The sequence below is a fragment of the Oenanthe melanoleuca genome, chromosome 18 (assembly GCF_029582105.1).
Source record: "Oenanthe melanoleuca isolate GR-GAL-2019-014 chromosome 18, OMel1.0, whole genome shotgun sequence".
In the NCBI taxonomy this organism is placed as follows: domain Eukaryota; kingdom Metazoa; phylum Chordata; class Aves; order Passeriformes; family Muscicapidae; genus Oenanthe; species Oenanthe melanoleuca.
The window spans coordinates 9,702,219-9,842,210 of record NC_079351.1 but is presented as its reverse complement, the minus strand read 5'-3'; the positions used below and the strand labels follow the sequence as shown (position 1 = coordinate 9,842,210).

Below are 139,992 nucleotides of genomic sequence, written 5' to 3'. Positions count from 1 at the left end.
TGTTGCTGCCTTGCAACCCTCAGATTTCCATCCTTAAAATAAAGCATCACCATTGTTTGTTCAGGAGATGGAAAGGGTCCTTGCCTTAGGTTAAATAATAGAAGCAATGTGGACTGGAGATGGGGGGCTGTTACCAGCCATGGAGGCAGCTGCAGTCCTTGGGCATGGACAGGGACAGGGCCAGCCAGGGGAGAGAGAGACTGCAGAGAGCAGAGAGTGCCTGGCTGTGCACTCAGCAAGATGCATGTGCTGCCCCACACCCCCCTCACCTGCAGCCTCTGCTCACACCTCTGTCTATCCTGCTCTGCATTTCAGAGCTGTGTATTGGCATATCCATTTTGTGGATTTGACTTACAAATCCATTTTGTCCACAGCTGGACCTAGAGGTGATTGTAACTGGCCAGGTGACACAGTTTGCATCATCCAAGTGCTTTACAGGCACCCCTTCTGTTCCAGTTCACCTCAAGGAGCTCATTTGTGTTCACTGGTCTGTATAATCTGAAGCAAGGAATGGCCCTAGACCAGCTCTCCTGACCTCCTGTAGAGAATTTCCATGGCATTAAGCCCTGTAGCTTGTATCCCCTACAGTATCTCTTCCAGAGAGTATCCAGACTTTGAAGATAGAACAATCTACATGCAGCTGTTCTTACTTTAGACCTTCCAAGGGTTTAGAAATGGTCTGGTTTAGAAATGGTCTGGTCTCCCTCACTACTCACTCCTGGTCCAAGAGAGGAGCCAGATAGCTTTGTTCAAGTAATCTGTCTAAGCTGCTATTCTTCTGTCATCCTTCAATAACTAGGATCTTCTCAGCTGGCTTTGGTAGGGCTGTAGCTTCCAGACCTACCTGCTTTTGCTCTGTTCCTCCCCAGCTAGTTTTTCCCTGAAGGCCTGGAGCACTGTAGTCATGGCACCTCCAAAAGCCCACAGCCCAAGACTCAGCATTTTTAATTCCAGTGTAAGCCATTTACTCCAGTTGTCAAGTGCTGAATGGTTCTATTCTCCAGCTGTTTCCCATCTGCACTAGCCCACAAGGGGCCAATGTGCTCCTGGCAGGCAGGAGCAGGAGACCCTTTGGCCCTTGTAAGTGGCAGTTTGCTCATGCAGTTTCCATCACAGATCACTCCTAGGCCTTGCACAGGATAGTCCAGCTGTAGGCTGGGTTTACAAGCCCAGGATGGTAGACAGAGACTTTTGTTTGGGAATGGACAAGCTGGGCCTGAGGCTCAGAGAAGGAGCCATGCCCCAAACCCCAGCAGCCCCACTCAGTCTAGCAGAGCAGCTCCTGCTGTGCTGAGCCATACTCAGCTATTGGCCACAGCCCCCAGAGGCTGTGCTGAAGGGCACCACCTTCTCACTGAGTGCTGTGCCCACAGGAACCCCTGGTCCTGATGCTTCTGTTTGGCCTTTCAGACTCAGCTGCAGAGGGGTCCATTCAGTCCACCCAAATGAAGCTGAAAAGAGCCCGACTGGCTGATGACCTCAATGAAAAGATTGCGCTCAGGCCGGGTCCTTTGGAGCTGGTGGAGAAGAATATTATTCCCGTGGACTCAGCTGTGAAAGAGGCCATAAAAGGTAGTGCCAGTGAATGTGTGTGTTGTGTGTGTGCATGGAGTGGGGTAGGGGCTGCTGAGGGGACCACAGTGACTGCAGGCAGTGACCCACCTGGATGTAAGAGCTGCATTTATTGCTTAAATGCCATTATTTTCACAGTAACCAGCCCAGTCCAGCACAGCTTGTGAGCACAGACCCTCATCTTAGAGCAGTGACACTGAAACATGCCCCATTGCTCAGCCACATTCCCCCAGAAAGAGCCTTCCTTCTTACACCCCTTCCCTCCCCAAGGCTTTGAGCACAGGAGTGATACTGTTGGAGTGAGGACACTCCTTCCTTCAGCATGGGAGAGAACCTGAGTGCACAGGTGTTGGTTGTGAGACCAGCCCAGATTCTCCCATGTGTGCCCTGCCAAGCTCTCACATCCCAGTAAATGGGGGTAGAGTGACCCTAGTTCAGTAAGGCTGTGGGTTCTTTTATTTTTTTACCAGTGGTGCTAGTGGTATGCAGGACCCAGCAGAGTAGGATGCTGCATCCCTGGGGTGTGGAGCACCCTTGGGGTGCTAAATTGCTGGAGAATATGAGCAGGACCCAGAGGGTACACTCCTACCAACCAGGACCCAGTACTTGCCTTATGCCTAAGCTTAGTTTTCCTCCATCACCTCCTCCCACCAGAGGAGGGAGGAAGAATCATCCACAATTACTTCCCCATTGCTGCTGCAGGGAAGCTGGTGTGGGAGTCAATACAGAGCAGAAAGGTGACTCAAATTTCACCAGGGCCCAGTGCCAGGACAGAGAGATCCAAAAGCAGAGAAAGGTGCAGGAAAGCCCTGCAGTGACAGGACAGCAACTGTTATTTTTGAAGTCTGGTGCTGTCTCCACATGTCCAAACTTGCACTCAAGTCTTCAATGAGGTACTGAGAGCTGCTCTGCCTCTGGAGCTGCTTGTTCTGTTGCTCACAGTTCCTTAATTAGTGGAATCATTTCCATTGGCATAATCCCATTTGAAGGGTCTGTTCTGGAGCTCAGAGCAAGCTGGGGACAATGGCAGGGCTTTGGGACAGAAGGGTCTTGGAGTGGCAGGAGAGATGCCAAAAATGAGAGTTGAAACAGGAAGCACTTTCGATTTTCATTTCATCTCAGAAACTATCTTAAATGACATGAAATATTCCAGGCTCAGACACTGCCCCAAAACTATTCCTGCACTTGCTTTGGGGGCTGTGAAATGCAGGCTGTGTATGCAGCTTCTCAGCCTGGCCCTGGAGCTGCTCTGTTCCCAGCGTGTCGCAGCCTTTCCCTTTGAAGGTGAAATGTTCCAGGACTCTGCCTGAAGAGGAATTTTTAAGGAGACTTCAAGTAAAATCTCTCTGGCTACTTACTAAAGGAGGGAACAGCAGGGGGAAAAAAAGTTTAAAAAAAACACCCCCCTTTATAAACATTTGATGCAGTGAGAGCATGACTTTATCCCCTGGAGCTGAGGTTTGGAGACTGGGAAAATGAGTTTGAATCTTGAATAGAGCATCTCTCCAGCTGCCTTGTCAAGAGCTCATGGTAAACAGAGATTTACTGGACCAAACTGTTAAAAACAAAAAGTCTGGCTTAAAAATGATTTGTTCAGTTTTAAATTTCTTCCTTTCACAATGTTCTTCTATCACATTGCTGGGGAAAAATGTGTCCTTGTAAGCCAGGGTGAAACACTCAGCACATTAGGGTCCAACATGAAGTTACTTGGTACCACGGGATGCCATGAGAAGGTGGTGCAGCTGCACCAGGAACACCAGCCCAGCCCTCAGGTTTCTGCAGAAGAAAGCCTCAAGTTGAAGCATCCTCAAGCTCATTTTTGGAGTCAGAGGCACCTTGTAGTACATATAGTTTGGGGCTGAACACAGAGCAGAGATGAGTACTGGCACTTCTGAACGTTAAGCCTTTTGTTTTTGCAATACCAGAAAGATGACAGGGTTTAAAATCATTTTACTTTAACCTTGGAATCTCAACTGTTTATACAGTGGAAAGTTCAGCTGACGTGTTCCTCTAATCACCTCCGGCAGGGTGAGCAGAAAGTGCCAGACCCCAACTGAAAGCCCAAACGTCCCAGTGACAGGAGGCCGCCAGTGCCCTGCATAGCTGAGCAGTGATACAAGAAACTTTTTTTACCAGGTCCTTGTCATCACTTTGTCCAATGCGCTCAAGAGGACAATACCCAGTGCATTAGAAACAGCCCGGAGCAAACACCATCCTGCCTGAGATTACAGCAGGGACACGGGATCGAGAAACAATATGCTCAGGCCGGGCTGGGTGAGAGCAGGACAGATAAGGGAAGCATTCCCCATTGGGACAGGCCTGCAGTATCGAGCAGCAGGATGCAGCACATTCCTGTCATGCTCTGGGCTGTCGCTGTGTCCTGAAGGTCCCTTGTGCTCCCAGCTTTGGCACCACTTCCCAACACACGCTGCCCTGCCAGCGCAGCAGGAGTCCTGCAGATCCACAAGTCCCCTTGCTTGGAGGCATTTTTTCCAAGAGGAGATGTTCACACTGGCCTGCAGGCATGGGAAGCAGCTGCCATGCAGCCCAGGTGGCCCATGCAATGGTGCAGTTCCTCAGGGATCTGTTTGGGTGCTGCCTCTGATGGAGAGGATGGAGAGGACACAGGCCCTCTTTCCAGGGACATATGAAGAGAGCAAGTTGAACAGGGCTGATCTCATTTGCCCAGCCCATGTCTGGGCAGCAGCTCAGGCAGGGAGCCAGGGCTCTGTCCTCGCCCACCCTGGCACCAGCAGCCGCAGGGAGTGGAGATAACCCTTATCTCTCAGATAGGGGCAGGGGTCAGAGCAGGAGGTGCGTGTCGTTGAGAAGGTGCACATTGCTAGACCAGCAGAGGGGACAGGTGGAAGCTCGTCCCCAGGCCCTTCCTATTTCCCCATTTGTCACCTCCCTATCAGCGTGCCAAGCTGCCTGACAAATGCCAGACATGAGCACGAGGAGATTACGAGTGTGGCCACGCTGCTCCTTCCTCTACCCCAACCTGCAGCTCTCCCAAGGCTCACATGAGACCTTTTTTTCTCAGCACTTTATTTATCACCAAACCTCGGGGTCAAACCCTTGCCCATCTGACTAGCAGATAAGGGTGCAGGAGCTGTGCAGGCAGAGCAGCCTGGGACTGTCAGGCAGGCAGCAGCAGTGGTTTGAACCATGTCCAGTGGGTGAAACCTGTGGACAGAGACAAGATGTGAGAGTCTCCGTGCACCTGCAGCCATGTCCACTCTTGCTGGCTCTTGTGCTGTGAGCAGATGGATCACACTCTGAGCTCATTTCAACCTCAGTCCTTCTGCTGAGGACAGAGTCCCATGCATGGTGTGGGTGTTCAGCCGGGGTGCTCAGCTGAAGGAGGGCGACTCGTGCCTGTCTCCCATCCCAGCCCAGTGGAGGGGCAGGACGGCAGAGCCCCTCCTGCGCCAGTCCCACCTGTCTGCACAAACCCTGCTGTGCTGGCCAGCCAGGCTCCTCAGATCCTCCCCTCTCTCTGTCCCAAAGAACATGGGCCATTGTCCCAGCTCCTCAGATCCTCCTCTCTCCCAAGGGACACAATCCATGGTCCTGGCTCCTCAGACCCCTCCTGTCTTCCTGTCCCAAGCTCCCCTGTCCATGGTTGGTCCCCCTGCTCTCCCCCAACCCCGGAGGTGTCCGATCCCCCCGCGTTCCCCTCACCCTCGGCCGGGCCCATCGCCCGAGCCCCCGACAAGGCTCAGCCCGTCCCTCAGGCTCTGACCGTCGCCTCTCTGCCCCCGCAGGCACCCAGGGCGCCTTTCCCCCGCAGACCGACGCCTTCGCCTTCGAGGAGGACAGCAGCAACGACGGGCTGTCCCCGGAGCGGCCCCGCAGCCGCGGCTCCCCGGGCCCCGCCGAGCCGGCCCCCGGCTCCAAGGCCCCGGAGCCGCCCCCCGCCAACCCTGCCGGGGCTCCGCAGGTAGGGCGAGCTGTCCTGGAGCCGGGGAGATGTGAGGGGACGGGGGAGACTGGTGGGGCGGGGGTGGCACAGGGAGGGGACACAGGGGGGATACGCGAGGACCCGGGCCCAGGGCAGGGATTCCTCTGCTGGACTCAGCACTGGTGAGGGCACACCCTGAGTGCTGAGTCCAGCTCTGGGCCCTCGGTTCCGGACGGATGTGGAGATGCTGCTGTGTGCCCAGAGAAGGGGGTGAGGGGTCTGGAACACGAGTGCTGTGAGGGGCTGAGGGAGCTGGGGATGTTTATCCTGGAGAAGAGGAGGCTCAGGGCAGAGCTCATCACTCTGCAAGGGGGGTCAGGCTCTGCTCCCAGGGAACAGGGACGGGACAGGAGGACACAGCCCTGAGCAGAACCAGGGGAGGTTCAGGTGGGACATCAGAAACACAGAAAGAGTGATTGAGCATTGCAATGGGCTGCCCAGGGAGGTGGGGGAGTCACCATCCCTGGAGCTGTGTGACAAAGGCTGGATGTGGCACTCAGGGCCATGGTTCAGCTGGCAAGGTGGTGTTGGGTCACAGGTTGGACTCAATGAGCTCAAAGGTCTTCTCCAGGCGGCTTAATTCTGGGATTCTGTGATTCTCTGTGATTCTCTGTGATTCTGTGATTCTGTGATTCTCTGTGATTCTCTGTGATTCTGTGATTTCTCTGTAATTCTCTGTTTCTCTGTGATTCTCTGTGACTCTCTGTAATTCTCTGTGATTTCTCTGTGATTTTCTGTTTCTCTGATTCTGTGACCCGCGGGGGGACCGCTCTGCGTGGTGCCGGCGCGTCCCCTGCCGGCCGGCGCGGGCACTGCAGCCCAGGGAGCGCCGGGCCGGGGAAATTGGGGGAACGGAGGGCCAGGGGAAACGGGGGGACTGGGGGGAAATTGGGGGAACGGGGGGCCAGGGGAAACGGGGGGACTGGGGGGAAATTGGGGGAACGGGGGGGCCAGGGGAAACGGGGGGACTGAGGGGAAACTGGGGGAATGTGGAGGCTGGGGGAACGGTCCACTGGAGTGGACTGAGGCACACTGGAGGGGCTGGGATGGACGGGGGGAAAAGGGAGGAACTGGGGCAGACTGGGGTGGGGGAAGACCAAAGGGATTGTGGCCAGGGGTCAGCTGGGAAGAGTGGGCTGGTCTGGGGGACGCTGGGGGATCAGTAGTGAGCAAGGATAGGCGGCTCAGGTGAGATTGGGAGGGCTGGAAAACCAAAGAGGACTAGGAAAGGGCTGGGATAGCCTAAGCATGTGGCTGGGACAGACACGAGGGGACTGGGATGCACTGAGGCATGTGAGGATTGGGATCAACATGGGGTGAGGAAATGGGGTACCAGGAGCCCCTGTCCAGGCTGGACAGCCCCTGGGTCCGGCCCCACAGCCCCTCTCGCCTCTCCCTTGCAGGACCGCCCCCCCAGTGCCGATGGGCACGCTCCGGACACTGCCCCGGGGCAGGGCAGCCAGTGCGACAGCCCCAAGCAGCCAGCGGGGCAGGAGAGCCCGACGCTGCCGGTGCCCTCGGCCGTCAAGGTAACGCTATCGCCTCTAGGCTGCCCGCGAGAGGAGCCAGCCCAGGCCATCCGAGCCTGAAGTGCCCGTGTGCTGCACCCAAAATGTGTGGGAGCTCTGGGTGTCTGCTCTTAACGGCTTTGGATAAACCAGGCAGACAACCTTGTGTCAAAAAGTAATTTAATTCATTGTGTAATGTACAAGATACAGCAATACACCTTGCTGGAGGCAATTGCTTGAGTCTTGCACTGAAAACATCCCCTGGGGCTGGGAGCAGGAGGAGATACAAGGCAAGGAGATAACTGGAGTACCTTCCAGGCAGGGAGGGTCATTCTCTATCTCATGTGCTCTCCAGCATGGCTCCCAGTGCCAAGGGAGCCCCCCACATCCAGGCTCAGCAGGTCTTGGAGCTGGAGTGTCAAGGTGCTAGCAGGTGGTGCCTTTGTTCTGTCCAGGGCTCTGAGGTCCCATGGGGATGACAAGAGCTCTCTCACACCTAATTCCTTTCCTTCTTGGCCCAACAGTCCAAATCATCCAGTGATAGCAAGAACCGTCACAAAAAGCCCAAAGACACCAAGCCCAAAGTGAAGAAGCTCAAGTACCACCAGTACATCCCTCCAGACCAGAAAGCAGAGAAGTCCCCTCCACCCATGGACTCTGCATATGCCAGACTGCTCCAGCAGCAGCAGCTCTTCCTTCAGCTCCAGATCCTCAGCCAGCAACAGCAGCAGCAGCAACAGCAGCAGCAGCAGCACTTCAACTACCCTGGGATGCACCAAGGACAGCTAAAGTGAGTGGCACTGTGCCAGCAGCAGGACTTAGTCCTGTCTCTCTCCAGACTTTCCCCTCTGTACCCATTTGTGCCAGAGCAGGGGAATAGAGGCACACCACTGAAACAGAAAAGCTTGGCAATGGCACAGGCTCCTTCCAAGCCATTCTGGCTTTGCATACTGGCTGAGGCACCTCTGACCTGCTGGTGGGACATCAGCAATCTCCTACAGCCCAGCCTGATTTTCCTTGGCCATCCTGAAGTCTCATACAGGAGACAGCAGACTCAAGGGAGCAGAGGGATAGGATGCTGGGCACAAAGACCCTGGGGGAACAGACAAATTACCCCAAATCTCCTTTGTTATTTCAGGCAATCAAATGAGCAAATGGTCAAAAGTTCAAATTCTTCATCAACTTCTGGCAACAACACCCCTCTTTCTCCAGTGAAAACCACCTTTTCAGGCCAGACTTGTGTCTCATCTATCAAGCCAGGCCCTCTGCCATCCAACCTGGATGATCTCAAAGTGAGTGCAAACTTTGTCACTGCAGGAGCAGAATGTCACAGCCTGAGTGTGCTGTGCTGCCTCTGAGTGTGTCAGGGGAGTGCCATAGGCTGGGAGGGGCCGTGTTACAGATCAGCACAGCTGAACCCCCGTGCTCTGACCCACCCAGGAGTACAGCACAGTGCCCTGGGGCAGGGCTTGGTCTCTGGGGGTGCTCTGAACATGAGGGCTTGCTGCTCTGCAGGTGGTGAGGGGTGCACTGCTCTAGCCTGTGTATCAGCAAAACAAAGGTGTGGCCTGGGGAGGTTGCAGGTTAGGGTAAAGGAGGACCTGAGCTGCTGCTCCTGCAGCTCCTGGCTCCATTCCTATGTGGTTTTATGGTGGACATCATGGATGCTCTGACAGACCAGCCAGAGGCCAGTAGGGCAGCATGGCCCCCCCTTAGTGACTCAGCTCCTCAGCCAGGCCAGCTCAGCTCTCTGCATGAGCAGTTAGCTCCTGCTACATGCACTGTTGTGAGCACCTCTCATAGGCAAGAAAGGGCATAGGGGAGAGTCCCTCATGTCAACTATTCTTTCATACTTTGCTAATGGAACCTCAGTCATGGGGAAGGCCAAATCCTGGGAGCAGAGACCTGGGGGTAGCCCAGAGGTGGAAACAGCATGAGTTTGCCCTAGCTCAGGTGCCTGAGCACAGAGCATGTGACTCCAAGGGGTCACAGTCTCTGAGCCATCAGCTGGCTCCTGGTATGTGTTAGAGTGCTCTGTTCATGAAGAAATATACAGTAGGAAGGGATTCCTGAGCTGCTGCCAAGGACCAGTCTGTTCATGGAGAGGAGTCACAGTTCTTGGAGGAAAGAGGAAGGTTTTCCTGTTAGAAAAGGTTGAGATTCTGCAGGATGTGCAGAGGTCAGGCCTGTGGATGGTGTCTCTAGTGACTGCAGGTGAGACAGGGAGCACATGGGAGGTCAGAGCTTTAAAGCTGGAAGCTGTGAGCCTGTCATCTGAGACTCCTTGTTAGAAGCACTGGGTTTCTAAAGGACTTACCTGCCCCTGAGACTGATCACGAGTTACTTTGTTCCAGGTGTCAGAGCTGAGGCAGCAGCTGCGAATACGAGGCCTGCCTGTGTCGGGCACCAAAACAGCGCTGATGGAGCGGCTGCGGCCCTTCCAGGAGTGCAGCAGCAGCACGGTGCCCAACTTCAGTGAGATCACCACCGTCACCTTCCCTGTCACTCCAACAAGCACCCTGTCCAGCTACCAGTCACAGTCCTCCAGCAGCATGCTATCAAACGGCTTCTATCACTTTGGCAGCACCAGCTCCACCCCGCCCATCTCGCCCGCCTCCTCTGACCTCTCTGTGAGCGGCTCTCTGCCCGACACCTTCAACGACGGGCCCATGGCCTCCCCACAGTTCCCTCTGCAGCCCTCGCCCGTTCATGGCAGTGCTGAGGAAAGCCTCATGAGCAGCATGAACGGAGGGAGCATCCAGCTGGAACTGGAAGGAATAGACACCGAGAAAGACAAGATGTTGGTGGAGAAGCAGAAGGTCATCAATGAACTGACGTGGAAGCTGCAGCAGGAGCAGAGGCAGGTGGAAGAGCTGAGGATGCAGCTCCAGAAGCGAAAGAGAAGCAATGGCCTTGAGGAGAAGCAGCAGCCTGCTCAGCATTTCTTTGGTGTCCCTATCAAACAAGAAAACACCGTGTCCAGCTGTCCATTTGCATCCAAACAAATGGCCCTGAAGGGCCAGGCCGGCAGCTCGGATAAGCCGAGTAACTGTGGAGTGCCGCAGGTGCCCCACATTGTAAATAGCCACTGCCTGGAGCCCGCGGGGCAGAGCACCATCACCTCCTCGACATTCCTGAGCCCGCAGTGCTCGCCCCAGCACTCTCCCCTGGGGGCTGCAAAGAGCCCCCAGCACATCAGCCTGCCGCCGTCCCCCAACAGCCACTACCTGCTGCCGGTGTCCCCCGAGGGCCGCAGCGGGTCCCCGCCGGGCAGCAGCTGCCTCCGCACAGCGCCGGTGAGTGCCAGCCGCACCCACAGCGGGGCCACAGCCACAGCGGGAACACACCCACAGCGGGAACACACCCACAGCGGGGCCACACCCACAGCGGGGCACACCCACATGGGGGACACACACCGGGGACACACCCACAGCGGGGCACACCCACAGGGGGGCACACCCACACTGGGGACACACCCACATGGGGGACACACCCACACCGGGGCCACACCCACAGCGGGAACACACCCACAGCGGGAACACACCCACATGGGGGACACACCCACACCGGGGACACACCCACACCGGGGACACACCCACACCGGGAACACACCCACATGAGGGACACACCCACATGGGGACACACCCACACTGAGGCCACACCCACATGGGGGACACACCTGCACTGGGAGCCTTTTGGGCTGCTGGCAGCAGGTGGGGCTGCCTGCAAGGGCAGAGAGTGTCACAGATGGACAGGGGCTGTAGGTGGATAGCACTGCAGGGTTTCTTCTGGGCAGCCCTACCACCGCAGCCTGCTGCCCTGGAGGGGCCACAGCACAGATCTCATGCCCCATGGTGCCCTGGCACAGCTCCTGCTGCCCTGAGGAAGCCCTGGCACAGCTCCCCTCCTCTCCAGGGACCCCAGGCACAGCTCTCTCTGCCCCTAGGTGAGCACTGGCAGAGCTGCCTGTGTCCTGGGAGAGTCCTGGCAGAGCATCCTCTGCCCTGTGGAGTCTGGCACAGTTCTCTCTGCCCTGGGGAGGCCTGGCACAGCTCTCTCTGCCCCTGGAGGAGTTCTGGCAAGTTCCCTCTTCCCTGGGGGAGCACTGGAATAGCTTCATCTACCCTAAAGGAGCCCAAACCCAGCTGCTCTCCCCTCAGGGGGAGTCCTGGCACAGCTTGCTCTGCCCCTGGAGGAGTTCTGGCACAGCTGCCCATGCCCCATGGAGCCCTGGCACAGCTCTGTACACAGCAGGAAGGCACCAGCATGGATCCCTCAGCTCCTGGGAGAGCCCTGGCACAGTTCCTACACCCCTGGGGGACCCTGCTGCAGGGCTGCAGGGCTTTCCAGCATCTTGCCAAGTCATTGTGGCTCCCAGCAGTGTGTCAGGGATTTTCACCACTGAGTTGGAGGAGAGCAGTTAGTCCAGAGAAGCCTTTTCTCGGGAAGCTGGAGCAGGGCTGGCAGTTGAGGTCTGCAGTCAGAGAGAGCTTGTGCCTCCCCAGCAGGCACCAGCCCAGCAGAGAGTTGTCCTCAGCAGCCACCACTCCTCACTCAGCCCCTTGGACAGGTAGGGATGGGGAGGAGGACAGGCTGCCAGCACACAACAGCACAAGGTTCTGCTGTTGTTCCACAGCCCCAGTTCATCCAGTGCCCTCCCAGGGCTCCCCAGGCAGCAGCAGCACCTTTCAGAGGCCTGTGCCATGCACAGGGGTGCAAGGTGTGCACACAGGGGTAGGGCAGGGGCAGGCTGGGTGTGCAGGACAGCCCACGCCAGAGCAGGGCCTCTCCCACCCACTGAGCTGCACTGGGGTGCAGCCCTGCACAGTGGCACAGAGTGGGGCTCAGGGCTGTGTCCAGAGCACACTGAGGTGGGTATCTGGGCAGTTGGCAAACAGCACAGCCAGTGGGGTGGGAAAGGACAGCAGTTTAGGGTGAGAGGGGCAGAGACAGAGCTGCCAGTGGAATGGGCATGGAGGGCAATGGGGTTGGGGTGAGGCAGGCAGTGGGGCTGCTGCAGGGGTGAGGAGGGAACACTGGTTTGGGTGAGCTGGGCAATGGGCAGCAGAGCAGGGGATGCAGGGGGTGAACCTGGCACTGGGGCTGTGGGGGTGATCTGGGGCACTGGGGCAGTGGGCAGTGGGACACAGTGCTGGGAAGTGATGCACAGAGAGGCAGCAGGGCTGCTCTGGGCAGTTGGGGCTCTGGGCAGTGGTCAGTGAGGCTCAGGAGGGAGCAGCAGCACCACAGGGGCATCTCCAGCTGCTCCCTCACTGCCCAAGGGCAAGGGTGCACAGAGGGGATGGTCCATTGTGTCCTGCAGCTCATCCCAACTCCAGCACCTCCCATCCTGGACATTCCTCTGCTGCCTGCAAGGGACCCCCAGGGGTGAGGGTCCTTCTTCAGCAAGAACTCTTCCTTTGTGCCCAGCACTGCAGTGCTGTTTCCTATGAGCCAGGGGTAGTCCAACTACCCTCCACAGAAAGGTGGCCAGGGTGTGCATGGCCTGGCAGAGTGACCTCACTGCTGCCCTGAATCCACTCTTGGATCCAGCCCACCTGGAAGGACAATCCCCTGGTGCTGGTTTTTGTGGGACAAGGCCATGGCCAGGCAGTGGGGAAGGACACACAAGGGCCCAGAGGTGATGGGGACAGCAGCTGACAGGCACTGTGCTTCAAATGCCATCCATCCTAGAAGGGGAACCTGGCAATAAGTTGGCAAACACATGCAGGTGTTTGGCACAGGCAGAAATTTCCCTTTTGAGTGGCCTTCCCTGGCCAGAGCTCTGTGAGATGCCCCCTGGGGACTGGCTGGGGGTGGCTGGGGAAGTGCCTCATCACTGGCCAAGCACAGCTGACCACCAGCAGCACCTCTGTCTTCCCTTTGTCCTGCATGTCCACAGCTGGCTGAGCACCAGGCTGTCCTGTGACACTGTCTGTGTCCTGGCAGTGAGGAGAGGCCAGCCTGGCCCTGGGGCTCAGCTAGGTCAGGGAGCTGGTTTACCTGCCTCTATCCTGCTCAAAGCCAGGCATTTTGTCTGAGTTCATCTGACCCACAAAACTGTCCCTTTCCCTGGCACCACACCAAGCTCAGCAGGGATGAGAGCAGGGCCTCCTGCCGTGCATTGACTCCATTTCCCTGTATCTCCCCATGCAGATGGCTGTGCAGTCAGGCCAAAAGTTTTCTATTTCATCCCCAAGTTTTTGTAAGTCAAGCCCAGCCCTGTCAGAGGTAAAGCAGCCTCCACCCTATGAGGATGCAATGAAGCAGGTAACTGCATGGTTTTTGTTTTCTACAGGGCTGGGGCTGCCCATGATGTCTTTTTGCAGTCTGTGGGATGCAGCTGCAGGAGTTCCAGCTTGTGCTGGGGTCCCTGGGTAGGACAGGCCTGTTTCCATGAGGAATGAGCTTTTGTGAAGGGTTAGCTGCCACAAAAGAGTAAGACACTGTGCTGGGCAGCCCTGAGTCCCCTGGGTGCCAGTGTGCTCTCTTTGAGTGCTCAGTGCTGTGTGAGTCAGACCTTGAGCATTCCCAGGTCACCAGGAAACCTCATCCTGCTCTGTGCCATCTGCCCCCTGAGCCCCCTGGAGTTCTCTTCCTGGAGGGAGGACTGGCCACAGCCCAGGAACACCTTCCTTCCCATCAGAGTCTGGGAGCAGCTCAGTGCTGGGTCTGCTGGTGCCTTTAGGAAAGTGGAGTGATGCTGTTGGCAGGGTGCAAACGGGCTTATGGCAGCGTGCAGGAGATCTTGCAGGTTCTGGTCAGGGAGAGGAGGGAGACTGGGCAGTGCAGGGAGCAGGGAGGGCAGGGAGGCACATGCCAGTGTGAGGTGCTGGAGCCAAAATGTTGGTTAGTCCTGGGGCAGGGCAGGCTGTGGTGGCCACTGAGCAGAGGGCTGGCAGCAGGGAAGGGTGCTTTGCTCCCTGGATCCACCGTGATTGTGCCATGTCCCTGCAGTGCCCTGAATGCTGCTGCCAGCCCCATGTTGGTATGGCCTCTCTTCTGTGTGGGAAGAAGCCATTTGTGGGGTCTAGAACCATCTTTTTTGGGGTCTAGAGCCATCCACCTGGCTTGTGGCTGGAGGGACTGTCCTCCTAATGCCCTCTACTCTCCTCTTTGTCGTTTGCTGCAGCAGATGACACGAAGTCAGCAGATGGATGAGCTCCTGGACGTGCTGATTGAGAGTGGAGGTATGCTCTGCTGCCCTCTTCCCTCTGGGGCTTCCCCCACAGGCCAGCATCACTCTGTGGGGCTCAGTGCATTCTGTGCACCCAGCAGAGCTGCCTGGGCCGAGTGCAGCTTTCCCCTGCCCTCCCTGTGCCAGCAGCCACTGAGATTGAACCCAAAAGCATATTGGCCCTCCCAGAACCTGCTCCTGCGTGTGCCACCCCCAAGGGGTGGTCTGGGCTCGGCAGAGAGGAGGGACAGCAGGGCAGGAGCCCCTGCACAGCACTGCCAGCCCCCTCCCCACACACAGCCCCCAGTGCCCCCCATTCCCAGGGCTGCCAGTGCCATCTCCCACACAGAGCACTGCTGCTGCCCTCTCCTGTGCAAAGTGCTGCCCGTGCCCGTCCCCAGCCCCCTGGGGACAGCTGCCAGTGCTTGTGCCCTAGGGGCCGTGTCCAAACCCGGATCTGGGTCAGAAAGCAGCAATGTGGAGGCTCTCCGCAGTGCCGATGGGCTGGGTGGGGAGCACGTCCCCATCGCGATGGCCACAGCTGGAGGGCTGGGTGTGCCCCTGCCCAGCGCTGGTGGGCACCGCCGGAGCACCTAAATCCCTCTCTTTTGTTGCCAGAAATCCCGGCCAATGCCAAGGAAGATCGGTCCTGCCTGCAGAAAGTGCCTCAGATCCTGGTGTCCGCAGGGAGCTCCGGTGCCTCTGTGGCCAAGGGCTCCGCCCCGTTCGAGCCGGTGCCCTTCGAGCACTGCCCGGGCGGCAGCGAGGCGCACCTGGAGGTGCTGCTCAATGCGCACAGCCCCCTGGGCAGGGTCAGCGAGATGGCCCTGCTGAAGATGGGCGGAGAGGAGCCGCACTTCGAAGGGATGATGGACGGGTTCTCCGGCAAAGCCGCCGATGAACTGCTCAACTCCCAGGAGATTTTACAGACTCCCCTGTCGCCCATGGAAACCCAGCTGTCCCCTTCCCCTGCCGAAGGCTCCGGTTTACAAATGAGTTTCACTGAGTCTCCGTGGGAAACAATGGAGTGGCTGGACCTCACCCCCCCCAGCTCGGCCACCGGCTTCAGCTCGCTCACCCCCGCGGGCCCCAGCATCTTCAACATCGATTTCCTGGATGTTGCCGACCTCAACCTGAACACCAGCATGGACCTGCACCTGCAGCAGTGGTGAGGGGACGTGCAGGGCAGGGTGCTGTGAGCCTGCAGCAGGCAATACAGTGTTCCTGTCGTGCCAGAGAAATGCAGGGCTAATGTGCCTCATCCAGGGGAAACTGGAGTCATTTTTCCAGCGTATAAACTTGTTTGAATTTCCAGTCACTGAAAATTGACAGCACAACTCTGGTACTTTGGTTTTCCTCCATTGACACAACCCCACAGAGGACACCAGTGCCTGAAACAACACTTCCTTTGATTGACAAGAACTTCCATTTTCTTTCTTTCATCTTCCCCTCCCGCCCCCCCCTACCCCCCCCCCACTCCCCCAAAGTTTTAGCTGTCACTCTCGTGAGAACTGGAGCAGCTCATGACAAGACTGTGTGGTGAGGTGACCTCACCTGGGTGGCAACAGGAAATCATGGAGAGGGAAGCTAACCTCTCCTCTCTCCTCTCCTCTCCTCTCCTCTCCTCTCCTCTCCTCTCCTCTCCTCTCCTCTCCTCTCCTCTCCTCTCCTCTCCTCTCCTCTCCTCTCCTCTCCTCTCCTCTCCTCTCCTCTCCTCTCCTCTCCTCTCCTCTCCTCTCCTCTCCTCTCCTCTCCTCTCCTCTCCTCTCCTCTCCTCTCCTCTCCTCTCCTCTCCTCTCCTCTCCTCTCCTCATCCAGTCCTTCAGACAGACCTGTTGGGCTCATCCTGGCCGTGCCCATGCCAGGGTGAGGAGCAGGGGGCTGTGCCCAGCAGGTGCCAAGCACCCTTCCCTGGACAGCCAGGCTCTTGCTTCCCTCCTGCCCAAGCTGCAGTGCCCCATCCCTGCAGAGCTCTGCTCCAGGTGGATGAGAGGTGGAGATCACTGTGTTCATGGTGGCACCTTGGCATGTCCTGAGGGGCTGAAGGCCCGGGAGCCGTCCTGGCTGCATTCTGAACGGAGTCAGGCTGCAGCCTGTGACCTTGGAGCAGAGAGCTCTGGACATTGGAGCTGATGTTCAGGTGCAGGAATGGCGGGGATGTGGCATCCCGGTGGAGCCGCCGTGTCCCCGGTGCACACAGAGAGATGGGTGATGTGTTTTGGCCGAGGTAGGAGCAAGTGGTGTGAAAGGACCAGCCAGGCTGTGGAGGGGCTGTTCTTGCACAGCCAGGTCAGGGTGATCTCCACCCTTGCATGAGCCGGGAGCGGGGGGAGCCGGGCAGGGACCCCCGGTGACCGCCGGGCCGAGCTGAGCGAGCGCTCTGTGCCTGAGGCTGTGGGAGTGCCTGCTCCTCCGCCATCCCCCCTCCATCCTTCTGCCGTCCCTCCTCCATCCCCAGCAGCCTTCCCCTCCTCCCCGAGTTTATCCAGCGTCACTGCTCCCTCAGCCCAGAGCAAGGCTACGGAGAACAGCTGTGAATCACCGAGCCTGGAGGAGCCCGTTCTCCCGGAGCCGGCAGAGAAGGAAGCTCTCCCGCAGTGATGCTCCCGTTTGGAATCACCAGCATTTCTCCTATGAGTCTCTGTGCAATATTCTTCCTCAGGCTCTAGCAAGAAGGAGCCTTTGCTTCACTTCTTGGCTTCCACCAAAGAACTTGCTGCAGACTGTGTGATGGACACGTCTGTTCATTGCAACTCTGGTTTTGCCAAAGTAAATATTGTTGCTGACAAAGATTGTTAAACTATTTACAGACTGAGTGTATTTAATATTTGTGTTACTGGAAGGACAGCACACGGAGAGGAGGCTGCTGGGGGGAGCTCCAGCCTGGCCGTGGCTCCGTGGCGCTTCCCCGGGGATGCTGGAGCTGCGGGAGGCGGCTCTGCAGCCCGGGCAGTGTCCCCAGTCCCCGGCGTTGTTGCATGCTGTATAAAGCACGTGGCAGTAGCTTTCAAGTCACTATTTAAAGCACCACTTTTCTATTGTACAAATGTCACAGGGCACTGCTAGGATAGACAATCACAGGTTGCATTTTTTTAAAAGAATTTCTTTTTCTAAGTGAGATTTTTTTGAAGCCAGTCCGTGGAGAATATTCAGAGCACTTGAACCAGAGTAGTGTTAGCTGCTCCACTGTGGCCTTGTACAGAGTTTTCCAGGTAACTTTCTCCTCTCAGCAAATGTATTTCCTTATTTAAAGGGATGCTGTCAGCTTCAAACCTGTAAGCAAGCACATTTCCTTACCTATGTTACCAGCAACACCTTCATTATTAAAACCCTTGTCTTGCCACTCTGTCTGCTCATGGTTTGCTGTTTGACTTCACCCCTGGGACAACCACAGCTATCCCAGCTGCCAGCACCTGGTACCAGCTCCATGCCCTGGGACAGTCCTTTGAGGCCAGATAAAGTTCATTCATGGCAGCAGTTTCTCCTGGAGGATTTCTGAACACACCAGCCAGAGTCTCCTGTCTTTTTCTTCTGTTGGCTCTGGCTTTGTTTGTTGTCCTGCAGACCCCACTCCCTGGATCCCCCTTGTAAGGCAGAGCTGCCCCCTGCCCAAGCCCCTTGGTGTTTTTGTCAGCACTGGGCTGGTGGCTGCAGGGTGCTGGGTACAGGCAGAGCTCTGCCACAGCCAAACCTCCCAGTGCCCACAGGCACAGCAGGCTGGGACCTCTCTGGGGGACCTTGGATCCTTCTCCACAGCAGCCTTGAGTGTTTGTCTCCAGATTTGTCACATCTTGCTTTGATTAGAAAAGGTTCCCAGGTATTTGCCCACCTGTGTGCAAGGAGGGACTGCCCAGGGGGGCTAGAGGCGAAATGTTCTTGAGACATGGCTCAAGTGAATCTGAAAAGAGGTAGATGAATAAATAATCAGTTCCTATGAACATCTTTTAATGTCTAACCCTCACCCTGCAGCCAGGGTGCTGTGATAAACTGCCTGGGCTGAGCCAGGTCATGGTTACTCAGAGAATGACAGACAAGCCTAAGCCAGGATTATTTCATGGACTGGATCACCATCTGCCTGCTGGGGAGAGCCTGCCTGTGCTGCTGGAGCCAGAGCTGCTGCGGAGGCTGAGTCCAGACCAGGGTCCTGCAGTGGGCAGAGGGAGGGATCAGAGGGATCCTGAGCCTCCTTCCAGGCCCCAAAGGACACCAGCAGCAGATTTTCTGCTGCATGGAGAAGAGCTCAGCCCAGCTCTGCCTGGGCCCAGCCAAACTGCCCCCCCCAGACTGGAGCAGCCTCCTGGGAAAGCAGAGGGTGCCAGTGGGATGGGACCCCTCCCCTCCCATTGCCTTGAGTCAGTCCTCACTCAGTCTTCCATGTGCAGGTGATTTTCCCACACAGTCTATCCCAAAGAATCTAGGGTTCTGGAATTTTCTTTTCTCTCAACACCAAGCTGAAGGATCCCAGTGATGTCCCACTCTCTCTCAATCTTCCTGCCTGAAAAAAAACCAGAAGTAATACAAAACAAGCAAACAATAAATGTTCTGAGAGTCAAATTAACATTTTTCATGCCTTTAGCAAGCTTTTTAAAATGTGAGCTGCCTGTCTCAGTTCACCATCCAGTGCTTCCCCCACCACAGTCACTGAGACATCCACATCACCTCCCCACAGCTCCCAGGTGAGGACAGACCATGGCTCAGGCAGTTTCCCTCCCACAGGCACAGCATGGACACCCCACAGGCTCACACAGAGTCCTGCATGCCAGCAAATCTCAGTGTGAGGAGCTGCCTTCCCCCCCAAACCAAACCCTCTCAAGCCTGTGTGTGCTTCTGGGGCTGTTGGCACAGCTACCTCTGCAGGGTGAGCCCCCTGCACCCAGCTCTGCTCAGCTGAGCAGGGCTTTGCTTTTGGACATGCCACGTTCTCCTGATTGGGATTTATGCCAAGACAAAGCCCACAGACTGCCCTGTTCTATTTCCACAGAAAGTGCCGTGTGTCTCCAGGAGAGGGAGTTTGTGCACAGCTGTAAACATAAAGGAAAAATACAAAGGCTCTTTCCTGCTCTTGTTCCTCAGAGCAGTCACTCCACATTTCCTTACCATGCTCAAAGCAGTGGACACGTGTGATTTGTATCAGAAATCAAAGGGAAAATGGAGTTTGTTTTAAAATGCAGCACATATGTGTTAACAGAATCATGGAATCACCGAGGCTGGAAAAGCCCTCCCAGACCACTGAGTCCAACCTGATCCTCACCTTGTCCCCAGCCAGAGCTCTGGGTAGCTCCAGCCCCTCCTTGGACACCCCCAGGGATGGGCACTCCAACCCTCCCTGGGCATTTCCAATTCCTGCCCTCCCTTTCCATGGGGAAATTCCTGCTGCTGATCCACCCTGAGCCTGCCCTGCCCAGCCTGAGGCCGTTCCCTCTCCTCCTGTCCCTGTTCCTGTTCCCACAGCCCGACCCCCCCGGCTGTCCCCTCCTGGCAGGGAGTTGTGCAGAGCCACAAGTTCCCCTGAGCCTCCTTTTCTCCAGGCTGAGCCCCTTCCCAGCTCCCTCAGCTGCTCCAGACCCTTCCCAGCTCTGTTCCTTGCCCTGGACACGCTCCAGCCCCTCCATGTCCTTCCTGCCCTGAGTGTCCCAGAGCTGCCCCAGAAGTGCCAGCACAGGGGGAACCCCCAGCAACACAGGCCTGAGCCCTTCATTAATACTCACCTGGCTCCCAATGCAGAGACAGGGCTGGGATGAAGGCCAGGGGAAGCCATGCCAGAATATTCATGGAAATACTGCACATGCAACTCCAAGTGCTCCTGACAGAACAGGCAGTGGGGCACATCTGCATTCCACCTGCTTGGGTCCAGGCAGGGATGGGTTTGAGCACATCCAAACCTCAAAGCTGGTCTTGGAGCTCCCATAATAACCACAACAGAGCACAGTGGGATTTTCTGGATGCTGTATGATGCTTGTTGAAGATCTAAGAAGCACCTTGGCCATGTCAGTGGGCACAAAGGTGTGAGGAATTGGTGTGAGGTGCCAGTCTGGGCCACAAAGCACAGACAGTGGCCAGTGGCTCCAGGTCCTCTGGGAGGCTGATGCAAACAGAGCCTTGGCATTGAGCATGGAAACCAGGGCACCTCTGAGCCTGGGTGCTGGGACAGAGGGAGAGCCAGAGCCAAGCCCTGCACACCTGGCTGTGATGCCCAAAGGAAAATTCCCAGCCCAGGGCTGGAGAAAGCCATCACACATCGCTCAGGCAAGGAGAGCTGGAATTGTCCAAGGGCTGTCAGGAGCAGTAGCAGTGGCCCTGAGCAGGAATGGATCCTGTTGGAGACACCAGCAGCATCTGGGACGAGGTCAGATTTTTTCTGTGCTGCCTCAGCAGCGACACAGTGACAACAGGATCCTTGGTGAGGGCAGTGAAATGCAGGAAAGAGTCCAGAGGGAGAATGGAGCATGAGTCCAACAAGGAGCAGCTGAGAGGGACTGAAATGTCCATACATTCCTTCCCTGGGACAGAAGGACCATCCCTGGTGTGGGCACAGATTTTGTCTTCTTCCTTCACCCAATGAGGGACTGGATTCTGACTGAAGAGTGAGGATAGCAGGTGAACCAAAAATCTCCAAAGTATTGTGTTGGCAACAAAAAAGTCCAGAAAAAGCTTGTGGTGGGAACACACAATTTAGGCAAACCAACACAACTTGAGCCACGTGAACCTTTCACACTGTGCATCTCTGCACAAGACCTTCTTCAGCTCTCTCTTCCCTGCCTTCCCTTCTCTTGACACAACTGTCACCCTCCAAGGGGTGAGACCCTGCAAGAGCTGCTGTCAGGTGATCCCCCCATTCCCATACTCCTGATCCTGAGGTCTACCATGACCAGCCATCCCTGCAGGATGCTCTGGCTCTCCTCTCTCTGGGCTGGGCACTCCTGGACTGTCCCATCCATCCCACTGGAGCAGGACAGGCACTCATGACCAGGACCTCTCCCCAACACTCCTTTGCCAGTGGGGCTGCTGGGCTCAGCTCTGCCCACTTGACTGGGCAGATTCCAAGCCCTCCACAGCTCCCAGGCAGAAGAGACATCCCAGCACCAGGCAGCAGCACTTACTCTGAGACCATCTGGGTTCTGCACACCTTGACTGCTCTTGCAAATCTAAAGCAGCCATCAAAGCTGGGAGCTGCAGCTGCCCTTTCCCTGGAGGGTGGGACAAGGTGTCCTGAGCCACCAGATCCTCCTCCCTGTGCTGCAAACAGGGCTCACCTGAGAGGCACCACAACACACAGCAGTCTTCCAGAGGGAGAAAACACATCCAGAGCTCCCTACACCTCTTCCATTTGGCACAAGCTGATTTGAAGGTTGCTTTCCTCTTCCACCTGGAGGACAGGCCTGAAAGGCAGCTCTTAGTGAACCTTCTGCTCATGTCTGACCTTACAAAATGAGAATAACAAGGTCACAGTCGCATCTTAGTTTTATTACAACTGACCTGCAGGCAAAAGGATAGAACTATTACATAAACACTCTGATCCATGTATAATAGCTTAAATAGAGGAGGAAGTCAAACCAGGATACCGGATAAAATATTCGGAAGCTCTTTGAAGCAGTTATGTTCCTGAGCTTCATTTTACAGACAATAAGGCAACATCCCTGCACATCAGCTTTTTGATATTTTTATACATTTTTTTTCTATGGTACAAGAAAAAAAATAATAACCAGAATTCACAATGTACAGTTCTTACACTATTTTCACAGATTCTGAACACTATACACTTTTTTTTTTTAATAGATACATTGCAATAAATGGTGCACCCTTAATAATTTATAATGTTGAATAGGCTAAACCTGTCCTGTACAGCCACCCAGGCAGCAGCACCTCACTCCTGTCACTGGCAGCTCAAAGCTTTGCATTTCCTGTCCCAGCAAACTGGTCCTGGGCTGGAGATGGGACGGCACCAGAGCACAGACCCAGCCATCCCCACAGGGCCCAGCCAGGCAGTCCTGTGTGTTCTGGGAGGTTCCATCTCAGGGCTGGCCCTCTGACAGGTTTTTGGGCTCCCTGTCACCAGGAGAAGTGAGTCAGGCTTTCACACTGAAGGGAGGGGCGAAGCCCCACCTGTGGCTGCCCTTCCTGGCTCTGGGTCTCTCCAGCCCCCACAGCCAGCACCCCTCGAGACTGGAGCAGCTGCAGTGCCATCCCAGGGCTGGAGGCTGGAGAGCAATCACAGCTCCACGGGGATCTGCCTGAGAAAGGCTCTGGGGGTGGGGACAGAACAACTGCTTTAGATGTGCAGGGTCTGACTGGTGTTTATGCAGGATGCACCAGAGCTGCCAGAAGGAGCAGGTACTGCAGAAACCTCTGCCCTGGCTGTTTGGGGACTGCCCTGCCTGAGGAGCAGCCCAAGAGAGCACAATCCAGGAAGGGCAGGACCAAGGGATCCCACAGGCTCAGTGCCAGCAGGAGCACCAGGATGTGTCACCTCCACCAGCTGTGTCCCAGGGATGGCCCCAGCTCCCCTGCCCAGCTGGGGTGTGCTGGTTGCTCTGCAGAGCTCTGCCTCAGGCTGCTCTGCACAGGTTGGATGTGGGGATCCTGCCAGCACCACGGTGTTTCCAGTCCATGTCCCACCCTGCTCTGGTGGGAGTCCTACCAAACACCTGAATCAGCTCAAAAGGGTAAGCAGAGACCCTGTAGCCTCCATTTTATCCCTGATGTGCTACTAAACACCTGAAAACTGCAGTATTTGGGGGAGGAAAAATTTTTTGGGGAAAAACTAATCTTTGAAAAATATGTCAATTAAACAAACAGAAAAGCCTGATGTGTTGTTTCACTTAGAAGACAACAGCTTGGCTGGCCTAGCTGGGCCAGCTGAGAGCAGTTAGATGCTCCTTCATCTCCACCTCATCTCCTTCTGCACCCAACAGTCTCAGAGGTTTGTTCTGGGTGCAGCACCAGGAGCTATGGAGGTCACAGAGGAGGTTCATCTGCAGTGGTGGTGAACTGTCTCCAGCAAGCTCAGCAGGGTGTGATGGGCACAGAGCCCCTGGCAGCCAGAGCCACCCCTTCATCCTGCCTGCAGTGGCAAGGAGGAAGAGCTCAGGTTGGGACTGGGACTCAGGGGCTGGGAGGGCTGGGCTGGGCCACAGGCACAAGCAGCAGGGCTGGGGACAGCAGGAACATGAGAAACACTGGCCAGGACTCACAGCCACCAGCTGGTGGCCATTCAAGCAGCTGCAGCCTCTGTGGATGGCACTGGGTGAAGGCAAAGCAAAGCCAGTGGGTGGTGAGCACTGTGCACTATAAACCAGGTCAACAAGCAGGTTAAATTCAATCAAGTAGTTTAATAATTCTTCAGGTCAAAGGTCTTATCTTACCAGGTAACAATTTACAGGACACCTAGTTAAGAGTGAAGAGTGGCTGGCTTGGTAAAAGGAGGAAGAATACATTATGTCCCATTTCAATAGTTTAATGTTAGCCTCTTTCAACTCAACATATTTTTGGTAAAGACATATTCACTATATTTAACATGATCTCTCTTTAACAGGAAGTTCAGCTGAGCACACTGTCCCCAGAAAGTACACTGCGACTGTAAAGCAACAGAATTTCATAGCAGTAAATCTATTGCACTTTGTGAAGAATAAAATTCTCCTTTGCCTTTCCAGATCCAGAAGGCAAAGCATCTCGTTGGTTAAGCAAGTTCTTCTCCCTCCAGGCAGTCTCTTAATGTTCAGACAGACAACGCCTAAATTTTGTTTGTTTGCTTTTTATTATTACTTGAAACAACAATCGGAAGAGTTTGAGAGAAAAATCTTTCCAGTAGCTGCTGAGGAGTCTCCAAGTTTTGAGTCTAGAAATGAATTTTAGGTGCTATCCAATCACAGTCAACAAATAAATGTACTTATTTCCACATTTCATGAATATGTCCACAAAAGAGCAAGATGAGGTCTCGCTGTGACCAACACTAACACTGTGTGATCAGGTATTACAGGGATGCACTTTATATGTGACAACAGTATACAGACAGGATGGAAATAACACCAATATTATTGCACATGGTGTCTGGGCGAGCATTAAAAACACTGCAATATGTGATGAAAATTCTTTACAGCTTGTTTTCTCTCAGCCCTTTTTCTAGAGTTTGATGTAGCAGCAGTATCAATCCACGTACATTGGAGAGCTGGGAGTTGCTGGCATTTGATCCAGGATTTTACAAACATAGCATGCAACATCCACTGTGCGTTCCTCATACATCAGGATGAAGGGATGTTTCTGGAAGCAGATAAAAAGCAACACAGTTATGGTCACCCTCCTGGTATGTGCCCCTCAGATAAAAACTGAGCAGGTGAATTTGTCTGGTTCAAGAACAGGCTTTGTGGTGGCTGTAGGACATCAGGACACAGCCTGCTCCATGGCTTTTCCACACTGGGAATCCATGTCTTTAACATGGGAGGTTAATGGAGGTGGGAGGTTACTGAGGCAGGACAGGACTCCAGAGTGCCAGGAGCTGACAGGCAGGAGGCAGTGATGGTGCAGGATCAGCAGCTCCTCTGTAGCACTGGCATTTACTGAAATACTTTCAGGAGAGGTTTCACCATCACCAGTGTCACAGAGTCGAGAGTGACAGGAGTGACAGGGAGTGGCTTGCAGAGGTCAAACCCAAGCTCTGCTCTCCTGAGCCCTGACTCTCTGCTCTGCCCAGCAGGCAGCACTGGCCAGACCCAGTTCAGAGCAGCTGGGACATAACATCAGAGAGGTTCTGGGCCAGTTACAGTTGCCACATGTGATTGATCCAAGCCAAAAGCATTGCTGCCCTCTCTCCTTCAGCACCCCCCACAGACAGGCTCTGCTGCTGCCTGACTCCAGGGCTCTGCTTCTTCAGACCTCACTCCTGCCTGAGCCCAGCCCCGTGTGAGCTGTGTGTTGGAGGCACTGAAAGATGCAGCACTTAGAACTCACCAGAAGCTCTTTGTACTTTGGCCTTTTGGACTCGTCCTTTGTAAGGCTAAAGAAAGCACAAAGATAATTAGGAGAATGTGGGACCAGGGAAAATGTTACAGACATCAAATACAAACTTTTACAGGACATGATGCAGTTGCAGTGGGACTCACCTCCTTTGGTTTTCTGGAAAACCCATCCTTGCACTGTGAGTGACCACAGGAGTCACTTCTTTCCCGCCCTTGCTGTCATTCCAGCTGTGCAGGCAGCAGCTGGGGCTGTGTCTGACACAAACTTCCTGCCATGGAAACTTCCCTCCTTACCATGTCTCTTCTCTCTAGCACAGCCTCTTTGAGGTTTTCTCCTAATTCCTTTCCTGAAGAGCAGTTTCCAAGGTCTGCCCTTCAGTCCCAACCCAGACAGACCCCCCCATCACTTCCAAACCACTAAAATATGAGAGGTCCTCACCCTCATGCTGGTGCAGGAATGTGAAAAGCAGCCAGGAAGTGCTGGACACATGACCCTTGCCAAACACCAGCCAACAAAACGAGCCAAGCCCGAGTGCTTTCAGCAGCCACACTTACCACAAGTTGACGAAGTTGATGAAACTGGGGGAAAACTCCCTTTCCTCTGAGTTACTCAGCTGTGGTGGGTCTCCTTTCACTACCTGTGTCAACTGGTCAAACACACTGTTCCACTTGGGGTAGGGGAATCGCCCCGTGGCCAGCTCGTACTGCAGGGAGACAGCAACAGCACCAGGCAGGAGAACATCAGGGAAGTTCAGTCAGGGAAAAAAAGTATCTGCAACAACCTTGAACCCCTCAGAAGGAAGATTGAGATGAACTTCATCCCTGTATGATTCTAAGTAGTGGGAAGGTTTTACCCAGCAGGAAGTTCTGCTGCCAGTGAGAGGCATGGCCACATTTACTCTGATCAGGCCATACTCATACTCGTGCTGGCCATGTCTGCTCCTCCACTGACTACAAAACAAACCAGTGTAGGAGAGTAAAATCCTGCAGTCCCTTCCCAAGCATCCTAACAACCACTAGATAAAATGGATTGTGTTATTACACAATCACATGATATCTCAGGTTGGAGAGGACACATAAGGATAGCTGAATCCAACTCCCTACTCCTTGCAGGATAATGAAAATGGGTTTTTTTAACATCAGTGGTGAAAACAGAAGCCACTGGTTCATACTTAATTGGTTCTGCGTTTTCTTCTGCTTCACAACTTGGAGAAAGTAAGAGCTTCTCACTCTATCAATGTGTGCAGCTAGCAGTGCTGTGGTGAAGCCAGTGAGGAATCAGAATCCCAGAATCCAGGATTAACCAAAGTCTGTGTGCAGCCAAAGCACAGCAGCTGCCAGGGCTGTCAGAGGCTTATTCACACAGGCTGGGTGCTCTGCTCTGCACCACCACACTCAGCACCCTCATCTCAGACTCTGAACACAAAATTCATTTACAACCCAACACCTCTTCCCTGCTCACGCAGCCGCAGGGCTCAGAACCATTTACATGGAAAGCCCCAGGCTGTTCTGAGCCAGGAGGTGCCCCCTTCACCCACAGCACACAGCTGGGCTGTGCTGCCCAGTGTGGCACCCCCAGTGGCAGGGCAGGCAGAGCCCTCACTCACCAGTGTGATCCCCAAGCTCCAGACGTCCGAGCGCACGTCGTAGCCCTGCCGGGACGCGCTGGGGTCTATCCTCTCCGGCTGCAACAGCAAAACCACCAGTCAAGCTCTGCCATGCAGAAAGCAGCCAGAAGCTTCTGCAAACCTAGAAAGCACCCTGAGCCTGGCACAGCTCCAGAGGCAAACCTGTGGCCAGGGCAGCCATCCAACCCCAGCAGAGAAACAGCTCAAGGCATCGCTGAAACACTGATTTTATGGAGGTAGAGTGTAAAAGAAATGGCAACATCACAGTACAATGCTTCAGGGCTTTTTTTCCTTTTGCACACTTTGAGTAATTGTGACTGGCTGACTTATTTAGTTTTTTCCAACTTTGGGATCCCTTTAACAGCAAGTCTCACTTTTCTCTGTTTTCACAGCCAAGCTGTTCCCAAGGCTGGGAACTGGAATCAACATCTCATCCATCACCCTGGGGAGCAAGGCTTAGCAGCATCTACCAAAACTCTTTCCCAAACAGCTACTAAGAAACTATCAAAACCAAAGTGCTTTAAGAAAAACTCCTCTGAACAAAGTTTTAGTCATCCATTGAAGGAAACTATGATGTTACAAGGCTTTAAGACATCCAAAACACCTTTCATAGAAAGCAATACTGAGCCAGACATGGGTGATTCACACCTAAGAGCAAGTTATCCAGTGAGCCAGCAAAAAAATCTTTATGCCTTGCATGTCATCTTCATGAGAAACCTCAGTCTGCCTTCTTCAGTAAAAAATATAATAACTAACATGTCAAAAGAAACAGGCTCTCACTCACTTTTGACTATAACAATAATAAAGATACCTGCAATAAATTCTTAATTATGTGGTACAGTAAATACTCTGAAAGCCCTGGTTGCTTTCTAAGCTACATTTTAATACAATTTCATGGCAGATGCAGCTGAAAAGTGCAGCAGCAGGTGGCCCAGCCCTGAACTCTACTGGGGACACACACCAGTATGTCTGGAAGCTGCCACCAGGGATGGACCAGCTGAGAACACATCAAATCATGGGGATGCTGGCCTGGCCAGTGCTGTGACCCACACACCACAGATGCACAGGGATGTGCCACAGCACAGCAGTGGCCAGGCTGCAGATGAAGGAGGGGAGTGCATGGGGAGCAGCTGCTCAGAGGGACAGGTGGCATGGTGGCACTGGTCAGAGCTGGGTGTCTCAGGCACCCATGAGGGGCACTCTGCTCCTGTGACTGAACACAGCCACGGGGATTTGGCCATAGACCATGGTGGCACAGTTAAAGGGAAAGCAGGATGGACCAAAATAAATCCCATCTAAATACAGAGCAGGAAGAATGCTGAGAATATTCCGTGTAGATCACATGGGAGCAATTAACACCAACAAAGGAAGAGTCACCATGTCACATTCTGGGGACCTGGAGCAAGGGCTGCAGACAAAGCCTGGCTCAGGCCAGGTGTCCTTCTGATGCCAAGTGCAAGCAGGAAAGGAGATGGCTGAGGTGGAGACCCATGTCTGGATGTGCTGATGGGGTGAAGAGACAGGCTATGGATGCATCAGAGAAGGGTACAGGCTGCCATGGGGCTTCTCCAGTCCAGAGTCCACCTGAGCACCAGCATCTTGACTGAAAAATGAGCAATGGGCACCACAGATCTTCCTTCTCTTCCAGTCCCAGCAATACAAACCCAGCCATACAAGGCCTGATCTCTGCCTGAACACGAGACATCCAGCTGGCCCTGACAGCAATGCCAGCAGCAACTGCCCACCTTCCCCAGGGAGAAGTGAGAAGCCACAGACTGCAGCCAGAGGCTCCAAGCTGACCTGGGAAAAGGACCTGGGTGGCCAAGGATGGAGGTGGCACCATCACACTCCACTCCTGGAGGTCAGGACCTCCACCTTCACAATGGCTGGGTCTGCCCCTCCATCCCTGCCTAAACCAAGCAGTTCCAGTCTCATCCTTCCTCTCTGACACAGGCACAGGGTTCACTGGGGCATTCAGAAGGCAAAAACCAGTAATGGCACAAAGGCCACCAGCTCCAGCATGGCACACAGAGCCCACTCCCAGCAGCATCCACACAGCCAGAGGCAAGGCAGGGGCTCCAGGGAGGAGCACCCAGGGAGGATGCAGGGCTGGCCAGGAGCAGCCCCTGCTGGGTGAATGCTGTGGAACCTCACCTGGGGCAAACCCCAGCGCTGGCACCAGCACAGGGCACGGGTGAGGAGGGCTCACAACAGCCCAGGCTGCTCCAGGGAACAGCAGCTGCCTGGGAACTCAGTCCTGCCTTTCTTTCCTCCAGAGAACACGAGGTACCAGCACTTACAGGCCTTTGCTCTCTGTAACAATTGCAGGGAACTGAAAGCCAAAAGCAAAACAACCTCTCAGCACCACAGCTCCAAGGCTGAGGCGCCACTTGCTGTGACAGCTCCAACAATTTTGGTTCAAGCACACAGCACTTGCTTGGCAGCTGGACATGGCTCCTGCTGCCTGCTCAGAGCACTCCAGCCAGACTGGCTGACTTCCAGTGCCATTGTAACCAACAGCTCTGGGGGGACCAGGCTCCTTCAGGGGGCAAGTGCCATGGGGTTGGTGGGCCTTGCAAAATGAGACACCATCAACAGGGAGAAGCATCCAGCAGCCCTAAGCAGAGCCTCCCTGGCTGAACAGAGCTACTACTCTTGGCCTGTTTTACACTAAATAATACTATTTTCCTTTTGAGATGAGTGTGGCAGCCTGACTCTTTCCCAGTTATATCCAGTTTGATCACAGAATCCTTTCAGACATCAGTCTCTGCTGGCTTGGAGAAATAGCTGGCAGAAGTGCCTGCACACTGGGGACATCTCCCCACTTCCCAGGCTCCCTGGTACGTGGAAATGCTCATGTACTTGGAAAGGAGTCACTGAGGCTGCAGAGCAGCAAGGAAGTGGCCAATCATCTCCCACACCACTTGCCAGCTGCTGGCTGCCCCACAAACCCTGTGCACTGCCAAGGCTCTGAAAAACACAAACTGAACTCCAACACTTTTGCTCACTTAGAAGTTCACCCAAGTCTGACAATGGAAGCTGCACAAATCACATAGTGCACGCAGAAAGACAACAAACAGGAAAAAGGAAAACCAAAGGGCTACAGAAGCACTCACCTACCAACATCCCAGGGCAAAGGGAGCACTGCAGCTATTTACAGACATCTCAGGAACTGTCATGGCATAACTACACCAAGAGCCTGAGCAGAGCTAACCACTTACCCATGGCTCAAAGAAAGATCAGAGTCAGGGCAGAGAGGTTTTGCCTTGGACAAAGGCAAAGAAAAGCCATCTGAGAGCCATGGCCTGGGCCAGATGGGAACCATACCTTAAAAGAGAGATATTTTCCTTTTTTCTACTTGGTGGTAGATAAGAAGTTCAGAGAACAGTATTTTTCAGCATACAGAGCCATAAATATATAACAAAAACTTTATTTATAAAGACAGGCACTAAAATTAAAGTTATATGAACAGCAGCAGGCACACAGCTCCCTGCACAAGGTACCCTCAGCTCCCGTGAGAACAGAGATGCATTTTCAAAGCACCCTGAAGCACTGAAGTGTTTCAGCTTCCAAAATCACCACTACAGCTTTTCTCTTTGGAGGGGGAGGGCAGCAAAAAGCAGGACAGACTCCCAGGAGCCACAACTCAGCCCCAGCAATTTCCACACAGCTGCTCTGCTACTGCTGCTCTCCAGAATCACATTCTCCTGGAATGAAGTTCTGGCACACTTTGCAACTAAAGTGGTTTACAAAAATCACTGTAATTCTGCTCTGCAATAATTCCTGTGACATAATCTTACCAGAGCAAATGGATTTCTTGCAGACCAAGACAAACCCTCACTCTGACAGCCCTGCTTCCCTGTGTTTTGCAATGGTGTTCTGGAGCTGCTGGAAGGCACAGAGCTCCTCTCCACTCCAGCACCTGGCAGCAGAGTAACCCAGCAAAACACCAGGAATTTGGTCACTTTGCCACAGCCTGGATGACAGTGCCACAGCAGTGCTTGATGCAGAGCTCAGTTTCATCCAGGAAAGGGGTGCTCATCCCACAGGAAGCACTGCTAACAGGCAGGGTGAGACGCCACAGAGCCAGGCTCATGCCACTCACCGCCATGTACGGCCGGCACCCTGCATCCCGCGTTTTGGCAATGGAGTCCACGAGCTGTCCGCTAATGCCAAAGTCACAGAGTTTAATATTTCCATTTCTGTCCAGAAGAATATTGGAAGGTTTGATGTCTGCAGGGGAGAGAAATTTAAGCCAGTAAGTCATGGCTGGAGGGTTCAATTTCAAGCAGAGCAGCTGCAGAGGATGGAGCCGGCAGTGCTGTGCTGTCGCCGTCACCCTTGGCGCTGGACCCTGCATGGAGCACCAGGGGATGGAGGCAGCCCCAGAGATGCCACGTGCCCAAAGGCAGAAACAGATGCTCAACCACCCTGAAATCACACTTACATGGAAAAAGCACAGGCTGAAGGGGCAACAGAACAGGCACTGAGACACTTGTTCAAAACCTGCACTCAGACTCACAGCGGTCCAGCTGCTGTGCTTACACTTTGAGTGAACCAAAGGCTGCTAGCAATTCTTGCAATTATTTCAAAAGACAAGAAGAAATACATGAACTTAAAAAGAGACACGAAGAACTCACCTCTGTGAATGATTTTCAAGTTTTCTTTTAAGTGGTTTAGTGCTTTCACAGTCTAGGAAAGAAAAATAGATGAAAAATAAGCAGATGTCGTAAGAGTGTTGTGATTATTAAATTTTTGGAACTCCAAGAACAGGGGTAAAAAGCATTTAATACATTGAGATATCAATGCTGTAATATGCCACATAATAAAAGAAGGTGATATAAGAGAGGGTATGGGCTTAAGTGAACACACATCCCCTGTGACCTGCAAAGATCCCACTCTGGGAGAGGGGAGCAAAAGGCAGAGCCAGAACAATCTCTGATGATAATTATCCTGAGCAATAACTTATTTCAAGCCCTGTGCTGTATTTTTTTCAGTAGGTCACAACTGCCTCAATTACCTGACTTTTCATCAGGCCAGAACTTTCAGGTTATATCAAGAAAACATCAGCCAGGTTCTCCAGTGCTTTTGGGAGCCTTTGCACAAGACTGCCAGAAGCTTCTGTGGTCTGGGCTGGTGCCTGTGCTGCTGGTGCTCACATTCAGGCAGACAGAGCAGGAAGCTGGTCCTGGGGTCTGTCTATGAACTCATTACTGAATCCAGGACCTCCATTTACACCATGCAATGTACTGTGGAAAATTCATGAGCACCGTGAAGAACCATTCCCAGTGTGATGCAAACAGCAGTAGCAATTCTGCTCCACAGACCAACCAGCTTTTCACATGGAAGGTGACCTGAACAAGGATCTGAACTTTTCAATTATCTTCAACAAAAAGGTTTAACAAAATACTCACAGCTAAAGTGATTTTGCCTAAGATTTCTTCTGGAATAACATCATCTAATACACTATATACATATTTGTAAAACTTATCAAACGAGGTAGACATGAGCTCCATACAGATCCAACAGTCACCCTGGAAAGAGAAAAGAATGTGTGTTACTGTTGAGATAAAAATGACAAATACAAATCCAGAGAGCATACAGAGATCCACTGAATCCTATGAAATACATTAACAGCAACATGCATTTGATAGAAAGGATGGAATTCAGCTTGATTAGTTTTAGCAATGAAAGACTTGCTTCCATTCACAGTGGAAGCATTTACCTGCCCAGCTCCCATGTGACATTACAGTTCAGATGCCTGAACCCAGATGAATCCAGGCCTCACACACTGTTTTGCTCTCCAGAAGGCTGCAGGCACAGGGGAACACCCAGAAGAGGGGAGCTGCTGTCCTAGGAAGGGCTGTGTGGCTGGGGAGGAAGACTTTGGTTTACAGCCATGGGCAGCTCCAGTTTATGCTGCTCATTTGGATCAGGCTTTTCACATCAGCTCAAGGCAGAACAGGAGCTGATATCATCCACTCAAGGGCTGCTACAAGCCTGAGCCTAGAAAACTCTCATTGCACCCAAAAAAAGCAGAAGATGGAGTAAGTGCTGTGACAGACACAGAAGAAGGGACATCACAGTGAAAGAGGCCAGAGCAGCACAGCAGGATGAGGGCATGACCAGCACACTTCAGGAGACCTGGAAAAGGGTGAACCTGGGCTGTTACAGACCACAGGCTGGCTATGGAGGAAGTTGGCTAAGGAACTGTTTAGATTTAAACTACAGAAATGAAACTGGACAATACATGTAGAAAATTCCTCTTTTCTACACTAGCAACAAATGAGAAGGCAAAGATGAACACTTGCATGTCATGGAGAGTGGCTCAGAGCAAGCAATGTGGCTCCAGGGGCAGTGATGTGCATAAATCAAGTGGGACTGGAAGCCCACCAGAGCCATTTGTAGTGAGAGCATCCTCTCTCTCATGGACTGGCTCTACTGGCCACAGGATCATTCAAAAACTGCTTCTGTTTTGATCAGATTTATAAAAAAATTGGGACAGGGCTATATTCCTGGGCTATTGTACTGAGACTGTGGGGGGCAGGACTGGTCCTAGAGAGCCTGGTTCAGAAACTGGTTCGTTTCAGAGGACTGGTTCCAGAGTACCACTGACCACCTGCAGTCTTGTATTTATATCCAATTGCACCACTATCAAGTGGCTTCCACTGCCCAGGTTACAACAGCTGATGTTTGGACAGCAAAACAAACCACATGAACAACACTTGAGCAGAGCCATTATCATAATATAAAGGCTTCACATGTACTCTGCATTACAGGTTGGTATGGGTATGGTACTGAAACCTCAAGTAAGTAAAACCAATTTCTATCCAATGGTGAATTTTAACCCCATTTATGATCAAAAGCACTCAAGGAAAGACCTGGTTTACTGGTCTCCTGAAGTAGATGCCATACAGAACTCCTGAATGAGGGCATTTATTGATCTGGTAATATAACAACCTACCTGACCTACATGAATTCATGTCAGCAAGATCAATGGAAGAAGATAAGAGACCTTTTCTACTATGCAGCATCCTTAAGGCTGGTGGCAAGATTCAAAACTCTACAGCTTAACTCTTCCTGGGACTTGGGAGCCCTGCCTGGTTGGAAAACTGGTGAATTTTAACAGGAAGAAAAAGGAAGACTGGCTGGGCAATGGGGACTCAGCTGTCTTCCTGAACAAATACCAAGAAGTGCTGATTTACATGGGCAAGTCTACTCCATTGTGAACTGTGAGGACAAAACCACCCTAATGAAAGTTTCACTTCAAATTTTGCCTCTTAGGTCAGGTTGATTTCTGATCATAAAATGACAAAAGAAGCACTTTAATTTTCTCTTCCTGTTAAAGCTATTCTTCCAAAGAATGTATTTTAGTCTTTACTGATATTAGATTACCAGATGCTAATGCACATCTTGTAGACATTCCAAAAAACGTCCAGGAACACCCTGTGCATTTAATTCAAAATATCCTGTCCAGGACAGACACAAAATGCACTTCATAACCAATGGAGACGTTTCAGCTTCTCAATGCAGAGAATTCCCATTGACAAGGGAGCAGGTGTCACAAAGATGTCTCTCATCTGGAGTGCAGCTCACCAGGAAAAGACCTCTGGGTCCAGCTGGACATCAAGCTGAACATGAGCCAACAATGCATCTTTGCTGGGCTGAAGGATCACAGCATGAGGCAGAGCATCACCAGCAGGTGGAGGGAGGTGATCCTTCCCCTCAATGCAGCAATGGTGAGGCCACACCTGGAGTGCTGTGACCAGTGCTGGGCTCCCCAGCAAAAGACAGACTGCAGCAAAGGGCAGCTAAGAAGGCTGAGGAACAGGAGCATCCTCCCCATGACAAAGGCAGATAAAGCCAGGGCTGTTCAGCCTGGAGAAGGTTCAGGGGAGTCTCATCAACCTGAGAGGAAGCTGCACAGGGGATGGAGCCAGCAACAGGAGCAGGGCACAACCTGACTCCCAGGAGGTTCCCTCTGAACATGAGGAAACACTTTTTGTCAGGGGGATTCATCACCGGCACAGGTTACTCAGGAGACTGTGGAGACACTATCCCTGGAGAGATTCAAAAGCTATTTGGACACAATCCTGGTCAAGTGGCCCCATTTGATCATGGGGGTTGGAAAAGGTGACCTCAGAGGTCCCTGCCAACACCCACCACTCTGTGATGCAAATGCTGAAGGTTCATCACATCTGCTCACTGCAGGGGCAGCCAACTCTTTATCCAAGCTGCAGCTACACCAGTGAGACTGACAAATGTCACCACCACCACTATATATTTACATGGCACACAGGACATTTTTCCTACAGACCAGGATTGACAGCAGGGACAGATGTGCTGAGGAATGGCAGCACAGTCGAGGATTTCCATAAAAAGGTTCATCAAAGAGATCAAACAACTGAGAGCAAGGCTCTCAGCAGTTCACACCAGCTCAGCACTGTGCTACCAACACATCCATCCCAGCTCTTCTCTCCTGCCAGCAGAAGCTCCCCATGGGCTGATTTACCCAGCTTCCTAGGCACGTTCTGCAACTTGCAATGAATTTTTCATTGCATAATTTTATCAAGTATTGAATTTGTTGGTTTAAACTTGGCTCAACTACACTTGCACTGTCCTGAGATTCCATGCCAGATAAGGCTTCTTTCCTCTTCCCCTCCTAAGAAGAAACACAATCAGAACAGGTAATCTGAACAGTCACTACTGTGGTCATGGCAAATATTCCCAGCTTTATAGGTACTGTTTCAAACCAAACAAGCTGCAAAGCTTGTAGCAGACAGGCAAGAAAACAAAACCATTTTTTTCCTCAGACCTAAAAACAGCTACACTCAGGGCCAAAGTCTTGGGGGTCCCAGTGCAGCCCTGTGAGCTCAGCCCACAGCTTCTCTTTTCTCACAAGGAGAGATTCAAGTGAAATGTTTGCAGACCCCTGCCAAGCAAGCTTTTTTTCTTCCCCCATCTAGCAAGTACAGCCTTAAGAGGAAACATGAGCATGAGTAGCCAGATCCTCTTCAATCAGATCTCTGATGGCCAATGTGGACAGTTCTGTGTGCACTAGGAGTCTGGGCTCTCCTGGGTGCAGTGTGCAAAAACCAGCTGCTCTCCAGGGCCAGTGGGAACCTCACAAAGTTCAACAAGTGAAAGATCCTGCACTTGGGTCAGGGCACTCACCAGTATAACGATGATGGGATTGAGAGCAGCCCTGAGGAGAAGAGCTGGGAGATAGCAGTGGATGAAAAACTGGACATGAGCTGGTAGCATGTGCTTGCAGCCCAAAAAGCCAACCAAGTCCTGGCCACAGTGCACTGAAGCCCCTGATTCCATGCATAGATTGAAACACTGTCTTTTACTTTTTCAGCTTTGTTCTTGTTTCATTGACCAGGCAATTTAACCTCATCATGAGCTGAAGCAAAGTCCTGTACCTGGCAATCAACTTGTGCCTGCTGCACTGTTACACCTTCCATCACATGCACAGCAACAGAAACGTCCCTTCTGACTAAAGAACAGGCAGCAAAGGATAAAGGTTCAGGTGCTGCCTGCTGAGGGACAAGCAGGACCCAGAGAAGACTCTCCCTACCACAAAATGCAGACCAAACAAGAGAAAATACAACTACAGAAATTTTTGTGTAGTATTTTCTGCCTTTTCAAATCAAACTGCTGGTATTCACAGAGGCTGCCACAGGAACTTGTGCTCACAGCTACTTCCCTGACTGAAAACTGGGACACTTGTCTGGCTACAAAATAAGACCTTGCATAATTTTGTCCAATTTGGTTTAGCATTCCCAAACTGTCTGGATCCCAGAGCTTAGCTCTGCCTCTCCACATCAAACACTCCCTGTTGTGGAAGGCTGCCTGCCTTTCCTTTGTGCCAGCTGCTTCTCCTGGAGCTGCTCAGACCCTGCCAACCCTCTGGCTGCACAAGCTGCCTATTCAGCATGGCAAACTCCTGGAATGGAAGTCTTCCACCTTTTAGGAGCAGGCAAAGAAGATTTCTCATCAATTGCTCCATCCACAGCCAGAGAACCTGAATCCCAGCTCAAAGCAGGTAATCCCAAAAGGACTTCCTTACTTTTCACCTTGAAATGCTGGAACAAAGAGCTTTGTTTTATACAGTTTGCTGCAGATTTCCTGAGAGGGTTTTGGTCTTTACCTAAGTCCCATGAGCTCTCACACCCAGGGGATGGTGCAGCAGTGACCTGGATCTTTCACAGCTCTTTGAGAACACATCTAATAAGCAGACTGGGGGAGTCAGACAGATCCCAAGAGCCTGGTGAAATTCCTTTCTTCCCTTTCTATGCTTTTATGCTGCGATACTTTGCTATCTTTAAAAGATTAAGATCTCTGAAGCAAAAACCACTTATGCTAAAGGGAGGAAAAGGGGATTTCACTCCAACCTGAGCAATGCCAATGAAACCTTTCCCAGACACAGCATGCAAGGAGCCCTGGGAGCCCTGTCTGGCTGCAGGATGATGGGACTTTTGGACGTGACAGAGTTCAGCCAAGCCAACATCTGGGTGCTGATTAAGGTCAGTTTTCATATTGTTTATATTTTTACATCCTGGGATGTGCCCAGAGCTGAAGGAAGGTGAGAGGCTTGCATAGCTCTGAGCATGCTGCTCATCAGCATCTGGCAAGACACTCTTTTATCCACAGACCTTTCCTCACACCAGCTGACTGCATTGCCAACTTTATCTCAGCAGTCAGACATTTCCAGCCAAGCTGGGGCTCCACACAAGGTAGGAGCTTGTACTGTGTGAGCATGGACAATGCCTGCTGGCCCAAAATGGCTCTGTGCTCAAAAAGATCAGAGAGAGCAGAGCACGGGAAAAGGAAGGATTATTATGCTTACTTTAGAGAATGAGATTTAAAGCAGAGAAGTGACCTGGCAAAATTACAGAGGCAGACTCTCCAGAAGCAGGAATTGAATATTCAGACACAGTTTTGGGTTTTACCTGCAACACTGACCTCTCTCTGAAAGTTTTCCAGTAAAACCTCACAAGACTCTACACAGGCTGCTATGTCTGATAATCCCAAAAAAACACCTGCAGCCCTTAGGTCTCTATTTTGAATAGAGGTACTGGATTTGTGCTGAAGTAGTGGAAAATAGGCAGGAGCTCCATTCTGTCCCCCTATACTGTGGCAGTTTCAACAACAGAGCAATTACAGGAGCAGGGATAATGCAAGACTGCAGAAGAACTACAAGAGGAAGGAGAAGCTACAGTCAGGTTTCAACATTCATCTTCTCCAAAACTCCTGCTGCAAAGGGAACAAATGCTTGCTCAGCAGTGCCCAAAAACCTGCATCTCCTGGCTAAACACCCTTGAGTAAAAGTGGAGAACCAAAAAACCTAACATGAATCAATTTTCTCCTCCTCAGCACAAATTTGAAATTACAAAGGCAAAAAAGAAGGTAAAAGCCAAGCCCTGCTACAAGTGAAGCAGGTTTGGGGTGCCCACCTCTCTGAAGAGCGCGCCATAGAACTGGACAATATAGGGGCAGTCACTGCTCCGCATCACTACATCAAGGTCCATCAGAAGCTGCTTCTGCTCCTTCTCATCCACTGTCGACCGAATTCTCTGAAAGAGGAAGAGTGGCAGAGACTTTATCCATGATTTATGCCATGACTGTATCCTCAGCCCTGCTGACGGAGACAGGTGAGCGGGACCCCAAACCCAAGCAGAGCAGGCAGTCCCCCAGGCATGCTCAAAAACACTCTAGAGAATCAAGCAGTGCTCTCAAATAAGAAATGTAAATGAAAACTTCTAAAGTTGTTTAATCAGCCTATAAAACCCTCTATAAGTCCTCATATAACCATCAACATTTTCAGATGAAATGTCAGGAAGAAATTAAAGAGCTGAAATTTCATTGAAAATTATAGCAAAACACCACATCCAGGCTTTTATTTCAAAACAAATTCCCACACAGTTCTTAGCCATGTTGGACAGGGCTTGAAGATTGGTTTGAAATTTAACCAAGGAACATCATGTTTAAAATTTCTAAGCATAGAAGCTGAAAAGGCTCCTTCCACAGCCTCCACCGTGGCTGGGGAGAAGGGACTGCCACATAACCCAGGGAACACATTTCTCTGGTATTGTTAATGATGGGCAGCAGTCCTGTGAGCTCCTCTCATAAAACTAACAACCCTTTACCCAGTACTGGCTGAGGGAACATCAACACTGTATAAAAGATACTTTATATAGACACATACTCCATGTGTATATAAAGGTATACATGTATGTACACACTATACTTTATATATACACTATATATTATGAAAAGTCTCAATTGGGCTTGAAAGAACAATGCACATTTGAAAACAGAAAACTGTACATTTTCAAACATGAAACTGGTTAAATGAAGGATGGAGACAGCCATCCAGTTTTCATGTGATTTTACAGATATATTTAACATCTTGCATTAATTAATACATTCTCTGAATCACAAGCTAGGAGATCGTGATTGTGAAGCTGTGACTCATATTGAAAAACCATTTAAAAAAAAGAAAAAATATTTGGCAAGAAGTCCAAAGCAACAGACGTAGCCAGGACCATCCTCAGGGATGAAAAATTATTCAAGCTTGTGGAAAAAATCTTCAAGACACTAGCACCCATTTCACCAATACTATGGTCCTGTGGGCAACTGCTGGTGGCATCAGGACCACACACATCAGCCTGCACAGGCCAGGTGAAGGAAGGTACTCTCAAGGCTGCCCATTCATATAGCACCACATCTAAAACATTTGTACTTTAGGACTTATTGTGTGATGACCCATACAAAACAAGGACAGTATCACACTCTAATTTTCCTTACCTGTAGTGTAGCCTGGTATTTTGGTATTTAACCACTCGTTCTTAACGTTCTATTACCTCTAGTTTGGCCTAGACCAGTAAATATGTTGTAAATGTTATGTAAACAATATGTTTATATTGCCCTTTTCCCACCCTGTGAATTCTAGAGTTCTTGGGGACCTGTCAGGAGACTTGTCCAGCACCCACAGTCCATAATAGCCATGATGTGCTGAGCAGGTGGGGTTCTGTGTCACCAACAGATCAAAAATAACAAGCCAGGAACAGAACTAAAACACTTCACCTCCAGGTCACTGGTTCAGGTCTGTGTCACACAGGTTCAGACAGCCACTGGCTATTTCCTGCTCTTGTGCCCTCACTGTACAAAGCTCTGCAATCCCCCCAGAGGCTGAGCAGAGTGAATGTCTCTCTCCAAGTGACAGCACACCAGCAGCACTGTATGAAATGGAAATGCCACTGCTCTCACCTCCATGGATGGTGATGGATGCCAAAGCCACTGTGGGGGGACCTATGACCAATAGTTCAGCCTTTTACTGAGACATGACCCACTCTGAAAAGGTCACCTCTGGTGAGGAACTAAAAGGAGCTTTTCTCCATATTGTAGCTTGCATTCTTTTTCTGTGCCCACTCAATGTCTGTCTCCAAAAAGCCTCTTCCCTCATCACCTGAGAGTTGTCCCAGCCCTGTCCTGCACTGCCCTTGTACCTGCACAATCCTGTCACAGCCAACCCCATAGCATCTTCCTCAAAGCTCATAGCTGAAAGCATCTCCTCCCACCTCTGACATTCCTCCTCACTGCTGTCATTTCTCCAACTCTGGAAACCATGTGAAACATATGCTGTATGGTGGAGGTGATTTTAAAGGCACTCCAGAACAACACTGAACCCAAACACTCCTCAAACAGAAGCTCCCCACACGAAAGGGCTGGCAGAGGACCCAAAGCACAGACAGTGGGTCAGCCACAGGGCAGAGGACAGCTTGAGAAGCCAACGTGGACACTACAACAAATACTGCTTCAGTGAGTGAAAGGAATGCCATGATACAAGATTGGGAGATCTCATACAACAGTGCTGGAGACTGGCAAAGTCAAGAGAAAGAGAGAATTCTGAGGAGCAGCATGCAGTACAGCACACAGATAGGGTCAGCCCAGGCTGGACAAGGTGGCTCTGTTCAGCTGCAGTGTCCCAGGGAGCCTGCTGCAGCCCAGAACTCCCAGTTCAGCAGCAGAACAGGGAAGGTGAAGAAAGTCAACAGCAGCCACTACCCAAATAGCACAGGAGCCATGACACAATCTGCAACCTAAACCCAAGGCATAGTGCAAAGCACTGCAGCAGCTCCCACAGACACTCCCCAAGGACAGGGGACATGGCAGGGAAGGAAGACAAGCTGCTTGAAGGCAGCATTTCAGACAGGGATGGACAGGGGCTGACTTCACTTCAGGCCTTACAGATCTCAGCCCAGTCACCTTCCTGCAGGCAGTCACCGGTAAGTGACCCCACAGCCAAACTGCCACGGATGGAAAAGGGGGATTTGTAGAAGAAGCTTGTGGAGTCTCTTTTTTAACAATTCCTTGCTGGCCTCCAATTTAAACTATATCAAATCCTCTGGGAGAAAATTCTCCAGCCCTTTTTACTCAAACACAGGTTACGACAAAGCCTTCCAACAGCATGAAGAAGACTCTGAAGCCATGCTCTGAGTAGCATCAACAGCAAAAGCACATTCCGTGCTGTGGATTGTGCCACCCTGAAAACTAAAACCAGGCAGATTCCAGACACTTGACCCAAAACAGAAGGGCCATCATCCAGCCCAATATGCAAACAGAAAGATTCAGGTGCAGGGTGAAGTGACTGGTTGAAAAAAAATCTAGGAAAAAAAGGAGAAGAAAAATAAGCTGAAAACACCAAACTGAAACTCAATTCCTTGAGCTGTGAGACAATCCAGAAATGTCCTGAGCATGGGGCTCATCTGTGTCCTCAGCAGAAAGCTCAGCACAGCAGTGCCAGGCAGTGCCATGGGAGAAGTGGTCCTTCCATGGGATGGCAGGGATTTGGGACAACAAACCAGTAGCAAAAATAGGGCTTGCCCAGTCACTGCTGAGGATGGGAATATCTATCTCCCTTTCTGAAACATGTTTAATGCTGACTGAAGTAGATCACAACTAGTTTCCCATCTCCTGTGATGAGGCTCTAATTCTCTCTCTCACCATTCCTTTTCAGCTCTTACTCATCCACTCCCCTCCCAGCTACCCTACCAGCAGGACTGGGAACACTGGTTTCCCCAACTCTCAAGCCAGCAGACCCAAACAAATGACTGAAACAGAAAATACTGAAGGTGTGTGAAGAATTACAATGATGGTTTGGCAATAAAACCCCAAGACTTCTCTTTAGAAGTCATATGGACATGGGAAGGACAGAGAAATTTGCCCCTGGAGAGAGCTAAATATACTAATATATCATTCATTTATGGGCCATGGGGTGTCCAGAAAAGGATGGAGAGATCACGGAGGTAGAAAAAAAAGGTTAAATTTCTGCTCTCAAGGGCATTTGATACTTAGCAGCCTCCTTCAGCTGTGAGACTGCCATTGAAAAACGAGTGAAAAATCAGACAGCAACTTCTAGTTTGAAGCTGAAGAATGAGAGAACAAGTGCTGACTACCAAAATGATGTACAAGAGACACTGTGCTTAGAACAAGAAACAGCTCCATGGCTTCCCCAGGAAAAACTGGGATCTCTTATGGGCCCATGGGTCTGACACCTCCAATTACCCAACTGATCTCAAAAATGCTTCTGATTTCCTTAGGACAAGTTTAGAGAACAAGTAGAGCATGTCAAAATTGTTAAATTAAAGAGAAAACAGGAAACCAGCAGCAATGGCTGAGGACACTGACTGCAACTGGTGGCTGGACCAGGCAATACTGCAGTGGGACTCAGTCAGCCCAGCTGTGGATATTGGAAGACAGACAATTCTGGCCTACAGCTGAAAATCACTTTCTTTTGAGGTGGGGGAAAACTGAACACCATAGACAAAATCAGTCTCTGCCCCAGCTGTGTTACTCTCCCAGCTGTACCCATTCCTGACAGAAAAATAATTAAATTAAAAAGAAGTGCAGAATGTTTCCATGATAAGAAGCTTGAAGGTCAACCAAAGCAGAAACCACTCCACTCATCTCTTGGGGGTGTATTTCTCAGGCAGCTGAACTGGTTGAAATGAAACTGGGAGAAGCTGCTGATGGTGAACCCCAGATGTCCAAGGTGTTCCCTGCTGCAGGGCAGAAGAGGTGAGGAGCAGGTGAAGATCTCCTGCCTGAGCCTGAGGCTCACACATCACTGCCAGGAACACCAGATGCTCAGGACACCACTGCTGTGTTTAGGCTCCTGACCTGCACAGGAGCCACCCAACACATCAAAGGTTGACTATTTAAAATATGTTGTTATTTATTTTATGAACTTTTCAAACATGCAGCTTTCCAAGCCCTCCAGAGGCACTGTGAACTACCCTGGCTAAGCAAATCCACACCCAATGTACAGTATTTCAGTGCAAAGCAGAGCATCCTGCTCTAACTGGAAGAATGCTCCCCCCAGCTTTCATTCCAGTTTGGGCTATTTTTTTAAAATTCATATTCCAGGGATCTTTTAAAGCATCTTTTTTGTGTGAACTATCACCAGGGCCAGAATGAAACCTCAGGACAGAAATTGTATCCCTCAGCAGCTGGGCAAGTTTCCCAAGAAAACATTTCATCCAAAGAAATGGGGTTTCTCTATGTGCCTCTCATTTGTGGTACCCTCAGGGAACAAGAGGCACAGTCCCTGCAGCAGCTGGCACAACACCATGTGGTGATGGTGGAGGGCAAGTATAAAAAGGGCTGAAGAATTGCACATACTGTGGAGCCTCTCAGACAACCCAGGACAGCACTGGAGCAGATCCTGAGGAGGAACCAGGGTTCTCTTCATAGTGGGAACCCCAGGACAATGGTCACAAGTCACTTATGGACTTCCACAGATGGGAAAAACCAGACTAACACAGAAACAAGAAACCAGAAGCAAAATCAAAGGATAGTGGGTAGAACTGGAAGCCCGACCAGGCAATATCACAAAGAGCTGATGCAGCAAACACATACCAGCCAGGAAAAAAGATTTCTCCCAGGAAAATGAGGAGCCAGGAAAAGAAACCTGACAAAGTGAGGATTCAGCACACAAACTGGCCTTGCATTTATTGGTTTGCACAGCCAGATCTGGCACTGGACAAAACTGGGCTGTTCTCTTTCCCACCTGGAAAAGTCTTGACCTCATATGCCAAAAAATCCTTAAGGAAATGAAAAAGGTATTTTCAGTGACAGGAAGACTGTGATGGCAGTTGACCTAGAGTAAAAAGATGCATTTCCAGGAAGATCTGAAAGGAAGTGGCCTCAAGAATTAAAGAATTGTTTTTTATTTAGAAATTAAAATTTGGAAGATTAGGAAAACATAATGCAACGTTTTCTAGGGGCAAAAACGAGAAAGGTTTGAACACAAATCCTCTTGAGTTGGATCTCTCTTTCCTTCATCCTCTCCCCCTCCTCCTGATAGCTCCAGGAAGCAGCTCTCTATGGCAGAAAGCATAATGGGTGCAAAAACAATTGCAGGTGGCAGCAACAGAAGAACCAGGTCCCTGCCCTTGCAGGCCACTTCAGCCTCCAGCCTATTCCCAAAGAGGTACAGAATGTCTTCTTGTCATTGGAAAGAGTATTCACAGAGAATGACCAAGGCTAAAGGAGAGGGACAAGATCATCCCAGCCATGCTCCCCCACCTGCAGCTTACTGCAGTGGTTTTAGCCAGTGATACAATGAGGCTCATTTCAGGCTCATTTTCCTCCTTTTCTACAGACTCTGGAGCAGAGATGAAAAGCCTGAATCACCCAGGGCCTGGCAGCCTTGTCCATGCCAGGAGACTCATTAAAGGTGCCAGGATTGCATCTGTCAGGACCTATGGGCTGATAGACCAAAATGAGTTCCAGGGGAAAAAATGAAAGAAAACAGTGTCTCCACCTGCAGATTTCAAGTTATTTTGGTGATATTTCAGCCCTCAGGAATTATTTTCCTTCAGTGGTAAGAAAAACTGGATGTGCAGCAAAAAAAGGCAGTGCTGGGGGAGCCTTGAGGGCACAGGAGCCTGTGTGCCCTGCAGAACTGATGCCACACACACACCACGCAGGGGAAACCTTGGGAAGCTTCAAGGAATTGTTCCTTGGGCTAAGGCAGGACAGGCTACAAAAAGCAAGAGAAAGGAGCTGGGAAGAGAATTTGAAGATATGCTCTGGCACCACACCCTTTGAGGGGAGCAGGATGAGTGACCAGAGGTGCCCAGCTGATCAGGAGCTCTGTTCAGCCAGAGGAAGACTCCAGCAAGGGGAAATGAGCAATGCTTTAACTGCACACATGTAGAACAAGGAGGATCTGAGTGTGGTTGAATAGGGTGACAAGCCTGGCCATGGTAGCTGTAAGCACAACATAGCACTTCCTGACCACACTGGGAATTTGCATTAACAGTAGTGGAAATCTGGGGAGAAGTGGAGAAGGATGGAGGAGCAGTTGGGACAGGCCTCTGTACCAATTTTCTCTGCATCTAGTGAGCAGTACAGAACAGCCAACTTTTTGCTTGAAGCTTCCACAAAGCTGTTGCCTTGTGCTGAATGCCCTTTCAGTGCCTGCTGCACTGGTGCTGCTCTTGGGGAAGCACAGGAGCAACAGCAGCTCAACCAAAAGTGGCTCCACAATCCAGCTGTGAGGGGATCCTGTCACCTGCCCCCAGCACAGTGCCACACCACAGAGCTGCAGGTGCAATGGAGATCATAGCCAAGACCTCACTAAACTGACACATCTTCACAAAACTCCATTTCCCTTCTCAAACTTCTCTTAGAGAAGAGCTTTATACTGAAAGAGAACACATAGCTGAAGGCAACGGTGAAGAGACCACAAAGCTTTAGAGAAAGAGAGAACAGGAGGGGAACAGTCCCCAACATGGACAGATTAAGACAGAGGAGGAGCAGAAGATGAATGTATAACCATGGCTGCCCCAATAGCAGGGAGAGAGGGGAGAGAGAGGAAAATCTGAGGAGTGTGGGATGAACTAGTCACTAGCACAAGCTTAGCCCATGCTGAAACCTCATCTCAAAGAACTGCACCATCCAGTCTGGAGAATTACTGCTGCTGCCTTGGAGGCCTCACTGACTGTTCCACCCACAGGTCCTCCTTTGCTCAATTTTGTGTTTTCTCCCCACCGGGACAAACAGAACAGTCACTTACCACTACTGTTTTAAAAACTATGCTGTTGCCCAAACCCTCCAACCTTTCTTCCCCAGCAGGCCCACCCAAATGAAAGAGGGTCAGAGAAAAGGAGGTGGCACCAGCCCAGCCCACAACTTTAACATTTCACAGTTCAGTCACTGTAAACAAATCAGATTTCCCTGCTTAAAAGTGAGCCCCCAAGCCCAGAACCCCTGAGGCTCAGAATACACCTCATCCCTTGGGAAAGCCAGCTCAACATGCTGCACCATGCCATCTCCAGCCATGTGCTTCAAGGACACAGAACTGGTGCCTTCTGCCTCCCACATGGCTGTACCTGCACCACGGGCCCTCAACAGTGACAAGGCTCACCTAGGGTGCTGAAAAACCCTTGTGCAAACAGTGTGGGACAAGAAAACCCCTGTGCCATCTTCTCCATGGTGTGAGCTAATCCAACAAAGTGTCCTTCTCCACATGGCTGCAGCCACTGGAGAGCTCTGGGGAACAGCCACTCAGCTCTGGGTGTGTGCCTCCTTCACACCCTTAGCACAACTACAGCTACCCACGTCACACATACCCTGAGTCTGAGTAGATGGAGGTGTCCAGGAATCATTTCACTGTATCATTTTTCAATCTCTCACCTGCAAACTACACTTGTGAGTTCTACCAAAGGCAACTGAAAGAAACCAGCATTTAGCTACAGGCAACATCTAGCTCTACTGGAGACTTCCAGGGATTCAAACCCAGCTTAAAACAGCACTGCATGGTGATCAAAAATACTCAAGAGACATAGCCAGTGATCCCAGCACTGTGAGGAAGACAGTATTTACTGGAGAAGATCAAAGGATGGGAGTTACTCCAGTAACCTGACACACTAGAGACAGGTAGGAATTATATCCAGAGCAGCTGGAGCTAGGGCTGAGATATGTCTGCTTGGCATGTGAGACCAGCAGGGGCAAATGTTTCAAGACTGGATCAGGGAATATTCCAAAGAAGACAGAGAGTTGGAAAAGACAGCAACACAGACTCCTGCATAGCTCACTTCTGCTTTTTCCTGGGAGCCATGAGAGCAATTACAGTTGATATCACCAACAGAGTTAAAAGATAGATGTAATTAGCAACCTGCAGTGAGCAAAGGAAAGGTCCAGAGAGACAGAGAACAGCTGCTGCCCACCTCCATGGACAAGCAGCTCCTCAAAGATGTCAATGAACAGCACTGCTGTGGCAAGACAGGTAATTATTGCCCAGCTGGGAGAGAAGGCTGCTCCTGGTTCTAAGGTGAGGTTTTGGTTAGCATAAAGTAGAAAATGGACAGTCAAGAAACCTGCTACGCTTTGCACCTCCAGGGCAGTCTGACATGGTAAGCACAAAGTAGACACTCCACCATACACCAGCAGGAGCACAACATTCCCTAGAAAACATCCACTCCATTCCAGCTCCTCCTGGCAAGGCCACACCATGGCACATGGAGACATAAACAGCTAATTTTAAGCCATTACCTTATTTCACAAAAGACACCAAGAAGCTATGAGATGTCAAATTGTGCCTACCACCAGCCTAGGCTGTACCTGAACCAGTGACCCAGAGGTGAAAGGCCCATGCCCCATCATCAGTCTCCAGAGACGTGTGATCCCCTCAGAACAGCAGGCTCCTGACAGACATTTTGAAAAGGGCACAGCAATTATGAGAACTTCACAAATCACCTGAAAACATGCCCATTATACACTGTATTTTCAGCAAACAGCAGCCTTTACACCAGAAATAAATAGAACAGAGCAGTAGATGGGTGCTAGATGGAAGAACCTTAATTCTCCATCACACTGCATCCCAACGGACTGAAGTACAAATGTAAGGATGGGCATCACCTACTTTAACTGCCATAATTTGCCCACTTGGTTTGTGGACCATTTTGTTGACAGAACCATAAGCGCCTCGTCCAATTTCTCCAAGGTCTTTCAAGTCCTCTGCTGTAAAATCCCAATGTTGCTCAGGGGAAATCTTCAATTTTCCTGATGATTCAATGCTGTGTGTTCTCAGTCTCTCTCTGTCAAAAATATTGGGAAGCAATTTTTCCACATTTTAAATAGTCTTTAAATGTCTCTTTTCAGCACTTGATTAAACATTAGAAGAGAGGGATTCACAAAGCTACAGCAACAATCTGACTCCACGAAGGATTTTGGTTGGGGTGGGGGTGGAGGGGTGAGGGAAAATGTTAAATCAAAAATGACATACACTTGCCCACAGCTTCAATTAAGGATAAATTTCTCCAGCTGCAGCATAAAATTCAATATGTCTCATAGAGTCATTCTAAGCACTCATTTACACAGTTCTTTCTACTTTGCACAAAATACATCAGGCTGTGAGTGAGATCTGGTAACATGCAGCACCAAGAGCCTGAAGAGCATTCCCAGCCCCATCTCCCCAAAGCTCCTGCTGCTCTACACCACCACATCCCAGCAGCTGCCTCCCTTCCAGCTGGGATTCTATCAACACAGGCAATACCCTTCTGGCTGAACCAGTGAGACTTTAGGAAAAGTTTGCCCTTAATGGAGAATTGCAATTAAAAGAGAAAATAACCCAAAACCCCCAAAATTCAACACATTTAATAATTTAATTTATCCAAAACCAAATAAAGCGCCAATCATTTATAAAAACCAAGACAAGTTCTTTGTGACATACGAAAACAAAATCTGCCTGTTTAGGTGTGTCATCAACAAGAAATTAACTTTCTCAGCTAAACCCTGCCCCTGCTGAAGCCACCAGGATTTGCCCAGGTAAGGAGCAGATGAATGTCCAAAATTTGTGAACAGAAAAGTTCAAAGGTGCCCCCAATGGCTCATTCACATGCAGCAATGCCATCTCTGAAACAGCAGGAAATGCACAAGTATTTGCAACACTTTTCATCTTAAAATGCCATGCAAAATTTCAGTTTTTCATTAGTTAATTAGCTGATTCACACTTCCTGAGTCCTAAAGTAAGCCAAAAGCCCACATTTTTCACTTTCAAGATGCATGAAGAGCAATGCAGACAGTTCCCACTGCAGGGCACACTGATCTCACCCAGATTTTAAAGCACACAAGTACTTGTGACCACCCTGTGTACAGGAGAGATCTATCAAACTCAGTGATATCTGATCCAGCCCCCTAATTGCCTGTCCAGGGTCTGGCCCAATGAGCAGAACACACATGGAGGATTTGACCAAACACATGGAGCTGATGGAGCTTATCAGCCGAGGAATAAACAGGTCACGGCTGATTCCACACTGATAAATCCCATGTTGCTCACCAGCAGCTGCAAACACCACCCAGCTGGGGACCCAACCATGACAGGGATTTATTGGGATCCCAGGTTTTGAGAGGGCAAAAGGCCAACTGACTGGAGCAGCTACAGTTTAAATGGCTTCCTCTGCTGCACTCTGGCTTAGTGCTGCTGCACTGGAGCAGCTGCATGTCCTGAACCCTTGACCTGTCTGATGAAAGCATTTGGAAGCAGCTCCTCTCCCCACTACTAGGCTGTGTCTGCCATGGTATTTCCTGCTCTCTAACCTGCCCAGGTCAAGATTTCAATCTGCTGGTCCCTACACTGAGCTTAGGAATGATTTGGGAAACCACCTGACAATGTTACAACACAGCACAGGTGGGACAGATGCCATCTCAGAGCTTCTGTGCATAACAAACCCTGCATTCAGTGAGGTTCTCCACAGAAATTGCTTACTAAAAAGCAAGGAATGATGGAAAAAAAAAGGCAGCAAAATGACAAAATGTAAAGAACAGAGGAAAAAAGAAATGAAAAAAAAAAAAGAAAAGAAACACGACCTCCGCATGAGCCAAGTGTCTCACAGACAGCTTCTGTTGGGAACTGGTTTCTGTCTAACTGCTCCACCTTCCTGTTTAGTCAGTGCCATAAAAATAGTTCTTTTTTTGAGGGAGGAAGGGAGGTGAGAAGCACCATGCCAAGAAAGCACAGACAAATGGGCATTTCCTGCCTCACCTCCTGCCAGCTGGTGGGCATGAAGGAGCATGATCTTTGAGAGCTAAATCCTCTTCAAAAAAGCAGAAGAAAAACAGCAGAGAGATGAAATGTTGAGTTTCCACTGACTGAGCTCCTTTTTCAGCTCTTGCTTGAAAATAACAGTTTGTATCAAAGTTCTCATGGAGTTAAAAAATTTAAACCTTGAGGTCATTTATTCAAATAAGCAATTAAACCCTTCTCCTCTCTTCCCCCTGTTTTTCAGACTAGGAAAGTTAGCTTTTCTGACCCCATGGCAGAAGAGAAAGCGAATTGGAATTCATTATTCCCTGTCACACAAGCAGCCTGTGTGTCCCCAGCTGTGGTGTGAAAGCAGATCTGGGCCATTGTTCCGCAGCTGCAGGATGGTGCCTCGAGGAAGGTGGGAGCTGGGGGATATCCCCTCCTCCCCAGGGCTGCACAGAGGGCTCTGCAACTCTCCAGGGGTTTGGATTGAGACAGACCATTACCATTACCCAAACCCTGCTGTCCTGGAGCTTGGCTCCATTTCCATTATGTATTTATGATGCCATCTGCCTTGTCTCGCAACCACAGCTTAGCTCTTCTCAAATACCCAGGGAAATGGTCAAATAACCAAATCACCAGTTTGACAGAGTGACAGATATTTGAATAGAGGTTTTGCTCATTTAGCTGATTTGTCACATGCAAGGAGGGCAGTTTTCCTTTAAGCAGCATGGCCCACCTCAAGAGTCATAACTGAAATGCAATAATTGTTTTTAATGTCAAAAAAACTATGCTTTGTATCAGGAATTTTTCAGAGTAAATCAAAATCCCAAGAGATTCCCATGTCAAAAATACACAAACTCTCTGCATTGATCTAAATTGGGAATTTTTTAATGTAAATTATGAGTGCAGGACACCTATCTGTATGTTTGTGCTGCTGCAGATGTATGAGGATATAAATCCATGGGGTGGACATGACTCCAAATGCAAAAAAGTCTGCCTAAACCCTGCACTACGTCCTGGTGCTCTGGATACTACAGCAGAGAATAGCAGGACAACCACACAGCCCAGGATCTAGTGAAGGTAAAAAGCAGTTAGTGCCCAGTCCCTGGGATTAATGCAGAGTTTGCACAAATCAGCAGACATGTGCCTTCTCTTATTATTTTGTTATTAAGCTACGCAATCCAACCTTCTCTCTAAGGCTGGGAAAGCTGGGCAAAATTGGACACATATTCTCCAAATGCCTAGGATGTACAAGACAGATTTGTGGAGCTTCATATATGATTTAAAAAAACAATATAAATAGCTGAAGTGGGCTAGATACTCTTCTAGTTAAAAACAGCATGTCCAAAAGCAAATTAGAGTGACTACAGCTCCTGAAAACTCATCCAGGGCTTGAGCTTCCAACTCCCAATCTTGCTTTTGAGAATTTTTGAAAAGCAAAGAAAAAAGGGGCTGAGGAGGTGGCTGCGATCCTTGCACTTGAAAGGCACCAATGTGTCAGTCCCACTGCAGATGGTTACTGTGCTTGTCACAGCAGTTATTCCAGGGATTAGGAGCACCAAGCAAGACAACAACTCCTGCAAACAGTTGTCCTTTGTCAGAGCTGTGTCCAGCTTGGCAGGAGGCGGGCGGGCGCTGGCGCCAGGCACCGCCGGGCCGGGCACGGCCACGAGGCTGCTCGCCACAAGCTGCACAGCTGGACATGCCTGGGAAGGTCTGGGATGGCCAGAGGACCCCAAAATCTCCTGGGGAACCCACAGAGACCTTGAGAAGCTCCCAGACAGGATGTGAAAGTTCCCCGAGCCCTGCTGTTAACAATCAACTACAGGGAGGCCACAACTTTTAAAAACAAGCATTTCCTTGGCATGAAAAAGAAGGACTGTTGAAAGAAGTAGAGAAAAGTTGGTGGGTATTTTAAGCAAAATTGAAAGTCCACAGACATGTAGCAAGGCCAAAAAGATGAATTTGGTAGCTGCCTATCTCCTCTGTTTCACTTTGCTGAGAGCTCTGCAGGAGTCAAAGAAGCCCAAAAGTTGATATATTCAATGGTACAGCTGACATGAATAAAATCTGCAGAAGCAGAAAGATCCAAGCGAACCAGCTGTGCTTCCTAAGCCTGCCTGGTGCTGGATTGTGCTCAGAAGTCTCTCATTAAAGCTCTTATTTTCCCTAGGGTTAATGAGAATATATTCTACTTCTCCATAGGTTTGGTAAAAAATATCAGCATTGATATTTTTAAAAATGATTTGCGGTCCATCAGCCAAAGCTAAAATGTAAATCCTAAAAAAAAGCTTCCAGGCAAACTGCAGGGTTCAAATGATGCTGTGCAACTTCAGACTACAAACATGCTTTAGAACTGTGGCTGACACATTCCTACCAAGGAAACCTGGAGAGGTTTTAGAGAGCTTTGTCTCTTCTATCTCAAGGTCTGTGTCATTTCTAAAACTGTTTCCTGCAGGCCAATGCTAATACTGTATTAATCCTAGTTTGAATTTCACTAGAAAAAGTCTCCAGAAGAAATGTTCTGTTACTTTTCCTAGAGGGGTGGAAATGTTGATGCTGTCACAAATATTTTGGATTCTCAAAAGAAGAAATTTTTGCTTTTCATGAATAAACATCATCCTTGCAAGAAGGGCAGAACTAATGTGGGTTTGCTCTGATCCATGTAAGCTGTCCTGAGGCTTCATTATATTCAAGAACAGACTCCTAAACATGAAGAAGATACAGAAAATGTGACAAAGGAAGGAAATAGTTTTGCACCTGTGACCTACCCAGACAAGAGCAAAGCACATTTGCTCCCTTTCCTTATGACCAAGAGGCTGAAATTCTCCCTGGGAGCGCACTGGCTTTTTATGCTCCTCCAAAATATTAAAATAAAGATAATGAAAAGCAGAAGATGGCACAGCCCTTCCACAACCCACATGTCTCAGCCCAGCACGTGCTAAAGGCTGCTAAGAATCTCTCTGGCTTCAATGGGCTTGTCTGAGGCTTTTAAAATGTTAATATTTTGCATTAAGCTCCTCTGGTAAAATACTGAGTTACAATGGATTTGGATTAACCCTGCCCTTACATAGAGGAAACCTCCCCACCCATCGTGGTGAATTTAACTGAGCACATTGATCTCAAACTCATTTTGACTTGGCCATGAGCCAGACTGCAGCACATTCACTGAACCCACCACTGCTGGGATTTCAAGGCTTAAACTGGAGTCAAGAACTTCAGGATAATACTGCAAACTCTGAGCTAATTAATTTAAACAACGCTTCTGAGAATGCTGATTCTTTTATTTCCTCTCCTGGGTCACGGGCAGCTCCCTGAGAACAGCAAACAGAGACACGAGCACAGCCATAAGAACCAACAAAATAACCTCAATACAGACCATAAATAGTTTGCAAAATCATTATTACACAGCAATCACCCGATGGAATGACACTATTTCTGAGACAATTTCATTACTTTAAGAGATGCCATTTTTGCAGGATGGAGAAGATTTGACAATGGCTAACAGACAGGAAAGCTTACTGTAGCCTGCTGGAAAGTTTCTGGATGAGGTCCGCTTCTCTCCTTTTGAAACTGAACGGGACAATGTGATTACTACCCAGGGTTGCTTGTGTGTCACTTCAGCCAGGAAAAGTTGTGGAAATGACAGGAAAACATGGTGCTGTTATCACATGACACAATAACGTACAACACAATACTCAGCTAGTCACACTGTCCACTGAGCACTCAGAGGCACAAATCACAGCCAGACCTTTTTCCTTCAGTTTCCACCTAAGCAACCTCCCCTCCTTGGGGGCAAAGCAGCACCCGATGATTTGAACCTATTTTAACATATTAAGACATAAACAAGTTGTTTTCTTACAGCAATGAGAATTATTATTTCCAACTGTATTATTACTACAATTAGAAACATGCATTATTAACTTATTAGCCAAGTATCTGTATGTTAGTGACATGCTGCTTCCCTTGAGGCACATGGATCATCCCTGCTCTGCTTTTCCTGTGCTAAGGTAGATCTTACTAACAACTCTTTTTCCCTTAAAAACATTAAAAAACAAGCTTCCATCCTGAATCCACCAATCTAGGACTGGTGGTATCTCCCAGCTGGGCTTGCCATTCATCAGATCCCCTCTCCCAAATAAGTCTGAATGAACTGAACAGCTACATCCTTACTTATTCCCTCCAGAGCCCTACAATTGACAAGAGTTATCACCACTCTCCACTAGAGACTTCTCTAAGAAGAAAAATTGTATTCTGGATCTCAGAGTCCCTCAAACTGTCCAGCTCTAGAAATTTTTTTCAACATGAGGACTTGTTATCTCAGAGCAGTTGGAGGAGATTGAGTGAGATGGGCTTCTGCTAAACACTGTGTGGAGAACAACCTTGCACCACTGACCACTGCAGCCATGGACCAATGGCCAGCAAAGGTACCAGGGCTGAGCTCTGCTCAGCTCCTTGTGGGAGCCACCTGAGAGGGGCAGATAGTGAGCACTGCTAATTCAACTATAAGAAAAGGTTTAGTTTCAAATACTCTAAAGAAGGGTTTTTCTAAACCTCTAGGACAAAAAATTACAACTCAAGTCTGGTAAATTCCAGCTCCTCTTTTGGGATTTAAACTGAACAATATCCCACAAACTTTGGGCTGCATCACAGCAGGAAATAACCTAAAATTCACTGCCAAGAATGCACCTGTCATGTATTTCTTTCTGTGGCAGACAAGGACAGATGGGAGACACAGAAAGCACCTGACTGCAAGACAGAGACTGCTTATTTAGAGATGCAGCTACTTCAATGTGGTGACCAAAAGAGTCATAACAAGACCAAGTAGACCAAATTTGACTTTTATTTAAAATGTCCCTTCTCTAAGACAAAAGATTTGTGCAGAGCAGGTAAAGACTCCCAGGTTCCAGTATTGTGATGAGATTTTCCATGCTGGTCTCCTCTGTGATGGCTGCTGGGGCACGGTGCTCTCACTGACCCTTCAGAGCCAAGAGCTGGTCTGCTATAAGCTCTGCAAGGAGGCTAACAGAAAACTAAATCAATGTTCCTAGACAACCACCTTTCCCCTTTATCACTGGTGTGAAATGCCCACCTAGAATATCAGAGAGAAAAGAACACAAGCTGCTTTATAGCAAAGCCCCTGTGCTCCTCAGAGAGGCCAACCACCTTCACACTGCTGGAGCAAGAGATTTCAGGAACAAGCACTTCCAACTTGTCTCTGCAAAAGCACCACTTACACCAGGCATGAAGGACCATTTGCTCACCTGGATTTATTCCAAGCTTATCTTGGGAAGGAAGGAATTAGAACAGGCTCACCAGAAAAGACTGTATGGCATTGCCATAATCCACTGCAGACTGGCTTGGCCATTTAGATTTAGGCTGGCTATCCCAGAGGGTGGGGCACTGAACAGGATCCCCAGGGAATGGTCACAGGCCCAAGGCTGCCAGAGCTCAAGGAACATTTGGACAACACTCCCAAGCAGAGGGTGGGATTTTTGCAAGGCAAGGAGACTCAATGATCCTTGTGTGTTCTAACTCAGTTTATGCTACGATTTTATGATTTGCTCTCTCTTTACTGAAGTTTCCCAAAATGGAAAGGTGGTATGAGGCAAGAACACCCATCTGATATCAAGGATGTCTGTAGTTTTCACAGACACAATACAAAGCAAACCCAGATAATTTAAGTCCCTTTCAGAAGCCTGTTCCCCAAACAAGCAGAATAGCAAAACTAGTTCAGTCCCACAGGCCAACCTCCACCTCCCATCACCTCCATCCTGTCCACCACAAGATACTTTCTTTCCATGACCACTCTGTTCAACAGCCCATTTTCCTGTGTGCATCCTGTTCATTCAGACCCAGTGTCCTCCATGGCACATGCTGGAAGTCACTCATCTGAGCAAATAATGAGGACAGAAGTTGTTGACAAAGACCTGTGGAGTCGATGCAGTCTCTGAATCCAAAGACTCTTCTCTCTATTCTCCATTCCTCAAAGTGTACAGAAGATAAAAGCAATGACTGATTCCTTCAGTTTGAACCCACAGAGCAGAAGAGCTGACTCACTTTTCCACAGCCAGGGGAAAACAAAAGCCATTTTACTATGAGGTGGTGATTGAAGTCTGAAGAGATAAAGGATGTGCCTGTCCTGCTCTGATGAAACGTGGGATCCCAAGTACACAGAGCAGCAATGAGCAGAGTTTACTCCAAGTGCTGGTTTGTAGGGGTTTCCTGCAGCAATGTGGTTTTCCATCTGGAGTCAAAGAGCTGGAGTCCAATCAGATATGAACTGTGGTGGTCCATGCCTGATCCTCTCAGATTAACAGTGACACTGACAGTCCCTCAGGGTCAGAGCCCAGCTCCACCAGCTGCTCAACACAGCAGAGACACACAGGCACCAAGCTCAGCCCAATGCACAAGCCATGTTCTACTTTGCTACTTGCAAATAATAATTGAACAAGATACTTATCCAAAAAATGGGTGTACACACCAACCTGTGTGTACACACAAATATATTGACACACATGTATTCAGAGATGTTACACGTAACATTCCATCCCATTTTCCTTTCCAAACATCACGTTCTGCATGAGAAGCCAGCAGTTATTGCTCTTGCTCAAGGAAGAGGGGGGGAACATTGGAATATTGGGCTCTCTTCAGCCTGAGGACTCCAGCCAGGTCCCTAACACAGAATGCGAGGATGGGACAACTATGGCCCCATTGACCTTGGATCAAAAAAAAAAAATTAAAAAAAGCTTAGGAAGCAGATCAGATTCATGGGGCTACAAGAAAGGAACTACAGAAAGCCAAGAGGGCATCCCATGCTCTCAGGTAGTTTAGAAATATGAGCAAAAACATCTCCTGCTCCCTTGAAAAATTTTTATGGCAATCAGTTTCATCTGATGGGTTTTCAGAGCCTGCCTTACAAACTGATGAGCTCAGACACAGCAATGCCCAGAGTTCCCTCCTGGGCAGGATAGCAGCAGTCAGCTCAGAGCATCCTGGGACACTGGGATGCAGGAAACACACAGGTGGCTTGGGATCATTTTGATCAAAAGCTCAAATCCCAAGGACTGCTCATGGCAGGAGGGAGAAAGGGAGAAATTTTAGCAGCTTCTGGCTGTCAAATGGAATTCTGGATCTTGCCCTACCCATAAAAAGTTACTGGTGAATCATCAATCAGATAATTTGGATGCTCTGAGATGGCATGACATCTTACCTTCTCTACAAAGTATGAAATGTGAGTTATAGAACAGCTTACAGAATTTTCCAGATAAAAAACCAGTCTTAAAATAATCTGAGAATACAACAGATCCAGATGCTATTTATGGAAAAGTCCAACATGAATGCAGCTGTGGTCTCTCACTTTCTTGTGAGCCCTCCAGAGAAGACAGGTATTTTTCAGTGTCCTGAAGGCTCTGAAAGTCTCCACACACCAAGATTTACAACCAGTTTTCCTAGAGCCTGTACACAGCTGTCCTTGAGGGTACATGCAGCACCTCAAAATAAAGGTAAGGAAAGAAGGGGAGAAAATTTTGCTTCTGGTAACAAAACAGCATGAAGGCAAGAGCTGAGACCAACTCTGAAACTGCTCAACCTACTTTCCCTGCTTTGAAACAAGCACCATACCAGTTACATCTTGGTGTGAGTTGGGCAGCTGTGCCAGGAGCAGAGGTGTCCCCTGGATGTGTGAAGAGGGCTGAAGCTCAGGAGTTCCTGGGATCTGTTGCACACTTATGGGACAGCTCTGCTCCTGCCAGAGCCAACACTACCTTGGAACCATCAGGACACAACCACAAGATTTACATAAACTCAAAATTCTTAAACCACACCAAATCCTCTGCAGTTTGAAGCCCTGAACTGCTTTCAAAGAAAGGCAGCACCATCCCTCACCTCACGCACAGCAAGTAGAGAATGGGGGAAATTCCAATTCTTCATGGCCAGGATGACAGACTTCCCTAAACTGCTTTCCTCAGCAGACTACACAGGGTATATCAAAGCACTGACTTGGTATTCAGGTTTATAAACCTGTGCTTTTGGAACCAAGCTGACTAAGCAACGAAAATGGTCACCCCCAGCTCTCCTTCAGGCTCTGGAGCATGACATGTACCTCCAAAGGGGCAACTTCTTCCTGCACAGGCTACAGACACTGGGCTTTTGCCAGGAGCATGGATGGAGTAAAGGATGGAGCCAGGGAAAGACCTGGCCAACCACAGGTCACCCACAGAGCCATGTCACTGGATGAGGGGGAGGCAGCACAGCTCACCAAAAGCCAGGCATGAGAAGGGAACTCTAGAGGAAACTCCTACCCAAGGGAAACATCTGTCCAGACACTCTATGTCCCAGCAAGACCACACTGATGGAGATTCCATGTTGAATTAAGTCAAGTGCAATGAATTTCCAGTTCATTGCTCTACCTTTCTCATTCCCACTGACCCAGAATGCTTCACCCCTATCCATACCATGCAACTCAGTAAGAAAAAAATCTGGTAGCCAACTCAAAACCACTACCCTTGAGTGACTTACCCCAGACACCACCTTAAATGTCCCTGGAAAAGTGAGGACAACACTATCAGAAATACCTTTACAAGTAACACATCTCTGCCACTACTCCATCCCACCTTCTTTTGCCCAACATGCCATGAAGGACAGCCCTGAGAAGGCAGCCCAAGCATGAGCCATTGCACCTTGAATTAGGAACTGCAAGATGTTCATGCCTTGGTGTGTGAGACATCTGTGCCCCAGCTCAGTGGCCAAGGATGGCTGTGTTGCCAAGAGGGCCCACAGGGACAGGCACAGAAGCCTCCAGCCTGTCTCACCCTGGATAACCCAATGTCTCTGGCACCATGGCTCCTCTGCACCCCAGTACCCAGCTGCTGTCCCTGTCTGGGCAGGACAGGTCATGTCTCAGTGCTCTGGAAGGAGACTTGCTACCATCACCATCCTCTCACCCATCACTGCTCTTCCCACCATGGAGGGGACAGGCCTACCCCAAGCCCTGGGCAGGGGTCTTGTTATGCATCACACTGAGAGGGTCAAGGCTGCAAGGTCCAAATTCTGCCCCCAAATGAGCAGCTCTGACCATGGCTGTGTGCACAAGAACCAGGACAGCAGCTCCCAACCACGCCCAGGTGGGACAGGTAACACAGAGCTACCTGAGGATCATAGATCAGAGATCCTTGTTGAACTCCCCATCTCCTCTGGTCTAACCTCTGCCTCTTCCAAAAGATAGCATGTCCCAATTTCCCACCCACAGGATGGGGATTGCAGAGATTTGTGCAACATTTATAACTGCACAGGTCAATCACTCAGCACCTGTGAAACACTTGGAACCCATGGGAGTCAGGTTATTACCTAACATCAGGCTGGATTTGGTTTAGACACCCAAGGGTGGCTCACTAGTTTCCAGAAGCTCTGATGAACCCAGGCCCCTGCAGTGCGGCAGAAAGGTCACAAAGTGCTCAGCACCCTTGAAAAATTCATGTGAATTAGCTGAATGGAGATACACAACATCCAAACTCTGGTTCCAGACACAGACGGTCCAAGGTCAGAAGCTGAGTGCTGGGATATCAAACCCTTACAGAAAGAACAGTCCTACCAGGGCAGTGAAGCTCCAAGGAATCTGGAAGCTGCCAGACAAGTTTAACTTGGAAGCTGCAGACAGCAAAAAGCTCCTCTGCAGAGAGGATTTGCACTTAAGGAATACCAAAACTTAGAAAGCTAAAAAAAAAAAATAACCAGCAACAAAAAAAACCCAGACCTTAAAGCAGTACATTCAGTGAAAATCTCACACTGACTCTGGCAACACCTTCTCTGAAGCAGTGACCTACTTGAAGCCAGAGATACTCAAGTCTGTTACAGACACAATCTCTGTCATGCAGAGATCACTGGCCAAATGAACTTGTAAACTCTTGGAGGGAAGAGGAAGGTTCAATACAAGGCAAAATTCATCCATTTTCAAAAAATGCTTCTGAAAAAATTACAGAAGAAACATTGTTCCAGCACTGATGATGTTTGTATGAAAAGTGAAAGTTTGGTTACCAAAGGCTCTCTCAAACACTGAAATGTCTCTGCTGAGGCCTTGGAGGTTGCATTTCACTTGTGCTGATTTGAAAATACAAGTTATTACATTCAGATTCTGCAATTTTCAGGAAACAGGAAAGATTTAGTCACAGAAAAAAAAATTAAATTCTTGGTACCTCTGGCTCTGAATTCTGCCTCCAAGGCTTCCAGGCAGTACTCCCTGCCACAGGAAGGTATCACACAGCAGAAAGGTAACAGAAATCAGTATTAATAAAGATGTGAAGTGACAATTACAGAAATGAGGAAGAGACAGAGAAATATTTACAGGAAAATTCACACCAGTAGTAGGGAACGTGCCAGTTAAGGACATTCCCCTTTGGGGTTTAAGTTTTGGGTTTGCTTTTTTTTTTTCCAAAAATGTTAGGAACTCTCGCAGGTTACTTCCTAAAGAACTCCACCAGCTACAGCCTGACCCCACACACCAGAAGAGTATGGGAAAGCCTAAGAGGAGATTAAAAGAGCAATAGACACAGCAGAGAGGCTTTGGGACAGCCAGAAAAAAACCTTCCCAGTAATAACAGTCCCTGAACTATACAGAAAAAAAAGAAGCAGCAGAGTCTGATATGCAACTGGACCTTCACTGGCTTTTGAAGAATCCAGCTCTGGCAGTTCAGTAGAACATCCAGCACATTCTTGGGGCAGCTCTCTGGAAAGTCTGTGACTCTCCGGGTGTCACAAGGAGAAGCTCCATGCAGGGCAGCTCTGGACAGCTTAAGCCCCAATAAATTCATGAAGACACTCACAGGTTATAGGGAGACTGTGGAGCTCAACTGGACACCAGCCACGTCAAACATCAAGTTTGTACATTAAGAGAGATTCGTTCATTTTGTCACCTTTCCAGGGGAAACTGCAATGCTCTGGTAATCAGGTTCTCAAGAGGTGGCAACTCAGAGTCAAAAGACTTCCCAGCCAGCAGACAGAGCACTCAAGAAGCAGCATGCTGTCAGCCAAATGCCAAACATTCTCTGTGCTTGCCCATTTCCTAGGTTGACCTAAATCCTCTAAGTCAACATCCAAGTATCACTGCACAAGAATAAAGCTTTCCAGAAAACCAAAAATCTCATCTACAGCCACATGGTTCCACCTTGGTTTCAAGAGCTATGGGCAGCACAGCCCAGCCAGAAATCCTGCCATGCACAGCCACAGTGACACCTCACCACATCACTCCTGTTAGTGTGATCTGAATCTCCTTTTAGCAAAGGCAACCAGCTGCAAGCAGCTCTGTAAAGCTTCCAAATAGATAACGGAGTAATCTAATTTTGTTTGTGACCTAAATCCTACTTGGACACAGGACAGATGAGGTAAAAGGTGGGATGCTTTCCAGTTGGTATAATGGGTTGGAATTTGAAGAGCTCACCCTAACCATGGCTTGTGTCCTCCAGCCTCTGCAACGTCTGCTGCAGGGAAAACAAAGTTAGCAGCTGTTAATCTGGTCTAACTGACAAAGTCAGCCTGAACTCACAAGAGCTGTGGGCTAACCTGGCAGGTCTCTACAGCCTCCACTGCTCCCCAGCCTGCACAGTATGGTGATCACATAGCCTCACTGACTCTCATTAGCCATCAGTAAAATTCTTACCTCTTTTCTAGACTGCATCCTCCCACCAGTAAAACTCATACCTCTTCTCTAGACTGCATCCTTTCAAGCATGAATTATATTCCCCAACTACTGTCTGTAATTCAGGCTCTATTCTACCTTGCCCTGTACAGGCCACATGTAAAATTATGTTTACAAATGTGCTGGATGCCCTACAGACAGGCAGGAAACATATCATGCCTAGATGAAAATCTCTTTGCACTTAAGCAGATTTGATGGCAGCAGTTCCAGCTGAACCAAACAAGACACACCTCCTCCACCACATGCAGTCAGAGAACCACAATGAACCTTCCTTCCAAATCCCTGCCTCGCCTTCTGCTGCTCAACACAGGCAGAAGCAACAGGATACCCCTGGATCAGTGGATCCAAACCACAGAATCGCAGATTTCATGTGAGAAATTAACCTCGCTGTATCTTCAGATCCACCCATCTGGACCAACAGGGCCTGTCCAGGACAATCCCCAGCAGTGGAGCCAGTGCTCATTTTGGGAGGACACCCAGGCTGCTGGGCTCCACCGGGCTGAGAAGTGGCTTGGTGAACAGAAACACACTCTGTGTCAGGAGCACTCCGGGCAAGGAGGTCTGAAATATCCAAAATATTCAAATCCAAAGTCTAGAAAAGGTTTCTAGTCTACTGAGGAAAAAGTCATTCCAGCATCTCAGGGAGGAAGGCAGGAGACAGATACATCAGCTGCGAGACAAACACTTGACAGAAGCATGCAGCCAGAAGATGTCAACACTGCTTCTGAGGAACAGCACCCGCTGTGGACACAGAAAGGGCACGAGGACAATCTGCTGCATCCAAGCTCAGCCAGCTTCACCACAGAGAAAGCAACCCAGCTAACAGCATCCTTCTCTTTCAAACAGAAATGGCCATTACAGCTTGCAGCCTCCCAAGAAAGCTTTAGCACAGACACATCACCATCAATTCTGGCACTCGAACAGCTATCGTATCAACCCAAAACACCTGCAAGCTCTCAGACCTAGTAACACCATTAACCAGCCCAGGATCCAATCCCTGCCAACAACTGCAACTCCCACAGAGAAAGAGTAGTGTCTTGGACAGTGTTGACAATCACTTGCACAAACATGAAACTTCAGATGTCATAGACTAACAATGAAAGCTCTTCTGTGCTAGACAGGAAGCACTGCAACTTCCAGTGAATCCAAGACAGAAATCTGCACAGATAAACACAGAAAAGTCAAATCCCTATAGATGGCTGATGGTGGGGACTCTCTAGCTGAGACTAAGTCCTTTATTTAATGAACTAACAAGGTCAGAGAAATGAAAGAGCCCCAGAAGGGGTTCTGCAGAAAATCTTTACAAGAGTTTGATAATGTGATGAGACACAAAAAGTTAATATCTAAATGTGAGCTCTATAACCAATAAGAACACTATATCAGAGAGGAGAGAGAAGGAAAGAGGACAACTTGCTGGACAGATCACTCAAGATTTTAAGAATCATCTAAAGTATGTTATTAAATTTCTCTTATATTGTAATTACTATCAATAACTCATCAGAAACAAGTTCCTAACTTGATAAAAGCCTGTTTGAAAATCCCCAGCAAAAAGAAACTCCCAGGAACAGAGCCCAGCAGATATGTCCTGGGGAAGCAGAAGGCACTGAGCTCCAGGACAGAGGCAGTGACATGCAGAGCCAAGCAGGAGCAGCCTGTGACAGGGACACTCCAGAGAGCCCAGGCAGCAGGGAGGCTACAGGTGCAGTTTCTGAGACTTGACACTGACAAAACTCCTGAGACCTTAGAGAAGAAAAATGTGGGACACCTTTTGCATGCTTGCTGCATCTGCCACAGGGACTGGCTGCAGAGCAGCACTGTCCAACTAGATTGGTGGATCTGAGGATACAAAGCTGATCTTTTTTGGTACTGATGCACCCTGGTAACTACTAGAGTCAGGAACAGCTCTGTGTCACACAGGCTTTGGACAGGGATATCCTGGGGCTAAACTGACTAGAAAACTCACTGAGACCTAATCTCTGCATAACTCCCCTAACATCTCCCTGTTGCTAAAATGATAGTCCTCAACCTTTGTCTGTTTTAGTGCTGAAAATTTTATCACAGTTATGGCTTTCACAAGTAACACAGAAACAATAAATTCTAACAAAAAGTAATAAGCTGAATAAAGAGATAGGAAAATAACAGTGAATCAGTCTAGACACTAATTGCAAGTATATTTAGCATTATCAGCTACAATACTCAATTCAATCAATTCTGGAAGACATTAGCTCCAGTGTAAACCAAGAAGATCCCAATTTAACCTTTTTTCTAATTCTGGAAAAAAATCTTTTACAGTGACTCAAAGAGAGATTTAAACAACCTACAAATAACTGGACTAATCAAACTGCATGTAACTAACACTGAGTGTTGGCTAATTCATTTCAAAGTTGTTCCACTAGTTTGCCATTGGCTTTATACTCACATGTGTGGATTTTGGAAAGGAACTCCAGAAGTATTTAGAGTAAATCTTGCTGTGGACTTGAAAGGTGGATTTGCAAAATTTAACTTCAGCGCTTTGCGTTTACCTGGGAGACAACGAAAATAAAGTAAACTTTTTGTCAGCACAAAATATTGAGAGCATCTGGAAATAAACAGAAAAAAAATGACATATTGTAAGAAAAGATTTTATATTTTACAACGTTTGCAAATCATAACTTGTGTTAAGGACACGGGGATGCTGACACAGAGTCAGCTCTCATACCAAGGTCTTCCCCAGCTCATTCCAATGCAGTTGCCAAAGCAAGGCATCCACAGCATCTCCAGGAGAACCTGGATCACCTGCCAGGGCTCCAGCAATCACAGCACCTCCAGCCCCAGGGCTCAGCATCCTCCATGTACACCCATGGGACACAGAGACCAAACTTTCCACACACAGCCTGGGCTTACCACCAGACCCAGGGGGATGGCACTGAAGAGGGAAAGGGCACCTTGGGATTTCTTTTACACTCCAAGCACAGGGGTCCTATTGAGGTTCCTGACCCTCCTCAGGCTAGCAGCAAATGGAGATAACCAGGGATATCTGTGTGCTCCTTCTGCCAAGCAAGCTGCCAAGCAGAGAGTACTGGAGGAGTGACCAGTGAGGGAAAGCTCTGCAGCCAACTGAGGAAGTGGGGGAAACACAAAATAAATAAAAAGTAGTGTGGGAGGGGTCCTGGTCCCTGCTCCAGCCACTGGTTCTGTAATTTCCACTGAAGGTGAGATGACCTGCTCAAGCAACAGCAGGATCAGGACTACAAAGGCATTTTTCCCTCCCCAGCCCTCCCACTGGGGTACAGAATCCCCTGTCTTGTTGCCATTCACCCACAGGAAACTTGCACTCCTCCACACCATAACACCTGAAATGAGGCCTCTTCTCCCCCCACCTTCCCAGGAGCCCAAAACTGAATCCCCTCCCAGTTTCTCACTGACTGGGTGATGTCTTTGGGTTGGAAAGGTCCTTCAAGATTAACTCACTCCAAGCCCTGGCATGGGCAGGAACACCTTCCATTAGGTCAGGCTGATCAAAGCCCTATCCAACCTGACTTTGAATGATGAGACAACCACAGCTTCTCTGGGCAGCCTCAGCACTCCCACTGTAACAACCCATCTCAATCTGACACCAAGGACACTCAGCCAGCACAGCAGAGCACTTTGTGCTTGTCCCCTGAGCAAAGCAGGCAGCTGAGGGCAGGTCTGCAGCAAGCAGAGAGCCCTGTGTGAGTGCACACCACCAACCATGGCCTGACCCACCTCCCACACCTCTTCTGTCCTCTGAGGGCACCTCCCCCTCACACAGAGAAAAACCAGACCGAGTGCTTGGCTGCAAAGGGTCTGGGGGATGCAAGGTTACCCCTGAAACCTCCCCCCAGGGCTGCCCTACAGGCACAGGGGCGGTGCTGGGCAGGAGAATTCTCCATGGAGAATGGCCACACAGCCCCTAGCTCACCAGTCCTGCCATGGCAGCACACATCTGCCCTCAGAGGGCTCCAGGGATTGCTTCCATTATCCTTTGAGTCTGTTCCATTCACACACCTGACACTCAGTCCAGGGCAGTTACATGGTGTTCTAAGATTTTCCCTTTCTCACAGCAATGTTTACACAGCTCAGGTGAACATGAGACTTAAAGTGGCCCAAGACTAAAACTGACAGTATTAACTACAAACCCTCATCAGAAAATCTCCTCACAGCCTGCTCCTATTCTTACTATTTGTAAACTTTATATACCAGCTTTCTTTGCTGTTTTTACTTAGGGACAGAACACTTCATAACACAGTTAAATATTGGTCTAATGATTTCTACCTCAGTAGGTTTCTAAAGGTAGTTTCAATTATGTTGATCCACCATCTGAAGATGGATTTTCTACAAATCCCACAAATACAGAAGCTTAGGCTGCCCCTGGGAAGCAAACAGGATGGTTTGTTTCAGCTCAGCTGATGAACTAGGAATGTGACTGGGAAAAACGAACATCCTGAGAAATGCCAGGAATTTCCATCCAGCACAGATCACATGTAAGTGAAACAACAGACTCAAATGCAGCAAAGTCTGAGGAGAGCCAAAGCAAACTGCGTTCCCCAGCAGCCTTCTGTAGCTTTAGCTCTGGACTCCAAACTTTGAGTTTCATCCTAAAAAAGACTTTTGACTCCATGTCTCTATTCCTTGGAGACACACCATTCAAACTGGAGGCACAAGAGCCCCTTTAGATGCAGGAGTTTCACTGTGATTTTGCTACACACAGGTTCATTACAGACCATCCTGCCTCACTACAACAGAGGTGTGGAGATTATGGTGTTTCTGGAATTCACTTATGCCCAACACCACCTAGGCTGTGTGACCAAAACTGTCTGAAAATGTGCTGCAGAAATATCCATCCTATATAAATTGTCTTTTAAAGGTTCTACTAACTTAACACATTATTCTAATCATCAGTTGTTAGAACATCTACTTCTCTGAACTTTTACAGTAAAAATTATGGGAGAGAATGATTTGGAAGAAACCAAAACTAACTCTGGAATAGATCACTTTTTCACAAATTAGGGTAATCCTCAACACCAGACCTGAAATGATGAAGTTTCCTATTGGTCTTCCCAACTGTGACTACTGCATTTGTTCAGCTGCATGTTAATGGTTATACCAAGTCCAGACCATATCTGAAAACAGGATGGCTTGGACTTTGGCTGAGCAGAAGTGACAACTACTACCTTACATTTTAAGGGAATCTAAACAGGATTATATCCTATGTTAGGCTGCTCTCCAATAAGAAAAAAAGGCAGCCAAAGATAGCTTTCTGGTGTAAAAAAGTTAACCTACTCGTAAGGATAGCAATCTTCAAATCATCCCAGCCTTAAAGTGGTAGTGGTGTCCTCAAAACAATTTTTGAAAGGATGTCATCATTCCACCACCAGGCCTGTGCATGGAACCAAAGTTCAGGAGTGATGCCTTGTGTCCCCAGATGCACAGCCCTTGGCATTGTACAGATCACACCAAAAGACACTGGGAAAAGCACCTACATAACAGCCCCAGAAAAATTTGGGCTCACAGCACCCCTTGCTCTTGCTGCACTGGTGAATGGGTGCTAGGCCAAGGACAGGATTATTTATGTGATGCTATCCATCATCAGAATTAATCCAAGCACTTGGCTCTGCAGTTAAGTTCTCATCACAGTGAGGCCCCTTTACCACCATCACAGCCAACCAATCTCACACAAGAAACAGCTGTCTAGCAGGTCACATGCAGGCCAGAAGTATTTCTCCAGAGTTAGATTGTGTGCTACTATTTTTACTTCACCTAGTTCATCTATGTTTTACAGAATCACAAAATCATTAAGACTGAAAAGACCTCTCAGATCACCAAGTCCAACCATCACCCCAGCACCACTTTGCTCATTAAACCCTGGCCCCCAGCACCACATCCACATGTTTTTACACTTCCAGGGATAGGACTCCACCACATCCCTGGGCAGAGCCTTCCAATGCTTGACAGCTGAAGAAATTGTACCTAGTATCAATCTAAACCACTCCTGGCCCAGCCTAGGGCTGTTCCCTCTCCTCCTGTCCCTGTTCCTGAAGCAGAGCCCAACTCCCCCGGCTGTCCCCTCCTGGCAGGGAGTTGTGCAGAGCCACAAGTTCCCCCTGAGCCTCCTTTTCTCCAGGCTGAGCCCCTTTCCCAGCTCCCTCAGCCACTCCAGGTGTTCCAGACCCTTCCCCAGCTCTGTTCCTTTCCCTGGACACACTCCAGCCCCTCAACGTCTTTCCTGTCGTGAGAGATTCAAGATCTCAGCAGTGCCCAGCACAGAGGGATGGTCACTCTCCTGGTCTTGCTGGACACACTGTGGCTGGTACAGGATACCCTTGGCCATTCCTTCAAGCCTCTGAGTCACCTCCTGTTGGAGAAAGCAATTCTAACTTCTTCCTAGAATTTCCTCACCACCATTCCTGCATACCACACCTCAAGAGCACTGCTTACCACGTTCAGGTTCCCAGAACAAAATGCTCCCTTTTCAAGCAGTAAGATTTTCAAAACAGCAATAGTTTAAGGGATTTTTTCCAAGGTTTCTATCTTGCAAGGGTACAAACTGATCCTTGTCAAAATGTTTCCCACTTGGCTCAACTCTGCAGGATCAACCTCTTGCTGCCACAGCCTGAGCACAGATCACAGTGTTCAAGTGAGTCACAGTGCTCAGGTAAATATTCTCTCTGGTCAGATGCTGAAGTCACTCTCTGTTTGTGGAATGATGATACACCAGGAATCAAATCTGCACTCTCTTTCCTTACTGTTATCAGGAAAAAAAAGAGATACAACCACAGAAACACCAGCTGTGACAGCAAACAGCAGGAAGGAAAGTCATTGGATCTGTAATGAACTGTGCAATCTTTCTACCTCTCCCTTGTAATATTAAAACACATCAACAAAGAGACAGAGGAAATGGGGAAGAATGGATTATTTACTTTTATTTGGAAACAGAGCTGAATGCTTGAGGTCATTTTCTTAACAGAAAACTATCAGTTCTGATTTCTTCCAAGGTAATTCCAAGCAAAGCTAGTGCAAAATCTTACGTGAGACAGGAAAAAAAACAAAAAGAAAAACGACACAGATCTCTACTCTTCCAACAGCTTTAAATAACCAAACTGCTGTATCTTGTCTGCTAACAAAATGCCTGCTTTGATGTAAAGACAGCAAAGAACATTTACCTGTGTTCAGAGCTGCAGCCCCACAGTTGCTGACATCCTGAATGCTCCCAGGATTTCTAGCTGGTTATTCCTGCTGCTGCCAGCACTGCTCTGCCTGTCCACAGACCCCTCTGACCTATCATCCTGCACCTATATTTCCTTCCTTCCCAGTCTTGTTCATGGATCTTCTCCAACATCAGCACAGTTAATTTGAGACTGAAGAAGGTTTCCAGTTGTACACTCAGGACAAACTATTTTTCAAGAAAAAAAACTAGACAAATTTTGAAACAAAATCCAAAGAACTTCAGTATATCATGCAGTTCTATTTGAGGACTCTGGATGAAAGAAGAGGCCTGGGATTTGAGCTATTAGTTTTAAGAGCTGCAACTGCAGAAATTCACTTTAAAGGGTACAAATATTTTCAGTGCATCTGTTACTGACATTTTCAGTCCTTCAGTGAAAGCTTCAATTTCGTATAATCCGAGAGTCAGCACTCAAATCTGAAATGATGATTTTGCACTACAGGAGTAAGCTCAGTATGCTCATTTTTAGGAGTCACCTCATTAGAAAGAGGATTTAGCCATAATTCACCCACAGCCCCAAGTGTGCTTCCAACTGGGGAGTATAAACACCCAAGCCTAGAGCAGCCAGGACTCTGGAAGGATTACTGACCACTGCCTTCATGAACACACTCCATGGCAAAACAATCATTCTAGACAATATTTTAGTGAGATATCTGCATCATTTGGGCCTGGGAGGCAGCTCACAGCTGCACCAGCAGACACCCACCTCGGTGACTGGCAATGCAGGATATGGGCTACCCCCAACAGCACTTCCAGCATCTATAAATACCTCCACCACAATGCCTGGTAAAGTAGGTTAAGCTCAGAGGGCAAGAAATTGCAATCGGATTAAGATTAGTTCCCTCAGACTGGAAACTCCCAGAAGCAAAACCTGAGAATGAAGTCTCTGGATGCTCCAAATCCAAAACCCACTGGAAGCCTTTAATATCATCCCTGATGCTACCCAGCATGGAATCACCATTTGTATAAATAGGGTTAAACAGCCTGCTCAGAGCAGAGTGCAGCACATGGCTCAGACAGCAGCTTCCAGCCCAAACTGGGGTTCAGGCAATTTCTAGCTGCAGAGCAGCATTCAACACACGGCTCACAGTCACAGCCCAGGGCCAAGCCTGGTGAAACACTGCTGGAGAGGACCTGGAGGGCTCAACTGTCCACATGGGAGCTGCTGCCAGACCAGAAGCCTGTGTCTGCTCTCACAGCAGCACTTTGCTTCACCCAAAATACTCCTGCAACCTGTGCCTGAGGCAGCCATGGCATAACCCTGCAGAGCTGAGCCTGTCACGGAGCAGCTGTCAGAAACAAAGGGTGACACTGCCCTGGGAAATTTATTGTACAGCACCTGGAGCCTCTCCTGGTAAACAACAATAATAAATTATGCAAAGGGCCATGCCAGGTACTTTTTCAATATGAAACAGCACAGCAACAATTACAAAATATACCACAGGAAGGAGGACTGGGAAGGGGGTTTGGCCGATTTTATTACTTTTCTTTTTAATTTTAGGAGCCTGGATTCAAGACAAAAAGCAAGGAAAAAAAATCAGCCCTTGAGGCCTTTGCTTAAGGTCAATGGAAAGGATTTAGTTTCTTTGAATAAAGCAACAAGCATGCTTCCATCATCCCTCTAGATACCTTAGGCCAGCAAAGTGGCAGTGCCAATCACAGCCTGCATCCCACTGGCTCAAATAAACACCTTGGACCCAGCCACCAGACTGAATCCTACAGTCACAGAATCACAGAATAAGAAATCCTCCAGAGGCAGGGAAATAAGAATAGTTACATGTTGCCTGTCAGCAACTAGTTAAATAACTAGAAAGAATAAGCCAAGAAGGTGTGTGTGTGTGTGTGTGTGTGTGAAACATTCAAGCTGCACCAACATGCACAAATAAAATGTTAGAAACAACCTGCACTACAGGGAGGAGACTCATACTGCAGTAGGCTTCTAATAGCCTTCAGACCTTTCTGGGGAGGGATAATGCTCTGACCCAGCACTGGGCTGCTTTTCCCCTCAACCACTATTTCCACAAGAGATAATCCTTTGCACAATGCAAGCATAGCAGATTTTTATGTCTGGATCCAAAACTCTGTAATATATAGTGTTTCTTTTTCCAAATACTACCAGTCTGACATCTATGCATAACTAAAAATACACCAAGCCAATTTCTGAAGTTTGGATCTGCTTCACATGAACTGGTCTCTTGCTTGTGAGTGCACACGTGTGCTTCTCCTGAACATCTGATCAGTATCTTCACAGCCTCAGAGAGTAACTGAGCCCTTCTGAAAACTTGGTCTCAGCTGCAAGGTTCTTTCTGCACTGTTACACTGGGAAAGATTTTGATCTGGATCTTAAGAACACCTTGGAACACATGGTACCAATAGGCATTTTTGCTTAGTTCTGCTGAATTATAATGGAGGTGTGGAGAGTTGCTTAAGCAAGAAATTAAATTTCAAATCTACAGAACATATGAAGCTTTAGGTTGTCCTTGAAAGCATTCAGTTGGAGAACTTTCAGACACTAAATCCAAGGCAATTTTGTGCTAAGCTTTAGAAGTAATATCAGTAGATAGATCTATCTGATCTGTTTTTGTACTTCTGGACAATCTGGATTTCAGAAAAAGATGTTCTAATTCCAGGGTATGGGCTAGATCCAAACACAAAGAGCATAAGGACAGCTGCAGTGGTCCATCAAGCACATCATCTTGCCCTCCATCACAGCACTGAGATGTCAATGAAAAGAGTGATAACCAAAGCCACAACATCCTTCCTTTGGATATCCTTTCATCCTCCAACCACCTGCAGCTCAAAGCCCTCCCCAGTCAGCCACAGTATTTCTGTATTTGACTTTTGCTGGGTTTCCCTTCCCCTCATCCCATCCTCTCATTGCCTTGTGAGCACCAGACCCCATCATGCCAGGCTGGCAAGAGCTCACCCAACTCCACCCAACACTTGACTGAAGTCCTCAGACTCCAAGTCAGATTGAACAATACAAACCCAACACAGCAGCTCAGCTACGTGCAGGCTGTCAGAAGAGACACAACCTGTCACCTATGCCCAGTGCCCTGTCACCACCCACCTTCTCCCCTTGTCACACAGGGCCTGCCCTGACACTTGCACTTGAGACACAACCTGAGTTTGTTGAATTTCCATCACTCTGTGCAGCACAGCAGCAGCACAGATTTCACCATGACCACAGGTCTGGGTGATCCCACTGGATCCACTCCCTGTCTGCAGGAAAGCAGATCCTCAATGCCACAAGGGATGCACACCACCTATCACCAGGGTTTGCCCAGCACATCACTGTGGCCAGGAGTGCCTTGCTGCCATGTCACAGCTCATCTCACAGCACTTGAATTGCTCTGCTTTCCAAGGAACTGGAGAGGGGAAAATGAAGGAAAATTCACATAGCAAGGAATAAAATTTAAAAAAAAAAAAAAAAAAAAAAAAAAAAAAGGAAAAAAAAAAAAAAAAAAAAAAAAAAAAAAAAAGGCAAAAAAATCTAAAAAAAGCTTACTTAAATGAACTTTGGTTCACTTTCATTACTTTGTCCAAACCTTTCCTCATGCTGAAATCCAGCAGGAACACCCACAAGCCAGTTATTTCTCAACACCAAAACAGCTTAATGAACACTCAGAGGCTTTGTTAAACATCACACCACGGCTCTGTGAACACCAGCTTTTGGGCTGATGTTTTTCTTACCAGAAAAAAAATAAAAATCTTGTACACTCATAAAAATTCTGGCTTTGTACTGTCTTGTGAAGCATTCAGTATGAATTAGCAATACCCTGTAGCAGGACAAGCACAGGAAGGAACCCTTGATTCCCACTGCTGAGACATGTCAGGCATTGTCTAACAACTGATGTTTCCAACAGAATTTGCAGCTTTAAAGCTTGGCAGCATCAAATCCTCTTTAGAAAGACAGATGTTGATGGCACACCTGCCCAACATTGCCATTCAAGTGACAAAACACACAGAATGCCAGGAATGAGCTGCTGCTGGGGTGCTGTTCTGGAAGGAGTGAAGGCAGCAGGTACCAAACCCTTTCACGCTCCACTGAAGGCTGGAGTCAACCAGGGATTTGGGCACAGGGCTGCTGCCTTCAGGAGCTTGGCAGATGGCTGGAGCTCCTCCAACAGCTGGCTGCTCTCAACAGCATTGTGGATATTTGCTTATGTGGCAGAAATCTTCACTTGTTAGTGAAGATAATACTGAAGTGTGACAACAATTCATCTTCTTCCTGGAGGAAGAGCTGCACAGATGGACACAACAACCCTGACTCCAAACCAACAGCCAAGGGATCTGCAGCAATGAACAACTGACTGGCTTTGGAACATCAGCTGATGCAACTCTAAACAAAGACCTTGCATCCTGTCAGTGAAGAGAGAACAGATCTAAAAAGAAATAAAATATTTTAAATAAAGACCTTAATACAGCCATTCCTAAGGCAAGCAAACACTGCAGAAAGTGAAAGTACAGAAATGAGGAGCTGCAATCACGTTACCTGCAGAGCAGGAAGCTGAGGGTTTTGTGGTTTTCCTTTTCTGTGTGGTTCCAGATGAGTAAAAGCCCAGTGCTCCCAGCCAGGACAAACCCAAGCCTCTGCAGAGCTTGGCTCCAGCACATGGATCACAGTCAGGAGGCAAAACTTCTGTAGAGAGCTCTGGTGTCCTTCTACCACCCAGCTCCCCCAAAGGGTTCTGTTCCCCCAAAGGACACACAAACCCTTTATTTCCACAGCACAGGAACTCCTGCTGACCTTTTATTGCTACAGTTATTATAACAGAAAAAAAGAGTGCTTTTTAATACTTTGTATTTACCTTGCAGCATTATTAATAGGCCCTGGCCATAGGACTGGGGTCTTGCTGTAATGAAATTACACTGGGAAGGAATCTTCATATCAAAGTTTGGGAAATAGATTTCAAGCAGTTTTGAGATTTGCAATCCTGACAGAAACAAAAAAAAGAGAAGAGTCCCTGACCCTTTAATTTGCTTTATACAGACTTGTCAGTAAAACATAAATGAGAAGGAGCTAGCCCTGGGAACAGCCCTTCCCACAGACAAGGCAGAGCTGGGCACAGACAGGAGCCCAACACATGGAACAGAGAATGGCTTGGGCTGTTGCCTGGGCAAGGAATGCCATGGGACAGGGACCTCAGCCAAGGGGAGTTCAGCACTGCATCCTGCTGCTCCACAGAGCTGCATCCCAGTGCACAGCAGAAGCTGCAAGCTAAAAGCTGCTCTCTTTAGGCCAGCAGGAAGTCAGCTCCATTGCACAGCTCCCCCCTCATTCCACCATTTATTAATACCCTGACTGCTGTCAGGGTCTCCCAAATCTAGGTTAGCAGAACGTCAACACACCTCATGCCTCACCTGACAGCACACAGTTTTGCCAAATTATTCACTAAAGCAAAGCTGCCATCCTGAACTGAGACTTGCTGCTGTTTTCCCATGAAAGGACTGTAGAGCACTGGAGATCAAATCCTGCCACCTCTCAATGGTTACAAGAGAAATTCAGACACCTGTGTTACATTCCTTTCATTTACAACAAGCAGACGATCTGCAAAGCATTTCTCTCCAGTAAAAACCTTTGATCTTCCAGCACTAAGAACAGCAACTGCCTTGTCCTTCTCAGCACAAAATAACCTCCATGTTCAAATTAAAATGGTCTTCTGGAGGAAAAGAAGTGGAGGCACAGCAGAAACCATCACTTAATGGGAGAGAACAACAGGTATGTGCCAGCCTGTGACAGGTCCAGGCCAGACCCCTCCTGCCCTCTGTAAGTGCCACCAGTTTCATCATCAACAATTACTGAGCACTTGAAAACAATAAATTAACACCCAATAGCTCCCATCATTCTCATTAATAGCTGGTAAGCACGACCTACAGAAATTGCCTATGAAAGAGAAAGCTAAATGGGTAAATGCATTCATGCTATTGTCATCCCCTTCTTCAAAATACATGTGACATTTGCATGGAACATGCACAAAGTCAGCAAATACACTTTCATCACTTTAACAAGTGGTTTAAGAGAAAACTACAATTAAAGTATACTCTGGGGTAATTAAAGCAAAGACACTGTCACTATTTAGCAGTTAACAGTACTTTTAATGGAAAATACTCAACATCTAAATTTCTCTTTGCTGTAAACCACTTTTGCCAGGAACAAATGGGGTTTGTTCTGTCAAAAGAATCTTCTTGACTGCTCTCCTAATAGCTCACTTCTTAATCTGCCTGGTTAAAATCTAAAGGGGAAACAAGCCACAGGCACCTCTCAGCAGCTCTCTGGGCTCACACACGGTGTCATGGCTCCAGCCATGGCTCTGCCCATGGGAAGGTCCCAGATCCAGCCCTCACAGCTCCACAAAGGCTCCCCTCAGTCCCACCCCTCAGGCTGGACAAGGTCCCCTCCCATTACCTTATATTAGGTTGAACTTCCTGACAAGGAGTTCATCTTTACCTGTTTATGAGTTTTAAACTAGCAGAGTGCAGGGTTAGCCTGGAGGCTAACCATGAAGAAGAAATGTTTTGCCATGAGGGTGGGGGGCCCAGGCACAGGCTGCCCAGAGAAGCTGTGGCTGCCCCATCCCTGGAGTGTGCAAGGCCAGGCTGAACAGAGCTTGGAGCAACCTGGTCTAATGGAAGGTGTCCCTGCCCATGGCAGGAGGGTGGAATGAGATGGGCTTTAAGATCCTTCCAACCCAAACCATCCTATGATTCAATCACAAACTCCAGGAACAGCCAACTGACCATGTTCAACACAGAATTCCAAGGCAGCAAACCAGGCCAACAGCCCCAGCAAGTGAGCAGGTACTCGCTCTTCCCCTTAGTGAGATGTGAAACCTTTCCTGCAATAAAACTCAGGCAGTGAACAACTTCAAGTGTGCAAAACAAGACCATCCATGCTCTGATGTTGTTCCTAGAGAAAGAGACAATCACAACTCTTCAGGAACTCCCCCAGCCTCAAGAGCATCATGGGCACAATCCCATATTATCAACTATTCTTGTATGCCTTCTGCGTTTTAAGGCAAACTGATGCTCTAGCAAAGAGGTGCTAAAGTATTGGTTTAAGGCTTTTTCTTTATGCCTTTCAGCCTCCTGGGTCTGACCTAGCTGCATTCCAGCCTCCAGGCACAGAATCAGCAAGTGAATTTAATGGAAACATTTTACAGCCTTCCCCGGGCAGTCCATGGCTGCCCATAGGGTGCAGGGAGCTCTCAGCACGGCAGGTGAGAAACCACCAGCACATCACTGCTTGCAGGGCAAATTGCACTGCAGATTGCAGAGCTGGGAGCACACATTTTCACTCCAAAACTGTCAAGGTCAGAAAGGCACCGTGGTGCTGTAGGGATTTTTGTCACCTGCTCTCTGGAAGCCCTTTGGCGGCAGCCTGGCCCCATGCTGCCAGCAGCTGTGCTCTGCAGGCCCTGCCAGCAGCAAAGCAGTTCCCATGTCTGCCTACACCTCCAGGTAGCCAACACAGTGAACAGGGCTGGCACAAAGGATTCACTGGTTATCAGTCCTCAGCTTGTGGAAGCCTCAGAACCCCTTAACTCCTGAGATGACAAAGCAACAAATTCTCTTCTCTAAAATCCCATTCATCTCCAGCTTACTGCAGGCGCTACCTACCAGTTAGACCCAGCTGCTGAGCTCTGGAAAAACCTCATTATATTGCAAAAATCTGCTGATGACAAAACCTTTTTACTTCCTTTTTTTCTACAGAATATCTTTTATTCAGATTTTTTGTTTGGTAGCAGACTCTAACCCTTCCAGCACTCTATCCCTGACAGCAGATCTCAACTTCAGCTGAAAAGCACTGCTGGGGAAGTAACTAAACTCCTGCAGAAGTATTTACAGTCTTAACATGCCAGACAACTGTGAGTTGGCAGAAAGTCTGACACAAAAGGAAGCCATTGTCCTTAATAAATATTAATTAACCTTCTTGGGCTGCCATGGTTCATATGAACCATGGGGTGCCAGCTGTTCCCAGCAAGTCCCATCTCTAACTCAGCCTCACCTGCAGAGCCATTAACACAGCTCCATCCTACAGTCACCAGCAGGTCACTGCTCCCTTGTGCCCACAGGCCACTTCTCCCCCTCCAGACACCTCCAGGCAACAGCTCCCTGGGGCAGATGTTTCCCTTCCATCTCTTTTCACACCTCAGTTACTGTCCTCTCTGGTATTCACCAGAAAGGTCTATCAACCTATCTCAATTCCTGCCACAGAGCTCTAGCTTGCAAAAGAGGTTTGAAATTCCAGCTTCAAACACCAGGTTTCCTAAATATCTGTACATCCTGAGTTAATAGAAAGCTATTAAAGAATAAATAGGTGTTTTCCAACCCTGTCCTAAGGGACTAATTCTGACACAGGGGCTCACTCTGTGCTGGAACACTGAAGCTGCAGCTCTTCCAAGACAGAAAAACACCAGGCTATGAAAACTAATGGACAATAAAGAATTTTCTATATACAGTATCTCAGAAGCAATGTCCCTGAACAGCAGTCACAAAATATACTGAGATAAAATCCAAAGACACAAACTGTTTTAAAAAACATTAACAATTATCTCTTCAGATATCAGGATTGCTGCAACAAATTTGCATATGGAGTAAAAATTAAAAAAAATTATGTAAATTGAAAGAAATGCAAAAGCACAAGATTTCCACAATTCCGATTTATATTAAAAAAAGCAAAACAAAACAACCAAAAACTGAAACAAACAATGCCACCCTTTATGTGACAGACAAAGCAGAAGGCACAAATCTATCTCAACAATTGCTGACCTTTAAAGGAGTCTTAATTAATCTCTTGCTGCACCAAGAAACAGTGGCTCTCTCAGGAGTAGGAATGGTATATCTGGTTAGTTGCAAGAAAAAGCAAATTCTCAGTACCAATATTGATAAAAAAGCAAGGATAATGCTAAAAAAAGGCACAGCCTTCTCTCTTTGTGCTTTTGCACAGAAATTTACCTGAAAGCCTAAAGTAAGATACCATATCTCATTCATTCACTCAAAGGAGAGCACCAGCATTAAGAATCTCCTTTTATCTTTCAACATTTACTCTAAAATCATAAATAAAATTGATTTTTTCTATCGAACTTTAGGCTGCACTGCTTTGAATACAGAGCAGCCCCATAATCAGGATCCAGGGGACAAACACTGGCATCTGGCAGGAAAGGAGTGGACCAGGGTACTGTATGAAATAAAAAACTTTAAGACTGAAAAGATTGTTTTGTTCCCAGAAAGCTCAAGGTTTGGAGTAAATCTGCCCATATTAAACAGTACTTTAAAACAGATGGTCCAGCTGCTAGTGCCCAGGCAATTTCCCATGGAAGCTCAGCTCTCCAGCACTGCCACCACAGCAAAAGACAAGACCTGGTCAAGCACAGCATTCCACACCTCAACAAAGACACTTGCCCAGAGTAGGGGAGGATACCTACAGTGTTTTTTTGTAAAAATCCCCCACAGGTGCTGCTAATGATAGTTCACCTGTACAACAGCAACCTGGGCAAGCAGCACTGCCTGCAGCCCCCTCTTCATCCTCACCAGCAGCCAAGCCAGACTCACAGAATCCCAGACCAGTATGGGTGAGAAGAGACTTTGCAGACCATCTCATTCCACCCCCTGCCACAGGCAGGGACACCTCCCACTGTCCCAGGTTGCTCCAAGCTCCATCCAAGCTGGCCTTGGACACTTCCAGGGATCCAGGGGCAGCCACAGCTGCTCCGGGCACCCTGTGCCAGGGCATCACCACCCTCACAGGAAATAATTTCTTGCCAAGCAAAAGATTTCTTTCTAATCACACAGAGATCACACCAGATAACCACACCACAGACCTGGGTACAGATCCATTGCTTGATGTAAGGGGCAGGTCATGGCAAAGCTCCCAGGCTTTGAGCAGTGACAAGGACCCAGCCCACCAACACTTGGAAGAGGAAGGTGTGATCCAGCAGGCTCTGTGATGCAGGCACTACAGCAATGTGCATGAGGAATTTAGCACCACTGCACTCTCAGGAAGCAGCAACCTCGCTGTTTACCCTTTTACTAGGGTAAACAACTTGGGGCAAACACAAGATTTCGCTGCTAAAGAAATAAGCACCATAAAATCTCTCAATAAAAATTCCCCAAGTGTACTGGATTTTGAAAGCCTGTGTAAAAAGCTCTACTGGTGTGCAGAGGGCAGGCGGGCCCTCAGCCCGGAAGGAGCCTGAGAGTCTGCCCAGCTAATCCCCGTGGTCTCACGCTGGGTAACAGAAGACTGTTGCAAAAATATCAGCCACTAGCCCCAGCTCAGATCCAGCTATCTTCTTCCCTTGCCCCCATTAACTCCTCCCTCCAAGCTTCCAGGAAAAGGAATGTGTGCACCAGCCCTGCATACAAACTGACTATCCCACACAAAAGCACCAAGAATCCCATCCTAGTTCCTGCAAGGTGTCCCAACACCACAAAGAAGTTTTCCACCTTTGTAGCCACCTGTGTGTGGCCTGTGGCCAGAGCCAGTGCTGCTGCCTGCCAGGCCCATGCTCACCTCAGAGCAAACTGACCCACACTTGGTTTATGATGCTGCAACTTCTCCACTACAGCAGGGCTCCCAAGTTTTTGCTGAGAAGGTGGGATGATAGCATCATCCTTATTAGTGGCACCACATATTAGTGGCTGGCTTCTTTTTTCTTCTGCCTTCACTCAGAGTCAGGATTGAAACTTGAGAGATGAATTTTCTTGTTAGGACTTGGTTGTTAATTAAATTTTATCTATAGTACAGAGACTTCTTCAGCACTTCTAGCTAACGGTGAGGAAATGAAGGTGTATCTAGCTACTTACAAGGTCTCTAAAAGGCTAACATCCAATCAAAAATTAACATCTATATTACTTATACTTTTGACCCAATAACCAAACACCTGTAACCCACACTGCAGGATTTTGTATCCAACCAAAAACTACTACTACCTGAAATCATGAAGAAGGAGGATTCCAACAGTGGGAGCTGCATGACCTTGTATCAATGATGCAAGAGTCATCTCTGCTCCTGGTACCAGCACAGCTTAGGCCTGCTCCTGCTGCTGCTGCCCTCAGAGGCATGTGAAAAGAAAGGAAGCTGAGGTGTATCAATCTGGCCTTGCTGTCCATGTTTCTGCTACCATACAAGACCATCAACAAAATCCAGAGACAATGTGAACTCCAAAGACACTTCAAATAACATTCCATCAGTGGGAACAGAGCACCCATATGCTGGAAAGGGGAGAGGAGGCTGGTTCCATGCCTAGCCCAAGGCACACCAGAGCAGGAATACCATCACACCCCAAAACACCTCTGAGACACAGGCATTACATAGGGAGCAGCACATGCATGTTGAAGATGCCAGATCAACAGCTACACAGTTGCCATGAAATCACCAAGGTGTGGCAACAGAAAGAATATATCAGCTAATGACTGAAATTGTCTACTGAAAGCCAAAAGTCCTAACAAAGAAGAGTTTGATATGCTTATGCATGAGGTAGAAAGGGGTAACTAGAGGAGACAAAGTACTAAACTTGTCATAGGAATCCCTGGGCACTCAGCTTGTCAGTTCCCTTAGCAGGGGTAAGGGCATTAGCTGGGCTCTGGCTGCTCCCAGCAGAATGTGTGTGCCCATGCAGTGCAGACACAATTCTTTCACTGTGTTGCTATATGCCACTATTTTACTTTTCTTTTCAAAGAGGTTTCCAGTGGTTTTTGCATTTCTTGGAGTCCTAACAGGGACCTGTTCATATGAAACGCACAGTCATCTAAAACAACTGCCATACTTGGGATTGAATCATCCAGGCTGGAAGAGCAGTCGAGTCAATGCTCCTGTTGGGCAGTAAAGCAGCAGCAACTCCTGACAGCTTGGATGAAGACAACTCACACTTCCCCTTTATTAGCTCAGCTGCCATGGAGTGACCTATGTTAGATCTGCTAAACCTACAACTCTTGAACACAATGTCTGAAGGGACAGGAAGATGTTAACCCCAGTCTTATTACACCCTCCATTTCTGCATTGCTCAACAGCAAGGACATCAGCCTGTTGAAGAATGTTGAAACAGAGCATTATCTGTGTTTGGTTTGGGTCTCAAGGAGTCAGGACATGCCAGCACAGGATTATTCTGAGAACACTGGGCAGCCAGAGCTCTGCTGCCCAAGTCAGAGTATCACTCAGCTCTGAGAGGGAACCCCTACACAAACCTTCCCAGAAAGTTGCTATTTACTAGGTGGAAACAACACTGAGGACGAGTGGCTCCTGGACTGTGTCCCAGGCCCTGAGAGAGCAGCACAGTGCCCTGGTATGGGGCAGGGTGCCGCTCAGACTGCTGGCAGCTCACAATGAAGCAGGGCTCCTGCTGCCAGTTCAGTTCCAGCCTCCTGTTCAAGTCAACCCTGACTAAGGCCTGTCTACAATAAAGCAAATGACCAGACCTAGAAACACTGCAGGGCTTCATTGAAATAAACTGTGCATTCACACATCCTTCACTTCCCTCATTTCTGTAAGGCAGGAAAAAAGCAGCCATACTGATAAATCACACTGGGAATTTCTTCAACTCACAGAATATTCCAAATCATGGCTCTGATGGGAGAGCCAGCTAAGCTCTCCCACAAGACCCTCCAGACAGACACACATGGGCCTTGGACAGCAGCTCCCACCACTCCTGTCTCAATCTTTGCCACTTCCACACTGGCTGAGAAGACTCTTCTCCCATTTGCTCAGCTGCAGTCCTCATCAGCAGAATCAGCAGGGATGAAACTACAGAAACAGGCCAGAGAGCAAATTTCTGTTCTTAGCCCCACGGACATCTAGCATGGATAGGTAGTGGCAAAGCTTAACCCATAAGAAGCCTATCTGGCCATGTATGACTCTGGCATAACCAGCTGGGCAGATAAGCTGCAGGCTATTACTCCAATTTTCTCAAAAAGCAATAAATTAATTAGAAATACATTTTAAAACAGATTTTGCATTTCCAGGAGAATGTTGGCAGGCTTCTTCAGCTATTCCAAAACATGTGGCTCCAGTGCAGAAAGAACTCAACTGCCAAGCTGCTGCCTAAAGCAGCACATATCTAAACCTTTGCATCCAACCCTTTCTTCTTCCAACACAAGTCTGAGCTCATTCACAACTCCTTTGTGTAAACTTGCATACTAACTCACACCTTAGTGTCACACTTTCTAGTGGCAACAGCTGGGTTATATGAGATCAGAAAGCTGACTTCTTCCCCAAATAATAAAGCAAACCAGGTATAAAAGCTGACATGCAAATACCCACTTTGCACACAATGATTGTTGCAGCTACCCCAAGGCAAAAATGATGGTGAAGAATATCATCTCAGCTCTTGCCCAGCATTGTACAAAGCCGTTCTGACCATCCTCCTCCTTCCTACTTTCTGCCCGTGCAGGTTTCTGAGTGGGACAGGAGGAAACAAGAGGATATCAAAGGTAGGATGAGGTTTCCAGAGCTTGGCATGAGACCAAGTCCTGAACTGACAGTGTTCAGGAGAGGAACTGGTCTTTACAGGAAAACTCAGACATGGTCCCACTGCTCCCCAGAAGAGATTTCCAAACGCAGTTCTTTCATCTTAGTCCACAGCCCCTCCCAGGTCAAACAACACAGCCATATGTTTTTAAAGGAAACTGTTTTATCTCTGTCCACAAACTTCTTCAAAGTACAAACACTTTGCTTTCTGGTCCAAAAGCAAAGTGATAGCAAATTCACTTCAGAGAACCACTTCCAGAGAATTAGGTCCAAATCAAACTACACACCCCTTTTGGCCCACAGAAAGAAAATAAGCCTAGACAAAAACAGATAAAGGATAAACTCCCATTTGGCTCAGCTGTCTGCTCCCAACAGCTGTCCTCCTTACACCACAGGGCATCTCTCAAAGCACCTCAGAAAGATCAGATAAATTATTCAAAACACAGACTAATTCCTGGCGCTTGGACTCTTTGTTTGCCCCAGGACCTGCAGAGCTGTCTGCTTCCTGGAGGGCTTGCCCTGCCTCCAGTAAAGGGCAATCACTAAGGCTCTGATTTGCAGAAGAGGAAATCAATTTAGCAGCTAATAAATACATAATTTGCGCAATACACATACTCCCATCTCCCTTGATGCTCCTAGGGAAGTTAATGGGCCATAGCCACTAAACACTGTCACCCTACCACCCATTTGCACGGCAGTTCAGCTCACCTGAGAGGAGAAACAGGAGGGAGATGGGCAGCGATACTTGGCAACACCGTGTTGTATTTCCTCACTAACAGTAATAGCAGAGATCTCACCACCGAGGGTACAGCCTGAGGTGTCAAGGTCACACATTTTGGAAGATGCTCTGCAGCATCACATGATACTCGTGATGCAAATCCAGGCCAATGATACCTTACATGCCTGCAGAGGATCTGTGCAGGCATGGAGCAGGCACCCAACAGGGCTGCAGAGAGCTCCACTGGGCCCGTGCTTAAACCTGTGACATCTGATAAAAATCACGTTGGCATCTTTCCACCTAACCAAGAGGAGAGACAGACATGTTACACCTGCCTGAACTGCAGGACTAATCTTGAAGACCTAAGCAGACCAGGAAATGCACATCATGGGGAGCTTCAAGATCTAAAGCTTCCCCTCAAACAAAAGCAAACCCAGTAAGATTCCATAAGAACCAGACAGACATAACATAAAATAAAATTAGAATGAGAAGTTTAGAACCAAAGTCTGCACCACAGTCTGTCCAGAACACCAGCTCCAAAATGCAAATGTTCAGGCTGACAAAGCTTCACTGGTGAGGCTGTGGCAGCTCAAGTGCTTAGGCAGAGCAAGTTCTCAACTCTCCCTTCCCTCCTTATCATTATTTCCAAATGTATTTGGCTGCCAAAGTTTATCAGTCTTCCTTTACATCCTTTGGTTTAAAACACATAGTGAGTGCTCCAAGTTTACCGTATTAAATCACAGGAATTTAGTTCAAAGCACTCCTACTGCAAATCACACTGCAGTCTATCCTTCCCTTCAGCTTCAGGGTCTCAGGAAAAAGGCCAATTCATCAGACACAGTTCCAAAGAGGGAAGTCAGGTCCTGAGCTGGGACGACTCATGAGGCAAGGGGACAAACATGGTCCAATATGGGAAATGCCTACAAGGTGAACAGATGGACTGTGTATGCTAAAGGTAGGTGTATGCAAAAGGTACATCCACCAGCTCTTGTAGTCAGTTCAAGACTGCAAGACTCTGGGAGGCTGCACATGAGGTGTCACCTGCAGTGGCAGTTTCCAAGCATCTCATATACATAAATCCACCTAGCAAACCTCAGCAAGAGACCTGTAACAGAGATAACTTCTCCAACAACTCAGCGGCAGTACAAAGAAGTGGGTGGGGGTAGAACACAGGATGCAGAGTCACAGAAAAAATTATTTTGTCTTGTTCAGACACTAACATAATCATGAGTAAAAACCAAAACTCTAAGGCTGCACAAGTCCTTCCTGCAATCTTATCCCAGGAGAACAAGATGAAACCCACTCTCCCTGCATTTCACACTTTATGAACAATGGCTTAACCCCTGGGCACCTTCAGGATAACTCTGAGCACTTTCCTTCTCATTTCGATAATCAAGTTTTTCAATATTTTCACAGCCAAGTCAGTGCCAACTGTGAGGGGTGAGCCTCACACTCATGTTCCAGACATGCTCCAAACTAGAGAGACAATGAACATGCAATAGCTGCTCCATTCTCAGCCTAGCAGGGACACAGTATTCAAGTTATCTATGAGCAGAACTGAAGAAACACAAATGAAGCATCTCTCTTCAGGGATTGACCATGAGTAACTACTACAAATTAAGTAAACCAGCTAGAGTAACACATCTTTTTGAGAGACATTTTTCCATGTTCAACAAGCACTGCACTGTCATTTACCCATTGGTCACACATCCCTTCTGCAATCAAACAAATCCACAACATGAAAAGAAACCTGAGTACCAAGTAGACAGACAAAAGCCCTTTGCAGGGAACACCAGCAGCCTGGAATAACACCGTGGAAGATTCACATTACTGAAGGCACTGGCCAAGGGAGCAGCAGCAGAACTGCACAGGGAGAACCAAAACCAGAAATCAACCAAACTGATATAAAAACATTTTAAAAATGCAGTAACTCCTAGGCAAATAGATTTAAAGACAGATTCTTTTGCACAAGTGTCATTGGAGGGATTCAGTTTCTCACAGCAGAAGAGATGTTACAGCCCAGCAACTATAAATGACCAGGATCAACAGAGGAATCCCCAAAACATTTGCCCATCTCTCCAAATCCAGCAGACAACATTGAACAGTAACAAAAATAATCCATCCTGACCAGAATATCCATCAAAAAGCCCATATCCCAAGGTGATACTTCTTGAACCACAGTGAAAATGTTCAACTGCCAGTTGAACAGGCAGGTTTTCCTCACCCTGCTGCTGCAGCACAGCAATTCCCACCTTCCTGAGTGGATGCTGCTGTCTCAGTACAAGGTAGAAGGGCAAGATACACATGCACATCTAAGGAGGCATTTAAATACAATGAAGCCTGTTTTAAATGAGGTACATGAGAGCAGGGAACATCACCAGCACCCTTCCTTCCAGTGCTGGTTCACATCAGTGTACTCCAGCCTTTGAGAGGATGCCAAAAGCATTGCATCCATTCAGAGATTTTTATACTTCCTTCATAAACATCATTTCAGTGGAGCCTGGAGATGGGTATTTGCTGCCAGTTCCTACCCACAGGGAGAGCACTACACAAACACCCTGCACAGCTTCCTCCCCTCACAGTTTTCCACAGCCTACAACAGGTAGCCTGCTTCCTCCACCAGGAAGCAGACCTCCACATTTTCTTTCACATAAAATCTTATCAAACCTAAATCCAACAGAAGATATCCAACTTCAAAGCTGCAGAATGCTAAAAAGCTGTTTATGTGTGTTTGTTGCATGGAGAGTTTGATGTGCTTACATGAGATTCTTGTAAGCAAGGCTTTACTGCATGCACACAAATTCAATTTCAGGGACTCCTCAACATGAAGTTGGAAAGTACACATTTTGGATTTTTCTGCTTCCTCACAAAACCCATCTTTCCCTTATAGGATAACTCTCATTTTGACAGGCAACTGTGACTTCCACATCTCCTGGCTTCCTCAAATCAGCATAAATAAGTGAAAAGGCTTCCCCTCTCTCTGAGGAGACTAAGTGCCTTTGGGCAGTGCTTTTGGGCTGCCCATTTATCAGGAAAACAGACATATATCAAAAACATCAGTTGATTAAAAGTAAAATAAAACAGAAAGCCAAAATGCAAAACCATATGCCCACATACCAATATAAACCCTACACACACAAGCTTACAACCAAGACTCAAGCACAAAGCAGACGTGGCCGTAAGGCCCATACAGAAATAAACTGGGGGCACAAATGAAATAAAATACACACATTTGCTCACTACAACTTCTAGAACTCTTAACAAATGCAAATATGTCCAAGTAGACATACACTGTCAGTCTGCTAGAGTCAGCCTGCATCAGTGCTGTCTGCTAACACACACAGGTTTGATAATTCCACCAAGAGCACCAGTGGGGAGGGGAGCAGCTCCAGTCACTCCCTGCACTCACCAAGGCAGCAAGCAACAAAGAAGGACACAGAAACCACAGCATCTCTTACTGAATTCCCATTCTGAGGATCAGTCTGGTCACAGTGATACCCACAGATGGTTTCAAGCAATATTCTGCTTTTGCCAGTGCTGTGTGTGGGAGTTGTGATTACTCCACTGACACAATGTACATCCCTTACACACCCACAGCAAACTCACCTGACCAGAGGGACTGACAAAGTCCATCACAGTAGCCACCAATTCTGAAACCAGCCGAACATGAACAATTCCTGACCTCTCAAAAAGCCTCCCAGCAGCTCTCTTCTGCCAGAAGGAGAAAGGCACAGGACAGAGCTTCCTTGTAAATAGGAACTGATCACCCAACTTCAGTAAGCCACTGATATCATGAATGGCACCCAAGGGTAAGAGAAGGACCCTAGTTCATCTCCTCATGCACTAAGACACCTCTTTAACAACCTCCCTATCCAGGCTCCTTGCCTCATATTTGCAAAAGACTCTTGCCAGAGACAGACCTCCTGTGATTTTTTGCTAAAATGGCTGGAGTCAGGTGAAGAGGGCAAAGACACCAATGAGGGAGCAAACAGGACCACACACGTGAAGGGAACTGAGAATCCCAAAATCTGGTTGAACTGGTCAGGAATTCCCACCCAACACACCTGAGCCACGATGTACACTCTGAGAAGACATACACAGTAGCTCTCCTTTGCTTTGTAAGGACGCCAGAGCACACCAGGTAGTGAGTATCTGGAAAAGTCCCAGTTGCCTCCAGTCTTCCTGACTGCCCAATGCAGCTGAGCTGATTCCATAACCATCAGTTTTAAGTGCTTCCAGCTCCTCTTTAGCACTGCAGCTAGGATGAGTGATCCACAGGTTGTAATTAGAATCAAAATTCTCCCTATGCCTTGGAATAAACTACATTTCTAGATTTCATTCCACTATTCTTCAAATTATTATTTTTTGATTAATGTCAGCAGTAATGACTATTACTAATTTTGGCAATGAGCGAAACATAAAATTGCTTCAATTACAGTTTGGGTGCTGGTTTTTTCTTAAGTCACCATCAAAGGTATCCTACTTCCCACAGAATCTGTTTCTTCCAGAAAACATCCAGGACACTAAATATTCAGGACTGTTCCTGAACATTAACATTACATGTGAGTAAGAACGACAACAACTCTTCACACCAGCAGTCACCAGCATCTGGACAGACTTCAGTGTGCACGCAACAGACATTTAAAAAATTATGGAATATGATCTGTTTTAATACTCAGAATTCCAGCTCTCCTGTCTCCAAGCTGTGCATTGAACACAACATCACAAACTGCACTGGCCAGGAGACTCTTTGGGAAGAAACGAAGCTCCAGGTCCTTTGGCATGGGCAGCTGATCCAGGTAGCCAAGAGAAGACATTAGAGTGAAGCTGGGGCATGCAGAATAAGGGTGAATAATAAATAATAAGGCCTGAAGCAACCCCTTGCATGATCACCAGGCTTGAGGGCCATGGCTGCACAGCAAGCCCAGCACAAGGATAGCACAATGTCCCTTCACTTCTGTATCGTCACCTGGAGGACTTTAGCCTGTGTGCATCAAAAATGGTGTAGGATACAGAATTACAACCAAAACTGGGTGGCCTGCAGAGACCTTCTATATCTGCTGCCCTTAGCCTGGAGATGATGAGCCTCAGTTTCTCTGAATACTTCTCCCTCTACCACCATCCTCACAATTCTTTCCTACGCCCAGGCCCTGATGAATGCCCTGACAACTGACATTCCCTATAAAACTGCCAGCCTTGACACCAAAACAGAAACCCCATGAGGGACTCTCACCTCAGGTGAGCTTGCCCAAGCACAGAGCCTCTGAGCAGGGTCTCCAAAAGCAACAGACTGCTGTCCAGGGGAGCACAGTCGCAGTCCTTTGGTATGGGAGTTCCACCCTCTCCCACCTCCTTCACAGCAGCAGTTGCACAAGCCAGGTCAGGGTGTTTCTGGCTGAAAATTAACAGAGCAAAACCTTTTTTTTTTAAATATAATTACTTGTTTCCAGCTTAATGACTTCCCTGCTCCACCTTGTCATGCTGTTTGCCAATTAAAGCAACACTGATGCAGTCCTACCTACTCTTCTCCCCACCCAGCAATGCACTCCTGCACCTCCCTTGCCTCAGTGCCAGCCCAGCCTCACCACAGGCACAAGCTGGGCATCCCAACTGCACAACTCAACACTTCTGTGGGGTTTTCTTTGTTCAGCTCAGCTTGCCTACTGGCATCAGCAAGGCCACTGTGCATCCTGGAGAGCAGCCAGAGCTGCCCTAGCAGCCAGCACACCACCTGCAGCCACCTCCAGCCCCTTCCCATCCCACCCAGGTGGTGTGGCAGCACAGGTCCCACTGGGACAGGGTTTCCTGCAGGCTCCAGGAACCATCACAGTCACAGCAACCTGCTGCTCCAGAGCCCAGCCAGGATCCCACACACAGCTCCTCCTGGAACACCTAAACACTCACCTGTTACCTCAGGAAAAACCACCAGCACCATCACACTGGCCCGTGGTCCTGAATCCATATTTAAAGAGCCACTTCAAACCAGAACAGCCTTTCCACCACTGGAGAGAGCATGCAGATGCTACAAGCTCACAGGGCATCACAGATGCCAGTCTGCAAAACCAACTCTCAGCCTTAGAAGATACAGGTGATTCAGAGGAACAACTCAAATATGAAAAATTGGTCAGGTGGAAATACAACAGGCAACACTGAGGGTTGTAACTGCACCACAAGAACAAGGCTTGTTCTTCTTAAATCACAACTGTTTTGGCATATCATGGTCAAGTTTTTAACCCATGCATTTAATTCACAACGTCTTGGATTCTGGTTTTTGAAAGATGGGTAATACTGTCTTGACAAGGCCCAAAAGCTACCCAACTCATCACACAAGGGAAGCTACAAGGAGCCAAAATTCACCTTTTTACACCAAATATACCAAACTCTTTAGTTTAACCATCAGTTCTCTGCCCAAACAAGTCCCCACCAGTCTCAGCACAGTTCATACCAGGACAGAACACAGAATATAGCAAATAACTGCGACAAACATTATTTCACAACAGTACCTGCACTTCTCTCTCAGAGAGAGCAACCATTTCTTTTTCCTGGTCCCAAAACAGAGACCAAACTGGAAGAAAAACTGTTTCTTTAATACTATCGTCCATGTATTTAATTTAAAAAACCAAACAAACCAGCACTGTTCCACCTCAGCCTAATAAGGCCTAAAATGTTTTTCAAGCAGAGAGTATTTTTCAATGGTCTACCTTTAAAGGAGAAACTCAAAGGGTTTGCTGAGGCCTTTCCGAAAAACAAATATCCACCGTTTTTGCAAGGCTGCTCAACCATCAACAAGTGCTGGTGGGAACCAACACGACCCGCTGCAGCACTGTAAATTTCCATCGGAACGGAACGAAACTGAACCGCAAGTTCGCGCTGAACTGATTTTAGTTAAACGTTTGTCTTGAGAAAGGCACAGAGCGGAGGCGGAGGGCCGGGGCAGAGCGCAGCTGGCCGGGGCAGAGCCGCGGTGCCGCAGCCCGGCCCGGCCGCACCGCGGGGCTCCTGCGGGCACGGGCCGCCCCCAGCGCACTGGGCTCCGGCCGGGCCCCAGGGATGCTGCTGCAGCCGCGGCCTGCACCGCTCACCCGGAGCGGCCGCAGAGCCGCTCCCCGCCGGGAGAGGCCGGAGCCGCGTCCAGCCCGGCCTTTGTCCCGGCGGCCGGGGCCGAGCTCCGGGCAGGCCCTGCGCCCCGGCGGGCAGGGCCAGGGCCGCGCTCACTCCCGCCGAGCGCGCCGGGCGCGGCCAGGCCGCCAGCGGGGCAGGCCCGGAGCGGGGCCGCCAGGGCCGGAGCGAGCCGGGGCCGCGGCTTCCCGCGGGCAGCGCCGCTCCACGGCCGCGGCCCAGCGCGGGGGGCGCGAGCTGGCAGCGCCCGGGGGTCCCCACGGCCCGAGCAGGGCGAGACCCGCGGCGGCTCCGGCCCGGCCCGGCCCGGCGCTGCCCGGCCCGGCGGTGCTTACCCTGCATGCTGCTGCTGCTGCTGGCGGCGCCCGGGCCGGGCCCGCTCCCGCTCCCCCCGGAGCCGCCGCTGGGGCTGGGAGTCGCCATTGTGCGCGGAGCGGGAGCAGCGGCGGCGGCGCTGCGCAGGGCCCTCCCCGGCAGGGCAGGACACACGGCCCCGCCGCTCGTCCGCCCCCGGCTGGGGCCGCGAAACCCCTCCCCGCCGGGGCCCCGCGCCTGCGGCTCCGCTGCGGCGGGGCGGAGGCGGCGCTGCCTCCCGCGGGGGGCCGGGGCATCCCCGGGCGGTGCTGCGGAGCCGCTGCTGCTGCCCCGGGCCGGGGGCATCGCCCGCAGCCCGTCGGGGGACCCGCACCGCGCTCGGCCCCTCAGGCGGCGGCGCCCGGACATCTGCTGTCCTGTCTCGCATCCCCTCGGGGGCCGGCAGTCGGCCCCAGCAGCTTTATCGTATTTCTCATCTTCGCCCGAGGATTAGGGCTTCTCCCACACGGGCAGCCCCTTGCAAACTTCTCCCGGCTCCCTCGGGAGCACAGGGCACAGCTCCTTGCCGTGCTTTCCCGGACACCCAGGGCATCAGCCTCTTCTGCCACCGTCAGTCTCCCCCTCACTTTCTTTCTTCTCTTGGCCACTGCTGTCCTTGCCAGCACATGGTTTCTGATCATTCCTCTTAACTCCAGCAAACCCACACTCCCAGTCGTAGGGGCAGCACATACTGTGAATGAGAGCAGTGAAATTGTTGCCCCAGAGCTGAGGGCCCTCTCCAGCCTGCTGCATGACATAGGGGAATCCCTTCACGACAGGAGGCCTTGTGTCCTCACCTTTGTGGTAGAAACAATACTGACCCTCTTTATGAATGGAGATGGGCTGAGGAAAGAGCTGGATGTCCCATGTATTAGAAATATGAGGACTGCTTCCCTGCTGCTCCATTGCCCATGTCACTATGGAGGTGATAACAGCACTGAACACACGCTGAAAGTGCCTCCAGAAACTACAAACCATTACGCTTTGAGCACTGGGGTAGGAGGTTGGGGCAGGAGCTGCCTCTCCATCCTGCCTTCATTTCTTTTTCTTTCTCTCCCAGTTCAGATTGTATTGATTCCTCTTGCCTCATGATAAAACCAAGATTTTTCTTTGCTCATATGTTTAGAACTTAGGAAAGCATCTTCTTCCATCCTAGAGTCTTCTGGTTTCCCTGCTCAGTTGCACAGGGTCAGGGAGACAGGCTGGAATAGTCCCTGGGGCACAGAGGGAGCCCAGCCTTCTGCCCAAACCCTGCTCTGCAGGGAACAACTCACACTGCTGAGCTCACCGTCAGGAAGTGGGAGGAGAGGTCAGAACTGGTCCTGACCATCTCCCTATTTCTGCTCCCAACTCCTGAGAGTCCAGCAAATTCATCTCCCTTCCTGCCAAGGATGTAGCTTTCCTTTGCCATGAGGAACACCATAACCCCTCACACAAGCCAAGATCCCAGTAACCTCCTTGCTGGGTTTGAACTTAGGCTGCTGCCCTTCACTGTCCCATCTTGGCCTCTACCCTCTCTGGGGGCATTGCTGACTTTTCCAAAGCTGCTTCCAGTCTGGCCCCTCCACTGCTTTAGTTAGGAGAGGAATGGGAGTAACTTGTACCCAGAGCTTCAACAAGGAGCAGCCCTTCCTGGGTGTGGCTAGTGTGAGCACCACGGGTGGCAACCATCACCTGGAAGAGCCTTTAACAAAGCCCACAGACACACCAGGAGAAGGTGTGCACTTATCCTCTCCTCCCATATTCCCATACGGGATGCCTCGTTGCCTCACACCAGCAGAATCCCAACCCTGTGCCTTCACCTGCACAACACTGGGGAGCACCAGGGAGGGCTGCTCTGTGAGGGAAGTGCTGCATAACCTGGTGGATGGGCAGTGGCCTCCACAGCCAGACCTGAGCCAGGTGAGCAGCACAGTCCCATGGCAGTGACCAGGCTCAGTCTGGGCTTCACACAAGTCTTCTGTAATGGGCAGGGCTAATGTTCGATTCAGGTTAGGGTCTGGCTCACAGCCCCAGGACACAGCTGTACACAGAAGCAACACAGCTGTAACATAGCTTAGGTGGCAAACAAAGTAAGAGCTTTGGCTAAAAACAGCTGCCAGGTGAATGAGTGAAGAGTGGTTTATATACATACATACATACATACATACATACACACACATGGTTTCTTCCATTTTTTTTCAAAATGCTCCAAAGTCACCTGATGGCGACTAAACCACTTGCTCTTTCAAGCAAACTGTCTTGAATTCTGAGAGTTAAACTTCTTTGGGGGAGGCAGGGACAGAGGTGCAGTTTGGATCCTGACACAAAAAAGCCTTCCCTTCCCTAGTTCCACATCTTTTCTTTCTCTTCCCTGTTTTGCTTAAGCCTTCTCTTCTGCATTAATCCCTGAGGGCATGTCCAGGGTTGGCACCTTGTAGGCTTTGATGCAGAAACCCAGTGCCTACTGGCAAACACTGGCACAAGGTGACTTCCACTTCTGCTATGTGCCCCCTACGTGTGGTTTGCTCACAATTACCTAAAATCATACTTTCCCCTCACTGCAAATCTGGGAGGATCAACAATACCTGTTCTGACACATTTATGAAACCTTTCTTAAGGACCTCCAGTGATGGGGATTGTGCCATTCCCTAGCAATCTGCTCTGGCACGCTTCCTAACATCATCTAAAAGCCTAACTTCAGGGGTTCTGTGGTTTGTTTTTTTTTTTGTTTTTTTGTTTTTTTTTTTTGTTTTTTTTTTTTTTTTTTTTTTGTTTTTTTTTTTTTGTTTGTTTTTGTTTTGTTTTGTTTTTGGTTTTTTTTAAATTTCAAATCCTTTATATCCTGCCCTGTTCACTATGGCCACAGCCTTCTTCAAAATGACCCCTTGGGCACTTGATGATGTGCAATGCTGAACTGCAATGTTTCCCTACATGTCCTTGCCTCAGCTTTTTCTTCTACACATTACATCAATTCATTTCCTTCAGCCTTTCTTCATGTTTTCTATGCCTCCCAGCATCCTCACTGACCTCTTTTGATGTTTTCTCTGTCCAGCTGCATTTTTTGAAGTACAGCATCCCTAGCCAGGCATACTACCCTAGCTTACCTTGGAGGCTACAGCTCACATGCTCCAGGTTGGTATTTTCCTTTTCTGTTGCCGGTGCTGGTGTTCAGTTTGCTCTCCATTACACTTGTGGGGATTTTTTTTTTTTTTTTTTTTTTTTTGTGAGGGAGAGTGTTTTTTGCATTGGTAGAGGTTTTTTTGGTTGCCTTTGGGGGAATCTTTTTTGTTTGTTTGTTTTGTTTTGTGGCTTTTGTTGTTGTTTGTTTTCTGGTTTGGGTTTTTTGGAAAACTACATCCACCCAGTCCCCTCACCTGAACCTGTGTTGCTCATAAAAGTAATGCTGGAAGTTGTACCTGTTGAATATTGTTCTGTAGATTGCAGGCCATTTCTCCATCTAGTGCTGAATCCTACTGTCTTTGCTGTCCTCAACAGCCTGGAGTAATTAGCAGGTTTAATAAAGCAGTCATGGGTGTTAATCATCCAGGCTGTTAACTGAAGTAATTAAAAAGATCTGGCATCAGAATGGACCCCTGCAAAAATCTTCTGAAAATGTCCTTCCATTTTGACAAACACTGATAATTAGCACTTGAGGTGCAGTGATCTCACCAGTTTTACACCCACCATGCCCTTATATCTTCTTAAGAAGGGGTCAGGACAGCCAATGTTAAAAATCTTCCTAAACTCAACATATGTGACATCTGTTACTCATGATTTTATTCCTAAAACATTGTGCTACACCAGGACATGAGAGTGGTTTGGCAGCTTTTTTCCTGATGTGCCATTCTCTTTGCAGCCAGGACATCTTCCACCCCTTATTCTGTACCATTTACATCATGCCCAGATCTTATACTTTCCAACTATGTTATATACATACACATATATATTCATATAACTCTACATGAGCACAGGTATTATTTCAGTGGTCACTGGCCATCCCCACCAAGATGTCTGTTGAGCTCAGTTAGTCCATGACTGGTGTGTCTGGAGCAGTCTGTACTCACTGTCCTTGGTAGCTGCGACATACCATGGCATTGTCATTCAACAACTAATATGACATATGATGTTCAACATTACAGACTGTTGCCTGTAAAAAATCAAATCCCCCTGAGGTCTGTATCATGTTTCCCTCTCCCTCTGCATTACTCACCTGGTGCAGGTCCTTGAGCAAAAAAAATCTCAGGGATGGGTTTGCCTTTGCTTCAGAAATGTGTCCTCTGAAGTTGGTCAATCAGGGAACACGGGGCTGTTCCCATTCTCAGGAAGGTGGGCTCCACTCCATCCTTCCCTGCTCCTGGCACCTGACCCACCAGTTAAGGCAACTAAACCCAGAGCCCTTTTGGCAATACCAGCTGTTCAACCGTGCATTTATCTCCAGAAGTCCCTATTGGAATTGCATCAGGGTTCTGCAGCCAGGGACACATCAAAAGCCCTGAGCCCTTCACCTGCCCACCCAGAGCCTTTTAATCACTTTTGATCCAATCCAAACCAATCTATGACCATTCATGACATGAGGATGAGGGCCATTATGAAATGGGTCACTGTGTTGGGTGACTATGGCTTGTAGTTGTGTTGTAGTGAAATCTCTCGTGAAGGCCCTTGGGAAATGTGCTGGGTCTCAATGTCACAGCTTGGCTGCAGGGCCCATCCTGCTGCCTCTGTTCTGTACAGGGGGAGTTGCCACAGTGAAAATAAGCTTGGACTGCTATGAGGTGAGAAGCAGATCCAGCGAGTCATAAGAAGGGAGGATGTTTTGCCTACTATCGAAGAACAAGTAGCTCAAGTCCTACTCAGGGATACTAAAGGTTCTTGGCCTCCCTCTCATGGGAGAAGTCAGTATTGCCTTCTGCTGACAGTCTCCTGTGTCCCTGCAGCGGTGGTTGGAGGAAGTGCTCAGGATAGTTGGTAAAGCTTTAAAGTGAACAGCCTCGACCTTTCTCTGCAACACTGAAAGACCTTTTTATATCTATGGCATGTTACAGCCTGATTGCTTTTGAATTCCATTCAGCTCAGTTGGCCAGAGCATGATGCTAACATGAAGGTTGTGGGTTTGATCCCTGTATGGGCCATCCATTCAAGAGCTGGACTCTATGATCCTCATGGGTCCCCTCCAGCTCAGAATATTCTGTGATTCTATGAATTAGAGCAGTAAAGAATATCATAGTTGGTAAACCAATCTCTTTTTCCAATCCTACCCTCAGGAGAGACAGAGGAGCCTTTTGCCTTCCCTTGCTCTTGTGTTACTGATCTTTGGTCACTCACAGGATTGCCAAACCTTCCATGCCATGCCTCCCAATTGCCCATCAGAAGCTGCTTTCTGCCTGCCCAGCCTTCCCTTCCCCTCAGCAGTCCTGTCCCACGCCACACAGGGCCCTGGATGTGTCTGTCCTGCTGTTTCTCTGCTTCCTTCCCAGTCTCTATCAGTTTCTCCCATCTGCTCTCTCCCCTCCTGACCGTGCAGCCTATAAGATGTCAATGACCAGCCCAGCCATGACAGAAACTAGGTGAGCCGTGCAAATTTGCACAATAACTTGTGATCAGACAAATTAAAGAGCCAAAGACTTAATCACAGAATAATTTGCATTTTGAAGATCAGCTAGTAGGGTTGGAAAAAATGGGCAGTGACTCATAATTCTGTTTCCCACACAAAGAAGAACTGGTGTTCCTGAAAAGCTTGGCTGCTTTTATTTTCCTATGATATTATGCTAATAATTATTATGCTAATGAAAGACATGCTGTCTCTTACATTCTTCTTACACTTTTTATCACCACTGTTACTTTTTAATCCTTGATATTTCCATTTCCTAGCCCAAAATTAATCCCTTTCTGTTAGAAAATACATTCAAGAGCCTATCCTTGACCTGGAAACAAGGCATGAAGGTGATTCATTATTAGATCTCTGCTTCTTTTGAGATGAGGGGTAGGGACTCTTACAAAGACAACTCTTTCTTCTCTGTGACTTTATCTGCAGTAATTTCATCTCTTGTAACCTGCTCAAGGAATGACTCAATTAAAAATAAGATGAGAATTAATCCTCTCTACAAATGTGGACACATTTACATGTTCTCCACATAAAATTCAGCAAGACATGATTCTGTTGGATGCTGAGGAACTGTGATGCTGATACTGAAATCGGCAGAAGACATGATCTCACAGAGGTTCAGTTTTGGTAAATGTCACATTTCTAAAGGACTTGCTTTAAGTTCATAACTTATTATCACTTTTCATCATAAGTGATCCAAGAATGATGGCACAGTGCTATTCTTCTGAGCAATATCCTTTTTGATTCTCCATACTACACAAAATGACTGAATCCCTTAAACACAAAACTAATTCTGAACCATTACAAAAATCATAGAATGGTTTTAGTTGGAAGCGCCTTAAAACTCATCTCGTATAACCCCCTGCCATGGGCAGGAACACCTTCCACTGTCCCCGGCTGCTCCAGACCCCATCCAACCTGGTCTTGGACACTTTCAGGGATCCAGAGCAGCTTCTCTGGGCACCCTGTGCCAGGGCCTGCCCATCTCACAGTATCGCCGTGCGATCCCTCCCGTCCCGTCCCGTCCCGGGCGGCCGGGATCGGCACCGCGATCGGGATTGGCACGGGGGCCGGGATAGGCACGGGGCCGGGATCGGCACGGGGCCGGGATCGACACGGGGGCCGGGATCGACACGGGGGCCGGGATAGGCACGGGGGCCGGGATCGGCACGGGGGCCGGGATAGGCACGGAGCCGGGATAGGCACGGGGGCCGGGATAGGCACGGGGCCGGGATAGGCACGGGGGCCGGGATCAGCACGGGGCCGGGGCCCGCCCGCGCCCCGCCCCTCTGTCCCGCCCCCCGGCCCGCCCCGACCATGGCGGCGCGGCTGTGGCGGCTCTGCAATCTCCTCATGGCCGCCTTCTTCGGGCTGGCGGCCGCCGTGCAGGTGAGGCCGGGGCTCCCCTCGCGTGCCCTCCGCTCCCGTCCCGCGGAGCGCGGCCCCGGCAGGGCCGGCGGCTGCGGGGTCTCAGTGCGCGCCTCCCGCTGCAGGTGAACGATCCCGACGCGGGGCTGTGGATGGTGAGTACGAGCTGCTCTCCCCTTCCCCTTCCCCTTCCCCTTCCCCTTCCCCTTCCCCTTCCCCTTCCCCTTCCCCTTCCCCTTCCCCTTCCCCTTCCCCTTCCCCTTCGGCACCTCCTGCCCCGGAGGTCCCGGCGGCCCCAGCCCCGCTCCGCTCACGCCCGTGCGATCCGGGACCGCCGGAGGAAACGTCCCGGCTTCCAGCTGAGGAGCGGGCGGACGCCGGCAAAACGATGTCTCTACCGCAGCGACGGCTGGAATCCGACCGTGCTTCCAGGGTCTGCCTTAATTCACCCCAGATCTGCCCCTGCAGAGCATCGCTTGCCTATGCAGAGCACCCCGCGCTGCTCCTGCTCCTCCTGCCCGGCGCCCCGCTGTGCCCGTGGCCCTGTGCTTGCCTTGAGTCTGCAGCGAGAGCCGCCTTGTGCCGCTCCCGGGGAAACGGGGAGCGAGCCCCGCTGCTGTGCCCGGCCCGGGGAAACGGGGAGCGAGCCCCGCTGCTGTGCCCGGCCTGGTACAGTCCGTGCGCGGCAGGAGCTGCTGGCTGGGCACGGCTGCCCCTGCGTGCCCTGGGTTGTGTGAGCCCCGCTGACTGCGGCACCAAAGGGGGTGGAGGGTTTGGGGAGCCCAGGGCCGGGCAGGACCCTGTCCCGTCAGTGCTTTCCTTGGAGGTTCAGGGAAGGGGCTCTGCAGGTCGGTCAGGCAGCCAGTATTCTGTAACCCAGGAGCAGAGGGGTAAGGGCTGGCTGTGGGCTGATGGCCCGGGATTTTGGGTGGTGATGGTGAAAATGAGCACTGGCAAGGCCAGGGCATGCTGGATGGTGAGAGACTGGGATCTGCTCTGTGCCTCTGACAAAGTGCTGCTGCAGCTGGGCACTTCTGCTTCCTGCCCTTGCTAAGTTTTGCTACCGAGTAGATTTGTGTCATTAACAGGTTGTCTACTTAGTGCCAGCTGCCCTGACACTGCTTGTCAGCATCAACCCTTCAATAACAGGTATGATACTGGTGTGCAAAACAGTCTCTGCTCAAATTTTGCCCTCAAAAGGTTGTTTGGCTTTTTTTTTCCTTAACTGAACCACAGATTAAAATCAGGCTGTGTGGAAACACACCCTACTACCTTCTGAAGGCAAAAGGCTATAGGACCTATTTCTGCAGAAGCTGGTCATTGCTTTAGTGCTGGTGGCTGGGCATGCTTAAGGTGAGGAGAGGATGCCAGCAGAAAGCCCAGCTGCTGGGATGGGCCAGCCTTTGCACCCCAATTCCAGCTTAAAATCCAACTGGAGCAACAGCCTGGGAGCATGCTCTGTACCTGGCTCTGGGTTGACCTTAGCACTTTTAACTCACTTTGTTTCATTGTTGTAAATCTGTGGTTTTGTTTATCTGCCTCATGCAAGAGCAGCTGAGCTTTGCACAGTCCTGTGAAAAAATAAAGGGCTAAAGGTCTTGTTCAGTGCCAGGTATTGCAGCTGCCCCACAGAGCAATGGGCAGCAATAGGAAGATTCAAAGGCTGTGTTTCCAAGGGTGTTTACTGTGAGGGTTAATGGCAGTTCAGGGGATCATTCAGATCAAAATTGTTTCAGGACTTTAGAACACAGGAAAGATTTTTGTATTTTAATTTAGTGGAAATAATTTTAAATAAGGCCATTTTCTATACACAAAGTGACTGTATCTGTTCTGGATTAATACTTACACTGAATAAACTAAAATCACACTTAAAAAAGAAAACCTTTCAGAGTGCACAATATTGTCACAAATTGCACCATTGCAGTCTCTTGGCATTCTGGCTACCTTAAGCTTATAAAGTGGCAGCATTCCTAAGTTTAGAACTCATGAGGGTTGGTTACTTGTGGTTTTGAATATTTCAGGGGAGGTTTACTGTGTAATAGGTGCCATAATGGCATTTGGCTGGTCAAGAGAATCTGCTTGTTAAACTCATAGTTAGGGTTTTCCTTGTGTCAAGATCTGTGGAAAATAAAGATTATAATAGCACAACTTTTGTAGAACTGTAGGTTTATGTAAATTCACCAGAAGGTATTTGCCATTCAGGTCTGTAGAAGACCCAAATGGGTTTACTTCATGATAGTGGCTGACAGTCTATTTTTTTCCACAGATAATGGTGTTTGGAGGAGCCTCTGTGACCTTCATTCTGCTGGCTGTGTTTTTGGGACCATTGCCTTGGCTTGCTCTTTGATTGCTTATGCTCAAGGAAACATTTTTCATGAAGAGGAAGGCAGGTAAGCAGTGGGTTTTATTTGTCCTCACACAAATCCAGATCACCAGGCCATCTCCTCCGGGTGTTCCCTTCCAAAACTTTATTTCCTGGGCTGTTGTAGTGTTGGTCCAGAGGAATCAGACCAAAGAGGAGGGACCATAATGTTCCAAACCAGTGACTCCTTGGATACAGGGAAGTGAACAGGTCAATGTTTCCCTGATTGTGGCAGGCAGTTAGATTTACTTGTCTGGCTTTCAGAGACCAGGGCACAAACACAGTGAAACAGCTTTGTGCTCTTTTCCTGGAGCTGTAGGAGTGGTAATCAATGTTTTAAAAACTCTAGAGGCAGTACCAAATGCATGTTTATCTGACTTGGGCTGCTGAGTCCCCCAAGGGATTGAGGACGAGGGAGAATTTCTCATGTGGGCTTTCAGGAATTGCCTAAAGAGTAGGTGCTTGCAAAGTACTGAGGTGAAGCCCTGGCAGCTTCTTCTGTGCCTAATCACAGTCTGGAAAACTGGGATGTTGCTTTGCTCTGTTTCAATGAGAGAAATGTGCCTACTTTGCCTATGTTGATTAGAGAAATGTGCAATGGAATGTAAGTCCAGCAGTAGAACAAAACGTGGAGGCAGGAATTTCTGCAGCTGTTTAGTGTCATGTTGATTTGTAGATTTGTGGTGTGAAGCAAAGTTACTCTTTGCATATACCTTTACAATTATAATCCTAGCAAAATATATTGAACTTCTCCAAAGGAGCAGCCACTACTGTTTTGGAGGCAAAATTTGTATTGTCAGAATGTAGACATGTGTTTGTGTTATTTTCTGACCTGGTTTTTGTTTGGCTTTTTAGAGAGTTGTTTGGTCTGGTGATTATTACAATATGGATGAGTCTTTGTCGCAGTTCAGCAAAGTAAGTTTTATTTTCTTTTTTAATAATCCATTCCAATGTTCACATTTAATGACTAGCTCCTTGAAATCACACAGTTGATTTGGGCAGCTTGTTTTCCTGTTTCATATCACCCTCTGAACTTTCTAGATGCCCAAGCAGTAGCAGCTGGTGCTACAGCCTGGAGGATCTTGCACAGATAACAGTTGGGGCAGGGGGCAATGTAAGTCTACACAAAGCACTTCTTCTGGCCCCCTGCCATAATGGGTGCATTTCCCCTTTGCTTAAGGTGCTTTTTAAAAATTCCAACTAGTTTCTGTAGCCTGAGTTGTCAGGAAATTCTTTGTGCCTCTCCACTAAAGGACTGGTGATGCATCCATAGGAGCCCCATTGAAGTGGCCAAAGACTCTCTGCTCTTTCCAGCTGCAGGCAGATGTGAATGTTATGTGGTAGCTGTAGCAGTGGCCAAGAAGGCCAAGGACATCCTGGCCTGTCCCAGCCATGGTGTGGTTAGCAGGATGAGCACAGTGCCTGTCCCTTGTGCTGGCACTGCTGAGGCACCTCCAGTCCTGGGGTCAGGTTTGGGCATCTCATTTCAAAAAGGACTTTGAGGGATTGGAGTGTGTCCAGGGAGGGGAACAGAGCTGGGGAAGGGTCTGGAGCACCAGGAGTCACCAAGGGAGCTAGAGTGGCTCAGTCTGGAGAAAAGGAGGCTCAGGGGGGACCTTTTCACTGTCTTCAACTCCTGTTCAACTCTACAACAGGAGGGCACAGCCAGGTGAGGTTCAGGCTCTGCTCCCAGAGAAAAGGGACAGGGCCAGAGGAAACAGCTTCAAGCAGTGCCAGGGGAGTTTGAGATTAGATCCTAGGAATCTGAAAGAGTGGGCAAGCATTGGCACAGGCTGCCCAGGGAGGTGGTGGAGTCACCATTCCTGGAAGTGTTGAAAAAACCCAACTGGATGTGGCACTGCACCAGAGGGTTTAGTTGGCATGGTGGTATGCAGTCCAACCTTGGACTTGATGATTGTGGAGGTCTTTCTCAACCTGAAAGATTCAGTGATCTGAAGTAGCTCTGTTGGATTTGTTCTGTGACAGGAGTCCCCTGGGAGGAGTTCACTTGGTTGCTGCAGTCATCGTTGCCCTCTTCCCCTTTGTTTCGTGGCTGTACATTTATGTGAACAAAGACATGAGAGAGTCTTGGCCAACACACTGCAAAACAGTGATGTAACTGGGTGGGAGAAAGCCTACAGTAACTATGCTGACCTTACTTGCCTTTTTTTGCTGCTTTTTTTGGAGTGTCAGTTTGATAGGACCCAAGAATACCTGGCTGCTTCCAGCAGTGCCAATTTAGATTTGGAAAAATGTTGAGGAACACTCAAATCTGAGTAGGGAATTTTTCTATGAAAACTGTTCACCTTGCTGCTTCTTATACTTTCCAAGCACCAGTGATCTAATGTCTGTTTTCATGGTATATTCAAGATATCATTCTATCCCTGGATCACTCTCCAATCACCTCATAGTTTGGGAAATCTACTATTCTGTAAAGCAAATACTATTTTAATAAATGACTATTTACAGCCATAGAACTTCCAAAAATGTGTCTGGATAATCCATTTCAAACTTACTGGAAAATTGAGCAGTCTGTATTTCTATCCTGTGCTAAAATCATATGTAGAATATATCTGAAAAAAATATTTTTGCTGTTATCTTTAACTGAAAGTCACTGAGTAATAAACACTGTTTTTTTAAAGAAAACTCAGTGAAAGTCTCCATATCTTTTATTTTCTGAGAGATGCATATTCAAGCCTGTCACTAGCAGATGTGGGCACTGTCACAACTCTGCTGCTCACCTAATTTTTCTTGGAAAGCAGGACCCACGCAGCAGCCCTGCAGCAGCAAGCATGTCCCAGTATCCATCCTGGAGAAGGAAGCACACTGATACACTGGACTCAGGAGCTGGCTGGGACAGAGTCAGGACAGCTCCAGCTGTAACACACGCTTTTATTTAGATGGGTGTCAGAGTTTGCTCTCTCAGCACTGCTGCAGGTGATCCCAGCTGTGCACACACGGCACAGCCCCAGTATCTGCAGCATTCCATGGTGCAGTACAGATGGTTTCCATTCTCCTTAAGCTCAGCTTTTTCTGAGGATTACTTTAGTCTTTTAAAGCAATGTTGGAAGACTGAATTAGGCTACAGGATGGATATATTCTGCCAGACGTGAGACCTTACTGTAATGTTCACAGAAATTAAAAAAATAGAGATGTGGCTGGGCAGATACAACTCTGCATGCTTTAATACTGGTTGAGAGAACAGCAGTGGGGCTTTTTTTGAACAATATTCGTTACATGGTTTGCATCTTTTCACAGTAGCCATTCAGTCCAAATTGGGTGTTTGAAATCAACATCCTGCATTCCAGTATTTCAACTACTGGCCTTCTCTAGTCTCCAAAAAGGAATGAGGTGCTTTCCTACAGAAACATAATTTCTAGGATTCTGGATCCAAGAGAAAAACACCTGATTTAAAGCAATAAGGATCAGCCATGCACAGCTTTCTAAAAGCAAACAGCTGAAGTTCCTACATTTCTCTCCAAGTCCTTCCTGAAGAAGAGCAATCTGTATTTGCCCGGTATTTCAGAAATGCATAACTCTGTCAGGAATCCTGCCCCTTCCCTTGAGTACCATTTTATCTTCATAGACATAGACGGTCCCGAAGGCGTTGCTGTCCGGCGGGGTCTCGATCACGCCCTCCAGGGTGAGGTGATGCACTCCGTGCCGGTCCAGGCAGTAGGCGCCGTCGTGCAGGTGCCCTGCCAGGACGCACACCACGCAGCGGTGCGCGTGGATCACCGACAGGGCGGCCTCGTAATTCCAGGCCAGGCAAACCCCGTTCGAAGCAGAGGGATGAAGGGGCACGTGGGCTGCAGTCCAGAGGGAAAGAAATAAAGAATAAAGAGAGTTAAAAGTGTAACGAATCTGCCTCATTGCTGCGAAGTTCAGCCATCCAACTGAGAACAGAAAGCTCACCCCCAGGGCGAGGCATGGTTGCTGTTCTGCTCTTTCATGGGTTCCATCTGTGCCTCACCAGACTAACTAAATGTTTTCCACAGCTAACATACACAGGCTAGCTAATTTTTTTCCCCCACATATTTCCAAGGGAGTATACATCCCCCATCAAATATGAGAGTTGGAACTACATTAGCTTTAAGGGCCCTAACAACACAAACCATTCTGATTGTCTATTTATCCCCCTCCATATCCACCTACCCATAACTATAACTTTTTCTTGGTTTTCATCAGAGAACTTGAGGACTTCATTGAACCAGTCCAGCTGGGCTTGGCTAAATCCTCCATTAAATGCTACAAAATGAGGTTCTTTGAGCCCTGCAATGAAAAAGAAGGTTAGGCACAAATGCATACACCTCGCATAGGTTCTCTACTTGCCTTATGTAAATCTGCTGATGGTTGGTTTACTCTCAGAACCTTTGGTGGTTTTTCTTTGCATTTCTTGGATCAAAACTCCAGCCCCCTTGCACAAAGATGATTATTTGTTAGTGTTTTCGGGAGCTTTGGTCACACTACAAAAACAGGGTTTCCACTGTTGGGTGTCCCCCCGGCATGGAACAGGGTGGGCACAACTCGGTGCTCTGCAACAGCCACTTCCGCAGCAGCTGCGTGGTGCTCGGTACTGCGGGGCACAGAGCACAGCACAGCTCCAGCCCGGGTGTGCGGAGGAGCATCTCCTGTGCCCGCCTGCGCCCGCGCTGACGGCAGGGAGGCGGCGGAGGCGGCAGCAATGGGGCACACGCTTGAGCCCCTGGCATCCCGCTGTCAGCACCGGGAGCTCCGGACAGCGAAGGCTCGGCCGCCCACGCCTCTGCCAAGCCGGAGGTACCTTCGGGGCTGTTGAGGTCATCGTTGGGGTTCTTCTCCCGCAGCACCCGCAGGGACTCCTGGTAGCGGGGGCTGCCGCGGTCCGTGCCCAGGATGCTCGCGTCGTAGGCGTCGAGCACGACGAGGCGGAGGCGCGGGCCCGGGCTGCAGTGATAGGCGTGGCACTCCGTGTCCGCGGGCCCGGCCGAGCCGCCTGCCCGGCTGTACAGCCCCGTCTGCACCAGCCGCGCCCGGCTGAAGTTGTACAGCTCGTGGTTCCCCCACGCGTGGTGCACCGGCACCGAGAGCTGCCCCAGCACCTCCAGCACCTGCTGCAAGGCGCTCTCGGCCTCGCCGCGCCGCGCGTTCTGCCCGTCGATGATATCGCCCAGCTGCAGCACGAAGTCTACGGGCGGGCTCTCGTCGGCCCACTCCCGCACCGCCTCCCGCAGCAAGCGCAGGCTGTGCCGGTAGTAGCGCCGCCTCCAGCCGCCGAAGTCGTACCCGTCCTCCGCGTCCGCGAACTGGATGTCGGCGATGACCCCGAAGGCGAGGCGCGGCGCGGCCTGCATGGCGGCCTGGGGCGGGCCGGAAGGGGCGGGCGGGCAGCGCCAGCATGGCGGCGGCGGCGGCGGGGCTGTGGCGGCTGCGGGCGGGCGCGGTGCGGGCCCGCGCGGGGCTGTGGCTGTGGCCGCTGCCGGGCCCGGCCGTGCGGGGCTGGGCGCTGCTGCCCGTGCCCCGCAGCCGCCCGCTGTCGCAGCTGCCGCCGGGCCGCGGCCCGCGGGCGGGCGCCCAGAGGCGGGTGAGTGAGGGAGTGAGGGAGCGCGGGCGGCGGGCCGGGCCCTCCCGTGCCCTGAGCAGGCACCAAACAAACCCCTTGTCCCCGCAGCTCGTGTCGTGGCGGTCGCTGGCGGCCACCGTGGTGCTGGGGGGAGGGCTGCTGGCCGGCATGAAGGTGATGAAGCGGCACAAGGAGGAGGGTGAGTGCGGGGTGCGGGAGGAGCGCCGGGGGTGTCGCGTTTCGTGTTGGGGGCGAAGCGTTTTGCGTGTTCAAGTGATGTAGGGTTTTGCATTCAGATGTATTTTACCTGCTCAGGCATCGTCACTGTGTCGCAGCTTTGCCACTTCGTGTGTTTGCGGAAGTGCCGCAGAATTTTTTCAAAAATTAAAAGCAATTGGAGGTTCAGCGTTTTGAGGTTCCTCGGCTGGAGCAGTCGTGCTTGGCCGCAGCTGTGCCGGCCTGGGCAGCGCAGACACGAGCTGGGCGCTGGGGGCTCGCTGGGTTCCTGCCCTGCAGCCCCGGAGCTTTGCCCTCTCCTGCACGAGCTGCCCGCACGCTTCCTTTTCATGGATTTACTGTTGAAAACAGAGGTATTGCAGCTTTTAGAGTATGTTCAGTTTTCAGTGGATGCTGCTTTCACTGTTTCAAAGCAGACCAGATACCTGTCTTTATTTTTCCCCTTTTAAGCAAAAATGTAGTTGGGTAACAATGAAATGTTTCAAAGTGATTTAATGATGTATTTGCTTTCTGGAAGGCATGTTTATGTTGAGTTTCTGTGTGAGAGGTGTTGGTGGATCTTGGCATGGCCCTGAGCAGGGTCTTACTCACTGCTCCCAAGGCTTGTGGCATGGGTGTGTTTGATTCCTGCTTATGTTTTGCAGAACTGGAGAAGGAACGAAACCGAGGCATTGGGAAGCCACTGCTGGGAGGGCCCTTCTCTCTCATCAGCCATGAGGGACAGCCCAGGACCAGCAAGGATTACATTGGCCAGTGGGTGCTGATCTACTTCGGCTTCACTCACTGCCCTGACATCTGTCCTGATGAACTGGAGAAAATGGTTGCAGTGGTAGATGAAATTGGTAGGGGTCTGTAAACAGGGTTTTGGGACAGTCAGGTTTATTCTGATAAAATACCACAAATGATGATAACTGGTAATATATATTTTTTAAATGCTGCTGATTATTATTCAGTAATTGAATTATTTGCTAAGGGGTATGTAGATCAATCTCTAGAGTCACTAGGGTCTGACATGACAGCACTGATCTTTCCACAGCAGGGGTCTTGGGAATAAAAAGATGGTGGCAGGTTACAGGAAATACTGTGTTTTTGCCAATAAGTGACTGGGAGGTATGTTAGGATATTTTCCCTCTATTTTGTTCATCTCTGTGAGATTCTCTCCTGAAGCAGAGTGGCTGTGCTGTGGAATGGAGGGAGGAGGCAGGCTCTGTATTAGCTGTGTTTTCTTAGCCTGCAGGCCCTGAAGAATTACTGAGCAGGGTTAATCATACCCCAGCATGGGGGAAATCAGACCAGAGTGGAGGCTTTGCCTGGAACATGAGGGAAAGAGCCTGGATTGTGTTTTCATGTTTCCTCCTGCTCCACCATCCCAGCATGCTTGCTAGTGTTCCAACACATGCATCCGCAGCATCTTCTGCAGCAGAGCCAGTCTGCCATCCCTGCTGAGCAGGGCAGGGCCTCTGGCTGGGGGATGAGAAGCTCCCAGCACAGACACACAGCATTGCATCTCATGGCGTTTGCTTTCTTCATAAATTACACAAATAAAACTGCCCAAAATGGTCTGTTTTTAGTCACTTGGGGTAGGCTTGGATTGATGTTACGTGGCTATGAGCTTTTTTGAAAGAAGATGAGAGATGATACCTGGTTTTCTAAAATAAATAACTGTTAATGTCACAGATCGAATTCCATCTTTGCCTAATCTGACCCCACTCTTCATCACCATCGATCCTGAGAGGGACAGCCAAGAAGCCATTGCCAGATATGTTAAAGGTATTCCTGCTTTCTTCCTCTGTGTCTCATAGCATGTAGTACAGAGCACTGAAAAAGGAGCCTCTTGAAGGGATTCTTTTCACTAAAATGTGCAAATGTCTTCTTTCTCTCTAGAGTTTTCTCCGAAGCTGGTGGGATTGACTGGTAGCAAGGCACAGATTGACCAGGTGGCTAAAGCCTATCGTGTGTACTACAGTGAAGGGCCCAAGGATGAGGACAATGATTACATAGTAAGTCAAAAGAGCCTTTGGTTATTGAAAGGCAGTGGATAAGAGCAGCATGTAGATTTTAAAACCAGCTATTGGATCTTTACTGCCCCATGGGCAGTGGTATGCTAAGCTGTCAGAGCCACAGTGCCCTCATGCAAGCTCAGAACCTTAACAAAGTGTGTTCCAAACAATCCCAGAAATGCAGACAGTAGCACAGGAACTCGCAAGCCTGGCAATAGTATTTCTTCCTGATCTGTAACATATTTGACTGGCTCTTTTCCTGTGTGCTCCAAACTTGCTGTGATTTCTCACTTCTAATGCAGCTGAACTTGGAGCATGGCTGTGTTTCAGTCCTGAGCAATAATGCTTCCAGCTCCAGAACTCTGTGGCTTTGCTGTGAAAGATGTTGTCACTATTAGGTACTTAAATAAACTTGCAGTGGAGTTAATTTTAATATAAATCAAATTAGAATATCTGGGATGTGCATGGGTGAGGCTGTGTCAGTGCGCCGGCAGGGGGCACCCCTATCCCGTATGTCCCTGGATCTCACTGCCTGTCCCGATCCTGTATGTCCCTGTGTCCCACTGCCTGTCCCGATCCTGTATGTCCCTGTGTCCCACTGCCTGTCCCGATCCTGCATGTCCCTGTGTCCCACTGCCTGTCCCGATCCTGCATGTCCCTGTGTCCCACTGCCTGTCCCGATCCTGCATGTCCCTGTGTCCCACTGCCTGTCCCGATCCTGTATGTCCCTGTGTCCCACTGCCTGTCCCGATCCCGTATGTCCCAGTATTCCCACTGCCTGTCCCGATCCCGATCCTGCGTGTCCCTGCGTCCCACTGCCTGTCTGGATCCCGATCCTGCATGTCCCTGTGTCCCACTGCCTGTCCCGACCCCCATGTCCCTGTATCCCACCGCCTGTCCCGATCCCGATCCCCCATGTCCCTGTATCCCACTGCCTGTCCTGATCCCACATGTCCCTATGTCCCACTGCCTATCCCGATCCCACATGTTCCTGTATCCCACCGCCTGTCCCGATCCCGATCCCCCATGTCCCTGTGTCCCACTGCCTGTCCTGATCCCACATGTTCCTGTATCCCACTGCCTGTCCCGGTCCTGATCCCCCATGTTCCTGTGTCCCACTGCCTGTCCTGATCCCACATTTCTCTGTCCCACTGCCTATCCCGATCCTGCATGTCCCTGTGTCCCACTGCCAGTCCCTCTCCCAGTTCCACATTTCCCTGTATCCCACTGCCTGTCCTGATCCCACATTTCCCTTCTGAGCTGGTGTGCTGTGATTTTTGTGGTCTCTCTTACCAAGCCACGCTGTGCTCTCTTGCAGGTTGATCACACAATAATTATGTACCTTGTTGGCCCTGATGGTGACTTTGTGGACTACTATGGCCAGAATAAGAAGAGTGGTGAGATTTCGGCTTCTGTTGCTGCACACATGAGAAAATACAGATCCTAAATCAGGTCTTCAAAGATTGCTGTGAATGTCACCTGTGGGTTTGGCTGTGATTGGACATTGGAGTTAAAACAGGAGCACACAAGTGTAACATCCTGTCAAGCAGGTCTCCTTTCTTCCAAATAAGAAGGGCATCCATGTTTCTGCAAATTCCCATGACCAAAAATCTCTACAGAGCCTTCCCCATGGATCCAACAAGATCTTGGGTACAGAATGAAATTTGGGACTTCTCTGAAACATTGTTGGGAGCAAAGGATGGAAAGCACTTGTCACTTGGGAAGAATGTATGTGTTGCTGGTAAAAAAAAAATTGCTGGTCTGGGAAGGACAAGAGTCACTGCAGGAGGATTACTTGATGCAAAGCCATGGGGCCATGGCATTCTCAGAGGAGCTCTGCCCTCTGATTGCTCTGCACTGTTTTGCCTTCTGGGAGAGGCAGTTGCACTATTAGAAGCTGGGGAGCCTTAAGAGTGCTTCTTTATCCGAGTTGAGAAGGTGAAGAGCACTGAAAGCACTGGCAGCTTCCACACATGGGACCAGCCCTGTAGCAAGCCTGATCATTTCATCTGAATGCAGAAATGAAATCTATTTTTCTGGTGATTTTTCCAGGTGAACACCATTCACTTATAAGGAAAAGAGAATTGGGTTGCAAATAGGTTTTTGTTCTGGTGCAAATGATGGTGTGTGTAGTTGCTCTGCTTGTGCTGTGCTGAGAGGGGACTTGGGGAGGGTGGAAGAGTCTGTGTCCATGCACAGGGCTGGCAATCAGATACATTCTATGCAGTGCAGCATTTGACAATAAAGATTGATTTGTATAGGCAATATATATTTTTATTTTCTTAGAATATCATCAGAACTTTGTATACTGGTCAAAATTCATATTCTTGCTCTGCTTTCCTTCTTTTTAGAAAGCAGTACTTCTTTCTAGTCATTCACATCAGGAGCTGAATGTGCCTTTTTAAGCTGAACCTCAGAGAATGGCCCACAGGGGACAAACCAGAACAGTTCTTGGTCTGAGTTCCAGAGAGTTGTAGACTGAGGACAGGTGTTCCTGCAGGTAGCACTTGTGTTCTCCTGAGTGTGGGAGTTGGAAGAGAATATTCCTGTCTAAGGGAAGGTGCAAAGCCTGTGGAAAATTCCTGTCTTTCCAAAATTGCAAAAAACTAAACTTCACCTGTTTCAGAGCAGTGACATCTCTCATGCATTTTTAGATATATTGGTTACTTGCTCTCTTCCATGAGCTCCACCTTCAGGTTTGTGTTTATTTGGTCCCTTGTGATTTATTTGTGTTTGTGGAGTCGTCAGGGCTCATCTCTTACCATCCTGTGGTTGTGTTCTGCACAGCAGCCTTTGCCCTTTTCAAGGTCTCTGCTGTCACATCAGGCCTGTATTTTAAATATTGCAGCAGTGTGTTAGGGCCAAGTGCCTTTTCTGCACAGAGGACAGTCTGGAAAATCATAATTGTATGAAGCAATGGTAAGTAAAAATAAAACAAATCAGTTAAAGCACCTGCTCAGAAGAAAGAATTGGTCTTCCAGCTGAGCCAAGTTAAAGCAGAACTTGGACAAGGTAAACCTCTGTCCCAAGGCTTTGCAAAGTCAGCACATGAGCTGCAGCCTGGGAAGAGTCACCTGTTACACTGATTTCCCTAAAGCTCATTTGCAGCTGACTCATACTACAGAGACAAATACAGGATTCCTGCCTTCTCCCAAATGTTTTGGCAGCAGTGTTGTGTCCTTTACCTTGTTTTTCTATGCTTTTTTCAGCCTCCCAGTTTGACCATGCCCATCACTTTTCCCTTGGCTTTTCCAGGAGAGAGACTTATTTGGAAGTGAGGAGTTTATTTTTGTTGTGTGGTTGGTTGTGGGGTTTTGTTGTTCTTTGGCATTTGTTTTTTTCTTTATTTGGAGTTTTGTTTGTTTATTAAAAATCCAAAATTGCTGTTTAGGTAACTGTTAGGATTTCCCTGCCCCATTCAGTGACAGCAGGGAGAACAGGTGTGTTTAGGAAGCCCAAGGGTTGTGCTAAGTGCTCACTGGGAGGAGGCAGAGCTGGTCAAGGAGAGGAAGGGGATGTACTGGAGGTGCTTGGAGATGCTTTGTCACTGGATGTTCAATATTTTTTCAGTCCAGTATTAGAAATGAAGCAAACTTCCTCTGTACTCATTGTACCCAAATTCCCTGTATCCTCAAGTGCAGTGCCCTTGGGAGCAAGGAGGGAGCTCAGCTCTGGCAGGGAAGGTCTGTGACAGGGCTCCTCTCTTGGTGCTGTGCTGGGTGTTGTTGTGGGGCTGCCCAGGCTGGGTCTCCTCTCTGGAAACTTTACCAGGTGACAGGTTTCATTTGGGAACCAGATTTGTTGGAGTCTGGTGCTGTGCAAGGTGAACCTGTGTTCCCCAAGGCCAGTGGGACCCCTGGGTACCCCACAGACAGGAGGAGGACAGAGCACAGTCCTGGCAGGGGCCAATCTGCAGAGCTCTGCTGGCTGTGCCCACAGCCCTGGCCTGCTTGTCCTGGAAAATACCAGTGGAAAACAGCATCTCCTCTGAGGGGCTGACATCCATAACCCCAGCTGAGGAGCTGCTGCTGGCCCACACTGGGGACCAGTGACAAGATGTCAGAGGAATGAGGATTGGCTCCATTTGTCTGCCCAAGGAAGGCAACACATTCCTCATGTGCTGCCTGCATAGCCCATGGAGGAGCTCAGTTAATGAGTGATACATAAGCCACAGGGGTGAAGCTTGGCTGTTTTAGGAATGTTCTCAGCACCAGCATGAGCAGAATCAGGGCCTGAAGAGCTGCAGACACTGTGACCTTAAACAAGCCTGTGTTGAATTTTCAGTCCAGATCGTGGGAAGACTCAGGTAAGAAGGACTCTTGGGAGGTCTGTAGTCCAATCTCCTGCTGCAGTCATCCAGAGCCACTTCATCCTTGTTCACAGCTTGAGGAAGAAAGCAAGTCATCCTCATCCCCAGCTTGGGTCAAGGTCATGTGTGGATGGAGATGCTGTTGCTCTTTCTCCCTTCTCCAGTGCCTTTGAAGATACCTACAGTTTCTGAGCCCTTTCTCACTCATCAGACTTGCATGGTCCCAGCACCGACCTGGCATTCTGAAGCTGTGCTCCCATCAGCCACAGCCAGGATCTGGGATGAATGGAGGCTCTTGTGGTCTTCAGTGCACTGCAGGGTGGAGCTGGAGGCTGAGAGTTGAGTTGGACCCCACCACCTCTCTACAAATCAGTATGTGCTTTCAGTCAGGTAGAACAAGCAATGCATGGACTGCTGAGCAGTCAAACAGAGCTGGGAACAGCTGGTCCCAATGCACTGAGGTTGCTGATTGCAACTAAGGCTTTGCAGCCCCTGCTGCTGAAGCAGTGTACTCACCTGGAGCTTCCAGGAGCTGTGGCTTCAGCAGTGTGTGCTGCTCAGGAGCTCCCCAGCCCTGGGGCAGTGAGTCTGTACTCAGTGAAGCAGATGTGCTGCTCTGTGCTGCAGGGGGAATGACCACAATCCTTACTTTAGACATGAACAATCCCCTCACTTTTACTGGTGAAACATAGGTTTGGTGGCCTAAAAGGAATAACAGCTGACTATTTGCCTCCTGGAAGAGAATTTCAAAATTTGGTTTGGTTCAGTTGGAAACTGATGTTTTTTAAAGGAAGTTATGCTGGTGGTGGAGTGTCTAGCCCTGGCTTCTAGCAGCTCTACATCAGTTGTACATGTTGCTGGGAGTGTGAAGATTTGTGCTGGAGAGACCTGGGCAGGAATGATTGCACCTGTCTCTGTGCAAGAGCCAGCTCATTCCATGTTTTAAGCTGTGTATTACTAGTTTAATGAAGCAGGTTCCTTCAGCATGCCAGGGAACTTATCAGCTGCAGCTTACAAAACCTCCTTGTTCTCCCGAAGTTCTTTGTGCAAAAATAGATAGACACCAACCAGTAAATCCACCTTTAATTTGCAGGGGTATATTGAGCTATGAATGTGCCCTTTTCTGAGTGAAGGGCAGCAATAAAAGGTCCCTGGCAGCACCAGGAGGGGATGAGAGAGCCTTGCAAGGCAATGTGGCTCATGGTGACAGCACCCTCATGACCTTCACCTCAGGACAGCTCTGTGTCTGCAATGATGTTGGCAGCACAAAGCAACAGATGTACCTGCAGCTGCCATGGGTCACTGCTCAGTGCCACTTGTTTTCCTGCACTCTGCTCCCACCTGGGCACCTGAACCAGCAAGGGAAGGCCAGGACAGTGGCTCTCGCTGCCTGAAGGTTCTCTTTGTTCTGCTTCCACAGCTGGGGGTGGGGACTTTGCCAGCAGTGTGGCCAAGAAGGCCAAGGACAGCTTGGTCTGTACCAGCTGTGGTGTGGCCAGCAGGACCAGGAGAGTGACCATTCCCTTGTGCTGGGCACTGCTGAGGCACCTTGAGTGCTCTGTCCAGTTCTGGGCCTCTCATGACAGGAATGACATTGAGGGGCTGGAGTGTCCCAAGTCCAGAGAAGGGAACAGAGCTGGGGAAGAGTCTGGGGCACCAGGAGGGGCTGAGGGAGCTGGGAAAGGGGCTCAGCCTGGAGAAAAGGAAGTTCAGGGGGAACTTGTGGCTCTGCACAACTCCCTGACAGGAGGGGACAGCCGGGGGGGTCGGGCTGTGGGAACAGGAACAGGGACAGGGACAGGAGGAGAGGGAACAGCCCCAGGCTGGGCAGGGCAGGCTCAGGGTGGACATCAGGAGGAATTTCTTCACTGAAAGGGTGGTCAGACACTGGAACAGGCTGCCCAGGGAAGTTTGGAGTGCCCATCCCTGGGGGTGCTCTAGGCTGGGTGACACAATGGGCATCGGTCAAAAGTGGACTTGGTCTTGAAGGTATTTTCCAATCCCAATGATTGTGTGGGTGAGGACCAGCCCTCTTGCCTTGAGCATGCCTGGGAGCAGGAAATGCCGTTTTTTTGTTGTCAGGACAATGCCCCAGACTGCTCATTGGTCTGGTGTGCTTCAGCTTTTTGCTCTCAGCACATCCACTGTGCTGAGTTCAAAGGGCTGGTCACAAGGGATGTGTGCTAAAATAAGCTTTTCCCTCATCCTCCAGGCTTAGGGGGATTCTAGAAATTTATGGTTCATGAGATATGTGGCTGTGGTGTCCATTTATAGTGACCTTAAATGAAATTAAGAGCAACATGAAACATGTTTTTCAAAACACTAGTGGCAGTGACTCTGCTACAAGCCCACAGGCTCAGCTCTCGTTGGGCCAACACAAACAGGGGCAGCCCCTGTCCAAAAGACAGAGTGACATCCCCTGTGCTGTAGCAGCAGCTGCAGGTGTCCCAGGGTGCTCCAGCTCAGTGGTGCTGTGGGAGGTGGCAGGAGCTGTCTGGGGAGGGTGGAGGGGGCTTCTGGCTTTACACAAGTCTTGTTGTTCTGTTCTGCTGAGGGAAGGCTGGTCCTGCAGCCTTGGGTGAGCGTCCATGCAGTGCAGAGAGTAAACGGGGTGCTGAACAGTGGCAGATAACCAGAACAGCCAGACTGGCTCAGGATGGAGGAGACCCTTCCTGTCCTGCACCAGGAGCTCACTCCAGCTGTGCATGAAGGCTCCCACTGTTCTGCCAGCTGCTGCCCTGCCTGCCATTGCCTGGCTGCTCTGTACCAACCAAACAGTGTGTTTGGGACTGGGAGACCTCCGTTTAAAGCTCACTTTTCAGTATCCTTCTCATGTGGGAGTTGCAGTCACATGTCTGAAAACCTCCTTAGCATGGTGTAATGGGGCTTCTGCACCTCCTTTTGGCAGCAAGGGCAGTGAAAGCCCTTGCAGACTTTCGTGGGCAGCCAAAGTTGTATTTGAAGTGAAATCATGGACAGCCAAAGCTGTACTTGAAGCTAAACTTGTGTAATGTATTCATGATTTGACATTCATGAACTGTACAACCCTGGCCAGATGTGGGTGTTGTTCTTTCTGATTAGAAAAAAATAGATTTTTCTCTAATTTGCCATGTTTGTTACATTGTATTTCAGTCATGGCCTCTCATCCTGTCCTCCCTGACCCACGCAGTAAGCCACAAGAATTGCCATAACAGATCTTACCTGAATCCTCATCCTCTTTTTCCTTCCCGTGGCCTTGCTCTCCACCCCATCCAGAGCTGGCTTGGGTTCCTTCAGCACTGTGCAGCTCTGCCCAGGCAACCTGTGAGCAGGAGGCAGCTCCCTTCTGTGCTATCATTTGTTTGACATGCTGGTGAGAATGAAGTGCTGGCTGTGGTTGTAGTTGGCAGAGAGCGTGTTTCCAGTAAAGGAAATTTCCACCAAAGAAAAATCTACAAGCTACAGCTAGATGCCAGAGATACTAAAATTGGGAGAGAAGAGCAGGTCCTTTCTTTACACACTGTATATGGCAAAAAATGAACATGAATTGGTGAGCAGGCAGGAGTGTAGATCCCTTCCTGCCAAATATAGGGAAGGGGCTGAACCAGGGAAACTAAGCTGAGCCCATAAAAGCTGTCAGGGAGAAAGCCCTTGTTGGTGGCTCCTGATGTCCTGGCCATGCTCATGGCCATGCTGTGACTGGCCTGCAGAGGGACACGGGGTTCCTACCACAGGTGCTCCCCATGCTTGGAGTGCAAGGCTCTAGCACTGTGCTGGGAATTCTGCTGTAGATTCTGTGCTGGGCCATTCCTTGGGCAGGGAAGGAGTGGTCTCTGGTGAACTTTGCTGGCCCTCAAAAGGCACAATTACTTGCTGGGAGAGGTGTTGGGCCTTTGGAGAGGCTGCAGCTCAGTTGAAGTCTGACCTTTGACTCTTTCTCTTTCAGAGATACAAGATGTCAGCTGGTTCCTTCCTGCTTTCTGTTGACTGATTGTTAAGGTGAGGATTTGAGGCATGAAAACTAACAGCTTGCCCTGTGCTCAGTTTAACAAGGCACAGCACATTTCCATTCCTGCCCACTGTGGCTGATCACTAGAGGACTAGGACAGGTTCCATGTTAATAGAGAGTAGGGGAAAGTCATAAATTAAAAACCAGAAGAAAAACAATCTTCAGGGCTTCACTTTTTCTAAGGATTACATGAATCCTTCAGATCTGACCACTTTCCTGGGGAGCCCTCCCCCTCTTTTGGACATGGATCTCCTTTCCTTGGGGCCATGAAGGGTGGTAGCTCTTCTTCACTGCCTTTGTACCTTCCAGCTTGGGAAAGCAAAGAACCCCTCAAGATCTCGCTTACACATACCTGAGAGCTGGGAGAGCTGAGCTTGGAGCAAGCAGCTGGGGTTGAAAGTTCAGCCCCTCTCTGCCCTAAGCACCACCCAGGGGACCTGCCCAGCAGGGTCTGTCTTGCAGAGCCATGAGCAGAGACGCTGGCATGGAGATTTTTGGTGAGGCCGCTCCGTACCTGCGCAAATCCGAGAAGGAGAGAATAGAAGCTCAGAACCAGCCATTTGATGCCAAGACCTACTGCTTTGTGGCTGACCCCGAGGTGGAGTACACCAGGGGGAGGATTAAGGCTGCACAGGATGGGAAGATAACTGTTGAGACAGAGGATGGCAGAGTAAGTGCATTCCTTCTGGCCCTGCTCAGGGACTCAGAGCATCTGCTGGGGACAAACTGAGAAAGTACCAGGCTAGCTCAGGCAAGAAATCTGCCCTGTCCTTCTCTGTCCTCTGACTGGGACCAGCACAGCCTCCACAGGAAAGTATAGCTCCAGAGGTTGAGATAAAAGTATTCATTGGAAAATTATTCTTGGTTTGGCTCTAAAAAATCAGGCAATGCTGTAAACCAGGTTGGATCATAGCCTTGCCAAACTTAACTTCGTTTTTAACACTTTCTCAGCTAATGCTGTCATATCCACTTATAAATTCCTTCCTTTACTGATAGCTGAGCAGGCAGATACCTTTCAAGTCACCTTTGCATGGGAAATTGTCAGTGTCTCTGGCTGCAGTTTCCTAGAGAAGCATCCAAGGTGTTAATCTTCTAAAATGCTGAAATATCTTAGCAGCTCGTGTTCCAACACCTTTTGTAAGAATAACTGCAGCAGGTTAAAGAACAACCACGACCAACATCTTGGCAGTAGGTGCCAAGGCTTTTAGAAAGCAGTGGCAGAGTGAAGCTGCAGCCAGCTGTGAACATCTGCCACCCCCACAATATATCTACTGGCTCTGGATAGTGCCCCACGGTGTGAGCCCAGCAGACAGTGCTGTTTGATAGAGACAGAGCCTTTCTTTAGTTGGGAATGGCCACAGGCAGGAGTGGAACAAGTCTGTCCCAAGGATGGATTTACTGTTGATGAGTCTTGTGCTGTTTGTGTCCTGGCTCTCTGGCACTGTCATGGGAGGCTGGGAGGCTGGCTGGCCAGCAGATGTGCCCCAGGTTCTTACAGCTGTGAGCAGCAAAGACCTAAAGTTAACAAGTAGTGATAATGTGTTGAAAGATCTGGTCCAGCACAGACCAGACCACATGTCCATGTGGTCATAGCAATTACAGTAAATTTACATCCTGTCAATGTACCAGTGTTGTAGAGTTCCTGGCTGGCTGCAGTGTTTGCCCTGAAATAGCTATATCTTGCTGAGCACAGTTAAACAGGAAGAAAAAAATTAATTGGAGCAGCCTTAGAGATGTTATTACTTCTCTGTGGTTGTGGAAGGACTGTCAAGAGTTGCTGGACCAAGGTTTGCTCTTTCTTTCTGAATTATAGACAGTTGCTGTCAAACCTGATGATGTGTATGCCATGAACCCGCCTAAGTTTGACAGAGTTGAGGATGTGGCCATGCTGACCCACCTGCATGAGCCTGCCGTCCTCTACAACCTCAAGGACCGCTACAGCTCCTGGATGATCTATGTAAGTTCCTTCTTCTGGCAAAGAAGAAAATACAGCTGCAGGAGCTGGACTTCAGTGACACCTCTGTTCTTATCCTGCAGACCTACTCGGGTCTCTTCTGCGTCACTGTCAACCCCTACAAGTGGCTGCCGGTGTACAACCCCGAGGTGGTGTTGGCCTACCGAGGCAAGAAGCGCCAGGAGGCCCCTCCACACATCTTCTCCATCTCTGACAACGCCTATCAGTTCATGCTGACTGGTGAGCTTTTCTATTGTGGCCGGACTTGGAGTAAAAAATTGTGTCAGGACCTTCTGCCAAGTGCCATTCCATACTGCCACGGCTCAGTCGCCTTTGCCATCTCTCACAGAATGCTTGGTCTGTGTAATATTGCAGATTATCTGCTTGGTTTTTGTTATCAACCCTAACTGATGCAAAACCAGCTCCAGACAGTTTTCCCCATCTCCTGAAGTATTTTCTTTATTTTTGAAGCACTGTGATGTTGTGCTGCACATTATCTAAGTACTAAGCTTAGCAGCCTAACACGGACCTCTGCAAAGGGCACTTGGACAGGACACACTATATGGGGAGTCCCTGGGCAGTGCACCTGCATGTAGGAACAGCAGGTAGATCCAGAACACAGCTGGTGGAAATACTGTCACCAAAACACATGGTTTTAATCTGAATAAAGTCCTGTCCCATATTTAATAGTATTAAAGGTAAGGAATGGAAAAGAAGCAAAAACGAGCACAGGATGAGCAAAGGAGGAGGAGAGAAGACAAAAAGTGTAGTATAGGGAGGGAAAGAGATGTGGAGAGTAGATCATGCACCTTTTCAGTTTTGCCTGCAGAGATTTTGTTCCATCTCCCCTGTTGGACACCAGGTCACAGTTACCTGAGAACCAGCACTTTCCCTGCAGCTTCTCTGACTGCAGGTGTTTTTCCCTTTGACAGATCGTGAAAACCAGTCTATCCTGATCACGTAAGTGCTTCTGCCACTTTGGACTTTGTCTCCAACAAGATGTGGGTAGATGATTCTTCACTCTGAGCCTTCTTTCTGCAGTGGAGAATCCGGTGCTGGGAAGACGGTGAACACCAAGCGCGTCATCCAGTACTACGCGACAATCGCCGCCAGCGGGGACCCGGCCACCCAGAAGGAGTCCCAGGTGAAGGTGTGAGGAGGAAGGGCTTGGTGAAGGGCAGCTCAGGATGTTATCCCTTGTGGCTGTGGACAGCACTGGTGACACACACTTACCTCAAAATACCTCAAAATTACCACCATAAATCCAAGCCACCAGAGCTGGCACTGATACTGCCAAGGTGTAGCTTTACCTGGACTGAAACCAGGTCTGCAGGATTGGTGCCCAGGAAGAATCAGAGGCTCCAGTTTCTTAACATGGATCAGTCTGTCCCTGTGGCTGAGACCTGAGAGTTCTGACTATGAGAGAAATTCTGAATAAGAGGAAAATGAGTTTTTTGTTGTTTACCCCCAGTGCTGGTTCTTGGCGCTGGAGTCAGAATGGTGCTGCAGTAGCACTGTAGAGCTGCAATGAAGCTGCACATGTAAACATGCCATAGAGTAATTTCTTCCAACCACAGAGCTCATGGTGTTTTTCAATAATTATTCAATTATTCCTGCAGAGTATGCTCAAGGATCAAATCCTCAGTGCCAACCCATTGCTGGAGGCCTTTGGGAATGCCAAGACTGTTAGAAATGACAACTCTTCACGCTTTGTGAGTTATCCTGTGTCTGTCCCTCTGGCCTCCTGTATTTCTAATGCTCTTTGCCTGCTTGTTAGCTGTGATTGTGGGTCCCTTGGCTGGGAAAAATATTCTTGCTGACCAATTTATTGTTTTTTTATGAAATGCTGATATGTTAGCAGCTGTTTCATGCTCACATTGCTGCAGCAAAGTGCTCCCCTTTATCTATCTTCATATATCAAAGCTAATCAGACTGATTTAGTGATGCTGCCACTGAGACTGAAGAGATAAAAACATTCAGACTGCTGCACTTACCACCACCTTTTGTCTGCCAGGGTAAATTCATTCGTATCCATTTTGGAACTTCTGGAAAACTGGCCTCCGGTGACATTGAGACCTGTGAGTAACTGAGGGGGGCTGACGGCCTTGCTAGAACATAAAGAACCTGAAAAATGTCTAAAATGTGCATACATGTTACAGACTTGCTGGAAAAGTCAAGAGTCACTTTCCAGCTGAAAGCTGAGAGAAGCTACCATATCTTCTACCAGATCCTCTCCAATAAGAAGCCTGAACTGCTTGGTAAGGACAGCCACCACCTGGTGACACTGAGTAAAGGCAGTGTGGGAAACATTTCTATGTGCCAGCTCATGACAGAGGGTCCAATGCTACCAGGGCACAATGCCTGTGTCACATGCCCCCAAGTGCCCCTTTGTGAGTGCCTCAGTCTGTGCAGAGCAGGGATCATGTGCTGATTTACATCCTCAACATTGCAGTGTTGGCCCTGCTCAGGCTCACCCAGCTGTACTTGTGTCTCTGCATAGCAGGGTCACACTGGGGACCTAGATTTACTCCATCTCCATTTATCCTCCCTGGGTGAGGGAGGATAACACAAACTGTGTGCAGGTGAGGTGCAGGGGTGCCAGTATACTCTGCCTCACACCTTGCCATCCTCCATGGTGTGGAAATTCCAACTTAGATGGGCCAGATCCTGTGAATTCAGTAGAAAGGTAAGCAATTCTGGGTGCAGGCTGGGCAGGTACCCTGATCTAAAAACCATTTAGCTGAGCTTTTCATCATGGGCAAAGGGTATTTCCTGTTTCCAGTGCAATCCCTCTGACCTTTCTCTCTTCCCACTGCCACAGCACTCCCTACCCATGCCCCACATCTGTCCCTTTTGCCACACACCCAGCTACTGCACTCTTCCTCAGTCCACTCTGCCCATCCTTCCCAGCTACCCACAGAACATTTCCCAAGGTGGAGCTCCTTCTCCCACCCTCCCACTCTGTGAGTGTGTCATGTATGAGGACAAGCACAAATGAGCCTTATCTAAAAGCCTCTCTCTTAAAAGCTGTTTCTGTGGATGGCCTGTGTTCTTTGTCTGCCAGTGCTGAGTGCCAGGCTCTCAGTTCACAACACATTAAACTGGAAGGACTGCTCAGCCAGGGGAAGGCAGATGAAAGGCTTTACTGGTCTCTCAATAGAAAACCGAGAGTTTGGGATGCAAAAGGAAGAAAAGCTTGTGAAACCTTGCTGAGCAGTTGTTCTATCTTCCCTGCCAGGCTTTGGCTCTCACTCCTGTGTTTGCCTTTCAGAGATGCTGCTTGTCACAGCCAACCCCTATGACTATCCCTTCATCAGCCAAGGGCAGATCTCTGTGGCCAGCATCGATGACCAGGAGGAGCTTGTTGCCACAGATGTGAGTACAGTTAGAAAGGAGAGACAGTCTCACTTTTCCTCTCCCCACTGTTAACACCAGCTGATCTGTCTGGTGTGCAGGTGGCCATTGACACTTTGGGCTTCAGCCCAGATGAGAAAATGGGGATTTACAAGCTGACGGGGGCAATCCTGCACTATGGGAACATGAAGTTCAAGCAGAAACCACGTGAGGAGCAGGCAGAGCCTGATGGCACAGAAGGTAATATCTTCATGGCTGGGAGAGTACTATTTCCAACTGTTTCCATGTCATTTTTCACTAGAAATTGGGATAGTCTTCCAGGACAGATGCAGTTCTTTCTTGATAAACACAAAAAACCAGGTTTGATTTTCAGCTTACCACCTCAAGTAGCAGCAGTTTCTGCATCCAGTTTGTTCCTGATGAGTCTGCTGCAGGACCCTGTGCCTGGGGCACATCACTGTAGTGTTCTCCAGTTTCTGGTTACATACACACTTGTTCTGCCTGGGTAGCATTGTGGAGAAGTGGCTTGATGGGAAAAACTCTGTGTTGTCCCATCAACAGTGCTTTCATGGGTTTCACCAGATCTGCTGGGGTTGCTGTAGCTACTCTGTCATGAGAACCAGTCCTACGAGACTCTTCAGAAAAGTAAATGAGATTGTTGGTCAAGATTTGTGGATAGGGTAAATCCAATCAAGTTGCAAGTTTCAGAGTGATCTCTGGCTGGTTCCAATGCCCTGTATGTGTCCAAGCTGAGAAGAAAGTATTTCAAATTATTATTTTGCTTTCCAGAGGCTGACAAAGCAGCATATCTGATGGGCCTGAACTCAGCAGACTTGCTGAAAGCTCTGTGCTATCCTCGGGTGAAAGTGGGAAATGAATATGTCTTGAAGGGCCAAACAGTGGATCAGGTGAGTGCCAAGGAGCAGCAGGGACTGTCCTCTCCCTAAGGAAAAGAAATGGGTGCAGGTCACAGCTGGGAATGGTCATGAAGGCCTGTTAGTGCAGTGATTGTGGGTATGTTTTGTTCTGGGGGTGCACTAGCAGTGCCCTGACACAGTGTGTGACCCTGTCCCTGCAGGTGCAGCAGGCAGTGAGTGCCATTGCCAAGTCTGTCTATGAGAAACTCTTCCTGTGGATGGTTGTTCGCATCAACCAGCAGCTGGACACGAAGCTGCCAAGACAGCACTTCATTGGGGTCTTAGACATTGCTGGCTTTGAGATTTTTGAGGTTTGCTGTACTCTCAGACTTCTACCTGTCTCTAAATGCTTTTCTCCATTTTGTTTGCCTTCTCTGACCTTTTTTCCTCCTCCCCCCAGTGCAGCCCTCAAGAACAGGGCAAATCTGTCTGAAGCTGCTTCTGCATTTGTAGATCCATCACCCACTTTGTAGGAGAAGGGATGTGGCAGAAGCATAGTCATGAAGCTGCTTTCTCTCTCCCCACAGAATCTGCATTAGGGACATTAGGGCCACCCAAACCATGGCCAATGCAGGCTGCAGCAGCCATGTGCTGCATTGCACTTTTCTGTAATCCTAGACACCCAGGGTATATTCTTTACACTGCTGTCAAAACCATTTTGGGACAGTCTGGCTGACCTTGCCATGACATCTTTGTGAAAAAAATTGATTAGAGGCACTTTAACACTACTAACACACTTACTCAAATTTTAGTTTAACAGCTTTGAGCAGCTGTGCATCAACTTCACCAATGAGAAACTGCAACAGTTCTTCAACCACCACATGTTCGTGCTGGAGCAGGAGGAGTACAAGAAGGAAGGGATTGAATGGGAGTTCATTGACTTTGGCATGGACCTGGCTGCCTGCATTGAGCTCATTGAGAAGGTGAGTTTCTGAAACATCTTGTGCAATCACACAAATTGGATCTGTAAAGGGTTCTTGAGAGTGTTTGCACTGAGTGCCTTCAATACAATCTCTCTAGGAAGATTTCAGGTCTCTTCACCACCTCTGTTTCTTTAAATATTACCCCTGTGATTAATTAATTATCCACTAACTGGGAATGTATCCTGTCTTCTAAAAAGACCTTCCTTGTTTCCTTGTTTCCTGGTTTCCTTGTTGCCTTGTTTCCTTGTTTCCTTCCTGTATTGTTTCACTCTCAGGTTTTCTCTCAGTTAAATTCAAATCCCAGAACGTTTCATGCCTGGTTGCTTTTTAATTCCTTCTGAGTAAGAAGTCACTACTGTATTCTAAGAAGTTACTGCACAGTTTTTGCCTTACACACACTGTCTGGGTAGTTCAAAACTGTATATTAAAATCTTACGAGTTCTTTTAAGTATCTTTCCAGCCATTCACAAAAAGTCTTGCTTACCTGCTCCTCCTAGGCTAATTCTCTGTAAAATACCTCCAGTACTTCAATTTCAGCATGTCTTTCACTCTGTATTATTATAGCTCGAATTCATCTCATTTGAAAACACCATTTTTCTATTCAGCCCATGGGCATCTTCTCCATCCTGGAAGAGGAGTGCATGTTCCCCAAGGCAACTGACACCTCTTTCAAGAACAAGCTCTATGACCAGCACCTGGGCAAGTCCAGCAGCTTCCAGAAGCCCAAGCCTGGCAAATGCAAGGTTGAGGCTCACTTCTCCCTGGTGCACTACGCTGGCACAGTGGACTACAACATCACTGGCTGGCTGGAGAAGAACAAGGACCCTCTGAATGAAACTGTTGTGGGGCTGTATCAGAAATCATCTATGAAAATTTTATGCCATCTTTATGCCAATTTTGCTTCCATAGATGAAGGTAAGCTCAGAAGATTATGGTTCCAGTTTGGGTTTTCCTACTGTACCTCTCATCTGACACAGATCAGTGCTGAGTGCTTGTGTGTTGGGTGTTAGATGCACAGAAGGGGTCTGCAGCAGGTCCTCAGCTGGACTGTCATCTCATTTTCCAGCTGAAGGTTGTGGGAAGAAGAAAGGAACCAAGAAGAAGGGCTCTTCCTTCCAAACTGTCTCTGTACTCTTTCGGGTAAGTGTGTTCTCTGGCAGAGACTGTCACACCTGTGACAGCCACATTTTCATTTTAAGACAGGAGGGAAGTTCTTCAGTAGTAGCCATTTCCTTTGCTGATGCCTACACAGGACTGTAGATTATTCACTATAAGAGTAAGGAGAAAGTTCTGGATTTTTGCTTTTCAGCAGAATCAAATCACTTTGAGAACTGAGATACTATAGAGATTAGAAATTATCTCTGTTTTGCAGGAAAATCTAAATAAGCTGATGTCTAACTTACGAAATACTCATCCTCACTTTGTGCGCTGCATCATTCCCAATGAAACAAAGACCCCAGGTAATTGATAAAACATAGAATAGAAAGGGGCAGAAAGAGCAATGCCAGAGCAATCAGTATGTGCCCATGCTGCTCTGTCACAGGCCTGATGGATCACAAGCTTGTTCTGCACCAGCTGAGATGTAATGGTGTTCTGGAAGGCATTCGGATCTGCAGGAAAGGATTTCCTAACAAGATACCCTATGGGGATTTCAAACAAAGGTCAGTAATGACATTCTTCTGTTTGCATTGAGCCAAATTCATTTGAGAGAACAGTCTTGCTAAATACAGTTGTTAGGAAAAGATTTTTAATATTTAACACTCATGGGAAGCAAAACACATATCTAATAACATGGTCTGTGTGGGCAGTGTCCACCCAGATGCCTTTCTCAATACTGTATGCCAAAACCTATTTTTAATTCATTCCTGTTAATCTGAATCTTGGGATATTCTTTACTTTAATTCTCAAATTGGGCACAAGCATGTTTCAGCAAAAATACAGAGGGTGGTCTATGCACATCCTGTGTTTAACTGCTATCTAGTAGAGGTTTGAAGAGAATGGTTTAAATAACTCTAACTAGAATGGTTTTACAAAGAGGAAATTATGTTAAATCCAATACTACTTCTTGATGAAATGCTAGGTTTGACTGACAAATAGATCTCTAGTAACAAAAGGAACTCCAGCAGGAAATCCAAGTTAGTTCCTCATGACCCTCTTATTTTGTAGTGGGTTAATGTTTCTACATGCTAACATTTCTACAGCATTAGCAGATTCATTTATAGATAAAATCCCACAACCAAAAAATCTTATCATGGGAACTGCTGCAAATAAGACATTTATAAAGGGTTGCTAAATTCAGGGCATCCCAGCTGGGGTGATCTGGTCATTGTGATAGAACAAAGGCAAATGTAGGGTGAGATCTCTAAGAACAATCACTCCCCCCTTACAACTCTGTGCAGGGTGTGCTGGAGAGCCCCTGAGAAGGGCTGAAATGGTGTTCTGGGCACTAACTGAGGGCATTGGCCCAGCCATTGGTGTGGGAGGGCAGATTTGTGTATCGATGCTGAAAATAGCTATGGAATAATCTCTCAGTGTAGGATTAGGAAGTTCATTGCTGAATACAAAGTGTAATTCTGGTTCAGTAGGAATGTGAGAAGCTGGATATGGTTCAGAAAAGCAGTTCCCTTATTCTTAAAATCCATCCATATTTTGAGTTTACAGCTACACCAATGAGCTGAACCCCTAGAGTAGTGATAATGACTTGACACAGACGAGCAGAGTGTCTCAGGTCCAGAGCACAGACTGTCCATGCCTTCAGTCTCAGTGAGGACTGTAACACATCCTTGGAACCTACTGAACTGACCTGCTGCTTTGTGCTGCTTTTCTTACTGCTTTGCTATTTGAGGCTGGAGGTGTGAGTCAGACTCAGCTTTCCTCTGTATGTTCAAACTGACAGCTGTTCTTGTGGCATCCTGTGCCCTAAAACACTAGTGAAGGGTAAGCTTTTTTCTTTATTTTACCAGATATCACCTTCTGAATACCAGTGTCATTCCACAAGGAAAGTTTATTGATAGCAGGAAGGCATGTGAAAAGTTGCTGTCTTCCATTGAGATAGATCATACTCAGTACAAATTTGGACACACTAAGGTAAACGTTTAATTTTGCTATACAATATGAAAACATTCATTGCATTGAAATGTAAACCCAGCAACGAGTGATGTTTGTTCTTTGGCTGCAGGTGTTCTTCAAGACAGGTTTGCTGGGTGTCCTGGAAGAGATGAGAGATGACTGTTTAGGACAGCTGATCACACGGACCCAGGCTTTGTGCAGGGGATACCTCCGGAGACTTGAGTTGAAAATAATGTTTGACCACAGGTGTGTGTCCTCTGCCAGGGCTGGTTGCTCAAAGATGGGCTTTATTCCACAGTAGTGATGGATCACTTTGGTTTCAGAGAGTCCATCCTCTGCATCCAGTACAACATCCGTGCTTTCATGAAGGTCAAGCAGTGGCCCTGGATGAAGCTGTACTTCAAGTTAAAACCCCTCTTAAAAAGTGTGGGAACAGAGAAAGACCTGGCCATGATGAAGGAAGAGTTTGAGAGAACAAAAGAAGAACTGGCTAAATCAGAAGCCATGAGGACCAGATTGGAAGAAAAAATGGTGGCTCTGGTGCAGGAGAAAAAGGACCTACACCTCCAAGTACAAACTGTATGTAATTTAAATCATTTTTCAGATTACATCAGTTTTGTCTGAGTGTTCAGGAAAGGCTGAAAGGAAATTCTGTTGTTTCATGTACCAGCCACTTAATAAGCAGATGATTTCTGCAAGTGTCAGTGCCAGTGTGTGATAATGAAACACATTTCTGTTCTCTGTAAAAAGGAAAATGAAAATTTGGCTGATGCTGAAGAAAGATGTGACCAGCTGATCACAGTAAAATTTCAGCTGGAAGCAAGAATAAAGGAAGTAATGGAAAAGCTGGAAGATGATGAGGAGATGAATGCTGATCTGGCAGCCAGAAAGAGGAAACTGGAGGATGAATACTCTGAGCTGAAGAAAGATATGGATGACCTTGAGTTAACATTGGTCAAGGCTGAAAAGGAAAAGCTTGTCACTGAAAACAAGGTGCTGTTTATTTCTGCAAAGTTTAGTAACAATTGCTCTGTTAGACAATGTATAGGCTGTAAAGGTACAGTAAACTTGAATGCTTACATCCTGCTGTGAAAGGAGATCTATGGGCCTGGTACTGAACCTGGGCATCCCTATTTCCTGCACCTGGTGCAGGAAAACCAGCCCATAAGCATGCAAAAATGCATTGCAATTAAGGTTCAGCATTGCTTTGTGACTTTGTGACTGAAGGGTTGATACATAACAGAGAGATTGTAGAGTGTGACCATACAATGGTCAAAGCATCTTTGCAAGTCTAACAGCAAGTTCATTGTCTGTGTTTGTTGCCTATGTGAGGGCCAAAATTATTAGTGACATTTAAGTATTTTGCCTTACAATAGGTGAAAAATCTGACTGATGTAGTGACAGGTTTGGATGAGACTGTTGCAAAGTTAGTCAAGGAGAAGAAGGCCCTGCAAGAAGCCCAACAACAGGCACTGGATGACCTGCAAATAGAGGAGGACAAAGTTAATACCCTCACCAAAGCCAGGATCAAGCTGGAGCAGCAAGTGAACCATGTGAGCATGTCCAACACAAGGTGAAGGAGCAGATTCTTTAGTTGTTCCATCAGCCATGTTTATATATGTTAATGTTGCAGGTTGAAGGATCTTTGGAACTTGAAAGAAAAGCGCGTGTGGACCTTGAACGAGCAAAGAGAAAGCTTGAGGGAGACTTGAAACTTGCACAGGAAACCATAGTAGAGATGGAGAGTGATAAACAACATTTAGATGAAAAATTAAGGAAGTATGAGAAAAAAATAGTGAAAAATTTATTATTTGGCTTTAACAGGATATATTTTCTGTTAATGAAATGAACATCTCTTTCACAGGAAAGACTTGGATATTAATCAGATGCAAAATAAAATTGTGGAACACCGAAATTCAGGTATTCATCTGCAGAAGAAGATCAGAGAATTGCAGGCAAGAGACTTTATGTATCTACTTCATCATTACTGTTTGCTAGTTTTAAACTGAAGTACCGTGAATAATGCTTGTCCACAGTTTGGCTCTGTCAGACATAGAGGAAGCTTCTCATAGCAGCCACCCTTGTGTCCCCCCACAACCAAACCTGGCCATGCAAACCCAATACAACAGAAAGCTGTGATCTAAAGCTAGAATGAGTTGGTCCTTTCCTGTCAGTAAGTCTTTACCTACAATGCTAAAACAGTGAAATTCAAAGGAAGTTTGTTTTGCTTGCAGTCTCCAAGACAAAGTTCTTGGTGTTCTACTGTGACAAATATGCAGTAACCTAAGCACTGAATGACTTGTTCCCTATTTAATTCCTGATGTGCTGTTCCCTCCTGTTCTCCAGGCCCATGCTGCAGAGCTGGAAGAGGAAACCATGAGTGAGAAAGCGACGCGGGCGAAAGCAGAGAAGCGTTGTGCTGAGCTGGCCCGGGAGCTTGAGGAAATCCGTGGGAGCCTTGAAGAGGCTGGAGGAGCCACCACTGCTCAAAGAGAGCTCACCAAGAAGCGTGAGGCAGAATTCCAGAAGATGCGCCGTGACCTGGAAGAGGCCACGCTGCAGCACGAAGCCACGGCTTCCGCCCTGCGCAAGAAGCACGCGGACAGCACAGCTGAGCTGGGGGAGCAGATCGACAACCTGCAACGCGTGAAGCAGAAGCTGGAGAAGGAGAAGAGTGAGATGAAGATGGAGATTGATGACTTGGCTGGTCGTACAGAGATCATTACCAAGTCCAAGGTGTTTCTTTATAACTTAAATGCTCGAATTACCAATATCTCTGTCTGATGGGAACTTTGCAAATTCACAGATTCTACTTTGTTATTCTCTTTCAGGCTATTCTGGAAAAAAAGTACCGCACTGTGGAAGATGAGATGAGTGAGATGAAAGCCAAACTTGAGGAGCACCAGAGGAATGTGAATAAGATGGTGATGCAAAACACCCAGCTCCAGGCAGAGTCTGGTAAGGAAGAACAAAGATGTGCTGAGAGGGTATTTTTTCCCTTCAGTAACAAACAGATTCTCTCATGTGTACCGTTCTCTCACCAGTTTGTTGTATGGTCATTGAGCATGGTGCTCAAGGGGAATCTTAGAATGAAACTGAAAATTTGAGAAAAAATGTTAAATGGCTCAGGAAAATCTGGAAAAGTATTGGTGGGCTACAAGAAGTACTGAGAGTTTTGGAGATGATGGCATAGACTATTGGCACCTCTCCAAGAAAAGGGAGAGATGTACTTCAGCCCCCAGGACAGAGGGTGATATGGAATAAATGTTTTCCAGTTAGTGTAAATCTTATGAAATTAAACTTTTGGGTTATCTCTTGCATTACAAGGCCAACTATGAGAAACTGCTACAGCATTTTGTGTCAGTTCTGCTAGTGTGACAGCATAAAATCCTACTGTTTCAAAATGAAAATTGGGCTTTAAGATAAACAAGCAAGTTTTTGAAAGCATTCTTCTTCAGGAAAAAAATAGCATGTAGTGGATGACAACTGTAATAAGGGATACAATTAGAATTAGGGAATCAGGTAAATTTAGATAAAGAATGAACAACAGCAAAAGCATTTTGAAGGATTAAAATATATTGTTCAGTGGTAGATGTATGTACATAATGGGAGCAACTGATAAGGTAAACAGTGCTGTGGGATTCCACATTATTATTATTATTATTATTATTATTATTATTATTATTATTATTATTATATATGAGTGTTTTCAGGATGCTTAATCTGGGCAGTATTAAGAACTTGCCCTCTCTTGTCACAGGTGAACTAAGCCGTAAACTCAAAGAGAAAGAAACCGTAAGGTTGCAGCTGTCCAGAAGCCAGCAGGCACTTACAGAGCAGGTGGGAGAGCTCAAGAGGCAGCTGGAGGAAGAGATCAAGGTAGTGTGAGCTATTGAGCACCTGACAAGGCTTCAAAATGTATCAGGATCTCAGTTCACTTGAACAACACTTTTGGGAGTTTTTAAGTATTGCCTGTAGTCCAACACAGTAAAATTACTCTGGGGAAGGAATGCGTACAGTAAGCACCGTGTGCAGTAAGTTCTTTGCAAAGGATGACTCTGGCATGCTGAAACTTGATTTAACTTGGTGAATTCTTCCATGTTTTTAAAATTTAAAGCCATGGTCTATGTGATTTCTTTAGCTTCTGTAGCCACAGGGAAGGCAAGTTACAGCATGTGCCAAGGTGAAAGCATCACTTTTGGTCTCTTCTAGTGGTAGAGTTGGTGACAGGTAAAGGCAGCTTCCTGAACACTAACAAAGCCTCAGCTCTCTCTATTCTGCCCACATTGCAGTGATGGTATTTCAGATGTGCAAGGTCATGAGGTCTCCTGCTGGTCACAGTAACAGAAATACAATGATATTATGGGGAATTTTTAGGCCAAGAACGCCCTGGCCCACGCCCTGCAGTCCGCTCGCCACGACTGTGACTTGCTCCGGGAACAATATGAGGAGGAGCAGGAGGCCAAGGGGGAGCTGCAGCGAGCCCTGTCCAAGGCCAACAGTGAAGTGGCCCAGTGGAGAACCAAATACGAGACGGACGCGATTCAGCGCACGGAGGAGCTTGAGGAGGCCAAGTACAGAACAGATGACATGAGCTGTCCAGATGTATATTGGGCAGAGCACAGACCTACTTTTAGTAGCCTGACCTATATTATTTTGGGGGGGTTTGCATGTAGTCTTAATTAAAATGAGACACATAACGTAATGATTTTTTAAATTGTGTGCTTTTTTATTTTTGTGCCTAAGGAAAAAGCTCTCTCAGCATCTCCAGGAAGCAGGGCAGCAGGCAGATGTGCTGAATTCCAAGTGTGCCTCCTTGGAGAAGATGAAGTTTAAGCTGCAGGGGGAAGTGGAGGATCTGACACTGGACATAGAGAGAGCAAACACATTAACAGCTGCCCTTGACAGGAAACAGCAGAACTTTGATAAGGTGATAAAAAAGCACAGTACCTTTCAAATGTAGCCTTCCAGAAAGCCAAACTAACACTCTGTATGTCAGTCAATGCTGAAGTCAAAGTGAATCTAACTAGAGCCACTAGGGCGTGGCAGCAGGAATTTGTCCTGGTTTCAGAGACATTATTTATGTAGTACAAAATGTAGTCACAGATAAAATGACATTTCCAGTACCAGCAAGAAATGAAACATAATATCCTCTCCTATGAGAAAAGGATGAGAGAATTGGGATTGTTCAGACTAGAGAAGAGAATCATTGGGGTGATGTAATTGTGGCCTTCCACTGCCTGAAGGGAATTACAAGAAAGATGGAGAGAAACTGTTTACAAGGGCCTGGAGAGACAGAACAAGGGGGAATGGCTTCACACTGACAGAGAGTAGGTTTAGATTGGATATGAGGATGAAATTCTCCCCTGTGAGGGTGGGGAGACCCTGGCATAGGGCCCAGAGCAGCTGTGGCTGCCCCATCCCTGGAAGTGTCCAAGGCTGGATTGGACAGGGCTTGGAACAACCTGGGATAGTGGGAGTGTCCCTGCACATGGCAGGGGATTTGGAACTAGGTGATTTTTGATGTCTCTTCCAACCTAAAGTGTTCTATGATTCTATGATGTCTTCCAGGTCATGGCAGAGTGGAAGGGGAAGTATGAGGAGAGCCAGCTGGAGCGGGAAGCTCTCTCTAAAGAAACAGGCTCACTGAACACAGAGCTTTTCAAAGTGAAAAATGCCTATGAGGAAACCTCAGATCAGCTTGAAACAATCAAACGGGAGAACTCTGCTCTCCAGAGTACGTGTTTGGCTCTGGTTTCACATCAGCTTCCACAGACCCACCACAGCAAGGGGTGCTCATGAGCACACTCGTGTCTGCAGGAGGGCACCAAGTGACAGCACTCTGTCCTTCCTGTGCTCTCCACCTCAATGCAGAATATCAGTGTCTTACCAAAAGTTGTTAAGCATGTTTATAAAGTGATTAAACTAATAAAGCAAATGTCCTGCACACCCATCTGCTGCAGACCTTAAGGCAAAGGTAGTGCCTGGGAGACTGAGCAGCTCATGAAAGTGAGTTTTACAGATGCACTGAACACAATGACTAGACAGGTAGTTTTAGGCCCTGATGGCCTATCCCTAGGTGTAACAAAAGCAGGGCTCTTCCAGGCTCTTTGTAAGAAGGGCTATGAAACTACACCAATGCTCACTTGGCCTGCATGAGTTGGTTGTGTCTGGTTTCATTTGTACATATTTACAGACATGTGTACCATTGTGTACACATGTACATTTGTATATGCATAATTATGTGTGCAAAAGGGGTCCTGACTGCAGCAACAAAGCAGTGTTCAGCTCCCCTGGTTGATGCCATTTTTCTCTCACAGAGGAAGCAGCTGATCTCACAGAGCAAATTACTGCAAATGGCAAAATGATCAGAGACCTTGAGAAAGCCAAAAATCAAGCTGAAATAGAAAAAAATGGTCTGCAGTTAGCTCTGGAGGAGGCAGAGGTGAGTTAGTTTAAATATTACTGTAAATAGTAAAGAGCATGCTGAGCAGCTTTCTGTCCCTTTTCTGGCAGTAGCTGTGTGCAAGGTTGATTGCCACAAACTTTAGGAAGTTCTGTGAAGTCACTCAGTACCACCTCAATAATTCTGTTCTCTGAAATGTTACCTTCATCTTTGTTTTTCCCCTTTTTCTTTTAAAGGCAGCTCTTGAGCATGAAGAAATGAAAATCCTTGGTGTTAACCAAGAGCTGACTCAGATAAAGTCAGAAATCAGCAGAAAATTTGCTGACAAGGATGAGGAGATCAACCAGCTAAAAAAGAACCATGAAAGGATTGTGGAGACAATGCAGGGTGTTTTGGATGCTGAGATTGAGAGCAGGACTGAAGCCCTGAGGCTGAAGAAGAAGATGGAGGGAGACCTGAATGAAATGGAGATCCAGCTGAGCCATGCCAACTGCCAGGCTGCAGAGGCACAGAAACACCTGCACAGCATCCAGGGAGCTCTCAAGGTCTTGCTTTACCTTCTGGTTGATTTATTTTTTAAACACAGTATTCAAGAAATTCATTAGGAAAAAACTGACTCTTCAAATACAGGACACTCAGCTGCACTTGGATGATGCTCTCAGGACACAGGATGACCTGAAGGAGCAGGTGGCCATGGTGGAGCGCAGAGCAAACCTGCTGCAGGCTGAAGTTGAGGAGCTCCGGGCAGCGCTGGAGCAGACAGAGCGGTCGAGGAAACTGGCTGAGCAGGAGCTTCTGGATGCTGCTGAACGTGCACAGCTCCTCCACACCCAGGTAGTTTGCTTTGCTAAGACTGATGTATTTGGGGTCCAGAGATGGATGGAAGGAGAATGAATGGTAATTGATGGTCTCTGTGTGTAAGAGACTAAAGACAGACACTCAGAGCCTCTCTCTCTCTCCTTTATAGAACACCAGCCTTTTTAATACAAAGAAGAAGCTTGAAACTGACATGGCACAACTCCAAGCAGAGATAGAAGATATTATTAATGAAGCAAAAAGTGCTGAAGAAAGAGCTAAGAAGGCAATGACAGATGTAAGGAATTGCTGCTGGGAGTTAATGTAAATACTCTTGTCACATGTTGGACAAGGAACCAGTCTGTGGGCCTGGTTAAAAGGCTTCATGCCAGAGGATTAGAGCAACAGGGAGCATGTACTGCTGACAGGTGGGGCTGTTGTCATCATAAAGAACTAAACTCACATTTAGTCAGTTGAAAATAAAATAACTTTCTTCAGTGCTGCATGAAAATGTAATCTACAAAGAAGTCCTGCAATATTGAAACCAGTAAAGTGGCTAAGGTATCTGATAGTTATCTTTGCAAAATCCTATTTAACAACTCTTTAAATGAGAATTGTAAATTTCCATTCAAAATTGGTGGTAAATCCTCCCATGTAAGATGTGTAAAGCTCAGTCAGGCAATAGGACTGGTGTGTCATGGGACTCAATCTGCTAATGATTTTTGATGCAGAGGATCAAACTAAAATCTTAGATACATTATGTGGAATTAAAATAGAAAGAAAACTTTTCAACTTCCTCATTAAATGGAAAAAAAAATCAAATAGAATCCCAGAATCACTAGTATTGGAAGAGACCTCTGGAGATGTCTACTCCAACCCCTCTGTCCAGGAAGGGTCACCTGCAGCAGGTGAACAGGAACGTGTCCAGGCAGGTTTGGAATGTCTCCAGAGAGGGAGACTCCCTGGCACCCCCTGGGCAGCTGTTCCATGCTTTGCCACCCTCCATGGAAAAAAGCTCTTCCTCATGTTGAGGTGTTCTTGTGTTTTAATGATTTCTATTCTGTTTGAATAAAAGAGAAAGAAAACATTACAATGAATTATACTACATATATATTTATATAAAACCTCTAGTGGTCATATTTTTCAATTTAGACCTTTTCAGATATTTTGCTGCCAAAGCAATTTGTTGAATTCTACATTAATTGTAATTGTAGTTATAATTATATAATTATAACATTAATTATGTCACTCAATATTTCATCAAAGTGCTTAATTATATTGTGTAGGAGTCCAGCATTTGAGAGCAAAATAAATCTTAGTTTGTGTTAAATAACATAGATTGTTTTAAACTATTTTGTGCTTTTGTGGCACTGCCCTCCAGGAGGTTGTGGCAGTAGCAGGGCAAACACTGAAGCACAGCACTCAGCCCAGCCCAGGTGTGTTGAGCACAGCTGTCTTTCAGCTGAGCCATGTTCTGTTCCCAGACTCTGCTGTTGCTCTGGCTGGTTTCCCCTGACTCCCAGCTGTTAGTGAGGTCACAGAGGGACCGTGCAGTGAGACAGAACATTTACCCTTTCTGTCACTCCAGCCCTGTGTGCAGTAAGGCAGACTTTTCCCATCCTTTCCCCTACTATTTCCTGTCATGTTTTTTGCCATTATCATGTTATTGAAAAAAATAATAAAATAGGGAGTGGGGCAGCAGGAATTTTCAGCAGGACACAGGAGTTAATCCTCTGCTGGTGCACAGTATGTGCTGTTCTTTCACATTCTTCCAGTTTCTTGTGTCATCTCCCTTCCAAGGCAGCCAGGATGGCAGAAGAGCTGAAGAAGGAGCAGGACACCAGTGCCCACCTGGAGAGGATGAAGAAGAACCTGGACCAGACAGTGAAGGGCCTGCAGCACCGTCTGGATGAGGCTGAGCAGCTGGCACTGAAGGGAGGGAAGAAGCAGATCCAGAAGCTGGAGGCCAGGGTGGGTACTGGCACTGAACATGGGTGTCAAAAACATCTTTCTTCTCCAAGTCCTGTGTGAGGGCTTAAGCCAATTGTTGATTAATTCACCAGATCCGAGAATTAGAAGCTGAACTGGAAGAAAAACATAAACAATCCTCAGAGGCCATTAAAAGCCTCTCCAAATATGAACGGCGTTACAAAGAGCTCACTTTTCAGGTGGGTAAAAATAGAAAGTAATTCTGATGTTTTGTCTCCCAAGGACATAAAATTGCACATTCTCTTTCCACAGTATGAAGAGCAAAAGAAGAACATGATTAGGTTACAAGATCTGGCAGATGAACTGCAGCTGAAAATGAAATCCTACAAAAGACAAGCTGAGGAAGCTGTGAGTCACTAAAATGAAGCAAATACTTATTTACCTGTTCATAGAACTGTTAGTTTAAAAGTTGGCTCTGTGCCCCAGCATGTTGCCAGATGGTTTTAAATTTTTCTTTTGTAATTTCAGGGTGAGCAAGCCAATACTGATCTCTCCAAACTGAAAAATGCACTGCAGAAGATAGGTGAGGCCCTGGAAAGGGCAGATATTGCTGAGAGCCAAGTAAGCAAACTCAGAGCTAAGGCTCGAGAAGACCCTGCTACGAAGGTAAGGCTTTACTGCAGGTGTGCTGTTTGCTCCAAATGAGTCTAGCAGCAGATTTGTGCCTTGCCAGTGGTACAGGCATTATTTGGAAAGGGCAGTTCTGGAAGGAAGGGGGTTTTAAAGACAAGCTGAGTGGGTTGGAGTTGTCCAGCCTGAAGAGAAGGCTCTGAGCAGACTTTATTCTGGCCCCCTTGAATGGGTCTTATAAGAAAGACAGTGAAAGATTCCTTACAAGGACTTTTAGTGACAGGGCAAGGGGTGATGGTTTTAAACTGAAACAGGGTATATTTATGTTGACCGCAAGGAAGAAATATGTCTGATGAGAGTAGTGAGACACTGGCACAGTTTCCCAGAGAAGTTGTGGATCCCCATCATTGAAAATGTTGAGGCTCTGGTTGGATGGGACTCTGAGCAACTTTGTCTAATGAAAGATGTCCCTGCTCATGGCAGGGGTTTTGGACTAGATGATCTTTGAAGGTCCCTTTCAGCTTGCACCATTCTGTGAATTGTGATTCTGTGACTCTGTTGCTTCTGGCTCTGGTGCTGAGCATGAGTCTTCCAGCCAGTTTCATCACATTAGTTTCAGATTTAAGGAGTTGCCTCATAAAGTGAAAGTAATGAGAGTCAACCTAATTCTGAACATTTCTAGAGCAGCCCTTCTCTGAGCCTCAGGCAGAACCAGCATTTAATTGAGAAAAGAACAGAAGCTCTGTGTCCTTAGTTGAATTCCCTGGGCAGTTGTGTCTCCAACCCGAGTGGTACAAGATGTAGAGCTGCCTTTCCTAGTGTGATCTGAGCAGCTGTAATGCCTTTTGGCTGCACTAGTCTAGCTTAGTTTGTGGTTGGAGGTAAAATACTGTCAGACCATATTTTGGAAGAGTAAGTAGTGCCTAGAGCATGTATCCAGGAAATTAAGAACTTTGGCTTCAGGCTGCCTTCTGCAGAATCGTCTTTCTCATAAAGCATTTTCACACTTTAAAAGAGATCCTATGGAGAACCTGCTTCTCCTGAAGGATCTGGCCTGAGATCAAGAGTGTTGGTTCTTCCAGAGGCTGGTCTGCAGCTTTCAGTGAGTCACAGAATCACACACAAAGTCACAAAACCAGGGTGGAGAAGACCTTTGAGCTCATTGAGTCCAACCTGTGACCCAACACCACCTTGCCAACTGAACCATGGCCCTGAGTGCCACATCCAGCCTTTGTCACACAGCTCCAGGGATGGTGACTCCCCCACCTCCCTGGGCAGCCCATTGCAATGCTCAATCACTCTTTCTGTGTTTCTGATGTCCCACCTGAACCTCCCCTGGTTCAGCTCAGGGCTGTGTCCTCCTGTCCCGTCCCTGTTCCCTGGGAGCAGAGCCTGACCCCCCTTGCAGAGTGATGAGCTCTGCCCTGAGCCTCCTCTTCTCCAGGATAAACATCCCCAGCTCCCTCAGCCCCTCACAGCACTCGTGTTCCAGACCCCTCACCCCCTTCTCTGGGCACACAGCAGCATCTCCACATCCGTCCTGAACCGAGGGCCCAGAGCTGGACACAGCACTCAGGGTGTGCCCTCACCAGTGCTGAGTCCAGCAGAGGAATCCCTGCCCTGGTCCTGCCACACTATTCCTGATTCAGGCCAGGTGTCATTGGCCTTCTTGGCCACATGGGCACACTGCTGGCTCATGTTCAGTCAGCTGTCAACCAGCATCTGCAGGTCCCTTTCTGCCTGGCTGCTCTCCAGACACTCTGTCCCCAGCCTGTACCTCCCCTGTGGGTGGCTGTTGTGACCAACACTGACATTTGGTCTTCTTAAACCTCTTATTGTTTGATCTGGCCCATCAATCCAGCCTGTCCAGGCCCCTCTGCAGAGACCTCCTACCCTCACCTAAAGCTGTGCACCAGTAAAAGTTGACTCAGTGCCTGCCAGGCTATCTTGCCAACACCCCAGGGGATGCACTAGGATGGCTGAGTCCAGGTTCCTGAGCAAAGTCTCCAGACATGAGATTCCCTTGTAGAGGGAATGCTCACTCTCATTGAATTGGAAGCCCAGACAGAGGCAAGACTTCAGGTGTTTTCTATTGGATATCCTCAGGTGAAGCCTGGTTGAACAGACTGACTGTGGACCAATATTCTGTAGGTTTAGATCCTGCTTTGAGGTGTCTGATACTCCCTTGCACCTGGGAGATGTTAGAAAATACTGTGAGAAAATTCACATATCTGCTTTGCAGATTTTTATTTTTTGTGCATTTTTATCAATGTTTGCTTTGGGTTGCTTTCTCTGCTAGAGAAGAAATGAAATTTTCTGAAAGCAGGTAACAGAATGTTGGTAAAGACTTGAAATCTTTCTTCCCACAAGACTGGGGCCCTGTTATAAGGGGGGGAAGGGAGATATGAAGTTCAGAGATTGTAAAACACAGCCTGGTGACAGACTGTGCCTGCTCCAGGCTCATAATGCAAGGCTTAGACCTTACTGCTTTCTGCCCCTCTTAAGATGGAATAAGCTTAGCAGTGCATGTGTCCTCATTTTGCCAATAAAATAAGGGAATTAATCTTTTCTTCATGCTTCAGCTGTGGATGGAGGCCATCCTGGTGTTACCAGCATAAATTCAACTCTCACAGTGGTTTTAAGGGTTCCAGACATCCCTGCATTGGCTCAGGCTCCACTTGCACATCCTAGCTGGATGGTGCACTGAGATGGATGATTTTAGGCATCAAAAGACTCATCTTGGCATGTGTATACTGACAAAGCCTTTCCTTTCTAGGCAGTGTTAAAAACTGAAAAATGAGCTTCCTCTGGGATAACTGGAATTTCCACCAAGTATCTCTTCAGCTGCGGAAGTAATTTTCTCTTTGTTTATGAACACAAACATTTTCTGTCACTGCTGCTGTGCCAGTGTCAATAAAATAGATATCTGCAACCTCAGATGCTCCAAATGTGAATGTTTAGAGTCTTATTTTGTTACTAAGTTTAGTCAAAACTGATGGTTTGTGACCAGTTTGACCAATTTTATTCTGAATTTAAAACCCAGAGGTTTGACAGGCCTTTTGCTTTCCCAAGGGATGGATTCTGTTTCAGCCCCTGTAGCCTGGGAGCAGCACATTCTCAGCAGACCAGCTGCACCTTGTTCTCAGCAGCTCATGACACAGTGCTGTGTTTCAGGATGCAATCCAAAGTCCTGCTGTGCTCCTAGGCCATGTCACTGAGCCCAGCCCACCATGTCAAGTGCTTGGTTGCTCACTGCAACACTTCACTTCATGAACCTGCAGAAAACCAGTCATAACTGTTTAGGAGTAGCTGTGCAAAATCAACAGAAAATTGCTAACTGCTAGGCAAATCTGGTAACCCTTACCAGCCTGTCATGATTCATTCCAGAGTATCCAGGCATCAACATGGCATTGTCATGTAATCCTCCCAGCCCTCCTGCCTGCTTTTGGTACAAAGTTTGCTGTTTGCCCTTGCCCCAGCTACACAGTCCCTGGTTCTTAGAGACTCAAAGCACAGGGGCAGAGCACAGCAGCCCCTCCATGGACATGGCTTTAGCAGGATAATCCCTACCTTCACTGCACCAGCTCCTTTCTGCAGTGCAGCTCTTTCCCATTTCATAAAGTGGAGTTCACTTTTGGTTTGTGTTGGCTCTGACTCATGACAGGGTTGGCTGAATGGCAGGTGCCAGAGCCTGGCTTTCCTACCCAGCACCTGGAGTGCCCAGGCTGACTCCATCCAGGATTATAGTGCTTGTGTTGGCATAACACACCATGCATGTAGGTCTGGCTGGTTTGGAGGGGAGGATCCTGAGAGCTCAAGGGCAGGTTTGGGCTCAGGGCCTGCTGGTAGCAATGGAGCTCTGTGGAAAGCCTGCACTGCCAGCTGCATACAGTAAGAAATAAAATGGATCAAAAGAAGTGCAGGGCCATGGGGCACAGATCCCCACAGCTTGAGTTTCTGAAGAGAAGCTTGGCCTGTGCTGAGCCATGATGGTCCAGGGCAGCAGGAGGTGAGCACTGCAGTGCTGGGGATCCTCAGAGAAGCACACAGCCCTGTCCAACAGCCCAGTCACAGCCTGCCACACCACAGACCACTGGTTCAGGCAAGGTGATCCACAGGAACCTGAACCACAGCATATGGCACCAAGTGGGGGTAAAGACTGACTTAATCAGCAGCCTGACCTTGAAGTGAGCAGCCAAGGGTG

At 48.5% G+C, this 139,992-nt stretch overlaps 6 protein-coding genes across 17 annotated transcripts in view; 4 read left to right on the top strand and 2 right to left on the bottom strand.

Annotated features, from left to right (window-relative positions):
- Positions 1-15,689, top strand: part of MYOCD (myocardin) — a 229,778-nt gene extending 214,089 nt beyond the window's left edge. For 7 of the 9 annotated variants that reach the window (XM_056506171.1, XM_056506177.1, XM_056506174.1 and 4 more), the window contains 9 exons: positions 1,411-1,572; positions 5,340-5,515; positions 6,940-7,065; positions 7,569-7,834; positions 8,183-8,336; positions 9,399-10,340; positions 13,201-13,314; positions 14,177-14,234; positions 14,840-15,689. In XM_056506171.1, the coding sequence (XP_056362146.1) occupies positions 1,411-1,572; positions 5,340-5,515; positions 6,940-7,065; positions 7,569-7,834; positions 8,183-8,336; positions 9,399-10,340; positions 13,201-13,314; positions 14,177-14,234; positions 14,840-15,393 (2,552 nt within the window). In that variant the 3' untranslated portion in view covers positions 15,394-15,689. The remainder of the gene's footprint in view (positions 1-1,410; positions 1,573-5,339; positions 5,516-6,939; positions 7,066-7,568; positions 7,835-8,182; positions 8,337-9,398; positions 10,341-13,200; positions 13,315-14,176; positions 14,235-14,839) is intronic. The other 2 variants (XM_056506176.1, XM_056506175.1) reach the window with 2 other exon arrangements.
- Positions 15,690-23,530: 7,841 nt separating this feature from the next.
- MAP2K4 (mitogen-activated protein kinase kinase 4) lies at positions 23,531-90,602 on the bottom strand. Of its 2 annotated transcripts, none has more exons than XM_056506080.1 (11): positions 90,403-90,602; positions 63,957-64,059; positions 47,740-47,914; positions 38,261-38,380; positions 32,216-32,335; positions 31,442-31,493; positions 30,907-31,034; positions 26,781-26,858; positions 25,729-25,877; positions 25,166-25,211; positions 23,531-24,478 (listed from the first exon to the last, which is right to left on the bottom strand). In XM_056506080.1, exons 1-11 carry the CDS (start codon positions 90,488-90,490, stop codon positions 24,365-24,367), a joined length of 1,173 nt encoding a protein of 390 aa, XP_056362055.1. In that variant the 5' UTR covers positions 90,491-90,602; the 3' UTR covers positions 23,531-24,364. The 2 variants fall into 2 exon arrangements, with proteins under 2 accessions (XP_056362055.1, XP_056362054.1); XM_056506079.1 differs by lacking the exon at positions 90,403-90,602 and adding an exon at positions 89,650-89,800.
- Positions 90,603-97,285: 6,683 nt separating this feature from the next.
- On the top strand, positions 97,286-102,385 carry TMEM220 (transmembrane protein 220). Of its 3 annotated transcripts, none has more exons than XM_056506044.1 (6): positions 97,286-97,394; positions 97,499-97,528; positions 98,462-98,522; positions 99,640-99,763; positions 100,591-100,650; positions 101,722-102,385. In XM_056506044.1, exons 1-6 carry the CDS (start codon positions 97,323-97,325, stop codon positions 101,852-101,854), a joined length of 480 nt encoding a protein of 159 aa, XP_056362019.1. In that variant the 5' UTR covers positions 97,286-97,322; the 3' UTR covers positions 101,855-102,385. The 3 variants fall into 3 exon arrangements, with proteins under 3 accessions (XP_056362019.1, XP_056362018.1, XP_056362017.1); XM_056506043.1 differs by lacking the exon at positions 101,722-102,385 and adding an exon at positions 100,777-101,715; XM_056506042.1 differs by lacking the exons at positions 98,462-98,522; positions 99,640-99,763; positions 100,591-100,650; positions 101,722-102,385 and adding an exon at positions 97,777-98,455.
- A 509-nt stretch (positions 102,386-102,894) lies between these two features.
- On the bottom strand, positions 102,895-105,101 carry ADPRM (ADP-ribose/CDP-alcohol diphosphatase, manganese dependent). The gene is made up of 3 exons (XM_056506045.1): positions 104,519-105,101; positions 103,891-104,007; positions 102,895-103,544 (listed from the first exon to the last, which is right to left on the bottom strand). The coding sequence occupies exons 1-3, from the start codon at positions 105,066-105,068 to the stop codon at positions 103,258-103,260; spliced, it is 954 nt and encodes a 317-aa protein (XP_056362020.1). The 5' UTR covers positions 105,069-105,101; the 3' UTR covers positions 102,895-103,257.
- On the top strand, positions 105,078-109,783 carry LOC130260529 (protein SCO1 homolog, mitochondrial). Its single transcript, XM_056506041.1, has 6 exons — positions 105,078-105,298; positions 105,386-105,476; positions 106,159-106,356; positions 107,192-107,284; positions 107,399-107,514; positions 108,833-109,783. The coding sequence occupies exons 1-6, from the start codon at positions 105,113-105,115 to the stop codon at positions 108,959-108,961; spliced, it is 813 nt and encodes a 270-aa protein (XP_056362016.1). The 5' UTR covers positions 105,078-105,112; the 3' UTR covers positions 108,962-109,783.
- Positions 109,784-115,742: 5,959 nt separating this feature from the next.
- On the top strand, positions 115,743-138,725 carry LOC130260670 (myosin-3-like). Its single transcript, XM_056506286.1, has 40 exons — positions 115,743-115,801; positions 116,274-116,481; positions 117,625-117,768; positions 117,849-118,005; positions 118,698-118,725; positions 118,807-118,909; positions 119,385-119,477; positions 119,780-119,843; positions 119,925-120,023; positions 121,037-121,140; positions 121,221-121,359; positions 121,909-122,027; positions 122,198-122,347; positions 122,789-122,959; positions 123,565-123,874; positions 124,026-124,099; positions 124,332-124,419; positions 124,503-124,620; positions 125,923-126,046; positions 126,138-126,274; positions 126,352-126,607; positions 126,779-127,021; positions 127,405-127,581; positions 127,662-127,807; positions 127,893-127,983; positions 128,375-128,764; positions 128,860-128,986; positions 129,789-129,907; positions 130,406-130,602; positions 130,775-130,958; positions 131,600-131,765; positions 132,349-132,473; positions 132,671-132,979; positions 133,065-133,268; positions 133,402-133,527; positions 135,030-135,200; positions 135,293-135,397; positions 135,471-135,566; positions 135,687-135,824; positions 138,565-138,725. Exons 2-40 carry the CDS (start codon positions 116,278-116,280, stop codon positions 138,586-138,588), a joined length of 5,820 nt encoding a protein of 1,939 aa, XP_056362261.1. The 5' UTR covers positions 115,743-115,801; positions 116,274-116,277; the 3' UTR covers positions 138,589-138,725.
- The last annotated feature ends 1,267 nt before the right edge of the window (positions 138,726-139,992 follow it).

What these genes read in the sequence shown, in the direction of transcription:
- LOC130260529 (XM_056506041.1), top strand. Translation starts at nt 105,113, where the DNA reads ATGGCGGCGGCGGCGGCGGGGCTGTGGCGGCTGCGGGCGGGCGCGGTG. An exon ending in GAAGCGGCACAAGGAGGAGG is followed by an intron (nt 105,477 to 106,158) that starts GTGAGTGCGGGG and finishes TATGTTTTGCAG; the next exon opens with AACTGGAGAAGGAACGAAAC. An exon ending in TGCAGTGGTAGATGAAATTG is followed by an intron (nt 106,357 to 107,191) that starts GTAGGGGTCTGT and finishes TTAATGTCACAG; the next exon opens with ATCGAATTCCATCTTTGCCT.
- MAP2K4 (XM_056506079.1), bottom strand. Translation starts at nt 89,785, where the DNA reads ATGGAAATTTACAGTGCTGCAGCGGGTCGTGTTGGTTCCCACCAGCAC. An exon ending in TAGGCAAAATCACTTTAGCT is followed by an intron (nt 31,494 to 32,215) that starts GTGAGTATTTTG and finishes TTTCTTTCCTAG; the next exon opens with ACTGTGAAAGCACTAAACCA. An exon ending in ATCAACTTCGTCAACTTGTG is followed by an intron (nt 25,212 to 25,728) that starts GTAAGTGTGGCT and finishes TGCTTTCTTTAG; the next exon opens with CCTTACAAAGGACGAGTCCA.
- TMEM220 (XM_056506042.1), top strand. Translation starts at nt 97,323, where the DNA reads ATGGCGGCGCGGCTGTGGCGGCTCTGCAATCTCCTCATGGCCGCCTTC. An exon ending in GGCTGGCGGCCGCCGTGCAG is followed by an intron (nt 97,395 to 97,498) that starts GTGAGGCCGGGG and finishes CTCCCGCTGCAG; the next exon opens with GTGAACGATCCCGACGCGGG. An exon ending in CCGACGCGGGGCTGTGGATG is followed by an intron (nt 97,529 to 97,776) that starts GTGAGTACGAGC and finishes TCTCTACCGCAG; the next exon opens with CGACGGCTGGAATCCGACCG.
- LOC130260670 (XM_056506286.1), top strand. Translation starts at nt 116,278, where the DNA reads ATGAGCAGAGACGCTGGCATGGAGATTTTTGGTGAGGCCGCTCCGTAC. An exon ending in ACAAATTTGGACACACTAAG is followed by an intron (nt 126,047 to 126,137) that starts GTAAACGTTTAA and finishes CTTTGGCTGCAG; the next exon opens with GTGTTCTTCAAGACAGGTTT. An exon ending in TACACCTCCAAGTACAAACT is followed by an intron (nt 126,608 to 126,778) that starts GTATGTAATTTA and finishes CTCTGTAAAAAG; the next exon opens with GAAAATGAAAATTTGGCTGA.
- ADPRM (XM_056506045.1), bottom strand. Translation starts at nt 105,068, where the DNA reads ATGCAGGCCGCGCCGCGCCTCGCCTTCGGGGTCATCGCCGACATCCAG. An exon ending in TGACCTCAACAGCCCCGAAG is followed by an intron (nt 104,008 to 104,518) that starts GTACCTCCGGCT and finishes TTTTCATTGCAG; the next exon opens with GGCTCAAAGAACCTCATTTT. An exon ending in AGAAAAAGTTATAGTTATGG is followed by an intron (nt 103,545 to 103,890) that starts GTAGGTGGATAT and finishes TCTGGACTGCAG; the next exon opens with CCCACGTGCCCCTTCATCCC.